General features: G+C 35.4%; 2 protein-coding genes across 2 annotated transcripts; one reads left to right on the top strand and one right to left on the bottom strand.

Annotated features, from left to right (window-relative positions):
• Positions 1-30,278: 30,278 nt before the first annotated feature.
• LOC101901086 (uncharacterized) lies at positions 30,279-139,576 on the top strand (the record flags this gene model as incomplete). Its single annotated transcript, XM_059121702.1, has 5 exons — positions 30,279-30,864; positions 74,248-74,448; positions 79,416-80,225; positions 134,037-134,619; positions 138,492-139,576. Coding segments are annotated over 5 exons (2,628 nt in total), but the record flags the coding sequence as incomplete, so codon positions are not given.
• On the bottom strand, positions 99,924-129,771 carry LOC101900906 (probable cytochrome P450 308a1). The gene is made up of 9 exons (XM_005183376.4): positions 129,507-129,771; positions 129,183-129,423; positions 129,001-129,096; positions 124,590-124,777; positions 123,915-124,173; positions 119,894-120,020; positions 119,573-119,717; positions 100,386-100,504; positions 99,924-100,260 (listed from the first exon to the last, which is right to left on the bottom strand). The coding sequence occupies exons 1-9, from the start codon at positions 129,683-129,685 to the stop codon at positions 100,091-100,093; spliced, it is 1,524 nt and encodes a 507-aa protein (XP_005183433.2). The 5' UTR covers positions 129,686-129,771; the 3' UTR covers positions 99,924-100,090.
• Positions 139,577-144,179: the final 4,603 nt, after the last annotated feature.

Below are 144,179 nucleotides of genomic sequence, written 5' to 3'. Positions count from 1 at the left end.
TGTTTAAAAGCTAACCACTACATACATGTTAATTATGCAAAGTATATATCCACTTTGCAAAACCTCAATTTCAAGTATTTTTATATCCTCCAATATCCAATAGGGGGTATATTAAATATGTCATTCCGCTTGCAACACCTTAAAATATTCGTCGGGGACCCCGGATTATATATATTCTGGATCAACGTACAATTTTAAGCTTATTTAGCCATGCCCATTTTTATAACCTCAGCGATTTGGCTACAGAGGGTACATATCAAAACGTGCCTCATCGAAGAAACGGTTTTAGACACTAGGTCTCTTTGGGCCAAATCCGTTTCAGAACATTTGGAGTCGATCTAGCGATGTCCGTCCGTCCGTCCGTCCGTTCGTCTGTCTGTCTGTCTGGCTGGTGCCCACGATAACTCTCGAAGGGTGTATCGAACTGGTCCAAACTTGGTATATCGTAATATTTCCGTCAAACTTTGATCAAGTTCGGAGATGGACAATATCGGTCCACTCCTTCCGGTACCTCCCCCACAAAATGACGAAATTTTCAAAAAAAAATATTTTCTGCACAGAGAGATAAACCATAATCCGATTTTGCTCCAACTTTCTAAATCCTATATTGCGTCAGGTGCGAAAATTTACAATATCGGTCCACTCCATCAAGTACCTTCCCCACAAAGGGTCAAAATTTTGAATGATTACAACTCTTATAAAATGTGATGTAAGTGTCCGATTATCTTCAAATTTCACACATCCCAATATTTTTATTAGCTCAAGATCTGGTGCTAAGATGGATTATATCGGTCCTCTCTTTTTGGTAACTCCCCAAAAAAATCAATACTTTCAAAAAAAAAAAAAAAATCGGCACAGAAAGAGAAGCAATAATCCGCTTTTGCTCCAACTTTGCAAATCTTAATATTTGCGTTCTAGGTCAGGTGCGAAAATGGTCCACACCAATAAGTGCCTGCCCCCAAAAGGATCAAAATTTTGAATAATTACAACTCATATAAAATATAAGGTACGAGTCCGAATGTCTTCAAATTTCACGCATCCCAATAATTTTATTAACCCAAGGTCTGATGCCAAAACGGAATATATCGGTCCACTTCTTCTGCTACTTGCCCCACAAAAGTTTGAAATTTTCAAAAAAAATATTTTTTCGGCGCAGAAAGAGAAGCAATAATCCAATTTTGCTCAAACTTTGCAAAGTCTAATATTTGCGTCAGTTCTAGGAGAGGTGAAAAAATGGATAATATCGGTCCACTCCATCAAGTGCCTCCCCCACAAATGGTCAATATTTTGAGTAATTAAAACTCTTATAAAATATGATATAAGAGTCCGATTATCTTCAAATTTCATACATTCTAATATTTTGATGAAGCAAAGATATGGTTTTGAGACGGAATATATCGTTCCACTCATTCTGGTAACTCCCTCACAGAAGGTCAAAATCTTGAATATCTATTAAGCCATAAAACGCCAAATTAAAATTCGATTCCATTTAGACTTGACACATCTGAATATTTCTATAAACACAGGATCTTTTATAAAGAGGTTAGAGATCGGACCATTCCTTCTACAAAGGGTCAACGTTTTGAATAACCAAAACGTTTATAAAATCCGAAATATGCATCGGGTTCTCTTTATATTTCACACATCTAATAATTTCCGCGTTGCCGTTATAAATAATGACTCGCACCGGTCGACTTAAAGTGATTTAAAACCCGGATCCTATTTTTTAGTCTGCTAAAATGTCTATACATCGGTGGACCTGGGAGATACTATACCTGGGAGTGGCTATACCAAAATATATATCTACACTTTAATACACATTTTTAGCCAAATCCTCGAAATAGGTTAAATCAGGAAGTTCCTTTTTATAGGCGAATTCCAAAACATTGACCTACATTGCGAAGAGGTTTTCTATCCCCTTACAAGCCAAGATGCCAAATATGGGCCGATCAATTTAAAAATATGACGAGAGAAATATAAAAAAAATTGAAATCGGAATGTCCCTTATATGTGGGCAATATCAAAAATTGTAGATATTGAAATCTGTGGGACAAACATTTAGTTTTGGTAACTTATTTTGCAATCTTAGTATACTTAAAGTTTACTTACTATTTATGTTTTTTTTTATTATACGACTTATTCGTGTGAATATATATTTTTCAGTTTCCTTGCTTTCTTTATGATTTCATATTTCAATAGCATAATTTTCCATTCTGATCATTATAGTGTTTCCATAGATAATATCAAAAACTAACTCTGCAAAATTATGCAAATCCTTGTGGCATTCTATCCATAAATTTTCTTCTATGAAATTCTTGGGTAACAGTTTTTTAAGATTTTTCTTCACTTAAATCAAAAGTCCCCCGTTGGGGAAATATGTGTGGATTACCAACCCTACATGGTCACACACACATAAAAGAAAAATGATGATGGCATATTTATTCTCTCAGCCTTGGTTTTGTATATGAATGTGCTTTCGCTTGCATGACCGTGTGAACAGAAGCAATTGTTTGCCCAGTAAAACTTTATAATTTATTTGTGTTGCTGATAGTTGTTGAGAGAGAAAAAAGTGTGTCTTAACAAAGGTCCCAAACAATAAATTTTACCACAATTTTATGGCCAAATGTTGATGTAAATGCAGGACAATTTCTGGTGAATTTTATCTTTAGTTACCAACTATTTCGCAAAGTAAAGGATATTTTCTTGATGTGGGATATTCTAAGAAATACTTGAATTTACTAGCCACAATTTTATTAGCTTAGTTCACTAAAAGGTCAGACCTTATTGCCAAACATTAATTTTTAAATATTTCATATTGCTTGAAGGAAACCGCACACTAAGGCTAATGACCAATGGGAGTTGTAAAGGTTTCATTCAATTTTATTTATTTTTTATTTTTATTTAATTATTTTTTTGAAAGGAATTCTAATTTATGCTTTGTTCCAGAACCTACAAGAATCTCTTATTTTTATATATCATATAATATCAATCATAAATTCCATATTCATCTCAGGTTTTTGGTTAAGAGAAATTCTTAGATATAGCAAGTTGTAAAGAATCGCTGACTTCCTTCGCAAATTATGACAGATAAAAGTATTGAAAATTGTGACCCTTTATGGGTGGGGCACCTGAAGAGGTTCGCAGATATTTATCATCTCCACAACAAATCATGTGCTGAGAAAAATATTTACATTTGTGAACTTTGAAGAGAGTTAGATGTTTATTTCTATGAGCATTTTGTTTTTTCAAAATCTTAAACCCCATGTGGGGGAGGTACCAGAAGAAATGGTGCAATCTCTAATTTCCTTAAAACAGATCTTGTGTTGATGGAAATATTGAGATGGACCAAGTCTGATTGAAATTGCATGTTAATTTCGGGTTTTATGAGCTTCATGGACATTCAAAATTGTAACCCTTTGTGGGGGAGGTACACGAAGGAGTAGTCCGATGTATTGCATCATTACACCAGACCTTGGGTTAATATAAATATTGTCATGTGAGTATTTTGAAGAGAACCGGATGCTTATTTCGGATTTTATGATCGTTTTTATACCCTCCTCTATAGTATGGATTTTTGGTATTGAAAATGGGCCATGTAGGTCCACGTTGTTGTATAGCCCCCATAACGGTACCTCCCGATATTCGGTATTTTGACTGTCTTAGCGACATTCTTCACCGGAATTGTTTCAAATTGGTATTTGAAGTTCGTAAAGGATACAGCAGCTAAAGACAGAAAATTGTATGTGCCGGTCGAAGACTTCGTATAGCCCCCATATAACGGTATCTCCCGATATTCGGTATTTTGATGATTTTAGCGACAGTATTCACCGATTTTTTCAAGTTTCGCATTTGAATATTGTAAAGGCTTATGACAGAAGTTGCCTATGCAAGTGTTTCAAATTAGGTATCTAAAGTTCGTAATGAATACTACAGGACAAGATATAGGATAAGAAAAAAAAATTGTCTTTGTAGGTCCACGTCTTCGTATAGCCCCCATATAACGGTACCTCCCGATTTTCGGTGTTTTAGTGATTTTAGCGACATTATTAACCGGGACTATTTTACATTTAGTATTTGAAGTTCGCAATGAATACTACAGCCTATGACAGAAAATTGTCCGTGCAGGTACACTTCTTCGGATAGCCTCCATATAAAGGTACATCCCGAAATTCGGTATTTTGATGATTTTAGCGACATTATTCACCGATTTTTTCAAGTTTCGCATTTGAATATTGTAATGGCTTACAGAAGTTGCCTATGCAGGTCCAAGTCATCGTTTAGACTCTAATAACACGGCAGCATTTGGTATTTTTAAGATTTTAACAGAATTTTTAACGGATTTATTATACATATATATATATATATATACATATATATATATATATATATATATATATATATATATATATATATATATATATATATATATATATATATATATATATATATATATATATATTTTTTTTTTTTTTTAAATTGCCAATTCGTTTCAAATGTTGGAGGGTATTCAAAGTTCAGCCCGGCCGAACTTACATCTTTTTACTTGTTGTTATTCAAAACTTTGACCCTTTGAGGGGGTCCGATCTCTACCATATTTATAAGAAAATTTGTGTTGGTAGAAATATTGACATGTGCCAAATCTGAATGGAATTGGATATTAACTTCGCGTTTTATGAGCTTCATGGTTATTCAAAACGTTGACACTTTGTGGGGGAGGTATCAGAAGGAGTGGACGATATATTCCATATGTTATTAACTTTTGGCTAATAAAAATATTGTGATGTGTGTAATTTGAAGAGAATCTGACACTTACAGCACATTTTATAAGAGTTATAATTATTAAAAATGTTGACCCTTTCGTGGGGGAGGAACTTGATGGAATTGACCGTTATCGCACCTTTACCCTAGCACTGATGCAAATATAATGATTTACAAAGTTGGAGCAAAATCGAGCTATTCTTCCTCTTTCTGTGCAGTAAATTATTTTCTGTGAAAATGTTGATATTTTGTGATGGATGTACCAGAGGCAGTTGATCGATATTGCCCATCTCCGAACTCGATCTAAGTTTGACAATCATATAACATTGTACCAAGATTCGATCATTCGGATATTTCCATCGAGAGATTTCGGGTGCACCAGCTAAATAGACAGACGAACGGAAATCGCTAGATCAACTCCAAATGTCCTGAAACGGATTTGGTCCAAAGAGACCTAGGTTCTAAAACCGTAATTTCGATGAGGCATGTATTGGCCGTATCAAATGATATATCTCTAGCCATATGGCTGAGGATATAACTATCCATCACATGTGTTGTCCATATCCAACACACTCTAGTTGATGAGAAGGTAATTGAAATAGCGCACTTTTAGGAACTAAACTAATCCTAGTATTTCACCACGTCAACATTTGAACTAGTTATATAGATTTAATTTTCAAAATTTATATAAGCAGCAAATTAACATTATTAATTTGAAAATATTCGCTATTATTATTGCACAGACAACAACAAAAAAGTTAATCATAATACACGCGCTCATATTTATATATTGCTTTTCTCAGTATTCAATTGCATAAACTATTTGATATACTATTGTTGAATAAATGCATTGCTAATTAGATAACTATTGTTCACAAATAAGTTATATCATTAATTAAGCTCGTATTAAAAATTATGCAATTTATTATAAGATAACAATTATTTATTTACTTATTTATTATTATTTTTTTATTTATTTATTTTTTTTTTTTTTCAAAAAACAAGACATTATTTAGAAAGGATTTTATCCAAGAACATCTTCTTTAATTTTATGTACAAATGCATTTCAAAAAAAAAAAATTTAAAAAAAACTGTAAGTTCGACCGCGCCAAACTTTGAATACCCTCCACCATTTGGTACAAATTTGGCAATATTCCAAAAAATAAAATCGGTTAAAAGTTCTGTTAAAATCTTAAAAATACCGAATGTAGCCGTATATTATAGTCTATACGACGACGTGGACCTGCATAGGCAATTTTTGTCAAAAGCTATTACAATATTCAAATGCGAGACTTGAAAAAACATCTGTTTATAATGTAGCTAAAATCATCAATTTGGAGCTGTACGGACAATTTTCTGTCATTGCCTGTAGTATTCATTACGAACTTCTAATACAAAATTTCAAAAAATTCCGGTAAATAATGTCGCTAAAATACCGAATAACGGGGGCTCCGTTACATGGGGGCTATACGAAGACATGGACCTGCACAGACAATTTTCTGTCATAGGCTGTAGAATCCATTACGAACTTCAAATACCAAATTTGAAAGAATTACGGTGAATAATGTCTAAAAGCAGCAGAATACCGAGGGGGGCACCATTATATGGGGGCTATACCAAAACGTGGACCTACATAGCCCATTTTCTACACCAAAATTCCTGCAGACATAATACACATTTATGTACAATTTTATCAACCTACTTCATTTCGTTGATTTCCACAGACGGACAGACTAATATATAGACGGATATTGCTAAATCGACATAGAATTTTATGCTGATCAGGAATATATATATATAATTTGTGGGGCCTAAAATGTGCATTTCGAGGTGTTACAGCGGAATGACAAACCTAAAATACCCTCCATACTATGGTGGAAGGTATAAAAATGCCATGGTATGGAGAGTAAATTAAGTAGGTCATCTCGTTTGTAACACATTGAAAAAAACATTTTACACCCGACAGTATATATATATTCCAGATCAGGAGAAAATTCTTTGTCGATTCAGCGGTAGGTTGATCAAATTTTATTCAAGTTTCACATTTGAATATCGCAATGGCTTATGACAAAAGTTGCCCACAGAGTGAGATGGAAAAACTGCCAACCACCAACTTAACTTTTAAGCCACTCGTCCGACAGCTGTTAAAATTATTCCAGCGACAACTCATTATATTATTTATAAGCCTACAAAAGGATTTTGGTGAGAATTTTCCAGAAAATAAGTTATTCGTGAGGGAATTCAAGTGTGATAGTGTGATTTCTATATATTTGGCTGGAAAAATTGGTAGCGTAGCCCGACGTCAAGGAAGTGGACGAAAGAAAACAGCAACATCAGCAAAAATGTTTCGAAAAGTAAACAAGCGACTTGATCGGAACCCGCGTCGCAGTGCCGAAAAATAGCTCGTTAGCTGGACATATCGCAATATTCCATTCGGCAAATATTGAAAAATGAGCTCGGTGATAAAGCCATTGAAATTCCAAAAAGTGCAAGAACTTGCAACGCAACGAAAAGAAAATAGATTCAAAAGAGCTTCTTCGCATGGCCGAAGGTGGTGAATTGTCGAATTTGGTTTTCTCCGATGAGAAAACATTCGTTGGGCAGCAATTTAAAAATAAACAAAATAATAGTGTTTACTTGCCAAAGAGGTCAGCTGCACCTTCGGTTGGCCACCAGAACTCAAGCGTTGGCCATGGTGATGGTGTGGGCCGCTATAACAGCCGATGATCGCTCTTCGCTCGTATTAATCGACCGTGGCATCAGAATAAATGGCGAATATTATCGCGAAAATATTTTGGAGGGCCTTGGGGACCGCATACCTTGGACATTCTCACCGGACTCAGCACCCGCCACCCAAGAATGGTTACAAAATGAGGTTGCTCGCTTCATTTTCGGCGCACAATGGCCACCAAGATCCCCGGATACCAATCCGTTGGACCATTGTGTCTGGAGTATTTTGGAAAACAAGGTTGGCACTAAAAAATACCAAAGTGTCGATCACCTCAAGCAAGCGCTTCGCCGAGAATGGCCCAAAATGCCGCAGAGCAACATTCGGACAGCGTGTGACAGTTTCATTGGGCATTTGAAAGCCATAATTCGTGCCAAAGGTGACCAATTCGAACAAATCCCAACTTATTCTAAAATTTGATGCTATTTCCTAAATTTTTAGCTTACATTCAAAAAAAAAAAAAAATAAGTGCGGTTGTAAGATTTAGAAGATTTTCCAAAAGAATTTTAGTTTCATGTAATTCTTTTGTTCCTCTTCTATTGAGCTTACGATCTCGTCACTTGGGTAAAAAATGTTTTTTGTCATAGAAGTTATTTTTTAAAATAACAACAAACGTTGTTTTTATAAAAACAACAATAATGGGATTTTGCCTGACGATTTTCCAACAACAAAAAAAAAAAAATTAAAAAATATGTAAAAATTTTGGTGTTTGAATTTGTTGTAGTTTTTTATCTAACCCGTATACAGTTTCACGTTGTCGTACAGACCCTAATTTAAAAGCTACATTCGGCATTTTTAAGATTTTAACGGAATTTATTTATTTATTTATTTTTTTATACCCTACACCACAAGGTGGTCAGGGTATTATGTCTTTGTGCATTTGTTTGTAACAGGCAAAAGGAAACGAGATAGACCCATAGTTCCTTTTGATGACCTGCATAGAATCACATTTTGAGTCGATTTATGTATGTCCGTGCGTCCGTCTGTCCATGTATTTTTGTAAACAAAGTACAGTTCGCATTTTTTGCCCGATCCAGATAAAATTTTGCACAAATCATTTGTTTGGCCCAAGGACGAATCCTATTGAAATCGGAAATAATCGGTCAAAATTTAGATATAGCTCCCATATATATCTTCGTCTGATTTGTCTTTTATTGTGCACCAAACGTGTAATATCAGTCCGAATAGTATGGAATTTTGCACGTACGATCAGATTGGACCTCAAAATAAGTATGCCAAATTTGATCGAAATCGGTTCAGATATAGCTATAGCTCCCATATATATATTGTTCATCCGATTTGTAATTTGTGTCCTCCGTAATATGCACTCTGTAACAACAATATTTGGGGAAATATATAAAATACAGCTCAGAAATACATTTGCTAAATTTTGTCAGGATCGGTTCAGATTTGGATATAGCTCCCATATATAACCTCGTGCGATTTACCTTTGATTGTGCACCAAACGTCTAATATTTGTCCAAATTGGATGAAAGTTGGAACTCACAAAATTTGAAGAAGTATGTCAAATTTGGTGAAGATCGGTTCGACTATAGCTATAGCTCCCATATATACTGTTCATCCGATTTGTTATAATTGTTACCCACAGCCGTAATATACACATCGTAACAACGATATTCAGGGAAATATATCAAATACAGCTCAAAAATATCTTTGCCAAATTTTATCGAGATCGGTTCCGATTTGGATATAGTTCCCATATATATTTTTATCCAATTCCAAATTAATTGTTCACCAAATGGGCAATACAAGTCCGAATTTAAAAGATACAAATGCTTCGGCATATTTAGTCCATTGAACTTTAAGTTATAATTATAATCATAACGTGTATGATTGAATTCTCCCATAAAAATATTTTATTGTTATGCGCAGCTCTAATAAATTAGTAAAGTGGTGTAGGGTATCATAAAGTCGGCCCCGCCCGACTTTAAGACTTTCTTCACTGTTTTTTTTTTCTTTATAATTGTCAAATTCGTTCCAAATAGTGGAGGGTATGGAAAATTTGGCACGTCCGAACTTACAGTTTTTTTTATTGTTCTTAATTGGAAAAGTAATATTTTCTTTGAATTGCGTCTGTGAATTTCAACAGAAGAAAACGGAATTTTCCGTTGCGTCTGTAGTAGCAAAAATTAAAAAAAAAAATGCTACAAATTCAATCTGTGGTTCTGTGTAGGTATTTTATTGCCTTCATCGTAGACAGCTGCAATTAAAATGCCCTAGGAATTTGGTATTTCTCATTAAATTAAACTCCACGAAATGTTTGTGAGCAAAAGACACTTTTACGTAAATTAAATTAACGCACAACTTAATTGATATTCGCATAAATGAACAGCAAAACATTTTTTCAAATACCTGACGAGCGTGGAATTATTCGACAGACGTTCGAGCACTCATGGAGGTTAATTATGCGTAAAATCAAATATCAACACAACATGACAGTGGCGTTAACGTGTAAATGTGTAAATTCCTATAATATACGGAATATACGTACAAAGATATATCGTTTTTCTAAAAATGTTTAGAATTTTCTTCATTTAATCTCAAACGGCTGTAATGTTGTGTTGAAATATTTTAACTTACCATGGCGCACCAGCGTCAATTTTATTAACGTTCTCACTGTAGTACTCATGACAATAATTAACCAGTAAAGAAAGTCTTAAAGTCGGGTGGGGCCGTCTTTATGATACCCTACACCACATTGCATATTTAGTAGAGCTTCACAAAAAAATAAAAGTTTTTATGGAGAATTTGGGAGAATTATATCATACCAACTATGATTATAGTTATAATTTAAAGCCCAAAATACTAACTTTTCCTAGTCTATTGTGTGTTTTCAATTCGGGCTCGATTTACCCATTTGGTGCACAATTAACTTGAAATCAAATAAAATATATAAAAGAGGTATATCTAAGTCTGAACCGATCTCAATAAAATTTGGCAAAGGAATTTTTGAACTGAATTTAATATATTTCTCTGAATATCGCTGTTACGGAGTGCACATTATGGTTGTGGAGAACAAATATAACAAATCGGATGAGTAATACATATGAGAGCTACAGCTATATCTTAACCGATTTTCACCAAATTGGACATACTACTTTTTTGATTCAATTTGGTCGTAAGTGCCAAATTCCATCACATTTGGGCTAATATTATACGTTTTGTGCACAGTAAAAGCAAATCGGACGAAAATATATTTGGAATCTATATGCAAATGAGAACTGATCTTGATAAAATTTAGCAAAGGTATTTCTCAGCTGAATTTCATATATTTCCCCAAATATCGCTGTCACAGCGTACATATTGCTGATGCGGAGGACAAAAATAACAAATCGGATGAAAAATATATATATAAGAGAACTATACCTATATCTGAACCGATTTCGATCAAATTTGGAATACATATTTTTAGGCCTAATTTGGTAGTATGTGCAAAATTTTGTGCTACTTAGAATGACATTCCACGTTTGTGAAAAATTTCATCTTGATCAGGCAATAAATGCGACCAGTACTTTGTTTACCGTTTCAGGACATTCCATCTGTCTTTCCGTCCGTCCATCTGTCTTTCTGGCTGGTTGTCGCGCACGAAGGGAGTATGTGATTTGATTCAAACATGGTACATCGTAATATTATTGTCAAACTTATATCGAGTTCGGAGACAGGCAATATCCGTCCACTCCTTCGGGTACCTCCCCCAAAAAAGGCCAAAACTTGCAAATGCCACGTTTTTATATATAAGTATAAAAGAGTAGCGAAATAACTGACAGACTTAGAAGCAACGCCCGAACGAAACGGCTAAAGCTAGAATCTTGAAATATGATGGGTCAGTCTTGGTACGTAGGCGGGTTAGAAGGTTAGGTTTTTGGAAATTCAACCTAAAAAGGTACAAAAAGTAAATTTGGTAAGAGAATCAAACATGGAATGTAAGTTTTTCATGTGTACTAACTATGCGAACAAAATGATACCAAATTTCGAACAGTTTGGTTAAGGGAAAACGGATGAAGCTTAAATTTTGTATTGGTTGGTGGCTGTTTTGTGACAAAGAAGTGGTTCTCCAAATGGGTGTTATAAAATAAGTTTAGATTTGTTCGAATTGGTCACCTTAGGCACCAATTATGGCCTTAAAACGGCCAATGAAACCGTCACACGCCGAATGTTGATCTGCGGTATTTTGGCGCGTTCTCGGCGAAGAGCTTGCTTGAGACGATCTTCACTTTGGTATTTTTAGTATCAACCATGCTTTCCAAAATACACCAGAGACAATAGCCCAACGGATTGGTATCCGGAGATTTTGGCAGTCATTGTGCGCTGGAAATGAAGCGAGGAACCTTATTATGCAACCATTCTTGGGTGGCGCGTGCTGAGTCCTGTTGGAATGTCCAAGGTCTGCGGCCAAAATGTTTGCATTCCCAAGGCTTTAATACAACATCCAGAATATCTTCGCGATAATATTCGGCATTTATTCTGATGCCACGGTCGATTAATACGAGCGAAGAGCGACCATCGGCAGTTATGGTGTGGGCCACACCATCACCATGGCCGGCGCTAGAGTTCTGTTGGCCACCGGAAGGTGCACATTTTCAGCTGACCTCTTTGGCAAGTAAACACGATCATTTTGTTTGTTTACAAACTGCTGGACAACGAATGTTTTCTCATCACAGAAAACCAAATTCGGCAGTTCAAGCGAAACAAAACTTTAGCTCTTTTGAGTCTATTTTCTTTCTGTTGCGGTGTAAGTTCTTGCACTTTTTGGAATTTCAATGGCTTTACTTCGAGCTCATTTTGCAATATTTGTCGAATGGAATATTGCGATATGTTCAGCTCACTAGCCATTTTTCGGCCACTGCGACGCGGGTTTCGATCAAGTCGCTTCTTTACTTTTCGAACCATTTCTGCTGATGTTGCTGTTTTCTTTCGTGCTTTCGTTTCGTCCACTTCCTTGACGTCGGGCTATGCTACCAGTTTTACGGCAACGAGCGATGTTACGAGACACAAAAGATTTATAGACATTTAAATGCTGAAGTGCTCTAACGATAGCCACTTTTGGTTTTCCAGCCAAATATACAGAAATCACACTATCACGCTTTAATTCCATCACGAATAACTTTTTTTCTGGAAAATTCTCACCAAAATTCTTTTGTACGCTTGTAAAAAATAAAATGAGCTGTCACTGGAATAATTCTAACAGCTATCGGACGAGTGGCTTAGAAATGACAGCAGTCTGAATTTGGTTGCAGTTTTTTCATCTCACCCTATATGAGATTGTATATATATTGCTATAAATGCGATATCTTGGCAATGTATCGATCTAAAGTGACCCTTTCGTGTATTTGTGATTTCACTTGAGTTAAAACAAGTAAAAAAGTATCGGTCGGTTTGGTCGGTATGGAGTGGGTTTTGAAAGAATCGTTCAATATTGTCCATTTCGTATCCCACCTAAATAAATATGATATAAATATTATTATATATAAAACTAATTATATATAAAAAATAAATTATAGTAGATGGATATAGCAGTTGTGAAAAATCGCTGAGTTGCTTCGCAATTTATGATAGATGAAAATATTGAAAATTGTGTACCTTTGTGGGTGAGGTAGAAGATATTTAGCATGTTCACAACAGATCTGGTGTTAGCAAAAATTATTGTATGTGTGAAATTTGAAGAGAGTTGGATCCTTATTTCGCTTTCCTTGCTTCTCTTTCTGTGCAGAAAAAATATATTTTTAAAACTTCGACCATTTGTGGGGGAAGTACCAGAAGAAGTGGACCGATATACTCCATCTTAACACCAGACTTTGGCTCAAAATAAATATTGGGATTTGTGAAATTTGAAGACAATCGAACTCTTCAATCACATTTTATGAGAGTTGTAATTATTCAAAATTTTGACCATTTGTGGGAGAGGTACTTGAAGGAGTGAACCGATATTGTCCATTTTCGGACCAGACCTAGCACTGATGTAAATATTAAGATTTGCAAAGTTGGACCAAAATCGGACCATCGTTTCTCTTTCTGTGCAAAAAAAAATATGATTTGCAAATTTCGACCTTTTGTGGGGAGGTACCAGAAGGAGTTGACCGATATTGTCCATTTTTACACCTAACGAAGAACTGATGCAAATATTAGGATTTGCAAAGTTGGAGCAAAATCGGATTATCCCTTCTCTTTCTGTGTAAAAAATATATTTTTTGCAAATTTCGACCTTTTGTGGGGGAGGTACCAGAAGGAGTGGACCGATATTGCTCATCTTAACACCAGACCTTGGGTTAATATAAATATTGGGATGTGTAAAATTTGAAGACAATTGGAGTCTTAAATCACATTTTATGAGATTAAATTCAAAATTTTGACCATTTGTGGGGGAGGTACTTGATGGAGTGTACTGATATTGTCCATTTTCACACCTGACCTAGCACTGATGCAAATATTAGAATTTGCAAAATTTGGAGCAAAATCGGATTTTCCCTTCTCTTTCTGTGTAAAAAATATATTTTTTGCAAATTTCGACCTTTTGTGGGGGAGGTACCAGAAGGAGTGGACCGATATTGCCCATCTTCGAACTCGATCTAAATTTGACAAAATTATTACGATGTACCAAGTTTGTACCAAATCGGATACTCCCTTCGAGAGTTATCGTACGCACCAGCCAGCCAGACAGACAGACGGACGGACATCGCTAGATCGACTCCAAATGTTCTGAAACGGATTTGGTCCAATGAGACCTAGGGTCTAAAACCGTTATTTCGACTAGGCACGTTTTGACCGTATCAAACGATTATATCCAAAAACAATTGACTTTCCTAACTACATTTCATGAGATAATTGTTATCTTTAGCGTCATCACAAATTAACATGGACAGACGGACAGACATACATACATAGACATCAACTCAGGTCGATTAGATAGGAAGGTCCATATATAACATCCCATGTGCGGGATCATTATTTCGAGGTGTTGGGTAATTTTTGGCCCAATCAAACTTATAATATCCCCAAAACTTGGTTTTGCATGGTATAAAAATTAATTTCATATCCTTTGGCATATTTTTGCCATTAAAATAAATATATTTTAATTTTAGACATATTTATGAGAGCTCCAAACTTCAAATATTTATTTTCTTTGAACTAATAATTAATTCCAATATATTTAAATACAGTGCTACAAACAAAGGTTATGTAACCATAACAACAACACAAAAACATGTTTGAGTAGGATAACACGAGTATCGAATCAAACAAATATACACATAGATAACATGGAATGGCCTTTTCGTTAGAATCATTTCATATCTTATTATGCCCAAACATGAATATTTGCAAATGTTTTCAAACGAAAGAAAAATACAATGTGCCGAAGTGAGTGCCAAACATTGTTGTCTATTGTAAGGATAATGTCTATCATCGATGACACGTGCAAGAAATATTCACAGAAATAATAAACTATATTTAGGTTAATATTTCTTGTGTGTAAATACATGAGTTTTTGCGAGTGATTATTATCACTTCAAAAGACTACACTTTGTGGCATGAGCATGACCCTGGCAGACAATTTATACCAAACAAATAACATAAACAATATGGATAAGCTATGAATACAAGAGATGTAAGTGATTGACTGGTTAAGTGATATTGATATATCAATACAAACGAAAATTCTAAAAATAAAATAGTTAATTGTCATTCAATCAAAGTTTAATTGTTTGATTATTTTCCTTGAATAAATATAGCTTAGGTTGAAAAAATATTTTTAAATGTATATTAAATAAATTGATAATATTAAACAAATATAATAATAATAGTAATAATGTGTATCAAAAACAAAATGTCAGTTTATTATTTTAATTATGTTGTTTACTCATTCACAACAATAACATTTTTATGCAGATATGCTTCCACAGCCAGATAATTTCTCATTAACATTCATAACAATAATGAAATGACAAACAAGCGATAATATGCTGAGATAAGAAGTTTGAAAAGTTTTTATAAACAGGTAAAAACATTCATCAAAAGCAAGCTGCTCCAAAAAAAAAAAAAAAAATAAATAAATAAATAAATACTAATAAATAAATAAAAACAAGTAAGCAAAGGCTATATTCGTGCGAGGCTGACCATGTGATACCCTACAACACTACAATATGTTCGAAGTTCCCTTATATCCAAATCCATTTTGTTTTTGAAATAATGTCAAAGAGCCCTGCCCAGAGGTTACCCTTAGTTTTTTGACCCAGATAATTTGGCCAATATTTACGCACTGCGTAGTGTTGTTAAGTATTCAAAAAAATTTCATACGAAAGTTGTGGTATATTTTACAGCTAAATATAATCCAATGGTCATCCAAAATGCTAAACTTCTTCCCTGTCCTTAACTTTCTTCTGATGCGAAATTCCGTGTCGATTAGTTTTCAATTGTGGTCTATAGAGCGACTACAAAATTAGAAAAAAAAATTTTTAGTCTATTTGCATCTCTAAATGCACATCTTAACAACAATAGGCTTTAATTCTGACCCTAACCATACCCCCATGCAAAATTTCCTGTGGATCGGATGATAATTGCTATATACATATAATAACCTTAATACGTAATGTAAAAATTTAGAAAATTTACAATTCAAAATTGTAAGTCAAATTGAAACAAGTAAGCAAAGGCTACAGTCGAGCGGGGCCGACCGTTGAATACCCTACAACACCATAATAAACGATACAGTTTATATAGGCGAGATACTCGAAAAAATTCCACAAGATATAATTCTAAAAGAAAACCATCAGGTTTCGTTCTCTAATTTTGGAATAATAGCAACTTAAACTAATTTGCTCATTTCCAATTTATTGGTAGATGCTGCACGTAAATGGTCTTTCTAGATCTGGAACCAATATTTCCCAAAGACCTATAATCTCTCAGAAGTGGCAAAAGATTAACATTTATTATTGGTTTTTGACTGAAACGCATATATTTGAGATACAGACATTTGAAGTCAGAAGTGCGTCTTTCCAGTATTTGCGAATTCTCCAAAAAGTCACTAAAATGGACATTTTCGTATTTTGTCTACAAAAGTTGGCAAACTATTTCATCACACATTGAATATTTTTGGATGTCCCTCCAAAACTGTTTGGCTTTTGCAATGTCCGGTAACTCCTATTCAAATGTGCGTGAGGATCGGGCGATAATTACGGCCTGCTGACGATTTTGCAGTTTTGTTGGTCCATTTCAACCCCTAAATATATGGCGATCATCTCCAAAAAGAGTAGGCTTCTATTCTGACCCTCATCTTATCCCCATGCAAAATTTCGTAAGGATCGGGCCATAAATGCGATCTGTATATGATATCCTGATATTCTAACTACTTAGTTTTGTTAGCTGTAGAAATATTACCAAATGTTTAATTCAAAATGAAAATATGCCAAAATTATGACAAAATTGAAAAATTATGAGAAAATTTTACAAAATCCATATTTTCATCTTTAGAGAGATATTTTTATGCGATTTTTTTAGAGGTTTTTTCTTTCCTGTTAAGAGGCCATTCTGAATTAATGAGAACTGTCGAAATCAGTTCAGCCGTTCTCGACATATAATAGATCTTTCAAGCATATCTTCTTTGATAAACATATATATCGCACATATTTTGCTATATATCCGTTTTGTTGGATGTTAACATCAAAGTAGAGGTCAGAAGTAACCTTGTCATGGCTTTGCGATTTTGTCGGGATTTAAAATATTCGCGGTTTAATGAAAAATTTTGAATTTTTTCATCACAAAAGATATGGTCTATTTTACCCGCTAAATATTATCCGATGACCACCCAAATTGGATGGCTTCTTCCCCGCCCTAAACTCTAACTACATGCGAAATTCCGCGTCGATTGGTCTATAATTGCGACCTGTATAGCTACTGCAAAATCCAACATTTTTCAGTATTTGGTCCATTTCAACCCCTAAACATTTGACGATCATCTCCAAAAGAAATAGGCTTCTATTCTGACACTAACCCCACCTTCGTGCAACATTTCGTAAGGATCGGACCATAATTGCGACCTGTACGTGATTACAAATTAACATGGACAGACGGACAGACGGACGGACGGACATACATAGCTAGATCGACTCAGCTCGGCGAGCTAGGAAGATCCATATATACTTTCCTATATGGGAAATCAATATTTCGAGGTGTTACATAATTTTTGGTCCAATCAAACTTATAATACCCCCAACACATAGTGTTGTAGGGTATAAAAATTCGACAAAAGATATTCGCTTTTTTTATTGGTATATTTTTCCGCGATTTTCTTAGATTTTAGACCATTCCGAATTGATGGGAATTGTGAAAATCGGCCAGCGGTTCTTGATTTATAAGCAGAATAAATAAAATAAATTCTTTTATATTTATTTTACCTATTTTGCTATATATCCGATATCTTGGCTATCAGCATCACTCTAACGATCAGAAGTGATCTTTTAATATATTTGTGATTTGGATGGGATTGGAAATATACGCGGTTTTCGCGTCTATTGGTTCATACTTGTGGCTAATAGAGCAACTGCCAAATCAGGAATTTTTTCTGTTTTTGGTCCATTTCAACCCATAAAAATCGTGCGATCATCTCCAAAAACAATAGGGTTCTATTCTGAACCTAACCCCCCCTCCATTTTCAATTTCGTGAGTGTCAGTTCATAATTGCAACCTGTAGTTTGATTACAAATTAACATGGACAGACGGACGGACGGACATACATAGTAAGATCGACTTAACTCGGCGAGATAGGAAGATCCATATAAACTTTCCCATGTGGGAAAGCAATATTTTGAGGTGTTACATAATTTTTGGCCCAATCAAACTTATAATACCCCAACACATGGTATTGTAGTATATAAAAAATCAAATTTTTAATAAATTTATGAAATTCTTTGAAATTTTTCAAAATTGATGGACTAACATTTTTTTAAAGTTCTTTGAAACTAAACTATAAGTCTGCCTACCCTATGCCTATTAAATGTATTATTTTGTATCTATAGCGTATAAGTAACGTAAATTTGTGTGAACGTATATTGATTGAATTACGTATACGCCATGAGGTACATCCGTATATCTGAAATCTATATCGGGTTTAGGCTTTGTTCGTTTTGGGGTTTTCAATTTTTTCGATTAATCAATTAAGAGTTTTAAATAGTTAGAATAATTCGATTTATCGAAAAAGTCGAGTAACTCGAACAATTAAAAAAACAATAAAATTACATTGAAAATTAAAAAGAAACATAAAATAATAATTAATGTGAGTTCAACAACATTTAATAAAAACAATTAAAAAAAAAATACAGTAAGTTTGGCCGGCCGATATTTGAATACCCTCAACCATTTGGAACGAATATAGCCGATATATTGGACCTACATAGGCTTTGTTTGTCATAAGCCATTACCATATTCAAATTCGAAACTTGAAATAAACGGTGAATAATGTAGCTAAAATCATCAAAATACCGTTCATAGGGAAGTACAGTTATATCAGAGCTATACGAAGACCTACATATACAATTTTCTGTCAGAGATTGTAGTATCCACTAGGAACTTAAAATACGACATTTCAAACAATTTCGGTGAATATTGCACCTAAAATCGTCAAAATTCCGAATATAGGGAGATACTGAAATATGGGGCCTATACGAAGACCTGGACCTGCTTAGACAATTTACTGTCTAAGGCTATAATATCCCTCTCGAACTTCAAACACCAAATTTTAAATAATTCCTATGAATAAATTTATTTATCTAAAATCATCAAGATACTGAATATCGGAAGGTACCGTTATATGGGGGCTATATGAAAACGTAGACCTACATGGCCCTTTTACGAACTTAACCTGCCTACTGGCAAAATAAACATGCGTGCAAAATTTTAGTTTTCTACCTCAATTCGTTCGAAAGATAGCGTGATTGCAACAGACAGACAGACGGACATGGCTAAATCGACTTTTACGCTGATCAAGAATATATGTACTTTGTTGGGTCAGACATGAGTATTTCGAGGAGTTACAAACGGAATGATAAAGATAATATACTCTCCATTGTATGGTGGAGGGTATAATAATTAGATACACCCAAAATGAGGTCAAATAATATTTTTAAAATAATATGCAATTTGTATGCCCTACAACACTATGTATTTGGGGTATTATATGTTTGATTGGGCCAAAAATTATGTAACACCTCGAAATAATGGTTTCCCACATAAGAAAGTATATATGGATCTTTCTATCTCACCGAGCTGAGTCGATCTAGCTGTATGTCCGTCCGTCTCTTCATGTTAATTTATAATCATTCTATAGGTCGCAATTATGATCCGATCTTTACGAAATTCAGAATGGAGGTAAGGCTAGAGCCAGAATAGAAGCCTATTGCTTTTGGAGATGATCAGAGAAGACAACAAATTTGGATGGTCATGGGACAATATTAAGCGGATGAAATTAAGTGTACAAAAATACGAAAATTTCCACTAAATCTCGAGTATTTTTAATCCCGCCTAATTACAAATACATTATTAAGTGACTTGTGACCATTGCAGTAATGCTGATAGCCAAGATATGGGAAGTTAGAGGAGTTAGTAACTATGTATATGTAAAAGCAAGTAAGCAAAGGCTATAGGCGTGCGGGGCTGACAATGTGATACCCTACAACACTACAATATGTTAGAATTTCGCTTTTGAAATTACGTCATAGAGCACTGCCCAGATATTACCCTTAGAATTTTTACCAGGGACATTTGCCCAATATATACGCACTCCGTCGTGCTGTTTCTTGTTGTGGTCCATTTTACAGCTAAATATAATCCAATGGTCATCCAAAATGATAGAATTCTTCCCTCTCCTTAACTCTTTTCTCAGGCGTGCCGATTGGCTTCAATTGTGTGATCAGGAAATTTTCTCTGTTGTTGGTTCATTTGAACCCCTAAATATATTGCGATCATCTCCAAAAGCAAGAGGCCCCTCTGTATCTCCACATTTAGACTCATCTATATGATTAACTTGTCCACGATATTTGGTTTTATTCTTCAACGAAATCATCATAAAAAGAAACTCGCCTTTAGTCCATTTCAACCCCTAAATATCGAGCGATCATCTCCAAAAGAAATAGTGTTCTATTCTGGGTTTAGCCCCACCATTCTAAATTTCGTGAAGATCGGATCATAACTGCGACTGAGTGTTTACAAATAAACATGGATAGACGGACGGACGGACATACATAGCTAGATCGACTCAGCTCGGCGAGATGGGAAGATCCATATATACTTTCCTATGTGGGAAACCAATATTTCGAGGTGTTACATAATTTTTTGCACAATCAAACGTATAATACCCCCAACACATAGTGTTGTAGGGTATAAATAGATTGTAGTTACTCTGCTTACAAGTCAATTCTTATAAATTTGAGATGGTCTCTTACTTGAAAAATATAAAATCTAAAAAACCGCATAAGATTATTACAATACAAAAGTGAATATTTTTAGTTAGTTTTTTTAATGTTTAGTTTAATGTTTTTCTACACCACGCAACACCATGTGTTGAGGGTATAACATACCATAACCGTCCCACCCTGCTGAAATTTTGTATGGGTAGGGCGTTAGGGTCAACATTAAAGCTATTTTTTGAAAATGTATATTTATTGGTTCACATGGACGAAAAAAATAAAATTTTCCTGATTTTACAGTCGCTCTACAGGTCACAATTGATAACCAATCGACAATTTTGCATGAGAAGAAAGTTAAGGAGAGGATGAAGTCTAATATTTTGGATGAACATTGGATTATATTTAGCTACCTGTGGCTGAACCACAACTTTTATGTAAAATAGTTTTGAATACCTATCAGCACAACAGAGAGGGTTAACATCTTGGCAGGACAAGGGTAACACCTTTGTAGGGCTCTATGACATCATTTCAAAAACGAAATCTTTCAAAAATGGATTTGAACATAACATATTGTTGTAGGGTATTGCATGGTCGGCCCCGCACTACTATAGCCTTTGTTACTTGTTTTATATTTCTTTCAAATAAAATTATATTTCTGGTTACTCTATTTCATTAAAACGTGTTATTTTGTACATATGGCGTATAAGTGATGTAAATTCATATTAGTGTAAATATATTCCATTACTTATACACCACGTTGTACTTTGGTCAGAAAACACTAATGTCTTGTTTTTTAATCGAACTATAATGTATTATTTGACAACTGTTGAGCGAAATTTGAAAATTTAGACTCGTCTATAAAATTTCCTGTATCTCCGATATTTGACTATATTTGTCAAAGGTGCGACTTTCATGTGTTTGGAATTTCGTTAATTTTGGTATTTTTTACACAAAATTGTGGTCCATTTCACCACATAAATATTATCGGATAATCATCCCAAATGCTAGGCTCAAGTGTTGTCCTAAATTCTTTGCTCATAAAAAGTTCCATGCATATTGGTTCTTAGTTGAAAACTGCAAATTCCTAGTCGTGACCTGTAAAGCAACTGAAAAATCTGATTTATTTTTCTGTTGTTGGCCAATTTCAACGCCATGTATAATCTGCGGTCATCTCCAAAACCAATAGACTTCTATTCCGATCCTTACGCAACCTTCATAGAAAATTTCGTGATGAGAGGGACATAATTGCGACGTATAGCCTGATTACAATTTATTTAGACAGACGGATGGACGGACGGACACACATATCTAGATCGACTGCTCGGTGAGAAATCTTATGTGTAGGACAAATATTTCGAGATGTTACATAATTTTTGGCCAATTAAATTATACTACGAACACATAGTGTTGTAGGGTATAACAAATATCACAATATAAAACAAAAAATAGCCACTATTTTATCTACATCTTTTTTTGCGATTTTTGAAGACTTTACCCTTTTCTTGTAAGAGGCCATTCTGAGGCGGTCGGGCATACATAGCTAAATCGACTCAGAAAGATCCATATATAAAAGTTAGGAAGATCCATATATTACACCCCATGTTCAGGACCAATATTTCATTGTTGTTGGCCCAATCAAACTTATAATACCCCAACACATATTGTATTAGTGCATAATTATTTATGTAATTCCGGTTATAAACCACTTTACTTGCGTCAAGAGCTGTGTCAATTTGGTTCGATCTAGTTTCGTGGACTCCGGTCATTTGTATGAAAACTCTGCGTATAATTAATGTGAAATATATGAAATTCATAAAATCACTCATACGTTTTGGAACTGGTGTACTTAACTACGAGGTAGCTTGACGCATCCCTACTTGCGCCATTTATCTCTCAATATAAGTATTTATTTATTCGTAATATTACAATTCTATTTCCTGAAAGAGTCGCATGCAATCGGCTAAACAAATATTTTCGCATATATCACACCTTTTCTTACAGCAATCTCTGCCGGTGTGATTATTGACTTTTCATTGTCACGCAAAACAAATACAAAGTAAATCCACTTAAAAATTGCTTGTTTTGAAAAGTTTATTTTTTTTTTTTTTTGTGTTACAGATGTTAAATCCATCTTGCGGAATACTGTCATCTCTGAAAGATGTAAATGTCGTCACTGCGGCAGCTGTGTTGTATTTCGAAAGAAAATCAAATTTTTATTATTGTTTATCCTGTTGAATTCGAGTGAATTCTTGAAAATGGAAATACATGAAGATGGAATGTGAATATTAGTGTGTATTGTAAGTATGTAACCTGGGCAGGATTATTATTATATAAAAATGGGAAATTAAAAATATTTATTTTGTTACTTTTCACATTTTATTATTTGAAATTTTTATATAGTATGGATAGTATCTAAAGTTTATGATTATGTTTGTAACGCCTCTAAATGTAAATTCTAAACCCCACAAAGTATATATATTCTTGGTCAGCGTATCACTTCTAGCTATAGCGACGAAATGATTTCCCCAAACGGACGGACATCGCTAGTCTGTGGAAATTACTCTAGTTTCCGAAAGAAATGAAGTAGGTTGATACAATTTTACTCAGATGTTTGTTGGGTCTGCAGGGCTTTTGTTATTAAAAATGGATTATATCCACGTCCACGTTTTCGTATACCTGACAGTTTTAAGTTTTTTTTTTTTTTTTGTCACAATTTTAACCCGAATTTAATGATTATTACCAGCATGTGTTCCCATTATGTAAGAAACATTCTTGCATAGAACTGTAGGTTTTAGGTATAGGTAGGTAGGTTTTGGTATAGTCCCCATGTAATTGTACCTCAAGATATTCGGTATTTTGATGACTTTTTTCAAACATGTCACTGAGAATGTTTCAAATTTGGAATTTGAAGTTTCCAATGGGTACTACATTCTATGGCAGAAACTTGCTCAAACAGGCGCACGTCTTCGTTTAGCCCCCATATAACGATAGCTACCAATATTCGGTATTTTGATGATGTCAGCGAATTGGAATTATTTCATGTTTCGGAGTGACCTATGGCAAAAATTGCATATATAGGTCCACGTCTTCGTATAGGCTACAATATAATGGAAGCTCCCCTTATTCATTCATCCAGCAGAACTAATTGCTTTTTCACTCATTTTCCTTATAAAAGTTTTCATTTCAATTTTCATTGAATGAAAACTGTTTGTTTTAGATTAAATAAAATGTCATTAATGAACAAAATTTAAAAAAATATTTATCCTTTGAAATTTTTAAATACTGGTTATTACATAAAATCAAGTTTTGTGAAATTTTGCATAGATAGGTGATAATCGGTACATATCGATCAAGATATGGTTATAGCTCCTATATGTATATCTTCGTCCGATTTTTAATTTTATTGTGCCCCAGGGTGTGCCATTACACCGTCCTGTTCGAACCACATACTTTCCAATCCTAACTCAAGTTGCGGCGAAGATAAGTTATTGATTATTGCTTTGTAGCCCTTAACAATTCACAGTAACCGTTTGGCCCGCGACGTCTTCGAAGAAAAAAGGTCGGATTACTCTTCCATGGGGATTTTCAGTGCCCCAGAAGCGTAAAATTTGCTTATTTACGTACCCGCTATGATGGAAATGACCTCATCGCTCATGATTATTTTTGATGAAATATCTTGGAATACCTTGTTATAGACGATTGGCGGTCAGCAGCTGGACTTTGTACGGAAACATCTTCAAATCTTGTATCAAAATTCACTGTAAAGACCGTCAACTGATACCCAATTGCGTAGCACGTCGCCTGATAGATATCTACGGCGCTTCCATGACCTCCTCGGCTACTGCAGCAATATTATCTGCAAAACGGATACCCGGGGTCTGCCACGTCTATCAGCATCTTTTGTTGTGTCAGTCTCTTCGAGGCGAGCGGCTAAAGGTCGCAGTTTTCCAAAAGTAGACGTTGGGCGGCCAGGAAATCTGCGACGAAATTTACATTGTACCATAGTCGCCGACCAATTGGTCAACTAAATTATTGGTCAATATTCTGCATTTGGGGCGACGTCGCGTAACATTGTTTATATTTTATACAGCTCATAAATATCTCTCCCTAGTTTTATCGATTTTTGTCGATTTAGCCATGTCCGTCCGTCTGTCCGTCTGTGAAATCACTCTAGCTTCCGAACGAAATGAAGTAAGTTGATAAAAATTTACCCAAATGTGTATTATGTCTGCAGGACTTTTGATATTGAAAATGTGTCATATAGGTTCATGTTTTCGTATAGCCCCCATATAACAGCATCTCCCGATATTCGATATTTTTATGATTTAAGCTACATTATTCATCGGAATTGTTTTAAAATTGGTATTTGAAGTTCGTAATGGATACTACAGTCTACGTCTGAAAATGAGACATGTAGGTCCACGTCTTCGTATGGCCCCAATATAACGGTACCCCTCCCCCCCTATTGAATATTTTGATGATTTTAATGACATTATTTACAGGAATTGTTTCAAATTTGGTATTTGAAGTTCGTAATGGATATTACAGCATAAGACAGAAAATGGGACATGTAGGTCCACGTCTTCGTATAGCTTCCATATAACGGTACCCCCGATATTTGGTACTTTAATGATTTTAGCGAAATTATTTACCGGAATTTTTCCAAATTTTCTATTTGAAGTTCGTAATGGATGCTGCAGCCTCTGGCAGAAAATTGTCTGTGCAAGTCCACGTTTTATAACCCCCATGGTACCTCCCTATATTCGGTATTTTGATGATTTTAGCTACATTACAAACAGATTTTTTCATGTTTCGCATTTGAATATTGTAATAGCTTAAGGCAAAAGTTGCCTATGCAGGTCCACGTCTTCGTATAGACCATAATATACTGCTACTTTCGGTATTTTTAAGATTTTAACAGAATTTTTAACGGATTTTATTTTTTTGAAAATTGCCAAATTTGTACCGAACTTACAGCTTTTTCATTTGTTTAATATAACCTTTCTAAAGATCGTACGATATACCCTATATCAATGTTGGTTGGTACAAGAGGTACAAATGCCTCAGACAAATCTGGTGGAAATCGATTCAGAGATGGATATACTCCCGATATCTTAGTTCGCTCTTATTCCAAATTATAACTGTTCATAATCCATAATACACATTCAAAAATGATCATGGTTTATATGGCCTACTTCATAAAAGTTCCAAATATAAAGGTTTAAGGGCTAAACTTCTACAAGGTATGCACATCTGTGTTAAGTATCATAAAGTCGGCCAGCTCGACCTTTGACCTTTTTTATTCTGGTTAAATATCAAATAATTTGAATAACATTTGTTCATCTTAAGCGAATTTATTTAAAGGATGTTTCGATTGAATTTATTTCTTTTCAAAATTTCTACATCATTACACTCTAATACCTTCGAATATCCTTCGACTACAAATATGAAAGTGAATCCCAGTGGCAAAAGAAATACATTTTGCTTTGAAGGAATGTTCCAATTTTTATTACAATATTTTTATCGTTGCCTTTTCTTTTCAAACATCTTAGTATGTGGTGATATGTGTATTTGCATACAAAGAAGTTTATGTATTTTTTTACTTCAAATATGAATAGTCACTGAAAAGAGATCAGAGAAAGTGATTTTGTAAAACGTGACTATTCAGGTATTCAGAAAATGTCCTTTTTCTCAGTGAAAATATCCCCAGCACGAAAAAGATTTTTGTGTTACTTTTTTAATATTCGTTTACCCGCTTGGAAGATATTTTTGTCCAAGAAGACTGCTTCTTTGTACTTGCAGATGACAGAAAATTGTTATGACTTTCATCAATCGTTTATTACTCTCTGAAAGCACCAGACACTATGTGCTTTCAATGGTGTGTGTGTGTGTGTGTTTTTAAGAATTTGACAAGGTCGTTCAACTTGCATTCATTGGGGGTTATCTATTTTTTGAAAATCATTATTGACAGATACAAAAATAGATAATACTAGCATCATTTGGCAGTCCTTGTTTGTGATAATCTGTCGTCTTACATGAAATTTACCAATAATTACAAACAATTTACTAATTGAATGACTTGACAAATTTGCTTGAGTTTTTTTTTGTTTTTTGTAGAGATGTTTGTTCAGATTTCAGGGACCATAGAAACGAAGAACAGAATAAAGCTATTAATTAAAATCAAATTGTCATTGCATTTCAACTTCATTGGCAATGGATATACGGAGGTGGCAGGAGATGAACGAACTTTTTCATTAAACAAGATGAAACGTATCAGTCGGTTTTGTAGACAGCTGTATGCCCACGATCTACCAAAAACAGAAAAACTTCCTGATTTTGCAACTGCTTTGCAGGTCGCAATTAGAGACCAATCGAAGCGAAACATAGTTTGAGGGCAGCGTTTAGGGTTGTACAGGAGCCTAGCAATTTTTCTGTAAAAATATATTAAAATTTCCAATTAAATCTCGAATATTTTTAATTGACGTGACCGTTACATTTATGCCGATATCCGAGATATCATGTATATAGCGACACGTAAGCCGAAATATTTAACATCCATGCGAGTTAACAAAGGGATACTTCTGACCCTTTCCAAAATATGGTTAAAATCCCTTTTCAAGCGGTCTAGAAGCAAGTCAAAATGTTCTATAATTTTTGTGTCAAAAACATCTACTATCAATTGTGCCCGCTACTTCGTAAGCAAAAATACTAATTTTAAAATTTTTTATTCGTTCCAACAGTTCATGCTGGACCTCTTTAGTACTCAAATTCCCAATTTTCCAGTTTGACAACATTTGTATACCCTCATCCATATGGCTAGTAAGGGTATATATCATTTGATACGGTCAAAATATGCCTAGTCGAAACAAAGGTTTTAGACCCTAGGTTTCTTTGGACCAAATCCGTTTCAGGACATTTTCAACATTTTCAAAAAATATATATATTTTCTGCACAGAAATGGAAGCAATAATCCGATTTTGCTCTTACTTTGCTAGTCCTGATATTTGCATCAGCGCTGGGTCTGGTGCGAAAATGGAAAATATCGGTCCAACCTATTAAGTACCTCCCCCACAATGAGTCAACGTTTTTAATAATTAGAACTCTTATAAAATGTGATGTAAGAGTCTGATTGTCTTCAAATTTCACACATACCAAGATCTGGTGCCAAGATGGACAAAATCGATCCACTCCTTCTGGTACCTCCCCCAAAAAAAATCGAATTTTTGAAAAAAAAAAAATATTTTCTACACAGAAAGAGAGGCAATAATCCGATTTTCTTCCACCTTTGCAAATCCTAATATCTTGCGTCAGTTCTAGGTCAGGTGAAAAAATGAATAATATTTTGGGTAAAAATTTTGATTTATTATCACCTTAAAAAATGTGATATAAGAATCCGATTTTTTTAAAACCAAGATCTAGTGTTAAGATGGAATATATCGGTACACTCCTTCTGGTACCTCCCCCACAAAAGGCCGAAATTTTGAATATCATTGAACTCATAACACGTGAATATCTGAATATTTCTATCAACAGAAGATCTGTTATAAAAAGAGTAGAGATCGGACCATTTCCTCTGGTACCTTCCCCACAAAGGGTCTAAGTTTTGAATAACCAAAAAGTTTATAAAATCCGAAATAAGCATAAGATCCTCTTTATATTTTACACACCCCATTATTTCCACTTACAGATCCAAAGATCTGTTGTGAAGATGGGATATATCGGTTCACTCCTGGTACCTCCACCACAAAGGTTGAAATTTTTAAATATCCATGAAGCTCATAAAAAGCGAAATCAACATCCGATTCCATTCCAGACTTGGCACACCTTAATATTTCCATCAACACAAGCTCTGTTATAAAGATGGTAGAGATTGGATAACTTTTTCTGGTTCCTCCCCCACATAGGGTTCAAAATGTTGAAAAACAAAACACTCAAAGAAATCGAAATAAGCATCTTCCTCTTTTCAAATTCCACATATACATACATGATATGATATGTATGGGTACCTCACCCATAAAGGGTCCCATTTTTCAATACTTTTATTTGTCATAACTTGCAAAACAGGTCAGCGGTTCTTTACAAATTGTTATATCCAAATATTTTTTTCATCCAGAAATATTGGGACGAATAAAATTTATGACTTCGCAAAAAATTGGATATAAATGTTCGATTTTCTTGTAATTTTGCCTATACCAATATTTTTTGTCTTTATTAGATGAAGTATGAAGTGGAATACTTCGATCTACTACACTTGGTACCTCACGCACGTTTTAAAATTTTCCAAAAAATTATCCAAAATCTCATATAAAGTAATAGAAGTAACTTATATAGATAAAACCTGACATTTCGCAATTTTTATTATCATATATATTTAGTCCGATATGAAATTGAAAATATTGGTTCATTCGTTCGGAACCTACTCCAGAGAGGGTCAACAATTTGAATAATCATGTCAACAAATATTTAAATAATCGAACATTGGCTGAGGGTATACATCTGTCGGCTAAACCGACTGATATATCACACTGATATACGTCACAAAAATTTCAGTTTACATTCCCCTGTAAAGTAACCACACAATGTAATAACCACATGTAATTTAAAGTGAGTGTAATTGTAAAATGTAACCATGATTTTGATTTTATCAATGAAAAAGCATTTGTGGTTCAAGGTTACATTGTTGTTGAGAAAAAATGCGAGAGAATACACTGTTTGGCTCTCAACATGTTGCTGGCAACTTTTCAATTTCATAATAAACATATTCTCTTCGCAATGTGAGATATTATACTCTCTCTCTCTCCCTTTTCGGTGTACAACAACCCACCGTTATCTGCTCACGCACGCATGCATGTGGTGAGTTTCAAGAAGAATAACAACATTTTTCGGAGTCCAGAGCGAAAGGATGTATGTTGCTGCTACTGCTGCCTGCTACCGTATCTGTTCGAGTGTTGTGGATGTGTTTTCAAAATAATATTTGTTAATGTATTTCATGGGACACATGTCAGTTGAAAACGAAGTGTGAAACAAAACACAACGATTTTAATAAAACATGAAACCAATGTCATTTTGGAACGGGGTTAAATCGAAGAAAAATCATTGCAAGTCCATTGGATAAAAGAGTGAAATAAATACAGCCGTGAGGTGGAAGATACAAGTGTCAAAAATTTGATTAATTTGTGACAAAAAATATAAAAAAATCACAACAAAAAATAAATAATAAAATATAAAAATTACATATCAAGTGAGCTTGAAAATTGTTGAAAAAAAGGGTTATAAAATAAAAAAATACACAAAAAATATTTATCAAAAATATTAAAATAATTTAAAAGTCATATTTTAAGTTAAAAAAATATATTTCAAAAAAAGTGTATTTTTAAAAATCATTCACCACGGAGTACCTAACCTTAGACAACGAATTTGCCGCCCTTGCATTGTGGCCCGACACAAATTCGTTACTGGATTTGCCATTAGCAGATCCCATACTGGGCTATGAAAATGTTACCAGCCCCCTGGATTGGGATGAGTCGGATAACTCATTCAATAACAGTTTATATGATTTCTTTACCAATAACAACAACAACAATAACGCCATCAGCAGCAGCAGCAGTAACAACAACACCATAACACAAAATGACACATCTGAGTCAACATTCTACAGCATTACCAGCACTGTTGGCCCTCAACGCACGCAAGCGACACGTTCCGCTGCATTTGAAGTACCCATTTGGCTAATATTGTGTTACAGCATCATTCTACTGTTCGCAATTGTTGGTAACCTGTTGGTCATTATAATATTGGCGCAGAATCGTCGTATGCGTACCATTACCAATGTCTTTCTCTTGAATTTGGCAATATCGGATATACTGTTGGGGGTACTTTGTATGCCAGTAACATTGGTGGGCACGCTGCTGCGTCACTTTATATTCGGCGAATTCTTTTGTAAACTAATACAGTTTTCACAAGGTAAGTAAAATGGATATCAAGAGTTTTTTTTTTTCATTCATGGGATTCACACGTTCATGGGATTCATGGAATTAAATCATAGCAATATAAGAGGTCTGTTCAATAGAGAAATTTAATTTTTTACATTTTAAGCCCACTTATTCCGAACATATGTTTGTTCTTATTTCTTGTTATTCTTACTAAGCTTAGATTTAAAATGTTAAAAACAGATGTTCCTCGTACGCTACTTGCCTCAAAGCATTACTTTAATCATGTCTCAAGCACCATTCTCTCTCCTATGTAGTGACAAAGAATAAAAGATATGAACAGGTGCATTTATGTAATGTAAACTCTATGAATTGGTTAAATCGCCATAGTTGCAAAACGTGTCAAGTATTTATGCATTATGCATTAAGGGTACAGCCATGGCAATAGTCGGGCGAGGCTGGCCATTTGATACCCAAACACGGCAATTTACAGTATTTTTTTTTCTGACTGGAATGAAGATTGCCCTAAGACACATCCCAATATATACTACATAATTGGAGCAATCGTTGTTTTTTCGAATAATCAAAGCTGGAACCAATATTTTCCAAAATATAGATCTCTAAAAAAGCGTAGGTTTTTGACGAAGCAAATGCTGCTACTACGTCAAGCACCTAATTCACTCTTTCAGTAAGAAAAATATTTCACATTCAATTTTTCCCATTAATAATAAACATTATATTTTCATTCCCTTCTGGAAATAAAGTGATATAATGCTGCAAAGGTTTTATCTTGGCTTATGGCCGAAACTACGAGGACATGCAAATCTTCGTAGCATTTGCCCTATATTTACGCCCCACGTCGTACTAACTGGTATTCAAAACAATATTTGAAATTTTAGATACTTATCTATATGATTTCCTTTGACTTCGATACTTGGCTATATTCATCAACGAAATCTAAACATTTATGAGGTGTTTGGTTCATTTTAAAAGGAAAATATCCCGCGAAATACTTTTAAAAAATAGTCTTCTACTCCGATCCTAAACTTACCCCCTTTCAAAATTTCGTGGAGATCGGACGATAATTGCTCCCTGAATATAATACCCCCCAACAAATAGTGTTGTAAGGTGAAAAAAGTTTAAGTTTTAGTTTTTGAAATGACGTAATAGAGCCGTGCCTAGATGTTACCCTTAACTTTTTGACCAGGGGCATTTGTCCAATATTTACGTTCTCCGTCGTGTCGTTAGGTATTCAAAACAATTTCACACGAAAGTTATTGTCCATTTTACAGCTAAATATAATGCAATGATCATCGAAAATGCTAATCTTCTTCTCTGTCCTTAACTCCCATGACATGTAAAAATCCGTATCGAAGAATTGTGAACTGTAGAATGACAGCAAAATCAGGAAATGTAACAAAAAATATTCACTTTTTTATTGTCATATTTTCACTCGATTTTCATAGATTTCATTCTTTTCCGGCAAGACACCGTTCCGAATTGACGAGATTTGTGAAAATCAGTCCAGTGGTTCTTGACTTATAAGCGGAATAACTAAGATCGATTTCTTTTAGGTTTGTAAATTTAGCTTTGTATCCGAAATCATGGCTATCAGTATCATTATAATGGTCAGAAGTGACCTTTTAATGTATTTGTAATTTTGCCGGGATTAAAAATATTGTCCCAAATAAGCGGGCTTCTGCCCAGCCCTTACCTCTAACTCCATGCAAAATTTCGCGTCAATTGGTTCATTATTGTGTCCTGTAGAGCAACTGCAAAATCAGGAAATGATTCTGTTTTTGGTCCATTTCAACACCTAAATACTTTGCGATCATCTCTAAAAATAATAGGCTTCTGGCTGGCCCTAACCCCACCATTCATTTTCAATTTTGTGAGGGTCGGATCATAATTGTGACTTGTAGCTTGAATATAAATAAACATGGACACACGGACGGATAGGCGGTGATACATAGGTAAATCGACTCGGCTCGTCGAAATAGGAAATATTGGTCCTCGACATAGGGACAAATATTTCGAGTTGTTACGACATAATACCACAAAATCTCACGGGATAAGAAATATGATAAACAAATGAAAAAGCAGTGAGTCGGCCGGGCTGAACTTTAAATACCCCCACCATTTGGAAGGAATTTGCAAATTTTCAAAAAAAAAAATCTTTTGAAAGATATTGCCAAAATCATAAAAATACAAAATACAGGGAGTTGCATTTCGGCCTATACAAAACGTTGTCGTTTATGCATAGGACATTACAATATTCAAATATTGAATTTGAAACAATTTCGGTGGATAATGCCGCTAAAATTATCAAAATACCCTTTATATGAGGGCTTTAGCAAAAGCCCATTTTCAATACCAAAAGTCCTATTTAAGTTTTTCCTTTTTCGGAAAGAATAATCGGAAAGTCTTCAATATCTTTCATTTTAACACGCATACCCAAAACAATCTACAACTCCCCATCCAAGACACCAACAGTGATCCAAAATTAATACCATTCAGTAGTTTTCGAACAATTTTAGTACGCATTTGAAAAACCATCCCCAGATCTCAACACTGAGAAATCCATATTAAAATTTAGGATTCCATCTTCATAAATTCACTCAATACCGAATTTAGTAATATTTAGTACTTTTCGAATAATTTTAGTCATAATTTGCAAAACCGTTTCATCATTTCATTCATCATAAAATTTTACTTTTTCAGCCATATCCCTTCACCCAATACCAAATGAAGTCCAATTTAGTACTTAACCAACAACTATAGTTTGCATTTCTAAACCCATTTCCAAATCTTAACCTCAGATACTTAGAGTTACCCAACTATCAAATTCCAGAATTTTATTTCCCTCCGTTCCTTTTATACAATTAAGTATACATATCCAAAACCAGCTCCTTCTCTCAACTGCAGACACCAACAGTGACTTCCATATCAAATTTTAAGATTTCAGCCCTTTGCCAATGACCAAATTTAGTACTATTAAGTACTATTCGTGCAATTATAATACACATTTGCTTAACCACGTACATACCACAATTCCAGAAACCAACAGAGAACCATCCAATATTAAATTTAAATTGACCAAATACCAAGTCTGTTACCATTTTGTACTTTTCGGACAAATATAGACGATTTTTTTCTAACCATATGAAACTTTAGAAACTCTATTCTTTCATCCAATACCAAATTTGGTACCATTAAATACTGTTCGTAACATTAGAGAACACATTTACAAAATCACCTCCATATCACATTTCCAGATACAAAAAAATAACCTCAATATCAAATTTGACGATTCCAGCTATATCCCTTTACATAATACGAAACTTTTCTTACAAATATAGTATGCATTTACAAAGCCAACTCCTTATGTCCAGGCTACTCACATTTCCAAAACCACCTCTTTATCACAAACCATCACCACCACCAACAGTCAACCCAATACAAAATTTCAATATTCCAGCTTCATCCGTCGCCCTAAAAGCCAACTGTTCCAAAGTGAGAGACTTTTAGTAAAGTTCGCACACTAAGTACGTATTTCCAAAATCATATATTAAATTTACTTTTTAATTTTGATTTGAATTTCCAAAATCATGCACTCCATCAGTGACTCTCATTCCAATTTTCAAAATTTTAGTTCATTCTATTTGTTCTTAAAAATTATTCTTTTACTGCGAACTTCCAAAAACCTAGCCTTATTACACTCCTACGCGCCAAAACTGACCCTCGAGCAAAATTTTAAGATTTTAGCTTCAACCGTTGCATCTCTTCGTTGAAGATGTACCTAAAAATATTTGACTATTTTTGGTAAAATTTGAGGTACAAATTCGAAACGACCGGATATTTCAATCCTCAAACATTTTTGACGTCGTTAATATTTATTGCTTCCTTAATTTGGTGGAATGGCAGAATTTATTTATTTGTGAACTTCTCTCGATTTCCTTTAAGGATCTTCCCAATTAGCGCCTAATAAAAATAATTTTATGTTCCATTTTTAAGCAACTGACTATAAAACACATCCAATATCCTCCATCTCATAAAATTAAATCCATGAATTGAGCAAAGCAAATTTCCAATTTAATTCAATTAAACAACGATAACAATAATATCTTTGCCAAAGTTTATCTCATCTATTATTTAATGGTTTTGTTTTGTCATAAAACGGGGCATTAAAAGCCAACAGTTAACGATATAATTTAATCAGAAGAGAAACTTTTCATCTGCTTTATCAAACTAATTTAAACAAATTTGCAGTGAACATAAAATTCGAAATGATAAATGATGGTCATAAACAAGGCTGTGTCAAACATTACGACATTCTTGATTTATACGCATTCGAATGTGTGAGTGTATTTTTTTTTAATTAGAATAAATTTATACATGCAGGGGATAAATCGTGCAAGAGGGTCAAACTTAATTCGGCTATACTTTTGGAAATTCGCACTAAATGGGTCGGAAAAGTACTAAAATGTACACAAAATTTAATACTTCGTATTCGACAAACGGAATGAGCTAGAATTATTAAATTTGGAATAAGAGTCACTGATGGAGTGCAAGATAGATTTGTCAAAGAATATATCGAAACTCGAAATTTAAGGTCACGAAAAGTTCTAATATGTTACTAAACTTCTTAAATGGTATTATTTGGTACTATGTGAACGAGGATCGGGTTAAAAACCAGGGTTTTTGAAATTTGGTATGTGTGCTGTGTGTGCGAATTGTACTAAATGGCACTAAACTCGGAATAGTTTGGTTTAAGGTGAACGGATAAAGTTGCAGTTGGTAGTACGTTTGAGAATTATATTTGTTTTTGGAAATGTGTACGAAAATTGCTAAACGATACTAAATTTGGTACAATTTGTTATTGGGCGAACAGATAGTGCTTACAGTTTGGAATTTACAGTGTTTCCAGTTTGGTGTGTCGAAAATGAAGGAATAGAGATAAAATTCCGAAATTTGATACTTAGATTACTGATGGTATCTGTGTTTGAGATTTGGATATGGTTTGGAAATGCATCCTATATTTGTAGGAAAAGTACTAAATGGTACTAAATGTGGCCTTAGGTGAAGGAATAGGCCTGAAATCCTCAAATTTGACACAGAGGTCTCTGCTGGTATCTGAAATTGAAATATGGTTGTGGTCTTGGAAATGTGTAGTACAACTGTGCGAAAAGTACAAAATGGCACTATTTTGGTATTGGGTGAACAGATAGTGCTTGAATTCGGAAATTTGGAATACGGGTCGCTGTTCATGTTTAGCCTAGACATATGGAGGTGGCTTTGGAAATGAATATAATAACAGTACAAAAAGTACTATATCTGGTATAAGGTAAAGGCTGGAATCTCGCAATTTGATATTGAGTTCTCTGTTAGGATCTGTAATTGAGTTATGGAGGTTGTTTTGGAATTGTGTGCTTCATTTGTACGAAAAGGACAAAATATAAATAAACTTGGTATTGGGTGAAGGAATAGGCCTGAAATAATCAAATTTGATGTAGAGGTCTCTGTTGGTATCTGGAATTGATACATGGAGGTGGTTTTGGAATTTTATTCAACAAGTGCACGAAAAGTACTAAATAGTACTATTTGATATTGGGTGAACGGATAGTGCTTGAAATATGAAATTTGATATTAGGGTCGCTTTTCATGTATAGCCTCGACATATGGAGGTGTTTCTGTAAATGTGTATAATAATTGGACGAAAATTATATTTGGTATTGTGTGAAGAAAAGGAGCTGAAATACTGAAATTTGATATGGATGTCACTGTTGGTGTCTGTAGTTGAGAGAAGAAGCGGGTTTTGGAAATTCGTACTATGAATGCACGAAAAGTGCAAAATGCCACAAAATGTGGCGTTGGTTGTAGGAATAGAAATGGACATCCGATGTTTGGTATCGAAGTCATTGTTGGTATCTAGAAAGATGTGGTTTTGGACATACGTAGTATAAATGCACTGTCAACTGCCGTATAATAATAAATTTAGGATTTGGTTCTAGGATAGAGCTGGAATTCTGAAAATTGATATGAAGGCCACTGTTGGTATTTAGTTGTGAGAGAAGGAGATGAATTTGGGAATGCGTAGTATTTTTTTTTTTTTTTTTCGAAAAATACTAATTGATTCTAAATATGCAGCTGTGTGATTGGGTAGAGGTTGAATCCTGAAATTTTATATTGAGGCCACTATTTGTGTCTGGTATTGAGATATGGTGGTGGCAAATTTATATTTTTATTTATATGAAAAGGCATTGAAATAGATTTGGCCAGAAACACTGGATGTGTAACCATTGTGCAAGGGTTCAACTAATAGGCTCTTCTGTAAAGTTGCAAATGCAAGACTTTGAAATTTTTTTTGCGTAAAAAGTAATAATTTTTAGATGATAATTTTCGATAAAGCAAAAACTTTTGAAAACATTTAAAACCCCAAATATCGTTTTGCTTTTCAAATTGTTATAATCTCCACAATTTTATGGAGGGTATAGTGATCTCCACTTTGTACCATATTGTACTTTTTGAAGAATTATAGCACGCATTTGCAAAACCACTACCCAATCTCAACAGCAGAGTTCTCAATATCAAATTTCATATCATAATCCTTCACTTTATAAATTTCAGGTTTCTATACCTACCGTTTCGCCAAAATCCATATATTTCCAAACAACCTGCATATCCCAATTCTTCACTCCGACAGTAATCTTATTTCAAATTTTTAGGATACCAGGTCTATTGGTTCAGCCAAATCCAAACTGTACCAAATTTAGTATCATTTTGTACATTTTTCAATTTTTATAGCTACCTACATCATACAGTCCAATAGACAGCTCATTATTTTGTTTACAAGCGTACAAAAGCATTTTGATGAGAAATTTCCAGAAAAAAAAAATCCTTGTGATGGAATTCAAGCGTGATAGTGTGATTTATTTATATTTGGCTGGAAAACCACAAGTGACTATCGTTAGAACACTCCGGCACTTAAATGAAAATAAATCTTTTGTGTCTCGTACAATCGCTCGTTACCGTGATACTGGTAGCGTAGCCCGACGTCAAGGAAGTGGACGGAAGGAAATAGCAACATCAGCAGAAATGGTTCGAAAAGTAAAGAAGCGACCTGATCCAAACCCGCGTCGCAGTGGCCGAAAAATGGTTCGTGAGCTGAATATATCGCAATATTCCGTACGGCAAATATTGAAAAATGAGCTCGAGGTAAAGCCATTGAAATTCCAAAAAGTGCAAGAACTTACACCGCAACAGAAAGAAAATTGACTCAAAAGAGCTAAAGAGTTGCTCCGCTTGGCCGAAAGCTGTGAACTGCCAAATTTGGTTTTTTCCGATGAAAAAACATTCGTTGTCCAGCAGTTTGTAAACAAATCAAATGATCGTGTTTACTTGCCAAAGAGGTCAGCTGAAAATGTGCACCTTCGGTTGGCCACCAGATCAGAACTCAAGCGCCGGCCATGGTGATGGTGTGGGCCGCCATGACAGCCGATGGTCGCTCTCCGCTCGTATTTATCGACCGTGGCATCAGAATAAATACCAAAGTGTCGATCACCTCAAGCAGGCGCTTCGCCGGGAATAGGCAACATTGGAGGAGCGTGTGACAGTTTCATTAGCTGTTTGAAGACCATAATTCGTGTCAAAGTTGATCAATTCAAACAAATCTAAACTTTTTCTAAAATTTGATGCTATTTCCAACATCTTTTTTGCATTCATTCAATAAAATTTTAAAAATTATGGCGTTTGACTTTCTTGCACTTTTTTATCTCATCCTGTATAATAACTTTCAATACTTTCCGCACCGTTCTAGTACGAATTTCCAAAAACCCAGCCGTATTTGACCCCTTTGGACCAAGAGTGACCCTCACCGAAAATTTCAAAATTCTAATTTTAGACGTTTCGCCTGGGCGTTGATGAATCGATAAGCCAGTCAGACAGTCAATCTGTCAGTCATTTACTTTATTCTTTTGTTAATATAGATAAACAGAAGAAAAGCTGAAGATGTTACCTGCATAAACTCTGAAAATTACTCTAATTGTAGAAAATTAACTGAATTTTGACCTGAAGTCCCAGCATCGCATCACATTTGTGTTTATTTCAGAAAGAAAAATTAAGGGGTTTTTTCTTCCCCCTCTCACTCTCTTTATGCCATTATTAAATATGGCAGTTACTTTTTCTTTTTTGATTTTTTTGCTTTACCGACTAGAAAGGGAAATCAAATATTAAGTTATGTTGTTCTTTTCTTATTTGCTTTACACTTTTCCTTTTCAGTTGCTTCGTTTCATTTTCCGGCAGGCAAATGCTGCTGGCATTGAATGTACAATCAAAATAATTGTTAAAAGCTTTCCGTTTATCTTTCTAGCCATGGCTGTAAGGCTAGTCATGTAACTTGAAATGTTCGTTACGCACGGTTAAAATGTTTTGAAGGGAAACATTTCTGTTGAAGAATATTTTAAGACATGGTCGCATGATTTGCTTTGTTTTGTGTTTTTTTTTTTCTTTTGTGTTTGGTTTTATTGCTGTGAATTTTAAAATCTTTTCATGCATTATTAGTCCAAATGATTTAAGAAGTTTTTTTTTTATTTTGGAGGGGAGTTTCTATATGGTAAAGTTCCCATGGAGGGGGAGGCGTCTTAAATAAAGTATCATTTTTATTCCCTCCACCATAGTATGGAGGGTATATTAAGTTTGTCATTCCGTTTGTATCACTTCGAACCACTTCTTGATCAGCATAAAGTTCTATGTCGACTTAGCGATGTCCGTCAGTCTGTCCGTCTGTGGAAATCACTGTAGCTTCCGAACGAATTGAAGTAGATTGATAAAATTTTACACAAATGTATGTTATGTCTGTAGGACTTTTGGTATTGAAATTGTCTGTGCAGGTCTTCGTCTTCGTATAGCCCCATATAACGGTACCTCCCGATGTTCGGTATTTTGATGATTTTAATTAATTTATTCACCGGAATTGTTTTAAATTTTATATTTGAAGTTCTTAATGGATACTACAGCCTAAGACAGAAATTGGGCCATGCAGGTCCACGCCTTCGTAGAGCTCCCATATAACGGTATTTTAATGATTTTAGCGACATTTTCACCGGAATTGTTTCAAATTTCGTATTTGGAGTTCTGAATGGATACTACAGAATAAGAAAGAAAATTGTCTGTGCAGATCTACGTCTTCGTATAGCCCCCATATAACGGTACCTCCCGATGTTCGGTATTTTGATGATTTTAGCAACATTATTCACCGGAATTGTTTCAAATTTCATATTTGAAGTTCCTAATAGATACTACAGACTAATACAGAAAATTGTCTGTGCAGGTCCATGTCTTCGTATAGCCCCAATAGAACGGTACTTCCGATATTCGGTATTTTAATGATTTTAGCGACATTTTTCACCGGAATTGTTCCAAATTGTTTCGATTTGATTAAAGTTTCGCATTTGAATATTGCAGGTCCATGTCGTCGTATAGTCCCTAATATAACAGCTACATTCGGTATTTTTAAGATTTTAACAGAATTTTTAACGGATTTTATTGTTTTTGAGAATTGCCAAATTCGTTCCAAATGGTGGAGGGTATTCAAAGTTCGGCCCGGCCGAACTTTAAGTTTTTTTACTTGTTTTTTTTTAATTTTTTGAGTTGTGCAAATTTATGCAAAAGTACTGTTGGATCCAAAATTGAAAAATGATCTCAGAGGAGTCTCTAAGTTGACAGAATATCCTTTTGAAAATTGTGGAACAAATATTACTATTTTTAACAATATATTTTACGTTGAGTTTAGGATTTATTTATTTTACCCTACGTAGGATATATATTTTTGATCAGCGTAAATTATAACAGTATTTCTCCATATTTACGTGTGGTTACAACATATCTACGTCTACTCCTTCAAATAACCAGCAAACTGGAATAATATTTAAAATTTAAAAATTATTTTTCCTAAACACATATCTTTAAACATTCACAAACATTTTCTGTCGCCTTAAAGTCCAGCCAATTTTCAGCCAAGAAAAAATCTTCTTCTTCTTCTCATACACACATATGCTAAGGCATTTCACATGGGATTTTAATATTCATGCCATAATGTGTGAATTTATGATTAGGTCAGGCATTAAATTCAAGTATAAAAAGTGGTTTCATGGCAATATACGAACATACATTATGGATGTGCTGCATTTAAAATCCTAAAGTGCCACTGGGGATTAGAGGAGGGCAGGAGTGATATGTTAATGCCCTCGTGTTTTGGGGGGGTGGTTAAAGATATCTTCATAAAATTAGGATTATGAATATGGACACAGATATTTAAGCACTTGGGATTTGTATTGAAATTTTAAAGGGCTGAAGATAAAGCAAATCATTATTAAATAGCGTAGGAAATAATTTGGTAGCGGTTTTGCTGCTTCTTTGGCATGGATTTTTCATTGCGATTCCATGAGTCCCAATGAGGTCGTGAAAGAGTCAATGTTATGGGTATGCAGACATATAATATATAAAGAAACACAAAATGACCAGGTTCTTAGGAATATAAGTACACGGTGGGATGAAAAACTGCAATCAACTTCAGACTGCTGTAATTTCTAAGCCATTCGTCCGACAGCTGTTAAAATTGTCCCAGTGACAGTCCATTTTATTGATTACTGAATTGTTTACTGACGGAAAACTGAAACGGCGACATCAACAGAAATGTTTCGAAAAGTAAAGAGGCGACTTGACCGATACCCGCGTCGCAGTGGCCGAAAAATGGCTCGTGAGCTGAACATATCACAATATTCCATTCGGCAAATATTGAAAATGACCTCGGGGTAAAGCCATTGAAATTCCAAGAAGTGCAAGAACATACATCGCAACAGAAAGACTCGAAAGTGCTAAAGAGTTGCTTCGCTTGGCCGAAAGTGGTGAACCTTCGAATTTGTTTTTCTCCGATGAGAAAACATTCGTTGTCCAGCAGTTAGTAAACAAACAAAATTATCGTGTTTACTTGCCAAAGAGGTCAACTGAAAATGTACACCTTCGGTTGGCCACCAGAACTCAAGCCTCAAACCGGCCATGGTTATGGTGTGAGCCGCCGTAACAGTCGATGGTCGCTCTCCGCTCGTAATAAATGCCGAATATTATCGCGAAAATATTCTGGAGAGTGTATTAAAGCCAAACATTTTGGGAGCAGATCTTCCTCAGCACGCGCCACACAAGATTGGTTACAAAATGTGGTTCTTCGCTTCATTTCCAGCGTATAATGGCCACCAAAACTCCGGATACCAATCCGTTGGATTATTGTGTCTGGAGTATTTTGGAAAGCAAGGTTGGCATTTAAAAATACCATAAAATTATGGCGTTTGACTTTGTTGCGGTTTTTTTTATCTCGCCTTGTATACATAGAAATAACTGACTGACTGATCTTGCATCAACACCCAGATGAAACTGCCGAATTTTGAAATTTTCCACGAGGGCCAGTTTGGGAGCGCAGGCGTGTGATAAGGCTGGGTTTGTAGAAATTCGGGTCTGAAAAGTACTTATATGTACTAAAAATGCAATACCTTGTTTTGAACAGACGGAATTAGCTAGAAATCAGCAATGTGGAACGAAAGTAGCTGATGGAGTGCAGGATAGATGTACCAAAGCGTTTTTGGAAATTTGTACTTTAAGGTTACGAAAACTTCCGAAATGATATCATTTGGTATTATGAGAACGGATAGAACTAAAAATTGAAATTTAGTTTGATGGAAAAAGCTGGTTTTGCAAATATATACTAATTGCGCAAAGTGTACTAAATGGTACTGTTTGTGCAATAGTTGGATTTAGGGTGAATGGATGAAGCTGGAATTTTAACGAGGTCGATTTGGAAATGTGTACTACACGAAAATTACTATATTTGGTACAATTTGCTATTAGTTTAGCAGATAGTGTTTGAAATCTGAAATTTGATATAAGGGCCGCTGTTCATATGTAGCCTGGACATATGTGTACTTGGGAAATGTGTACTATAATTGCACGAAAAGTACTCAATGGTACTATATTTGGTATTGGGTGCAGGGATAGAGATAAAATTCTGAAATTAGATAATAACATTACTGCTGGTATCTGTGGTCGGGATTTGGTGTTTGTTCTGGTAATGTGTATGTACTATAATTGTACGAAAAATGTTAAATAGTACTATATTTTGAATTGGGTGAAGTGGTAGATCTGGGATCCTCAAATTTGAAATTGAGATCTCAGTTGGAATCTTGAATTGAAATATGGAGGTGGTTTTAGGAATGTTTACAATTATAGTAAACAAACTAAAAGTACTAAAAATTACTAAATTTGATTTTTGTTGAAGGAATAGAGCTGAAAGCCTGAAATCTTATATAAATGTCATTGTTTGTGTCTGTGGTTAAGATATGGAGGTGGTATTGAAAATGTCTATTATAATTGTTCGAAAAGTGGATTTCAATTGCGTATGACGTGAAGAGATAGAGCTGGAATCCCGAATTGTAATATTGATGTCTCTATTTTTGTCTGGGTTTGAGATATGGAAGTGGTTTCGGAAATGTGTACTATAATAGTACGAAAAGTATTAATAAGTACTAAATTTGGTATTGGATGAAGGAAAAGTTCTGAAACCGCGAAATTTATATTACGATAACTGCTGGTGTCTAGGATTGGGATATGAAAAGGATTTTCAAATTAGTACTAAAATTATACCAAAAGTACTAAATGTTAGTTAATTTGGCATTAAGTGAAGTGATAAAGCTAAAATTCTGAAATTTGATACTATTGCCTTCTATGGCAGGCATTATTTAATGTGAGTTCATTGCGCAATGGTTTTATAAATATACTCCTTGGGAAAACTCCAAATTAAAGAATTGGAAGATTTTTTGGTGTAGAAGGAAATAATTTTCCTATAATTCTTTAAAAAAAAAAAAAGGAAAAACTTGAATAATACATTAAACCTTGGAAGTCTGAAAAATTAGTAACATGTATTAAGATTTGACTAAAAATGCTTTCAAACTAAACAAATTGTGGAACTTGTGTACTAAAAAGGAAATTTTAGGGTATACTTGTCGCTGGCGTAGAAGAGGGCACTTGCTAGTATGAATATATTTTTCGAATTATATATATTCATTAAAACCAAGAGAACACTTTTAACATATATCGAAATGAATAGGGCGGAAAATTGAAAATGGGAGACATATCTAAGTAACGATATCTGTATCTTGTTCTGATAAAAACTGACTATGTATAATCTCCACACTATTGTACATAATATTAAAGTACACCAATAGGCTTTTCATTATGAGACACAGGAGTATGAAACCCAATAATTTCTTTTGCCCCCAATGAAAACGATAACCCAACACAATATATGGATTTGCATTCGTTTTGTAATCAATACTAGTTCGTATTTTAAATGCTGAGAACGAACACACATGTCGAGTAAAAACAAAAAACACTACCACTAACACAAAAACTCCCACGAAATGGTAATTCAATTTTGTTTGTGAACTCAACGTAATTAAAAATTGTATGTCCACATGTCTGTACATACAAACATAGTTTTCCATTGCAATATAATATAGATTTCATTCGAATTGAAATTAGCAACACTTTCCGAAATTTATGGCTGATATCAATTTTAAGTTCTGTGAGATAGGGGTATTTTTTTCCATGAATTATTTGCCATTGAATGTCATAAAGCAAATACAATTAAAAAGTTATTATTTCATAAAACAAACCCCAAACGTCATATAAAAGACATTAATATAGGAAAACAGGCTCTTTTTCATAAGGTTTTTTTTGCAAAAATAAAAAAAAAATAATTTACAGCACAAAAAAGGGGAGCTATTCAAGGATAAATCAAGTAAAACTTAAATTAAATTCGACTGGACAGAACTTTTGATAACCTCATCAGTTTGGAATGAAAACTTTTGAAAATATATCTGAATGCATATTTTTAAAAATTTCTGCCTTCTACATATTTGGATTGCAAATCCTTAGAAAGTCTCCAAATTCTGAAGTTCGGAAGATAATGTAACGTAAATGAACTTTGTGCTACTTCTTCAAATACTAATTGAGAATTCTAAATAGAAAACTGTTTGAAGTCGGGAAAAGTGTTCCAAATACTTAAAATCAGCCTGTAACGTTACGTAGATGCTACAACAACCTAACTAACACCTAACAACTAAATACCGAAATATTTTATGTTATTATTTTTATTTTTCTCATAATATGGATAATTTTTGCATAATGATACGCATGATGCCAATTGAGTAGAGAATTGAAAACCAGCTACCGAACGAACCAAATATCGGTCATCCGACAAGTCTTTTGAAAGTATGAAGTTTTGTCCGATGTGTCCGACCAACATATGTTCGAATTGTGCCAATTCAATGTTCAAGGGGTTTTTATACCCCACACCAATAGTGGTAAGAGTATTATGTCTTTGTGCATTTTTTTGTAACAGGGAGAAAAAAGCGAGATAGACCCATAGTTACATTAGAGGATCTTCATAAAATCACTTTCTGAGTCAAATAATGCATGTATGCATGCATTTATTATCCAATTAAGATGAAATTTTCCGAAAATTATTTGCTTGGCCAAAGAACGAACCCTTTTGAAATTGGTTATAATCGGATTTACATATAGCTCCCATATATCTTCAACCGATTTCGGGTTAATTGTGCGACAAATAGCCAATATAAGTTCTAATGACCTGATTTATGCCACATCCGACCGAATTCAGTCTAGAAACAAATTAATAAAATTTTGAGGAAATCGCTTCAGATATAGCTATAGCTCCTATATATATGTTTCATGCGATTTGGGGTTTTAAGTCCCTCAAATCACCTCAAATTTGATGTAAATCGGTTCAGATATTGGCATATCCGACCGAATTCAGTCTAGAAGCAAGTACATTAAATTTGATGAAAATCGGTTCAGAATATAGCTATAGCTTCCATATATACGTTTCATCCGATTTGGGGTTTTAAGTCCCTCACATTCGTAATATACATTCGACAAAAATGATATGTGGTACTAGATATCAGATAAAGCCTAGAAATACTTCTGCCAAATATTATCAAGATCGGTTTAGAGTTGGATATAACTCACATTTAAATTTTTCAACTGATTTCGGGTTAATTGTGCACCAAATGGCCAATATCTGTCCAAAAATTTCTAAATTTTTGTACATCCGACCGAATTTAGACTAATTTGGTGAAAATCGCTGTAGATATAACTATAGCTCCCCAAGTTTCATCCGATTTGTTGTTTATATCCCTCACATTCGTAATATGCATTCGACAACAATGATATTTGGTACCAGATATCTTATGAAGCTTGGACATACCTTCCCCAAATTTTATCGAGATGGGCTAAGATTTGGATATAGCACCCAAATATATCCTTATTCCGATTTCAGTTTTTGTTTTTGTGCAAATAATAGCCAAAAGCAACCCAAATGGAGTGAATTTCGGGATGAACGTTTCCATATAAATTTTTATACCTCCACCATAGTATGGAGGGTATATTAAGTTTGTCGTTCCGTTTGTAACACCTCGAAATATACATTTTAGTCTCCACAATGTTTATATATTCATGATCAGCATAAAAGTCTATGTCGATTTAGTTACGTCCATCCATCTGTTCGTCTATCCGTCTATGGAAATAACTCTAGCTTCCGAACGAAATGAAGTAGTTTGATACAATTTTATTCAAATGTATATTACAACAGCAGGACTTTTGGTATTGAAAATGGGCCATTTAGGTCCACGTTTTAGTATAGCAACCATATAACGGTACCTCCCGATATTCAGTATTTTGATGGTTTTAGTGGCATTATTCACCGGAATTGTGTCAAATTTGGTATTTGAAGTAATTAATGGATACTACACCCTATGACAGAAATATGTCTGTGCAGGTCCACGTCTTCGTAAAGCCCCCATTTAACGGCACCTCCCGATATTCGATATTTTGATAATTTTAGCGACATTATTCACCAGAAATGTTTCAAATTTGGTATTTGAAGTTCGTAATGGATACTACAGCCTATGACAGAAAATTGTCTGTGCAAGCCCGCGTCTTCGTATAGCCCCCATATAACTGTACCTCCCGAAACTCGGTATTTTCATAATAATAGTTACATTTTTTTTATCGGAATTGGTTTAAGTTTAATTTTAAATTTCGTAATGGGTACTACATACTCTGACTTAAAATCATTAGCAGGGCCACGTCTTCGTATAGACCCCATGTATCGATATTCTTCTGCATTTTCTAACTTAAAAAAATACATTGGTTCAAAACCTCCAAATGCTTCACAGTTTTGTTTTTATAAAAAAGCTGATGTCATAAATTTACAAAAACCTATGACAGATCAATGTTGTCCCCCATCCTATTCGAATGTAAATAACATTTATTTTTCTTTCTATTTTAAAATTCAGCATTTAAAATGTTTATAACTCATTCATATGAAAAACCCCAAACACAACTATTTCCACGAAATGATAATTCTGTTTAGTGGTGCCTTAAAAGAAGTATGAAATAATGGCAAATCAATATTGATACTAAGATTTTTCAATTTACGATACCATGGAATAAACATGTCTCACGATTTTATATTTGGCACGAATATCCGAAAATGTGGGTCAATATGGTGTGCCTCAAAAATAAAACTAAGTCTTGTGTGTTTGACATAAGAGCAAAACTCTTATTGACCCAAATTTTCGGATATTCGTGCCAAAATATCGAGAAGGATTTATTTTAAGTTCATGGTAGAATTCCTGGCTCAAAATTTTACAAAAAGAAAAAATATTACTGTTCATTTCATTTGGGAAACTGCATCAATGTGTTGCGTTACATAAATTCACTGATAATACACATCATGAAGGTGGATAACAACAGAAGCACTTCTTTATGACACCATCCACATTCACATAAGCAGAGCCCTAATGTTGATGCTGAAGCTCTTCCATCTGCACACAACCACTTAATTTATGTTCAGGTTTTGCTCTCCACTTTAATCCTCTTAACTTTTTTTTTGTGTTTTTTCTGTTTCTTATTGTTGTTATTAATTCCCGGAATACTCTTTTTTGGGTGAGTTTTTTTCCACATGGCCAAATATTAAAGGATTCAAAAGACATGCGGTAATACGCCCACACGAATATATATGCCCGTATGTACACACAAATCTATGACATCATTAGCTTCTTTGTAAAAGCTAACAAAAGTCAAACGACACATTGCACGAAAACATTTGTTGCAGATTTACGAACTCTCGAACCCATAATTGCGTTCCTTGAGTTTTGACAAATGTTCTTTTCCTTTGACGGTGGAAATCTTCATCAAAACAATTTCAATTTTTGTGGTCTACCTTTTTTCCATTTGTTCGACAGCATTCTGGATGATTACATTTTTTTGTGGAATTGAAACCAGGCATGTCGTTAATTTTGTTTTTTTTTACATATTTTTCTCGAAACGCACTTCTATTTGTTTTATTTATATGCTTTTTGTACCATCAGTGAAATGTGATTTTGGCAGCTACTCTTATGTGAATAATACGCATAATTTCCCTATATTGAAATCCTTAAAAAAACCATGGCATTGATTGGAGTACCTTTTCGAATGAAGAAATTACGAATTTTGATTCATTTTTTTAATTAAATGAGCTTTGACTCGGAGAAGGTCAAATGTAGCATAGGGACTGTTGAAAATGATTATTTGTCCGGAAGGTGTTCGATTATGGAATAATTGAAATGTGACAAAAAAACTCAAGGGACAAGTAAGTCAAAACTTACTGAAATTGATTGTGATTCATATGATATCAGATTTATATTCATAATTTATATTCGTAAATAGATGCCCTCTTATTCCTAAAACGGTCGTTTTAGTTTCGATATTCAATCAGGTTATGTAAGTGCAGCCACATGCATCCTATATTTTAAAAACAAAGTGAATTCTTGGAAATTTAGTACTAAAAGGGTACGAAATATACAGAAGTGAACTAAAACCAGTAACAAAAAGTTAAAGGGTGGGCGGGGCGGTCTATATTATACCCTACACCACTACGCAGTGAGCTTCCGTGAGAAAATAATTTATTTTAAGTGAAAAGAATTTATTTATCAAGATTTGGCTTTAGAGCAGTTATAATTTATTTTCAGAGGGATAGGGGGCATATCTAATTCTAAATCGATTTTCACCAAATTAGACGGAGACATTCGGGAGGTACCGCTATATGGGCCTTTACAAAAACGTGAACCTATGCATACAATGTTTCGCCAACGGAGCTAGAACCCATTAGGACACACAAATACTAATTTTTGGACAAATCCGCGCAGAAATGTGGCAAAAATCATCAAAATACCGAATATCTGGAGGTACCATTATATGGAAGCTATACCAAAACGTGGATCTATACATACAATGTTTCATCACCGGAGCTAGAACCCATTATGACCAACAAATACCAATTTTTTGACAAATCCGTGAAAAAATGTGGCAAAAATCATCAAAATACCGAATATTTGGAGGTACCGTTATATGGGGGCTATACCAAAGCGTGAACACAAACATACAATATTTCGCCACACGAACTAGGATTCATTATACAAATTTTCAGATATATTCGTAAAAAAATGTAGCAAAAAATGTACTTGCTTCTAGACTGAATTCGGTCAGATGTACCAAAATTCAGGTCTTTAGGACTGATATTGGCAATTTGGTGTACAATGAACCCGAAATCGATTGAAGATATGTATGGGAGCTTTTTCCAAATCTGATCCAATCTTGATAAAATTTGGCAGAGGTATTTTCGAGCTCTATAAGATATCTGATACCAAATATCATTGTTGTCGAATGCATATTACGAATACGAGGAACTCATGGGAGCTGTAGCCATATCTGAGCCGATTTTCACCAAATTTTATGTATTTTTTTATACCCTACAACACAATGTTGGGGGTATTGTAAGTTTGGGACAAAAATTATGTAACACCTCGAAATATTGGTTTCCCACATAGGAAAGTATATATGGATCTTCCTAGCTTGCCGAGCTGAGCCGATCTAGCTATGTATGTCCGTCCGTCCGTCTGTCCGTCTGTACATGTTAATTTGTAATCACTCTACAGGTCGCAATTATGGTCCGATCTTCACGAAATTTAGAATGTAGGTGGGGCTTGGACCAGAATAGAACCCTATTGCTTTTGGAGATGATCGCCAAATGTTTAGGGGTTGAAATGGACCAAATATTGAAAAAATGTCGGATTTTGCAGTAGCTATACAGGTCGTAATTATAGACCAATCGACGCGGAATTTCGAATGTAGCTGGAGTTTAGGGAGGGGAAGAAGCCTACCAATTTGGGTGGTCATCGGATAATATTTAGCGGGTAAAATAGACCATATCTTTTTTGTTGAAAAAATTCAAAATTTTTCATTAAACCGCGAATATTTTAAATCCCGGCGAAATCACAAAGCCATGGCAAGGTTACTTCTGATCTTTACATTGATGTTAACATCCAACAAATCGGATATATAGCAAAATATGTGCGATATATATGTTTATCAAAGAAGATATGCTTGAAAGATCTCTTATATGTCGAGAACGGCTGAACTGATTTCGACAGTTCTCATTAATTCAGAATGGCCTCTTGGCAGAAAAGAAAAAAAGATGAAAATATTGATTTTGTAAAATTTTCTTATATTTTTTCAATTTTGTCATATTTTTTGCATATTTTCATTTTGAATTAAACATTTGGTAATATTTCTACAGCTAAAAAAACTAAGTAGTTAGGATATCGGAATATCATATACAGATCGCATTTATGGCCCGATCCTTACGAAATTTTGCATGGAGATAAAATGAGGGTCAGAATAGAAGCCTACTCTTTTTGGAGATGATCGCCATATATTTAGGGGTTGAAATGGACCAAAAACTGCAAAATTGTCAGCAGGTCGTAATTATCGGCCTATCCTCACGCACATTTGAATGGGGGTTACCGGACATTGCAAAAGCCAAGAAGTTTTGGATGGCCATCCAAAAATATTCAATGTGTGAAATAGTTTGCCAACTTTTGTAGTCAAAGTACGAGTCCATTCCAGTGAAATTATCGTCCGATCCTCACGAAAAAGAAGGACTAGTCCTATTGTTTTCAAAGATGTCCGCAATATATTTAAGGGTTGAAATTGACCAAAAACGGAAAAAAATCCTGATCACACAAATGAAACCAATCGACACGCTTGAAAAGAGAGTTAAGGTCAAGGAAGAGTTCTAGCATTTTGTATGACCATTGGATTATATTTAGCTGTAAAATGGACCCCGACGGAGTGCGTAAATATTGGGCAAATGTACCTGATGGAAATTCAAAATGGATTTGGACATAAAGGGGCTTCTAACATATTGTAGTGTTGTAGGGTATCACATGGTCGGCCCCGCGCGACTATAGCCTTTGCTTACTTGTTTTGTTATGTATCTGACATTTGGTACCAAATATTCTTGTTGTGGAGTGCATATTACGCATGGGAGGGACTTTAAACTCCAAATCGGATGAAACATATATATGAGATCTATAGATATATTTGAACCGATTTTCATCAAATTTGATGTACTTGCTTCTAGACAGAATTCGGTTGGATGCACCAAAATTCAGGTCATTAGAACTGATATTGGCAATTTGATGCACAATTAACCCGAAATCGGTTGAAGATATATTTGGCAGCTTAATCTAAATCTGATCCGATTACTACCAATTTCAATAGGGTTCGTCCTTGAGCCAAACAAATGTTGTTTGGAAAATTTCATCTTAATCGGATAATAAATGCGACCTGCTGCAATTCTGATATTTGGAATGAGGGTCACTGATATAGTGCAGGGTAAAGGATTTTTGGAAATTCGAACTTTATGGTTACAAAAATTTCTAAATGGTACTAAATTTCTAAAATAGTATCATTTTGTACTATATGAACGGAAAGAGGTAAAAACTTGACATTTGGTGTGAGAATCAAGTTTTGTATTGAAAATGTGTACTAATTGTGCGAACTGTGGTAAATAGTACTAAATTTGGAACGGCTTGGCTTAGGGTAAGCGGATGAAGTTGCAGTTTTGAAGTTTTTTTTTTTTTTGGGTCCCTGCTGGTGGTACGTTTGTTCATGTGTAGCCTGGACATATGAGGCTAGTTTCGGATATATGTACTCCAATTTTTCGAAAAGTACTGAATGGTACTATATTTGGTATTAGGTGATATTAATAGTGCTTGAATTCTCAAATTTGATAAAGATGTCACTGTTGGTGTCTGTGCTTGATAGAAGAAGTTGGTTTTGGGTATGCGTACTATAATTGGTAATGGTGGGAAATTAAAGAGCTTAGATCTTGTGATTTGATATTACCCTGAAATTTGATATTGAAAATGCGTACCATAATTTTTCGAAAATTATTAAATACCACTTAATTTGCCGATAAATAAATGGATAGAACTTGAATCGTGGAATTTGATATTGTGGCAATTTGCCCAATATTTACACACTCCGTCGTGCTGTTAGTTGTTGTGGTCCATTTTACAGCTAAATAATAATCAATGGTCAACAATATGCTTCTATTCTGGCCCTAGCCCACCTCAATTCTAAATTTCGTGAAGATCGGGCCATAATTACCACCTGTAGAGTGATTACAAATTAACATAGACAGACGAACAGACGGACGGACGGACATAACTAGATCGACTCAGCTCGGCGTGATAGGAAGATATATATACTTTCCTATGTGGAAAACCAATATTTCGAGGTGTTACATAATTTTTGGCCAAATCAAACTTAGGGTACGGTATAAAAAGCAGCTAATTTCGGTTGGGTCGAACTTTTAATACACTCCTTCACTTGAAAAGAACTTTAAAAATTGCCAAAAGAAAAAATCCGTCGAAAAATGCCGCTTAAATGATACCTGGATTTTTTCTTGTTATAGGCTGTAGTACCGATTCCGAACTTAAAATAAATTTAAAACAATTCCGGTGAATAATGTCGTCAAAATCATAAAATTAACGAATATTAAACGATAACATTTTATGGGTGCTCTACGAAAAGAATGAACTATTGGAACGAATCCCAAATTTTAAGATGGACTTTTCGCTGATGAAGTAGCGGGCAGTTTTCCTTTACTTTAAAGTCCAAACCCACTCCACATAGAGATGTTGGGTATAAAACTAAAAATATATGACCTTTCATTCAATTTCAATACTTTCCTTTACTGGTACTGGTTTATTACAGATTTGGCCAGAATTGCATTAGTCATCACTGTTGGACGATAACCTGACACGCCATCATTTCCTGGCTATCTATGATTTTTTTCATTACACCTACCACTTCGTTGTCTGCAAAGTGTGCTAATACTTGGCTATTTTTTATCTACTTTTTATGTGATGAGATTCTTTTTTTGTTCGTGCGACAGCGAGGACATCTATTATTACGTTTATGGGAATTTATGACCCAAAAATGTTGAAGGAAAGTATGGTGGAAGATATCAAAGCAGAGATAATTTATTTATTAAGGTATTTTTTATGACTGCCTGCATTCCTTTTGCTAATTTTGATTAAAAGCTCTTTTCCTTCGGCGAGGTCACAATCGCTTCGCAAAAGGAAAAACGCATCTTAATGATGTCATATTTTGCACATAAAACCTTCGGTTATTTGTCATTCATACCCTGCCTTAAATTTGTGCATCAATTTTTCAATGCAAACCATTTTTTGCTGGTCTTGTTGCGATGGAATATTTTGAATATTTTTTTTTCTTTTTAATATTCCTAATGAAGTTCCAAAGTAGATATTTCTAACTTTTTGGTTACAAAAATATGAATTTATTTACATTTTCAATAAAATTTGCTAGAAATGTTCAACATTTTTAATAAGTAATCTAAATAAAGTCCTTAGTAACGAAGAGGAGACTTGAGTGCTATATTTATGTGTTGTTTGCCCAAAATTATAATTTTATTTCAAATTTTCAACAATTCTTTTATTAAATTAAATAAAATTGGGTAAAAATTGTTGAGTCGAATGAGAGAGAGAAAAAGAGAGAGAAAATAGAGGGAGACCGTTGAAATGTAATGTAACACGTTAAAAAGTATCTCTCGGTTTAGCCGACAGATGTATACCCTCAGCCAATGCTCGATTATTAAAATATATTTTAACTTGTATTATAATTATTCAAATTGTTGACCTTCTATGCAGCAGGTTCTGAAGTAATGGGCCAATATTGTTCATTTTGTATCAGACTTAAACACATATGATATAAATATTTCGTCGTGCCAGGTTTGAACTTAATTGGTAACTTCCTCCACTTTATAAGAGATATGTGAAAAAATGTACGTGAAGTACCAGGTATAGTCGACCGAAGCAAAACTCTCACCCTCAGTGGGGGAGCTACCAGAAGGGGTAGTCCGATCTCTACATTCATTCATCATTAAAACACATTTCGTGTTGATGGAAATATTCACATGTGTCAAGTCTAAATAGAATCGGATGGCAATTTCGCGTTTTATGAGCTTAATGGATATTCAAAATTTCGACCTTTTGGGGGAAGGTACCAAAAAACCGATGTATTCCATCTTGGTACCAGATCTTGGGCTAATAAAAATATTGGGGTGTGTGAAGTTTGAAGACAATCGGACTCTTACATCACATTTTATAAGAGTTGTAATCATTCAAAATGTCGACCCTTTGTGGGCGAAGTGATGGAGTGGACCGATATTGTCCATTTTCGCACCTGACTGACGCAAATATTAGGATTTACAAAAATGGAGCAAAATCGGATTATCTTTTCTATTTCTGTGCAAAAAATTTTTTTTTTTAAATTTCGACCTCTTGTGGGTCTATCTTGGTACCAGACCTTGGGCTAATAAAAATATTGTGATGTGTGAAATTTGAAGACAATCGGACTCTTACATCACATTTTATAAGAGTTGTAATTATTCAAAAAATTTTGACCGTTTGTGGGGGAGGTTCTTGATGGAGTTGACCGATATTGTCCATTTTCGCACCTGACCTAGAGCATTGATGCAAATATTTGGATATTTAAAGTTAAAGCAAAATCGGATAATTTTTCTCTTGTTGTGCAGTAAATTATTTTCTTTGAAAATTTTGACATTTTGTGTGGGAGGTACCAGAAGGAGTGGACCGATAATGTCCATCTCCGAACTCGATCTACGTTTGACAATAACATTACGATGTACGAACTTTGGATCAAATCGGATATTCCCTTCGAGATTAGATTATTCCCTTAGGGATTATTAAAATATATTTTGACTTGTGTTATAATTATTCAAATTTTTGACCATCTATGCAGTAGGGTCTGAAGTATTGGGTCAATATTGTTCATATAATATAAATATTTGGTCGTGCCAGGTTTGAAATTTATTGGTAACTTCCTCCACTTTATAAGAGATATGTGCATGAGGTACCAGGTATAGTCGACCGAAGCAAAACGTTCACCCTTAGTGGGGGAGCTACCAGAAGGGGTACTCCGATCTCTACCATCATTAAAACACATTTTATGTTGATGGAAATATTCAGATGTGTCAAGTCTAAATAGAATCGGATGGTAATTAAAAATATTGTGATGTGTGAAATTTCAAGACAATCGGACTTTTACATCACATTTTACAAGAGTTATAATCAATCAAAATGTTTACCCTTTGTGGGGGAGGTACTTGATGGAGTGGACCGATATTGTCCATATTCGCACCTGACCTAGCATTGATGCATTTTTTTTCATATTTAAAGTTAGAGCAAAATCGGATTACTCTTTCTCTTGGTGTGCAGTAAATTATTATCTCTGAAAATTTTGAAATTTTGACAATAATATCTACGATCTACGTTTGACAATAATATTACGATGTACCAACCTTGAATCAAATCCCTTCGAGAGTTATCGTGCGCACAAGCCAGCCAGACAGACAGACGGACGGACGTACTTACCGTCATCGCTAATCGACTCCAAATATCCTGAAACTGATTTGGTCCAAAGAGACCTTGGGTCGAAAACCGTTATTTCGATGAGGCGCGTCTTGCCCATATCTAATGATATATACCCTCTGTAGTCATATGACTGAGGGTATAAAAAGTCGTCGGTATCATAATTGCATAGTCGAGCTGTTCAGTCTTAGACTTATTCTTCAGCACAACGAATTCCAATTTCCGACTTCAAATGTATAAAACACAAGAGCATTGAATACCCTCCACCCTTTTGGACAAAAATGGCAATTTTCTAAAAAAAAATTGTCAATTTTCTAAAAAAACTAAAAAATTTGTTAAAATCTTAAAAATACCGAATGCAGCCGTTATATTAGGGTTCATACGACGACGTGGACCTGCATAGGCAAATTTTGTCATAAACCATTACAGTATTCAACTGCGAAATAATGTAGCCAAAATCATTAAAATACCGAATATATGGAGGTACCATTATACAGGGTGAGATAAAAAAATGAAACAAGGTCAAACGCCATAATTTTTCCATTTTTTTTTAATTTTTATTGAATGAACGCAAAAAATCTCGGAAATATCATAAAATTTTGGAATAAGTTTAGATTTGTTTGAATTGGTCACCTTTGGCACGAATTGTGGCCTTCAAACGAGCAATGAAACCGTCACACGGTGCCGACTGTTGCTCTGCGGTATTTTGACCCATTCCCGGCGAAGCGCTTGCTTGAGGTGATCGATACTTTGGTGTTTTTTAGTGTCAACCTTGCTTTCCAAAATACTCCAGACGTAATAGTAGGATTGATATCCGGATTTTTTTGGTGCGCTGGTAATGAAGCGAGGAACCTCATTTTGTTACCACTCTTGGGGTGGGCGCTTGGTGAGTGCGATGATGCTGAGTTCTGTTGGAATGTCCAAGGTCTGCGACCAAAATGTTTGGGTGCCCAAGGCTTTAATACACCCTCCAGAATATTTTCGCGATAATATAGCCATGGTCGATTAATACGAGTGGAGAGCGACCGTCGACTGTTATGGCAGACCACACCACATCATGGCCGGCTCCTGAGTTCTGGTGGCCAACCGAAGTTGCACATTTTCAGCTGACCTCTTTCACAAGTAAAAACGATCATTTTGTTTGTTAACAAACTGCTGGACAACAAATGTTTTCTAATGGAGAAAACCAAATCGGGCAGTTCACCCTTTTCGGCCAAGCGAAGAAACTCTTTAGCACCTTCGAGTCTATTTTCTTTCTCTTGTGGCTTTACTCCGAGCTCATTTTTCAATATTTGCCAAATTTAATATTGCGATATGTTCAGGTCACGAGCCATTTTTCGGCCACTGCAACGCGGGTTTCGATCAAGTCGCTTCTTTATTTTTCGAACCATTTCTGCTGATGTTGCTGTTTTCTTCCGTCCACTTCCTTGACGTCGGGTTACGCTTCCAGTATCACGGTAATGAGCAATATTACAAGACACAATAGACTTATTCATATTTAAATGCTGGAGTGATCTAACATAGCCACTTGTTGTTTTCCAACCAAATATAAAGAAATCATACTATCACGCTTAAATTCCATCACGAATAACTTTTTTTCTGGAAAATTCTCACAAAAATGCTTTTGTATTATTGTGAGCAATATGATGTGCTATCACTGGAATAATTTTAACAGCTGCCGGACGAGTGGCTTAGAAATGACAGCAGTCTGAAGTTGTTTGCAGTTTTTTCATCTCACCCTGTATGGGGGCAAAACCATAAAGTGGGCCTACACAGACAATTTTCTGTCATAGGCTGTAGTATCCATTACGAACTTCAAACACCAATTTTGAAACAATTCAAAATGCCGAATATGGGGAGATACCGTTATATGGGGGCTATACGTAGACACTGACCTGCACAAACAATTGTAGGCTGTAATATCCATTACTAACTTCAAATACCGAATTTGAAACAATTCCGTTTAATAATGTCGCTAAAATCATCAAAATAGCGAATATCGGTAGTTACCGTTATGTGGGGGCTATACGAAGACAGGGACCTACACAGACAATTTTAGGCTGTTATATCTATTACTAACTTCAATTACAAAATTTGAAATTATTCCGGTAAATAATGTCGCTAAAATCATCAAAATACCGAATATCCTATATACCAAGATGTGAACTTCCACAGGTAATTTCTGTCATAAGGTGTAGTATTTATAACGAACGTCAAATACCAAATTTGAAACAATTCCGGTGAATAATATCGCTTAAATCATCAAAATACCAAATATCCCGAGGGGCCGTTATATGGAAGCTATACGAAAGCGTTGACCTGCTCGGACAATTTTCTGCCATAGGCTGTAGTATTCACTACGAACTTCAAGTACCAAATTTCAATCATTTTCATTGAATAATGTCGCTTAAATCACCAAAATACCGAAAATAGGGATGTGCGTGGACCTACAAAGCCCATTTTCAATACCAAAAGTCCTACTCCTACTTCATTTCGTTTGGAAGCAAGAGTAATTTCCACAGACGGACGGACATCGCTAAATCGACATAGAATTTTATCCTGATCAAGAAAAAGACTTCATTTTAGGAAGAACTGATAAAAATCGGCTACCCTCTAACGAAACAGCTAACTTTCATACATTCCCTGAATCAATACAGTGCATTCAAAACATAAACCATGGAAATTATGTCGCATTTTTAATCATCATCAGTAAACTATAGAAATAATTATTCTCATATCCATTTTAATCCATCTGCAATGGCGAGCTTTAGTTTACGCTGTCATTATCACTACTGCAATATTACACCAACCATAGCTCTTTAACATAATATCCTTATACCAGGAATTCATTGTTATTATCATTCGTGTGTGGTATTTCCGCACGCGTGTGTGTGTGCGTGTGGTTTATTCAACGGCATTGAATGCCACCAGTAAACGTTTGCGTTTTCTGGCAAATTCTGAGTGGGTAAATAATTAAACCGAAATTCTGTGATTTATTGTTCAATTTGCTTTTCTTGATTTCAGTTCAAATATTTTGTTATCCGAGCGGTTGTTTAGGTTTAATTTACGGTGTTTGCGGCCGACGTACCATTTGGTTCTCTCGAATGTGTTTGAATGCGAATGAATTTGCATTGTGCAACAATTGTAAATAGGCAGTTTTGGAAGTGCGTACCTCACACGATGTGGATGACTTGGTTGGTGAGCAGGGGTAAGCCTAAATTGGGTTTGAAAAAATTTCAAAAATATAGTTTCTGAATTCTGTGAGTAAAGCTAAAATTCTTAAATTTTGGTGAGGGTGTCTCTATATTTTATTCTGTCGTAGGATGTGGCGCCTATCACGAACCAGGAATATAATATTAAAAATATCAAATTAAAATTACCGTTTTATGAGGGAAATTGGATAAGCATTTTGAAGACCGATGAGAGAGAGAGAGAGAGAGAAGCATTTGGAAATATTTTTAATGTCTGTATCAGAGCTGCATAGTCGAGCCATTTAGTCTTGGACTCCTTCTCCAGCATAGAGACTGACAATTAATTGTCATTCTCGAATTCAACTGTAAAAAACAGCCAAATGTTTTTTGTTTTGCCAATGAGTATAAATTATTAATGTGTGTAGGTCTATGTTGCGGTATCTCGATTATAAATCGTTCAAAAGTAACTTTTTGTTCATTTGTGGCTTCGCCAGTATAAAAAATACTCACTGTTTAGTAGACATTTTCGTATTTTGTTTACAAACCAGTTATGGTCTATTTTAACCGCTAATAATTGTCCGATGACCAAACAAAATGGTGGGCTTTTGACCAACCCTAAACTCTAACTCCGTGCTAAATTCAGCGTCGATTGGTCTATAATTGCGACCTGTAGAGCAACTGTAATTTTCTGCCTTTGGTCCATTTCAACCGTTTTATGAGGGCTATAGAAAATTCTTAATCTATATAGGAGATTATCTGGCAGATTTGAAATCAAAATAAGCGATACTTTTTTTTTGACTTCAAATAATAATCTTGAGAAAAATCCTTTGGAAATTGTAGCTGAAATCATGCAAATGCCGAATACCACAAGGCATGGTTATTTGGAGCTTATACCTGAAACTGTCTTTTTAAAATAATTAAAACCCAAAAAGACCTTTTATCGGGTGGCACCATTATATGGGGGCTGTATCAAATTGTGGAGCAAAAATTTGTCGGCCAAAAAATTTTAAATCAAATGTTTTCGAATTCATTAAAAATTATTTTATTTTGATATTTACCGAGGAGGACATTAGTAAAACCATTGCACATCCATTTTTTTTTTAAATCAAATGTTTTCGAATTCATTAAAAATTATTTTATTTTGATATTTACCGAGGAGGACATTAGTAAAACCATTGCACATCCATTTTTTTGTCCAAATCTATTTCGACGTGCACGTAGTAAACCAACAGTGACCTGATTCTTAAATTTCAGAATTTCAGCTCTATTTTTTCAACCGATACCAAATTGACTAGCATTTTGTAAGCACATCCAAATCAATCTACACCTCTCCCTCCTGGACACCAACAGTGATACAAAATTATTAACATTTAGTACTTTTCGAACAATTATAGTACACATTTGCAAAACCACTACCGAATTCCAACGCCAGATATCAACATAGACCTCAATATCATGATTCAGGATATGATCTTTATACACGCACTCAATAAAACTCAGTAACATTTAGTACTTTTCGTATAATTTTCGTATTCATTTGCCAAACCGTTAGATATCTCAATCGCAGATACTGACAGAGACCTCAATTTCAGTCTTCGGAATTGCAGCTTCCTCCACCCAGTGCCAAATTTAGTACCACTAAGTACTTTTCTAACTAGTGTCGTACATATTTCCAAAATCACCTCCGTATCTCAATTCGAGATATCAACAGATACTTCAGTATCAAGTTTGAAGACTTCAGCACTATTTCTTAGCGCAATGCCAAATTTAGTACATTTAGTATTTCTCGTACAAATACAGGACGAATTTCCGAACCGCGAAATTACAGACACAGATGCCATAAAAAATTTAGATATCAAATTTAAGAATTTTATTATATCCCTTTACCTAATATCAAGTGGAGTACTTTTCGTACAATTATAGTAGACATTTCCGAACATATTTACATTTCGGATACCAGCAAAATGAAATTTCGGGATTCTATCTTCCCTTCACCCAATGTCTACATTAGACCACCTACCATTTTTGAATAATTATAGTCCGCATTTTCAAAACCGCCTCCATATCTTTACCACAGACACCAAAAGCAACATATACAGGGTGAGATGATAAAACTGCAACCAACTTCAGACTGCTGTCATTTCCAATCCACTCGTCCGAAAGCTGTTAAAATTATTCCAGAGACAGCTCATTTTATTATTTACAAGCGTACAAAAGCATTTTGGTGGGAATTTTCCAGAAAAAACGTTATTCGTGATGGAGTGATTTCTTTATATTTGGCTGAAAAACCATAAGTGGCTATTGTTAGAGCACTCCAGTATTTAGAAGTGAATAAGTCTTTTGGGGCTCGTAGCATCGCTCGTTACCGTGATACTTGTAGCGTAGCCCGACGTCAAGGAAGTGGACGGAAGAAAACATCAACATCACCAGAAATGGTTCGAAAAGTAAAGAAGCGACTTGATCGAAACCCGAGTCGCAGTGGCCGAAAAATGGCTCGTATACTAGACATATCGCAATATTCAATTCGGCAAAAATTGAAAAATGAGCTCAGGATAAAGCCATTGAAATTCCAAAAAGTGCAAGAACTTACACCGCAACAGAAAGAAAATAGACTCAAAAGAGCTAAAGAGTAGGTTCGCTTGGCCGAAAGTGGTGAGCTGTCGAATTCGTTGTCGTTGTCCAGTAGTTTGTAAACGAACAAAATGATTGTGTTTACTTGCCAAAGAGGTCAGCTGAAAATGTACACCTTCGGTTGGCCACCAGGACTCAAGCGCCGGTCATGGCGTGGTGTGGGTAGCCATATCAGCCGATTGTCGCTCTCCAATCGTATTAATCGACCGTGGCATCAGAATAAATGCGAAAATATTCTGGAAGGTGTATTAAAGCCTTGGGCACGCAAACATTTTGGCCGCAGACCTTGGTCATTCCAACAGGACTCAGCACCATCGCACTCATCACGTGCCACCCAAGAATGGTTACAAAATTAGGTTCGTCGCTTTATTTTCAGCCCACACTATGGCCACCAAAATCTCCGGATACCAATCCGTTGGACTATTGTTTCTGGAGTATTTTGGAAATCAAGGTTGGAACTAAAAAAATACCAAAAAATACCACAATACCTCAAAGCAACATTCTGGCAGAGTGTAGCGGTTTCATTGGCCGTTTTAAAGTCATAATTTGTGCCAATGGTGACCAATGCGAACAAATTAAAAAGTATTCCAAAATTTGATGCTAATTCCGCCGTTTTTTGCTTTCATTCAATCAAATTAAAAAAAAAAATGTAAAAATTGTGGCATTTGAGTATGTTTCAGTTTTTTATCTCACCCTCTATTGAACAATATTTCGATATTTATAATCCTGGCCATTAAGATAAACGAATGGGAGGTATGGTATGTACTGTCATATAATATTTCTGGTAGTAAAATGATGTCTCTCCATATCTACTGATTGATTGTTTGACAAGTTTGTCTCTCATTCTTTGTAATTGTAATGAAATTGTCATATTTAGATATATATTTATCTCCTCCGCACAAAATGGAAATCAGGTCATTAACAGCAAATACCTTTGAAGGCGGTGGTAACGTTTATTCAATTGATAGACAAGTTAACAAGTTGTCATTTAGTAAATACTTATCAGATATTTATAACTATATGACTCACTCATATGAAAAATCAAAGCATCTATAGAACATAAATAGACGTACTACAACGATTCAATACCAACATTTTGAGAAATATTTTGTGTCTAATAGGCGCCTTTATTTATAGATATTTTATTGAGTGCCATTATATATGACTAATGAGCTTTGGTATTTATAACTGTTGCTACTTGATTTAACCTCTGACATACTTAATATATATAAACATACACCAGCGTTATTTGTGACAAAGACAACACTATTTAATCTAATATGATTTTCTAGATATCCTTCAATTTCCCATTTGCCTTATGACCATCGCTGACAAAACCTTTCATCCCACTTATTTAGTTTGTAATTATTTTAGTTATAAACTGAATTTCCGAATCGCTGCACTGCTTCTGAGCGTTATATTGATGCTTAAATCCAAGATAGAGCATACAGAAAATTTTCTGTTATAGACTGTATTATCCATTACGAACTTCATATACCCAATGTGAAACAATTCCGGTGAATAATGTCGCTAAAATCATCAAAATACCGAATATCAGGAGGAGCTGTTATGTGGGGGCTATACGCATATATGCCAAAAAACACACTCATATATCAATGAAGGCGATGTTAGTAAGACGGCAGGACAGATTTTTTACAATTCTCACAAATTCGAAATGGCCTCTTGCCAGAAAAGGACAAAATCTAAAAAAGGTGCCAATAATAGAGTGAAAATATGTTTATATTTATACCCTAAAACACTATGTTTTGGGGGTATTATAAGTTTGATTGGGCCAAAAATTATGTAACACCACGAAATATTGATTTCCCTCATAGGAAAGTATATATGGATCTTATTAGCTCGCCAAGCTGAGTCGATCTAGCTATGTATGTCCGTCCGTCCGTCTGTCCGTCTGTCCATGTTAATTTGTAATCACTCTACAGGTCGCAATTATGGTCCGATCTTCACGAAATTTAAAATGGAGGTGGGGCTAGGGTCAGAATAGAACCCTATTTCTTTTGGTGATGATCGCATAATATTTAGGGGTTGAAATGGACCAAAAACTGAAAAAATTCCTGATTTTGCACTAGCTCTACAGGTCGCAATTATGGACCAATCGACGCGGAATTTCGCATGTAGCTAGAGTTTAGGTCTGGCAAGAAGCTTATCCATTTGGGTGGTCATCGGATAATATTTAGAGGGTAAAATAGACCATATCTTTTTTGTTGAAAAAATTCAAAATTTTTCATTAAACCGCGAATATTTTAAATCCTGGCGAAATCACAAAGCCATGGCAAGGTTACTTCTGATCTTTACATTGATGTTAACATCCAACAAATCGGATATATAGCAAAATATGTGCGATATATATGTTTATCAAAGAAGATATGCTTGAAAAATCTCTTATATGTCGAGAACGGCTGAACCAATTTCGACAGAAAAGAAAAAACGTCTAAAAAAATCGCATAAAAATATCTCTCTAAAGATGAAAATATTGATTTTGTAAAATTTTCTCATATTTTTTCAATTTTGTCATATTTTTGGCATATTTTCATTTTGAATTAAACATTTGGTAATATTTCTACAGCTAACAAAACTAAGTAGTTAGGATATCAGGATATCATATACAGATCGCATTTATGGCCCGATCCTTACGAAATTTTGCATGGAGATAAGATGAGGGTCAGAATAGAAGCCTATTCTTTTTGGAGATGATCGCCATATATTTAGGGGTTGAAATGGACCAAAAAACTGCTAAATTGTCAGCAGGTCGTAATTATGGGGTTACCGGACATTGCAAAAGCCAAGCAGTTTTGGATGGCCATCCAAAAATATTCGATGTGTGAAGGAGTTTTCCAACTTTTATAGACAAAATACGAAAATGTCCATTCCAGTGACTTCGTTAAGGCTGATTTCGTTGAAGAATATAGTCAAATGTCTGTGTCTCATATAGATGCGTTTCAGTCAAAAACCAATAATAAATGTTAATCTTGGTTCCAGATCTAGGAAGACCATTTATTCAACGTCTACCAATAAATTGGAAGTGAGCAAATTAGTTTGAGTTGCTATTATTCGAAAATTAGAGAACGAAACCTGATGGTTTCCTTTATTATTTGTCACAATATCTTGTGGAATTCTTTCGAGTATCTCGCCTATATAAACTGTATCGTTTATACTAGTGTTGTAGGGTATTCAACGGTCGGCCTCGCTCGACTGTAGCCTTTGCTTACTTGTTTTTGTCATATTTTTATCGCATGAGATTTTTTTATATTTAACTTACAATATTTAATTTTACGTTTGGTACTATTTTTTTGGTGGTGATAATGTTTTGGGAGTATTATATTCAAGTCGCAATTATTGTCCGATTCTCAAAAATGTTTGCATGGGGATAGAGTTAGGGTCAGAATTAAAGCCTATTGTTTTTCAAGATGTATATTTAAGTGTTAAAATGGACCAAATATTAAAAATTTCCTGATCTTGCAGAGGCTCCTACAAGTCGCGATAAGAAAAACAACCGACACGGAATTTTGCATGAGGTTAGGGTTTAAAACAGCGCAGAAGTATAGCATTTTGGACGATCTTGAATTATATTTAGCGGGTAAAATGGGCCACAACTTTTGTGTGAGTACTGACGGTATCTGTGTTTGAAAATTAGCGATAGTTTGGGAATTCGTACTATAAATGTAGGAATAGTACGAAATTTGTGCTTGAAATCTTATATTTGGTATTTTCATGTATAGCCTAGAAATATCAAAGTGGTTTCGTAAATGTATACTAAAACTACTGATAGATGATATTGATAGATTGATATGTAGATTACTGATTGTACATGTGTTTGAGATTCGGCGATGTTTTGGAAATGCCACCTATAATAGTATGAAAGGTACTAAATTTGGTATTGGATAAAGCAGTATATGTGGAGTCCTCGAATTTGGTGTTGAGGTATCTGTTTGGTATCTGGAATTGTAGGAAAAGTATTATTGAGTACTAAATTTTGTGTTGAGTGAAGGAATAGAGCTGAATACCTGAAATTTGGTATCCGGTCAGGTCACCGCTGGTGTATGTTGTTGAAATATGGAGGTCGAATTGGAAATGTGTACTATAATTGTTCGAAAAGTACTAAATGGTAATAAATTGGGAATTGGTCAAGGGATAGAGCTGTAATCCCAAAATTTGATATTGAGGTCTCTGTTGGTATCTGGAATTGCGAAATGGCGGTAGGTTTGGAAATGTGTACTACAATTGTACCAAAAGTACTTAATGGTACTCAAATTGATACCATGTGAAGGGGTAAGAGTGGAATTCTCAATTTTAATACTGAGCTCTCTGTTGATATCTGCAATTGGGATATGGAGATGGTTTTGGAAATATGTATTATAATTGTGCAAAAAATACTAAGTGGTACGCGATGAAGGGAGAGCTGGAGACTCGAAATTTGATATTTTTGTCTCTGTAGGTATCTGGTGCTGGTCTTGCAAATGCATAGTAATGCGTTTGAAGAGTACTAAATTTTACTAATTTTGGATCACTGTTGGTGTCGGTGGGATGGAGAGAGGGAGCTTGTTTTGTATATGTGTACTAAATGATACGTAACTCGGTAACGAGGGTCGGAAGAGAACTGAAATTTAAATTGAGGTCACTGTAAGCGACCTTGTAATATATATAACCTTGAATATCTTAAAATGTATTACGATGTATGAAATTTTGATTAAAAAATTTTATCAAACGGAAGAAATTGTTAAATTTTAGTACTAACATTTGAAAAAGCTGTAAGTTCTGCCAGACCGATCTTTGATTACACTCCACCATTGGGAACGAATTTTGCAATTTTCAAAAAAAAAAATAAAATAAAATCCGTTAAAAATTCTGTTAAAACCTCAAAAATACAGAATGTAGCTGTTAAATTAGGGTTTATACGAAGACGTGGACCTGCATAGTCTACTTTTGTCATAAGCCATTACAATATTCAAATGCGAAATTTAAAAAAAATCGGTTAATAATGTAGCTATAATCATCAAAATACAGAATATAGGGAGGTAGCGTTTTATTGGGGCTATACGATGACGAGGACCTGCACAGATAATTTTCTGTCTTAGGCTGTAGTATTCATTATGAACCTCAAATATGAAACATTTCCGGTGAATAACGTCGCTTATATCACCAAATTACCAAAAATAGGGAGGTACAATAAGTCCTGCAGACACTTCATTTCGTTCGGAAGCTAGAGTGATTTCTACAGACGGACGGACGGACATCGCTAAATCGACATAGAATTAAAAATTTAAAATGCTTATTTTGATGTGTTACAAGCGGAATGGCAAACTTAATATATCCTCCATACTATGGTGTAGGGTATAAAAAACGTATATCGATGTTTTGACACTTTTGGACATTTTTATATCAAGATTCTTCGGAATCCGTGTAATTTAGGTATATATTGCCTTCGGCAACATTGCAAAAATACGATTAAAATTTTGGTAGATGTTCAGCATATTCCTATAGAATAACAAATTGAGAAATGCTTTCTTCATTTTTTCATAACATATCTTGCCAAAGAAAATTCCTTTGAATGTCGATTCGAAAGTAAGAGCCCCAATTTAGCCAGCAAAATGTTCTGTCACTATATAAAAAAATAAGTTGTGCTATTATGCGATTTTTCTGCTTCTTGTTACTCCAATTTCCGGTAACTTGTCTGCTTCCAAGGAAGACAGCAAAACTAAACAGTAAATGTCATATAAACGAAAGACATTACTCGAATTGACATTTCCCTGGGGCAGAGAAAACAATAACGTCTTTGCGAAAAAAACGCAACAGGATATTTTTGATGTTTATAGCAAACTAGCAATGACAGGATGTTTTTATGACTGTTTTTAAAGAAAACTGATTTTTTAAATCATAATTCTGGGTATTTAGCATTGAAAAGATAGTTTAGTCCAATCGATAATGCTTGGAGAACTTATGGCGTATAAGTTATGTAGACATGACGGTATTTATTTCTCATACGCCATATGGTCTCAATATTTTAGAGAGACATTAATTTCTTGTTTTATTTATTTTTTCATTTCTTCTTTTTTGTCATTTAAGATTTAACTTCCAAATTGACAACTTTGTTTAATAAATATCCAAAAATAATTTTATATCAACAAAATCACAATTTATTTAGACCTTGGAATCTTTTAACCGTTGATGAAATGTTTGACATTCTAGTAGACAAACATTGTCAGATATAAATAATTCATGGCCAGAGAAGCGACAGAAGTTAGACCTATTTATTAACAATGCTATTGACAAAAGTGTCAAGTAATCAATCAGTTATTGAAGATATGTCAAACAATCCATCATATCCCCAACTACAAAAAAATAATTAAGTCCCAATACAAGTAACTAACAAATTCTCAATATATTATATGTGGATGTCAGAAACTTGTTCGAAGAACTCAAGCAATGGGATAGGGGAAATGTTGAAGATGTTAGTAAACATTTACATTGTTGATAGTCTCAGCTGCTGTGGAACAAGAAAATTAGGGAAAATATCAAAATTGTTGACACTATTTTTCAATTCGGTGTACTACCGATATTCTTGTCTACTTGTATCCTTTACATGTATATGAGGAAGGAAGGTATGTCCAATATATATTTAATATGTGGCAAAAAAAATACCTACATAAGTTAATGTATATGTTTTGAAGATAGAATTGTAACTTACAGTCGGGTACAATATAAATTAACCAAAACAAGTAAAAGAGTATCAGATGGTTTTGCCGGCAGATGTATACCCTCAGCCAATGTAAGATTATTTTAAAATATTTTGACTTCTATTATGAATTTTCAAACTCTTGACCCTCTATGGAGTGGGTTTGGAAAGAATGGGTCAATATTGTTCATGTCGTATCTGTACCATGTCTGGAATGGAATCGGATGTTGATTTCGCTTATGAACTTCCGGGATTTTCAAAATTTTGAGCGTTTGCAGGCGAGGTAGCAGAAGGAGTGGATCGATATATTCCGTCGTACTACCAGATCTTGGGTTCATAAATATAGTATGATGTGTGAAATTTGAAGGCAATCGGGCTCTTACATCACATTTTATGAGAGTTGTAATTATTCAAAATTTTGACCATTTGTAGGGGAGGTACTTGGTGGAGTGGACCGAATATAGCACTGATGCAAATATTAGGATTTACAAAGTTGGAGCAAAACCGGATTATCCTTTCTCCTTCTGTGCATTTTTTTTTTTTTTTTTTTTTTGAAAATTTCGACCTTTTGTGGGGAAATACCAGAAGGAGTGGACCGACATTGCCCATCTCTGAACTCGATCTAAGTTTGACAAAAATATTACTATGCACCCAGTTTGGACCAAATCGGATACTCCCTTCGAGAGTAATCGTGCGCGCCAGCCAGCCAGCCAGGCAGACAGACAAACGGACGGACGGACATCGCTAGATCGACTTCAAATGTTCTGAAACGGATTTGGTCCAAAGAGACCTAGGGTCTAAAACCGTTATTTTGATTATGATCAAATTGTAAATTTATATACCCTCTGTAGCCATATGGCTGAGGGTATAATTAACAAAAGTACTTTCTAAAAGGGTACTCAATATGGTATTATTAGTCGGAGTCGGTATAGGTCTAAAGAATTTTTTGAAGGCTTTGTCTGTGATTAGAAGCTCTAAAATAAACGCTTGGTCGAGGGTTGCTTTGGAAATGGCTGCTAAGTGTGCAAGTTGTACTAAATTGTACTAAATTTAGAACCGTTTGATTTAGGGTCAACAGATGAAGATGGTATCTTGAAATGGTGTATTGGGATCCCTGTTGGTAGTAGCTTTTTTATAAAGAGATGGTTTTGGAGATGTGTACTACAAGCGCACGGAAAGTACAGACTAGTACTATATTTAGTACAAGTTTTTCTTGGGAGAACAGATTGTGCTTGATATCTGATATACATATTGAGACATGTAAGTGCTATTGGAAATGTGTACTATAATTGTGCGAAAAGTACTAAAAAGTATTTTCAAAGTACTATAATTGTAATAAATGGTACAAAATGGGGTAAAGAGGGGGAAAAAAGAGCTGAAATTCAGAAATTTTGTATTAAGGTAATTGTTGAGAGGATAGGGTTAGGGAGATTGTTTTCAAATAGAGTACTATAATTGTATAAAAGTACTATAAAAGTACTGAATGCTACTATATTCTATTATGGGGGAACCAGTGGGCTGAATTCCAGATTCCGGAAGTACTTTAGGTTTTGAAAATTGATATGCGTACTTTAACTCAACGAAAAAAAATATTTGTTACAAAATTGGTATTAGGTGAAGGGATAGAGCTAAAATCCTGAAATTTGATATGGATGTCACTAATGGTGTCTGTAGTTGAGAGAAGGGGGTGGTTTTTAAAATTAGTACGAATATTTCAAAATGCCACACAATGTGCCGTTGGGTTATGTGACGGAGATTTGGTATTGGCGTATGGAGAAAAGGAGGTGGTTTAATATAGCTTATATATATATACAGAGTGAGATGAAAAAACTTCAACCAACTTCAGACTGCTGTCATTTTTTTCGAAGCCACTCATCTGACAGCTGTTAAAAATATAGTTCAAAATGCCACAAAATGTGCCGCTGGGTTTTGTGACAGAGATGGAATTCCGAAAGTTGGTATTGCGGTCACTATCCGCGTATGGAGAGAAGTAGGTGATCTTATATAGATTATACATACAGGGTGAGAGGAAAAAACTGCAACCAAAGTCAGACTGCTGTCATTTCTAAGCCACTTGTCCGACAGCTGTTAAAATTATTCCAGTGACAGCTCATTATATTGTTTACAAGCGTACAAAAGTATTTTGGTGAGAATTTTCCAGGAAAAAAGTTATTCGTGATGGAATTGAAGCGTGATAGTGTGATTTCTTTATATTTGGCTGGAAAAACAAAAGTGGCTATCGTTAGAGCACTCAAGCATTTAAATGAGAATAAGTCTTTTGTGTATTGTACCATCGCTCGTTGCCGTGATACTAGTAGCGTAGCCCGACGTCAAGGAAGTGGACGGAAGTGGAAGAAAACAGCAACATCAGCAGAAATGGTTCGAAAAGTAAAGAAGCGACTTGATCGAAACCCGCGTCGCAGTGGCCGAAAAATGGCTCGTGTGCTGAATATATCGCAATATTCCTTTCGGAAAAATTTAAAAATTAGCTCGGGGTAAAGCCATTGAAGTTCCAAAAAGTGCAAGAACTTACACCGCAACAGAAAGAAAATAGACTCAAAACAGCTAAAGAGTTGCATCGCTTGGCCGAAAGTGGTGAACTGCCGAATTCGATTTTCTCCGATGAGAAAAAATTCGTTGTCCAGCAGTTTGTAAACGAACAAGATGTAAACAAACAAAATGATCGTATTTACTTGCCAAAGAGGTCAGCCGAAAATGTGTACCTTCGGTTGGCCACCAGAACTCAAGCGCCGGCATGGTAATGGTGTGGGCCGCCATACCAGTCGATGGTCGTTCTACGCTCGTATTAATCGACCGTAACATTAGAATAAATGCCGAATATTATCGCGAAAATATTCTGGAGGGTATATTAAAGCTAAAGCCTTGGGTGCGCAAACTTTTTGGCCACAAACCTTGGACAATCCAACAGGACTCAGCACCATCGCACTCAGCATGCACCACTCAAGAATAGTTACAAAATGAGGTTCCTCGCTTCATTTCCAGCGCACAATGGTCACCAAAATCTCCCGATACCAATTCGTTGGACTATTGTGTCTGAAGTATTTTGCAAAGCAAGATTGGCACTAAAAAATACCAAAGTGTCGATCACTTCTGGCAAGCGCTTCGCCGCGAATGGGCTAAAATTCCATAGAGCAACATCCGGGCAACGTGTGACGGTTTCATTGGCCGTTTTGAGGCCATAATTCGTGCCAAAGGTGACCAATTTGAATAAATCTAAACTTATTCTAAAGTTTTATGCTATTTCCGACATTTTTTGCTTTCATTCAATAAAATTTAAAAAAAAAAAACAAGTAAGCAAAGGCTACAGTCGAGCGGGGCCGACCGTTGAATACCCTACAACACTATAATAAACCATACAGTTTGTATAGGCGAGATACTCGAAAGAATTCCACAAGATATTGTGACAAATAATAAAAGAAAACCATCAGGTTTCGTTATCTAATTTTCGAATAATAGCAACTTAAACTAATTTACTCATTTCCAATTTATTGGCAGATGTTGCACGTAAATGGTCTACCTAGATCTGGAACCAATATTTCCCAAAGACCTATAATCTCTCAGAAGTGGCAAAAGATTAACAATTATTATTGCTTTTTGACTGAAACGCATCTATATGAGATACAGACATTTGACTATATTCTTCAACTAAATCAGCGTTAACGAAATAGTCAGAAGTACGTCTTTCCTCTATTTGTGAATTCTCCAAAAAGTCACTGGAATGGACATTTTCGTATTTTGTCTACAAAAGTTGGCAAACTATTTCACACATTGAATATTTTTGGATGGCCATCCAAAACTGCTTGGCTTTTGTAATGTCCGGTAACCCTCATTCAAATGTGCGTGAGAATCGGGCGATAATTACGACCTGCAGACAATTTGCAGTTTTTTGGTCCATTTTAACCCCTAAATATATGGCGATCATCTCCAAAAAGAGTAGGCTTCTATTCTGACCCTCATCTTATCTCCATGCAAAATTTCGTAAGGATCGGGCCATAAATGCGATTTGTACATGATATTCTGATATTCCAAGTACTTAGTTTTGTTAGCTGTAGAAATATTACCTAATGTTTAATTCAAAATGAAAATATGCCAAAAATATGACAAAATTGAAAAAATATGAGGAAATGTAACAAAATCAATATTTTCATCTTTAAAGAGATATTTTTATGCGATTTTTTTTAGACGTTTTTTCTTTCCTGTCAAGAGGCCATTCTGAATTAATGAGAACTGTCGAAATCAGTTCAGCCGTTCTCGAGATATAAGAGATCTTTCAAGCATATCTTCTTTGATAGACATATATATCGCACATATTTTGCTATATATCCAATTTGTTGGATGTTAACATCAATGTAAAGATCAGAAGTAACCTTGTCATGGCTTTGTGATTTCGCCGGTATTTAAAATATTCGCGGTTTAATGAACAATTTTGAATTTTTTCAATACAAAAGATTTGGTCTATTTTACCCGCTAAATATAATCCGATGATCACCCAAATTGGTAAGCTTCTTCCCCGCCCTAAAATCTAGCTACATGCGAAATTCCGCGTCGATTGGTCTATAATTGCAACCTGTATAGCTACTGCAAAATGCGAAATTTTTTCAGTATTTGGTCCATTTCAACCCCTAAACATTTGGCGATCATCTCCAAAAGAAATAGGGTTCTATTCTGACATTAACCCCACCTACATTTTAAATCTCGTGAAGATCGGGCCATAATTGCGATCTGTAGAGTGATTACAAATTAACATGGACAGACGGACAGACGGACGGACGGACATACATAGCTAGATCGACTCAGCTCGGCGAGCTAGGAAGATCCATATATACTTTCCTATGTGGGAAACCAATATTTCGAGGTGTTACATAAATTCTGGCCCAATCAAACTTATAATACCCCCAACACATAGTGTTGTAGGGTATAATAATACCCCCAACACATAGTGTTGTAGGGTATAAAAACATATATATGAGAGTTATAGCTATATCAGAACCGATTTTCTCCAAATTTGATGTACATGCTTCTAGACAGAATTTGGTCATATGTACCAAAATTCAGGACTTTTGGACAGATATTGGCCATTTTAGAGCACAACTAACCCGAATTCGGTTGAAGATATATGGGAGCTACATCTGATGCGACTATCACCAATTTGAACAGGGTTTGAATTGGATAATAAATGCGACCTGCAGTTGGTTCACAAAAATACTTGGACGGAAAGTGATTCTCAGAAAGTGATTCTATGAATATCCTCAGAAGTTACTAAGGGTCAATCTCACTTCCTTATCCCTGTTACAAACAAATTCACAAAGACATAATACCCTTTCCACTATGTGGTGTAGGGTATATAAATGGGTAATGGCACAAAAATAGAAATATTGAATTTTGACATGACCATTGACCCGTTTCTTTCAAGTACTTGGTTATTTTTAGTCTTCAACATTACCTCTTTCGCTGTCTTGACTTTGGGTGTGTATAACTATGTAGCAGAGTTGAATCACTTGGTTGACTCTCGACACCTAATGAAATAAACGGTTCTCTTTAGGCAGGAGATCGTAGTACCCTGATTTTTGAAAGGAGTTCTGCTAAAGAGACAAAAAATATTGATGAGCTACAAAAACAAAAAAAAAAAGTAAATAAATATTGGCAAAGCATCAGCAAAAGTCCCTCTTAAAGCAATGTTCTACAATTTTTCGCCTTTTTCATTATAGTCACCACATGAACTAAACCGCAATATTTATGCCATAACATTTCAAATATTTACTCTTCCCTTTATAATTTTCAAACCATCGTCATCAACCATGATCTCAACCGCAACCATCATGACCATCAACATTACATTTACCATCGTTATCATCATCATCTGCACCAACATCACAGAAAAAGCCCAACCAAATAATTACTGATGCACTTAAATCCTCCACTTATCCACACATGAACTATCTTTACAGCTGCTTCGGTGGCGGTCTCATCCTGGACCCTTGTGGCCATATCCTGTGAACGCTACTATGCCATTTGTCATCCGTTGCGATCGAGACGTTGGCAGACGAGAAGTCATGCGTATAAAATTATTGCCTGCATTTGGTTCGGCAGCATGTTGTGCATGACACCGATTGCAATTTTCAGTCAATTAATGCCGACAAGTCGACAAGGTGAGTAAATTAAGTTTGATGGGACTGTGGCAATACCAGAAGCAGAAGCAGCAGCAGCAGCAGCAGGAATTGCTCTGCAACAATATTATCTGTTCGATCATGAATAATTTAAATTGCTTTTTGGTATGACATACAAGGCCTGATGTTATGCTCGCCAAATGAACTGGGGAAATGCATAAAAGTGGAAATGATTTTCTTTTTTTTTCGATTTATTAATTTATGGGTGAAATTTTATTAACTTGTAGTTTGCATTGCATATCCGTGAGGTATGAGTAAGATTATGTTGGAAAGAAAATATGAAGGTCATAATTACGAAAAATTGAATTAATTTTTAATAACCCCACGGAAATTTAACCACATGTGAAAAAAAATGTATTTAAAACCAATTTTAATTGCGGGTAGTTCGGAAGTGATACAAAATCTGAAGCAACGCTCTAGCGGCTTTCATGAAGAGATAAAGGCAGAGTTGTTGGTATCAAGCCTCAGATAAAGATATATAATACTTCCAACATTTTACCCAAATGAATATGGCAGTTCCTATTCGGAGTATATTAAGTTCTGGCCCAGAACCAGGAGTTTAAGAGGCGTGTAAAGAATTGCGAAAAATTCCCAGACATTATTTAAAATTATAAATCAGCGATTTTTTCTTATGCTAACCCCCTTTTCCATATCCTTTACCTAATGGTATATATAATTGTAGATAAACAGTATTAATAAGCTGTACTGAACTATCTCGACCTACATACCAATCAAGTTATTAAAAATATCAGTGAATAGCGAAAACTAAGGAATAAATAATAATATACCCTCCAACTTGTAGACTTAGACTCCGATTCCGCAACCCATGTTCAAGGTATTATGTTTTTGAGCATTTCTTTATAACTTCCAAATGGAAACGATGTAGACATAAGTTTCCTTCTGGAGATCTGCATAGAAACACGTTCAAGACATTATCCACGGGAATTAATTAAAATTTCGTATTTGAAGATCTTAATGGGTACTACAGCCTCTGACAAACTAGTAAAAAATCTGTAGGTCCAGCCCAGCCGAACGTTAAATACCCTCCACCATTTGGAACGAATTTCGGAATTTTCAAAAAAAAAAAAAAAAAATTAAATAAAATCCGTTAAAAATTCTGTTAAAATCTTAAAAATACCGAATGTAGCCATTATATTATGGTTTATACGAATACTTGGACCTGTATAGGCAACTTTTGTCAAAAACCATTACAATATTCAATTTCGAAACTTGAAAAAAAATGCAGCTAAATTCATCAAAATACCGGTTATACGGGGGCTTAACCATATGCTGTAGTATCCATTATGAACTTCAAATACCAAATTGTAAACAATTCCGGAGAATAATGTCGCTAAAATCATCAAAATACAAATATCAGGAGGTGCCGTTATATGGGGGCTATACGATGGCGTAGGTAGATCTGCACAGAAAATTTTCTGTCATAGCCTGTAGTAACCATTACGAACTTCAAATACCAAATCTGAAACAATTCCGGTGAATAATGTCGCTTAAATAACCAAAATACCGAAAAAAGAGATGAGGACGAGATAATAAAACTGCAACAAAGTCAAACGCCACAAGAAATATCGGGAATAGCATCAAATTTTAGAAAAAGTTTAGATTTGTTCGAATTGGTCACTTTTGGCACGAATTATGGCCTTCAAACGGCCAATTTAACCATCACACGCTGCCCGAATGTTGCTCTGCATAATTTGGCCCATTCCCGTCGAAGCGCTTGCTTGAGGTGATGGACACTTTGGTATTTTTTTAGTGCCAACCTTGCTTTCCAAAATACCCCAGACACAATAGCCCAACGGATTAGAATCCGGAGATTTTGGTGGTCATTGTGCGCTGGAAATGAAGCTAGGAACCTCATTTTGTAAGCATTCTTGGGTGGCGAGTGCTGAGGGCAATAGTGCTGAGTCCTGTTGGAATGTCCAAGGTCCAGAATACTTTCGCGATAATATCTGGCACTTATTCTGATGCCAGGGTCGATTAATACGAGCGGAGAGCGACCATTGGGTGTTATGGCGGCCCACACCATCATCATGGCCGTCGCTTGAGTTTTGGTGGCCAACCGAAGGTGCACTTTTCAGCTGACGTCTTTGGCAAGTAAACACGATCATTTTGTTTGTTTACAAACTGCTGGACAACAAATGTTTTCTCAAATGTTTCTCTGTTTTCTCAAATTCGTCAACTCATTAGCTCTTTTGAATCTATTTTCTTTCTCTTGCGGTGTAAGTTCTTGCACTTTTTGGAATTTCAATGGCTTTACCCCGAGCTCATTTTTCAATATTTGCCGAATGGATTATTGCGATATGTTCAGCTCACGAGCCACTTTTTGGCCACTGCGACGGGTTTTCGATCAAGTCGCTTCTTTTCTTTTCGAACCATTTCTGCTGATGTTGCTGTTTTCTTCCGTCCACTTCCTTAAGGTCGTGCTACACTACCAGTATCACGGTAACGAGCGATGAGATGGGACACAAAAGATTTATTCACATTTAAATGCTGGAGTGCTCTAACGATAGCCACTATTGATTTTCCAGTCAAATATAAATAAATCACACTATCACGCTTGAATTCCATCACGAATAACTTTTTTTTCTGGAAAATTCTCACCAAAATGCTTTTGTACGCTTGTGAGCAATATGATGGACTATCACTTCAATAATTTTAACAGCTGTCGGACGAGTGGCTTTGAAATGAACGCAGTCTGAATTTGGTTGCGTTTTTTCATCTCAACCTGTAGTTTTCAGCCGATTTGGTGTTTAAGTCCTCCACATTCGTAAAGTGCACCACACAAGAATGATGTCCGGTATCAGATACAGCCCAGAAATATATCTGGTAAATTATATCAAGATCGGTTCAGGTTTGAATATCCATACATAACTTCAACCGATTTCGGGTTAATTGTGCACCAAATGGCCAATATCTGTCCAACAGTCCTAAATTTTGGCACATCCGACCGAATTCAGTATAGAAGCAAGTACGTCAAATTTGTAATAAGCACTTCACAACAATGATATTTGGTACCAGATATCAGATACATGTACCAGATATCAGATACCTCTGTCAATATTATCAAGATCCGTTCACTTTTTGGTACATCTCCCATACATATCTTCAACCGATTTCGGGTTAATTGTGCACCAAATGGCCAATATCTGCCGAAAGTCCTGAATTTCGGAAAATCCGCCTGAATTGAGTCTAGAAGCAGGCACCTCAAATTTGGAGAAAATCGGTTCAGAAATTGCTATAGCTCCGATATAAATGCCAATGGTGTTTAAGTTCCTTACATTCTTAATATGCATTCGACAACAATGATATTTGGTACGAGATATCTTATAGAGCTCGGAAAAACCTTTGGTAAATTTTATCGCGATCGGATCAGATTACGACATAGCTTTCATATATATCTTTATCCCATGTCAATTTTTTTTTTTTTTTTTTTTTTTTTTTTTTTTTTTGTACCAAATAGCCAATATCAGCCAAAATGGACTGAATTTTGGCAAATCCGACCGAATTTCATTTAGAAGCAAGTACATAAAATTTAAAAAAATTTAATTGAATTTAAAATCGGTTCAGATATAGCTATAGCTCCCATATAGATGTTTCATTTGATTTTGTGTTTAAGTTCCTCACATTCATAATATAGCTTCAATAACAATGATACTTGGTACCAGATATCCGATACAGCCAAGAAATACTTCTGCCAAATTTTATCAAGATCGGTCCGATTAGGATATAGCTCACATATATATCCTTAAACAATTTCGGGTTAATTGCGCACCAAATGATGTTCGGTATCAGGTATCAGATACAGCCCAGAAATAAATCTGCTAAGTTGTATCAAGATCGGATCAGATTTGGATATAGCTCCCATATATATCCTCAACCGATTTCGGGTTAATTGTGCACCAAATAACCAATATCAGTCCAAAGTCCCTCACATGCGTAATAAGCATTTCCCAACAATATTATTTGGTATCAGATAGAGCCCAGAAATACCTCTGTCAAATTTTATCAAGATCTGTTCTGATCTAAATATAGCTCCCATATATAACTTCAACCGATTTCGGGTTAATTGTGCACCAAGTGGCCAATATCAGTCCAAAAGTCCTGAATTTTAAGAAATCCAACCGAATCCCGTCTAGAAGCAGGTACATCAAATTTGGAGAAAATCGGTTCAGATATAGCTATAGCTCCGATATAAATACTTCATCCGATTTGGTCCCTCACATTCTTAATATATATATTCGACAACAATGATATTTGGTACAAGATATCTTATAGGGCTCGGAAATACCTTTAGTAAATTTTATCGAGATCGGCTAAGATTTGGATATAACTCCCATATATATCCTTAATACGATTTCTGGTTTATTGTGCAAATAATGCCTTATATCAGCCCAAATGGAGTAAATTTCGTGTCGTACGTTTCCATTTTGTGGAACTCGGCTCCGATCTATATTTTTTTTTTTTAACATAAACCTTTTCGAAGTAATATCCTACACTCTATACCAATATAAAAGCATAAAGTGTCTCCGTAAAATTTCGAGAAAATCTATTTAGAATTGGATATGCCTCCCATAAATTAGTTCTCTCTGAAAACAAACCATAACTGCTCTAAAGCCAAATTTTCATTGGTGGTATGATCTACTAATATTAATACATGGTGCAGGGTATCATATAGTCGGTCCCGCCGACTATATGGCGATCCATGCAGTTTGGTTATTTCATATAACAAATTTGTTTAAACAATTTCTCTCATTACCAATGAAATTACATTGCAGACTTGTAAAATTGTATCTTCCAAATAACAAAAACGGAAATAAACAATGAAATTCTACACGAAACAAATGCCAAAATTAATAAAATCATTTAACAAATTTTCGCATTTTCCTCCCTTCATAAGAATGTTCTATTTTAAAATTATCTTACTATTTCAGGTTATCGCAAGTGTCGTGAAAATTGGCCAGGCTATGCCATGCCCTACGAAAGACCCTACAATATTTTTCTCGACTTGGTGCTGCTCGTCTTACCTTTGGTCATACTATCGGTGGCCTATACCTTGATTACACGCACATTGTATGTTGGAATGCGCATTGAAAAGGCCATGATTTTTGGGGGTGGTGGTGGCGTTGGCGGAGGAGGACCCGGCAATTGTAACGGCAAATTAAATTTCGAAGAATTCTCTTCAACGTTCCACGCAAAATGTGGCTCATCTTGCTGTTGTATGACCACCGGTGGCAATATAAATAAAGCCGCTTATCTATCGACTACAACGACGCCAACCTCATCCATGACCACTTTGGCATCGACGTCGTCGGCAGTGTCGCGTTTAAGATTTCAATTTTCATTGCGACGTCATGGCCAAAAGACCGTAACAAATGTCACAATGAAAACGAATGTGGGTGGCGGGGCTGTGGGATCATCTAATAATATAACAGCTGCGGGCAATATTGGCGTTGGTGTTGGCGTTGGCGGCAGCATCATGCGCAGCCACTTCAGTCTGAACAAGGAAACCCATCATTTGGACGAAACAATACAAGAAACAGATATGTTCCAACAAAAACCATCATCAACGAAGCATTATCCACAACAGTATAGCAGCAATCAGCATCAACGATTGTTCCAACAGCAACAACAACAAAACCATTGTCACAATTACCATCAACACCAAATGTTGTTGCATCACGAAAGTGACCAGGACCATCATCATCAGCAACAGCAGCACGTTTCCACTAAATTTTGTTGTGGTAAGTTAGATTTTGTGTTTTATTGTCTTCTTTTGGGGCATCCTTCTTCTTCCTCCTTCTCATGGCTGTTCCATAACTTTTGGAGGGGGCGAGGGCTATTTTGCGGGAAATATTGTCACATTTATTTATTCATTTAATTCCATGCCAAGCTAGTACCCTACTATTTGATTTGAGAATATTGGTACAAAAAGACTCTTCTATCGACGAAGAAGAGGTCTTCTGTAGACAGAAGAGTTCTCCTACAGACAGAAGACCTTGTATAAACCGAAGACCTTAACAAATTCTTCTATAGACAGAAGGTTTAAAGAAGGCTCTTCTGTAGAAAAAGGACCTTTAAAAGGTCTTCTATAGGCAGAAGACCTTTATTAGGTCTTCTATAGACAGAAGACCTTTACAAGGTCTTCTTTAGGCCGAAGAACTTTACAAGGTCTTCTATAGGCCGAAGAACATTACAAGGTCTTCTATAGACCGAAGACCTTTACAAGGTCTTCTAAAGGCCGAAGACCTTTACAAGGTCTTCCATAGACCGAAGACCTTTACAAGGTCTTCCATAGACCGAAGACCTTTAAAGGTCTTCTATAGACCGAAGACTATTACAAGGTCTTCTATAGACCGAAGACCTTTACAAGGTCTTCTGTAGACCGAAGACCTTTACAAGGTCTTCCATAGACCGAAGACCTTTACAAGGTCTTCTACAGACCGAAGACCTTTACAAGGTCTTCTATAGACCGAAGACCTTTACTAGGCCTTCTATAGGCAGAAGACCTGTACAAGTCCTTCTATAGGCAGACGACTTTTATAAGATCTTCTATAAACCGAAGATCTTTGCAAGGTCTTCTGTAGACCGAAGACCTTTAAAAGGTCTTCTATAGACCGAAGACCTTTACAAGGTCTTCTATAGACCGAAGACCTTTACAAGGATTTATATAGACCGAAGATCTTTACAAGGTCTTCTATAGACCGAAGACCTTTACAAGGTCATCTATGGACCGAAGATCTTTACAAGGTCTTCTAGAAGCAGAATACCTTTACATGGTCTTCCATAGACCGAAGACCTTTACAGACCTTCTAGAGACAAAAGAACTTTACAATGTCTTCTATAGACAGAAAACCTTTACAAGGTCTTCTATAGACCGAAGACCTTTACAAAGTCTTCTATAGACCGAAGACCTTTAAAAGGTCTTCTATAGACCGAAGACCTTTACAAGTTCTCCTATAGACCGAAGACCTTTACAAGTTCTCCTATAGACCGAAGACCTTTACAAGGTCTTCTATAGACCGAAGACCTTTACAAGGTCTTCTATAGACCGAAGACCTTTACAAGGTCTTCTATAGACCGAAGACCTTTACAAGGTCTTCTATAGACCGAAGACCTTTACAAGGTCTTCCATAGACCGAAGACCTTTACAAGGTCTTCCATAGACCGAAGACCTTTACAAGGTCTTCCATAGACCGAAGACCTTTACAAGGTCTTCCATAGACCGAAGACCTTTACAAGGTCTTCCATAGACCGAAGACCTTTAAAGGTATTCTATAGACCGAATACTATTACAAGGTCTTCTATAGACCGAAGACCTTTACAAGGTCTTATGTAGACCGAAGACCTTTACAAGGTCTTCTATAGACCGAAGACCTTTACAAGGTCTTCTACAGACCGAAGACCTTTACAAGGTCTTCTATATAGAGCGAAGACCTTTACAAGGTCTTCTATATAGAGCGAAGACCTTTACAAGGTCTTCTATACAGACCGAAGACCTTTACAAGGTCTTCTATACAGACCGAAGACCTTTACTTGGCCTTCTATAGGCAGAAGACCTGTACAAGTCCTTCTATAGGCAGACGACTTTTATAAGATCTTCTATAAACCGAAGACCTTTACAAGGTCTTCTATAGACCGAAGACCTTTACAAGGTCTTCTATAGACCGAAGACCTTTACAAGGTCTTCTATAGACCGAAGACCTTTACAAGGTCTTCTATAGACCGAAGACCTTTACAAGGTCTTCCATAGACCGAAGACCTTTACAAGGTCTTCCATAGACCGAAGACCTTTACAAGGTCTTCCATAGACCGAAGACCTTTACAAGGTCTTCCATAGACCGAAGACCTTTACAAGGTCTTCTATAGACCGAAGACCTTTACAAGGTCTTCTATAGACCGAAGACCTTTACAGGGTCTTCTATAGACCGAAGACCTTTACAAGGTCTTCTATAGACCGAAGACCTTTACAAGGTCTTCTATAGACCGAAGACCTTCACAAGGTCTTCTATAGACCGAAGACCTTCACAAGGTCTTCTATAGACCGAAGACCTTCACAAGGTGTTCTATAGACCGAAGACCTTCACAAGGTCTTCTATAGACCGAAGACCTTCACAAAGTCTTCTAAAAACCGAAGACCTTTACAAGGTCTTCTATAGACCGAAGACCTTTACAAGGTCTTCTATAGACCGAAGACCTTTACAAGGTCTTCTATAGACCGAAGACCTTTACAAGGTCTTCTATAGACCGAAGACCTTTTAAAGGTCTTCTATAGACCGAAGACCTTTACAAGGTCTTCTATACAGACCGAAGACCTTTACAAGGTCTTCTATATAGACCGAAGACCTTTACAAGGTCTTCTATAGACCGAAGACCATTACAAGGACTTCTATAGACCGAAGACCTTTACAAGGTCTTCTATAGACCGAAGACCTTTACAAGGTCTTCTATAGACCGAAGAGCTTTACAAGGTCTTCTATAGACCGAAGAGCTTTACAAGGTCTTCTATAGACCGAAGAGCTTTACAAGGTCTTCTATAGACCGAAGAGCTTTACAAGGTCTTCTATAGGCCGAAAACCTTTTCAAGGTCTTCTATATAGACCAAAGGCCTTTGCAAAGTCCTCTATGTCGTTGGTCTCTCTTTTAAAGACCAAAGTCCTTTAAAGGTCTTCTGTAGAGAAAAGAGGCCTATACAAGGTCTTCCGCCAACAGAAATTCTTTTGTGCAGCTTACTTACCCTACAAAGTTCACAAGGCCTTCAAGAAAAATCTCCTACATAAGCTGTGGCCGCTTATAACCTAGTTTCGTTTTTTTCCTCTCTTTTTTGGCCAATTGAATTACCACAATTTTGTCACGTTTTATGGACATATTTTTGGTATTAGATTTCGTTACATAACATATTTTGTGTTTCCAATAAAATGAAGGATGAGAATGGTAAATAAAATAAAAAAACGTGCCACGATCTGTTTCCCCCGTTCGGTGGGTTCTGTATAATTTTTATTGTTTGTAAATTATTTAGTTTTTTTTTCTGAGAGATTTTTTGGATTCTTTCCTCTTTGGAATTGGACATTCATTTACTTGACATTGATTCCTTCTTTTCCTTAGAATAAACGATAAAGATGGATTTCTTTCAATTATGGCCAAAAAAACGTGTTGGAAATATTGAAATTCGAATCGATATTCAGCAAAAATATGCATTGATGTATTTATAGATGGTTGTGTTTTCCAATAAAAACATGTGTCCGTAACAATAAAACCTAAGTGATGTGACTGGTTAAGGCATTTATTTTTATTGTCAAGGACATTAAGGATTCAGTGGCCAAAAATAAATAAAATATGTCTCACGTAGCGGCAATTTATTTTGGGGGGAAGGTTTTGACAAGAGCTTATTTGTTTGATACACTTCTTTCAAAGTTTGATGTTACAAGAAAAATGTCTTCAACATTTTAATGAGTCTTCTTGTTAGAATAATGTTCTCAGAATAGCATAGACATTTAGCACAACTGAAGAAGGATTTAAATTTTCTTTAATAAAAATTGGCATGAGAATCAAGTTTGGAAATATGTGGTAATAAACTTGGATCTACAAAGGAAGGCAAGTGTATCGAGTGTTGACCAAAATGAAGGAGGCAAGTTCCTCCTTCTTCTGCACTTTTGGAAAATTTCGAATTAAGATTCCTCAGAATCCCTGCAATATAGGTATATAGTGTTTTCAGCAATATTGCAGATAAACATGCGAAGAATATTTTTGTCGAAAACTGTAGCCAACACGCAAGTCAAATAAGTAGACTTTTTGGTCCTTTTTTAAAATATGGCTAGAAACTTCCTTTAAACGGGATCCTAGCAAGTCAAAGTATCTCACGAAGTTATTTTTCATCAAAATTCTACTATTGGTAATAGAACACATCAAGAGTCTAACTTTTGACTAAACTCGAGATATTCATAAATATTAAAATCACATTTTAAGGTTAAAGCGTACTTTGTGTTAGTTTGTGCAAAAAATCATAATTTAGAAAGAAAGATGACATTTAAGTCAAAAAAAATCTTCACAAAATTTTAGTACAATGACCTTTACAAGGTATTCCATAGACAGCAGAACTTTACAAGGTCTTGTATAGACCGAAGACGTTGCAAGGTCTTCCTCATAAACAAAATCTATATTTGAAGTGTATATCACGAAAAAGAAAGCAAAGGCTATAGTCGTGCGGGGCCAACCATGTCATACCCTACAACTCTACAATAAGGTAGAAGCCCCCTTATGTCCAAATCCATTTTGAAAGATTTCATTTTAGAAATAATCTCATAGGGCCCTGCCCAGGTGTTACCCTTAGGCATTTGACCGGGGGCATTTGACAGGAGGCATTTGCCCAATATTTACTCATTCAATTGTAGTCCATTTTACAATTAAATATAATCCAATGATCATCCAAAATGCTCGACATCTTCCCTGTTCTTTACCTCTCCTCATGCAAAATTCCGTGTAAATATAACAAAAATGTTAATTTGATTTTATGTTCTTAGATTTTACCCTTTTCGGGCGAGAGCCCATTGCAAATTAGTGAAAATTTGCAATATCCGTCCAGCGTTTCTTGACTTATAAGCGAAATAACTAACATAAATTTCATTTACATATAGATTGTTGCTATTTCGCTACATATCCAATATGTCGGCTATCAGCATAACTGTAATGGTCAGTTGTGACCTTCTAATAAATTCGTGATTTGGCCGGGATTAAAATTATTCGCGGTTTTGTGGAAATGTTCGTTTTTTTGACATAAAAGTTATGAGTTATTTTACCCGTTAAATATTGTCCGACGACCGTTCAAATTGGTAGGCTTTTGCTCATCCCTAAACTCTAACTCCATCCAAAATTCCGCGTTGATTGCTTTATAATTGCGTTTCCTGTAGAGCAACTGCAAAATGAGGAACATTTTTCAGTTTTTGGTCCATTTCAACCCCTAAATATTATACGATCATCTCCTTAAACAATAGGCCCTATCCCCACCTCCATTTTCAATTTCGTGAAGATCGGGCCATTATTGCGACCTGTACCTTGATTACAAATTAACATTGACAGACGGACGAACGGACATACATAGCTAGATCGACTCAGCTCGGCGAGATAGGAAGATCGATATTTACTTTGGGAAACCAATATTTCGAGGTGTTACATAATTTTTGGCCCAATCAAACTTATAATACCCCCAACACAATGTGTTGTAGAGTATAAAAAAATTTGAATCAATATTCGCAAGAAAATATTCCCTAATATTTTTGATGAATTTTGTGCAAAAATCTCCAACAAGGCATCATTTTAGAAGGATGACGTTGAGGAAAAAAAATCCTTACCAAATTTTACTTTAAGTCACAAAAGAAGAAAAATTAGAATTTCCACTCCGTATCAAGAAAATATTTACATCAATAAAAAACCGAAAAATTTCCCTAAGGGCTGAGGGACATGTGGCTAGAGAGGGTATATATCTTTTGATATGGAAAAAAACGTGCCTCGTCGAAATAACGGTCTAAGACCCTAGGTCTCTTTGAACCAAATCCGTTTCAGAACATTTGAAGTCGATCTAGCGCTGTCTGTCCGTCTGTCTGGCTGGCTGGAGCGCACGATAACTCTCGAATGTGGTATCCGATTTGGACCAAACTTGGTACATCGTAATATTATTATGAAGCTTAAATCGAGTTCGGAGATGGACAATATCTCCTCCTGACAACCCCCCCACAAAAGGTCGAAATTTAAATACAAATATTTTACTGCACAGAAAGTGAAAGGATAATCCGATTATAAATGTCATAATGTGTGATATAAGAGTCCAATTGTCTTCAAACTACACATACCACAATAATTTTTTATTAACGCAAGGTCTGGTGTGAATATGGAATATATCGGTCTACTCTTTCTGGTACCTCCCGAACAAAAAATTAATATTTTGAATATCCATGAAGCTCATAAAAAGCGAAATTAACATCCGATTCCATTCAGACTTAGTACATCTCAAGATATCCATCAAAGCAAAATCAGTTATAAAGATGGTAGAGATCGGACCATTCCTTCTGGTATCTCCCCCACAAAGAGTCAAAATTCTGAATAAACAAAACGATAACAAAATCCGAAATAAGCTTCCGGCTCCCTTCATATTTCACACATCCCATTAATAGTACTAACACAAGATCAGCTGTAAATATGGGATATATCGATCCATTCCTTTTGGTACCTCCAATTTTCAAAAAATTACCATATATCTAATATACAGGGTGAGATAAAAAAACTGCACGACAAACAAAGTCAAACACCATAATTTTTACATTTATTTTTAAATTGTATTGAATGAAAGCAAAAAATGTCGGAAAGAGCATCACAATTTAGAATAAGTTGAGATTTTTTCGAATTGATCACCTTTGGCATGAATTATGGCATTCAAACCTCCCTTGAAACCGTTATACGCTGTCCGAATGTTCCTCTGCGGTATTTTGGCCCATTCCCAGTGAAGCGATTGCTTGAGGTGATGGACGATTTGGTATTTTTTAGTGCCAACGTTGCTTTCCAAAATACTCCAGCACAATAGTCCAACGGATTATCCGGAGATTATGGTGGCCATTGTGTGCTGGTAATAAAGCGAGGAACCTCATTTTGTAACCATTCTTGGGTGGTGAGTGCTGAGTACGATGGTGCTGAGTCCTATTGGAATGTCCAAGGTCTGCGGCCAAAATGTTTGCGTGCCCAAGGTTTTAATACACCTTCCAGAATATTTTCGCGATCAGAATAAATGCCGAATATAACTTTTTTTCTGGAAAACTCATACCAAAAATCCGTTTGTACGCTTGTAAACAATATAATGAGCTGTCACTGGAATAATTTTAACAGGTGTCGGACGAGTGGCTTAGAAATGACAGCAGTCTGAAGTTGGTTGTAGTTTTTTCATCTCACCCTGTACAGTGAATGAAGTAGCGAATATAGTCCAAAACTGGCACGTAGCAATATTTATATCATATTTGTTTAGGTGCGGTACGAAATTGGCAATATTGGTCCATACCTTCAGAGCCTAGTCCATAGAGGATCAACAATTTGAATAATCATAACAGAAGTCTAAATATATTTAAATAATCGAAAATTGGCTGAGGGTATACATCTGTCGGCAAAACCGACCGATACTTTTTAACTTGTTTTATACTACTTTGAACTTTGTAATGGAGGTGCCAGAAGATGTGGTCCGATTTATCCATTTTAGTTAGGCTACAAAATTTGGATTTGGACTGGGTTTGATGGAAGTCCGATGCTGATTCCTCATTTTAGAAGAGTTGTTATTTCTCATAACTTTTGACCCTTAGAGGGGAGGTACAAGAGGTAGTGTGTCAATATTGGTCATTTTCGCTCCTGACATAATTATTATCTAGATGTACCAAGTTCGAACAATATCCAATACTACCTTCACTCAGTATGGGACTGTTATTTTTGGAGAAAAATTGAACTTGTGTGGAGAATGTACCAGAAGGAGTGGTCCAATATTTTCTATATCTGAATTTAATCTATGTGTGATACAAGTAGTATGATCGGATCTCCCTCTAATAGCAGATGGACATGGCAAGGTAAACCCCAAAGGTCCTGAAACAGATGTCGTCCATAAAAACCATCATTTCGATGAGGCACATCTTGGCTGTATCATATGGTATATACGTTTGACCGAGGATATGGACCACATTATCTTCACACCATACCTCCCGATTTCAGGATTTTAGTTTTCACTTCAAAATTTGTCATATGGCCATATCATGGGCCAAACCCTGTCTGACTTTTTTACTCGTATTCCGGTATTAAACCACAGCGGATCGAGAAGAAGCATAATTAATCATGTTTAAATTGAAAGTTTATGTTTCGACTAAAAACAATTATTAATTAATGCAGCAGCAGCATCCGAAGCACATCCATTAATTTTATCCCAGGGAGATTGTGTCATCATTTAAATAAAAGAAATAACTTTCTCCATACTTTTCAAGGGCGACAAATGAAAAAAAAAAAAACAAAATGAACAACTGAATGGCTGGCTGTCAATCAAAAGTCTTAAATCAAAACTTTTTCAGTTAAGATTAATGCTCGCATAAATATGGCTTTTTGGGAAATTCACCAAGCCACAATTTCCTGGCGGAATACATGAGAGTAATTTTCCATTTCCTTGAAATGTAACTTAAAACAATGCAAAAGGGAAAACGAATATCATTTCATGGAAAAGGCCACTTTTCCACATTTTGTGACCCATGAAGCGTTTTTATTTCTCAGATCTGAAGATATTTTCCATTGTTCCATTTTCCATATTTTCTTTCATTCATAATAAAGGATTCACCATAGTAATTTAAGATAAATTTACATTTTAATGACCTTTCATCATTTATCAGCCAAGGGGGGGTGGGGGGGGAGGGACAAGGGCCTTTTGCCGATATCCTTTGGACATTTCACAAAAACGAGTGTGTCTTTTATTTTAATTATGCTGCTTTGTTACGGGGCCACGTTTTTTCTCGCATACCTTCAAGCGGCAGTTTTCTTGGCGTGACAGTGATGAATGTCCATCATCCCACCATTACTTGTGGCTTGAATCCAGGCCAGACACTTGATATTATTTATATCCATCCTCCCATTGGGATACATTCATTTGCCTGCCATTTTAGTTTTTTTTTTCGCGAAAAGAGTCGCCGCACAAAAAAGAAACATAATTAACTGTTGGCTATTTTCTCCGCAGATTTATTCTATTAGCCCAGAATGAGGTTGGAATGAAGTGAACCCACCAATAAAAAACTTGAAGCTCTTTTTTTGGTCTTCACATCTACCTCCGAAAGGTTTACAGAAATGAGCAAGGAAACTAAGATTAATGAGTAATTTAATTTACACGGTTTCCCTTTTCCAGAGCAACAGCAAATGGCTAAATGTAATGAATATCAATCGAGGAAAATGAATATTAATGAAAAGTCTATTTAAAGTAATGACTCTACTGGGAAAATTCAGACTCAGACTAAAACATGGCTGTCCCTTGACAAAACTCTCGAAACTAAATTGAGATGACAGATTTTTGCCAAAAATAATTTTCTACGTGCAGACGACGTTGATTACGTCAAGGGAAGAAAATTCTAATTTTACATGGAATGAAGGTGTTGTTGTTTATACCCTAAAACACTATGTTTTAAAGGGTATTATCAATTTGATTAGGCCAAAAATTATGTAAGACTTGGAAATATTTGTCCCCAACATAGGAAACAATACATGGATCTTCCTATCTATCTTCCTTTCCTATCTTCCTATTGTACTAGAGTTTAGGACTGGACAGAAACCTGCAAATTTCGATGGTCATCATATATGCAATAGACCAGGACTAGGCAGAGAAATTCAAAATTATTTTGTAATTGTATGTGTTTTGAGATAAAAATATTGAAAGTGTCTCTTTACTTCTCTATACACTATGTGTTGGGGTTATTATAAGTTTGATTGGGCCAGAATTTATGTAACACCTCGAAATATTGGTTTCCCATATAGGAAAGTATATATGGATTTTCCTAGCTCGCCGAGCTGAGTCGATCTAGCTATGTATGTCCGTCGGTCCGTCTGTCCATGTTAATTTGTAATCACTCTACAGGTCGCAATTATGGCCCGATCTTCACGAAATTTAAAATGTAGGTGGGGTTAAGGTCAAAATAGAACCCTATTTCTTTTGGAGATGATCGAATAATAATAAGGGATTGAAATGGACCAAAAATGAAAAATGTCCTGATTTTGCAGTTGCTCTACAGGTCACAATTATAGACCAATCGAAGCGAAAGTTAGCATGGGGCTAGAGCTTAGGGCTGGGCAGAAGCCTTCCAATTTTGATGGTCATCGGGTTATATTTAGTGGTTGAAATAGACTTGTTTTATTTATATATCTATTATCATATTTTATTAAAGAGCCTTCAATACGTGGAATTTTTAAAAAATATTTTCTGGAGAGCCTTCGAGACGTAGATTTTTAAAAAAGAATATTTTTTGAAGAGCCTACAAGACTTGGGTTTTCAAAGAATATTTTTGAAGAGCCTACAAGACGTAGACTTTTAAGGACTATTTTTAAAGAGCCTACCAGACGCGAGTTTTCAAAGAATATTTTTGAATAGCCTACAAGACGTGGGTTTTCAAAGAATATTTTCGAAGAGCCTATAAGACGCGGGTTTTCAAAGAAAAATTTTGAACAGCCTACAAGACGTGGGTTTTCAAAGAATATTTTTTGAAGAGCCTACAAGACGTGGGTTTTCAAAGAATATTTTTAGAAGAGCCTACAAGACGTGGGGTTTCAAAGAATATTTTTGAAGAGCCTACAAGACGTGGGTTTTCAAATAATATTTTTGAAGAGCCTAACGAGGGGATTCAAAGAATATTTTTGAACAGCCCACAAGACGTGGGTTTTCAAAGAATATTTTTGAACAGCCTACAAGACGTGGGTTTTCAAAGAATATTTTTGAACAGCCTACTAGATGTGGGTTTTAAAGAATATTTTTGAAGAGCCTACAAGACGTGTGTTTTCAAAGAATATTTTTGAAGAGCCTACAAGACGTGGGTTTTAAAGAATATTTTTGAAGGGCCTACAAGACGTGGGTTTTCAAAGAATATTTTTGAACAGCCTACAAGGCGTGGCTTCTTAAGAAACTATTATGATAAAAAAATCGCTGTATAAATGAGTTTGGGAGAGAACAGATAACATGAAAATATTTAAGGTATTGAGATATTGGTTTAATGAAAAATTATAAATAAGCGGCCCGCCGAATATCAGTATTTTTTATAGATTTGTTAAAGATATGTGTGAAACAAAATGATATTTAGAACCTTCCTAATTCACTATCGAAATTAAACTAATTTTTATTTTTTTTTTAGATCAAAAAAAATATATATATTAAGATAAATTTATGTACTTCAATATTTTTAACGGTGTATATATAAACATATGCGGCAGCACCTTCCTCATCGACTGCTCGAATAAAACTAAATATTCAAACAATTTCTTTATTACATTTATGTTGGTGAACTCACAGATATCCCATGGGATACACTTTGCCTACCCCTGCAATAGGCGCTAGCTTTTACATAGAAAAACAAGTAAACAAAGGCTATAGTCGTGCGGGGCCGACCATGTGATACCATACAACACTTTACAAACAATTATGGTATGCAGTTGCAAAACAAACAAACCCTCGTCATTTTATTTCCAAACAATCACAAATTTCCAGCACAAATACCGTCAATAATATAAATATCAAATTTCAGAATTGTATATCTATCCCTTCATCTGAGACCAAATATAGTGCTATTGAAAACTTTTCGTAAACTTAAAACCACCTCCATATGGTATGAATGTCGCTGCTTATGTCTAGCCTATAAACGGCGACCCTTATACCACATTTCCAATTTAAAGCACTCTATATTCTCTCTATATTCACCTAATACCAAATTGAACCAAATATAGTACAATTTAGTACTTTTCGTTCACTCACAGTACCCGATCCCAAAATCACCCTTTAATCACGAACCAACTACCATCGGGGAGTCCAATACTAAAAATTTGCAAATGCAAGCTTCATCCGTTCACCCCAAAACCAAACTGTTCCAAATTGAGTTAGTGCAGTTCGCACACTTGGTACACATTTCCAAAACCACCTTCATATATCAAAATTACTTTCCATCGTAATTCTCATACCAAATTTCAAGTCTATAACTCTATTCGTTCACATGTAGCACCAATGTATCATTTCGGAAGTTTAGTAACATTTTAGAACTTTTCGTAACCTTAAAACCCGAATTTCTTAAAAGAAAACCTTTGGTACATCTATCCTGCTCTCCATCAGTGACTATCATTCCAAATTTCATAATTTTAGTCATTCCGTTTTTCCTTTATAACATTTTTCGCACCCTTTTAGTATGAGTTTTCAGAACCCCAACCTTATCACTCGCCTAGCCAGCAAGCCTGAGCTCGTGCAAAGTTTCAATTCGATTTTAGCTTCATCCGTTTTGTTTGGGTTTTGATTCTATATCAGTCAGTCAGTCAGTCACTACTTTTATACCCTCCACCATAGTATGGAGGGTATATTAAGTTTGCCATTCCGTTAGTAATACGTCGAAATACACATTTTAGACCCCACAAAGTATATATATTCTTGATCAGCATAAAATTCTATGTCGATTTAGCGATGTTCCGTCCGTCTATCCGTCTGTCCGACTGTGGAAATCACTCTAGCTTCCGAACGAATTGAAGTAGATTGATAAAATTTTACTCAAATGTATGCTAGGACAGGACTTTTGGTATCGAAAATGGGCCGTTTTGGTAGAGCCCCCATATAACGGTACCTCCCGATATTCGGTATTTTGATGATTTTAGCGAATTTATTCACCGGAATTGTTTCAAATTTGATATTTGAAGTTCATAATGGATACTACAGCCTAAGACAGAAAATTGTCTGTGCAGGTCCACGTCTTCATAGAGCCCCCATATAACGGTACCTCCCGATATTCGGTATTTTGATGATTTTAGCGAATTTATTCACCGGAATTGTTTCAAATTTGATATTTGAAGTTCATAATGGATACTACAGCCTAAGACAGGATATTGTCTGTGCAGGTCCACGTCTTCGTATAGCATCCATATAACGGCACCTCCCAATATTCGGTATTTTGATTTTATCGACATTATAACCGATTTTTTGAAGTTTCGCATTTGAATATTGTAGTGGCCTATGACCTACGCAGGTTCATGTCGTCGTATAGACCCTAATATAATAGCTACACTCGGTATTTTTAAGATTTTAACAGAATTTTTAACGGATTTTATTGTTTTTGGGAGTTGCCAAATTCGTTCCAAATGGTGGAGGGTATTCAAAGTTCGGCCCGGCCGAACTTACAGCTTTTACTTGTTATATATATACAAGATTTTATAGAGTATTCGAAATATTTACAAAAGTAGTCCCAACAAAAAAAAAAAAAAAAACGAAAAATAAAAAAAACATACAATGTTACGTCTCGAACCAGAACGAAATATTTAATACAGAAAACGTTCGAGTTTTTTTTTTCTTCCTCCTGAAAAGTTTCAGAGTGTGGATTTACGACCTTTGCTTGCAAGCAGACGATTTATTTACCTAAATTAAAGTTTTGGCGAAAATCATTTTAGGAAAAGCTTTTAATTTCAGTTTCGAATTTTCTTTAATTTCCATAAAATCCAAACTTTATTCTAGCACAATACGTTTATGTGCATGCTAGCTATTTTTGGGATTAGCAAAGTTTCCCGCTGAACACTGACAACCTTACCCAGGTTTTTTATTAGCCCGAAGTCGTGTCTGTGCATTTCACGCAGCGAACGTGTTTAATTTAAATATTCCCCCCAACTACTTATGCTCCTTTCCCTGTTATCGTATCTCACCACCGGTCTGTACTACATTGTACCTGCCAAACACCTATTCGCAATAGCGGGAAAAAATTAAAATGTTCTAAATTGCAAAACCGCACTATCTACTCATCCGAAATGAATGGTTTAATGCCGTGGAGGAGGAGAATGATGTGGGGATGGGGGGTAGAAAAAACTTTCGAAATTAATTTTGGCTACCACATACAAAGTGAAGCGTAACTTTTTCGTAATATTATCATGCACAAATAGTGGTTATTCGAGCAATACCGGACGCAGAGAATTAGAAAGTCAAAACAAGGTGAGGCTGCGCTGGGTTTTTGGTCGTATTTAATGCAATAATTAAAATAATTTAATTATTGGAAGATTTTTGCTAGAATATATGTATGTTATGTAGGAGTTGCTCGAAGTCCACGAAGCGTAGGTTGGTGTGGCAATGAGATTTGTCATAGAGTTGAAGTTTCTACTACAGACAAGAGTAGGTGATTGTTTCGAGGAGCATGGCAACTAAAATTCAGGAATTTTATATTTAGATTACTTATGGTATTTGTGTTTGAGATATGGCGGGGGCTTAGAAGTGCGTTCCATGTTTGTAACAAACGTACTAAATGGTACTAAATTTAATATTGGGTGAAGAAATGGGGCTGGAATACTCAAATTTGGCATTGAGGTCTCTGTTGGTATGTGCTATAGAGACATGGCGGTGTTTTTGAAAATGCGTTTTATATATGTACCAAAGTACTAAGTGGTAATAAATTTGGTATTGGGTGATGGAATGGGGCCTGAAAACTACAATTTTGGTATTGAGATCTATGTTATTTTAATTTTGGGAAAATTTGATATTGAGTTTTTTTTTTGTGGTATCTGGAATTGAGATATGGAGGTGGATTTAAAAATGTGTCCTATATTTGTACGAAAAATCCTAAATTGTCCTAAATTTGGTATTGGATGAAGGGATAGAGCTGAAATCCTCAAATTTGATACAGATGTCATTGTTAATATTCGGAATTGCAATATTTGGTTAATTTATTTTTATTGGGTGTTGGTTGAAGGCATAGAGCTAGAATACTGAAATTTTGATATTCGAAAAATACTAAGTGGTACTAAATATAGTACTGAGTGAATGTATACAGATGGAATCCCGAAAATTGATACTGAGGTCTCGGTGGGTATCTGGTGTTGAGATCTAGTGGTACTATGATTGTTCGAAAAATACTTAATGGTATTAAATTTGATATTGGCGATGGGATAGAGCTAGAATCCCGGAATTGAGATATGGAGGTGGTCCTGGTAATGTGTACTTTCATTGTAGGAAAAGTACTAAATTGTCAAACTGAACAAACTGTGCATTTTGGGTAAAAACAAGTAAAAATCCTCAAAATACCGAATGTAGCCGTTATATTTAGATCTATACGACTACGTGGACCTGCATAGGCAACTTTTGTCATAAGCCATTGCAATATTCAAATGCGAAACTTGAAAATAAGTCGGTTAATAATGTAGCTAAATCACCAAACCGAATATAGGGAGGTACCTATGGAGGCTATACCAAAACGTGGACCTGCACAGACCCTTTTCTGTCATAGACTGTAGTATCCATTACGAACTTTAAATATCAAATTTGAAACCAATCCGCTGAATGATGTCGCTAAAATCATCAAAGTACCGAATATTGGGAGGACGTGGACCACATACAATTTTCTGTCATAGGCTGTAGTATCCATTACGAACTTCAAATGCCAAATTTAAAACCATTCCGGTGAATAATGTCAATTAATACCAAAATAGCGAAAATAGGGAGGGAAGCTATACCAAAACGTGGGGCCTATACCAAAACATGGACCTACATTTTCAATACCAAAAGTCCTGCAGATATAATATACATTTGAGTAAAATTCTATCAGCCTACTTCATTTCATTCGGAAGCTAGAGTGATTTCCACAGACGGACAAAAGAACGAACATAACTAAAAAATGTTATGCTGATCAAGGATAAATATATTTTGTGGGGTCTAAAATGTATATTTCGAGGTGTTACAAACGGAATGACAAACTTAATATACCCTCCATACTATGGAGGAGGGTAGAAGAAGGCATAGAACGAATTGTTGAAATGAAGATTTTCCCTGACAATGTAGCGCTTGGCACTTGCTAGTGTAAATGTAAACTACCATAAAAACCTGCCAAGTTTTAAGCACCCCTCATGGTTAGTGGGCACTTATGGTTATTTGACAATATCAGTTAACTTCTCTTTGATTTTCTTCTTTTTTGCGAGAACTTAGTTTATTACCCTAGTTTCCAATATCAAGTCCTTTCCATTGATGTCTACGTCTCATATTTTCTCATGTTCCCTGGCGACATGCTCAAAAAGAATACAAATTGTAGCATTCAGAGCAAAGAATATACTTATCCAACAATTTTAGAATAAACATAATCTAATATTCACCCTCACTATTTAGGTTTGAAATTTCAACAAAAACTTGTCAACATTTAGCCCAACCACACCATAGCATACAAACAAACCACTCAGCCTTCACTCCTAGTCTCTGGCACTTAACTCATTTGAGATTTTAATTATTTATGCAATTTTCTTGGCAGGGTTTGGATTTCAAATTATGTTGGCAAATAGAAAAATCTGCAATGCTGGCTGCTCTTAATTTATATGCCACAGCCAAAGCTGGGAGTTGTCTGCCTTTAATAAATCAAGTCAAATGAATCTTGTAAACATTTTCACTCGAACTAATGTCAACAACAAGATTAGAAAATTCGAGCAATAAAAAAACACAAAAATATAATTAAAAATAATTTTTAATCTACTTAGAGTCTTTGGCACTTGGGTTCGTCCATTCGACAGTTATAAATGAAATTTGTAATTTTTTTTTCTGGTATCCTCTTTTTTTTAAATAAATAAAAATGAACGTATTTTTAAAGGACTCATTTGATGTGAATTATACATTCAAGGCCATAAAAAATTTAATAATTTCTCTGTTTTTTTTATAAACCAAGCAGCAGTTCTTCAAAAAAACATATGTATTTGTCCTTTTCCACCACCCCTTCCTTCCTATGTATACCAAAGGAGTAAAAGTTTTTCTTTCATGTCTAATTTTTTGTCTCTTCGAAAAAAAAAACAAAAACAAGAAATGTCAACAACAGTTATTCTTTTTTATTTTTCTTGTTTAAACAACTGTTGGTCATTCTTTGTCAAAAAAGTCCATTGGCAGCTTATTTGGCCAGCACAACTACCAAACAATTTAATAAAAGACAAGAGCCAAAGAAAACTTTTGAATGCCAAACACATTTACTTACCTCCTTTGTCTTGCATTAAAATGCTTTGTGTAGCCCTGGGGGGTAGCCAAATGGCTAAAAGAAATTTGTGTTGACATTTTTTGGGAAAGAATTTTGCTGTGTATACATACATACATATTTTAACGATTTTTTTTTTTTTGCTTTGCCAAAACTTTTGGCCTTGTTCTTTTTGATGTTGGCCGAAAAAATAATTGCAAAATATTTTCACAAAACTGCAGCATATTGCAGTTAACTGAAGGAGACGAAAACAATTTGTATAGTCCGGAAAAAAGAACGTTCACTTATTTTTATTTATTTGCTAATATTTTTATACCCTCCACCATACTATTCATTTTGTCATTCCGTTTGTAACTCATCGAAGTAATAATCTTAGACCCAACAAAGTATATATATTCTTAATCAGCGTAAAATTCTAAGACGATTTAGCTGTCTGTATCTTTCGAACGAATTGAGATAGAAGGCTAAACTTTTGCCAGTAAGCAGGTTAAGTTAGTAAATGGGCCATGTAGGTCCACGTTTTCATATAGCCCCCATATAACGGTACCTTCCGATATTCGGTATTTTGATGATTTTAACGACATTATTCACCGGAATTGTTTCAAATTCGGAATTTGAAGTTCGAAATGGATACTACAGCCTGAGACAGAAAATTGTCTGTGCAAGTCCACGTCTTCGTATAGCCCCCATATAACGGTACCTCCCAATATTCGGTATTTTGATGATTTTAGCGTCATTATTCACCGTAGTAGTTTCAAATTACGTATTTTAAGTTCGTAATGGGAACTACAGTCTGTGACAAAAAATTGCATATGCAGGTCCAGGTCTTTGTATATGCCCCATATATCAGTACTTCCTTATATTCGGTATTTTGACGATTTTAAGTACAATACTCACCAAAATTGTTCGAAATGTCGTATTTGAAGTTCGCAATGGAAGCTTCAGTCTGTGACAGAAAATTGTTTATGCAGGTCCATAATGGTACCTACCTATGTGCGGTATTTTGATAATTTTGGTACATATTCCACCGTTTATTTCAAGTTTCGAGTTTGAATATGGTAATGGCTTGTGACAAACGATGCCTATGTAGGTGCACGTCGTACAGGCACTAATATAACGGCTATATTCAGTATTTTTAAAAAGTTAACAGAATTTTTGGCGAGTCTTATCTTTTTCGAAAAATTTCAAATTCCTTCTAAATGGTGGAGGGTATTCAAAGTTCGGCCCGGGCGAAATTACTGCTTTTTTACTTGTTTATTTAAGTACTTGTATTGAATTCCTAATCCTTAATTTTATTGATTGAAAGCAAAAAATGTCGGAAATAGCATCAAATTTTAGAATAAGTTTAGATATGTTCGAATTGGACACCTTTGTGCAAGAATTATGGCCTTCAAACGGCCAATGAATCCGCCACACGTTGCCCCAATATTACACTGCGGTATTTTGGCCCATTCCCGGCGATGCGCTTGCTTGAGGTGATCGACATTTTGGTATTTTTTAGTGCCAACCTTGCCTTTCAAAAAAACTCCAGACACAATAGTCCAACGGATTGGTCTCAGGAGATTTTGGTGGCCATTGCGCTCTGGAAATGAAGCGAGGAACTTCATTATGTAACCAAAATGATGGTGCTGAGTCCTGTTGGAATGTCCAAGGTCTGCGGCCAAAATGTTTGCGTGTCCAAGGCTTTAATACATCTTTCGCGATAATATTCGGCATTTATTCTGATGCCACGGTCGATTAATACGAGCAGAGAGCGACCATCGCCTGTTATGACGGCCCATACTATCACCATGGCCGGCGCTTGAGTTCTGGTTGCCAACCGAAGGTGCACATTTTCAGCTGGCCTCCTTGGCAAGTAAACACGATAATTTTGTATGTTTACAAACTGCTGGACAACGAATGTTTTCTCATCGGAGAAAACCAAATTCGACAGACCACAATTTGCGACCAAGCGAAGCAACTCTTTAGCTCTTTTGAGTCTAATTTCTTTCTATTTCGGTGTAAGTTCTTGCACTCTTTGGAATTTCAATGGCTTTACCCCGAGCTGATTTTTCAATATTTTTCGAATGAAATATTGCGATATATTCAGCTCACGATCCATTTTTCGGCCACTATGACAGATATGACAGCATTCTAAAGTTGGTTGCAGTTTTTTCATCTCACCCTGTACATATGGAAGACTGGATGTATCTATTTTGCAATGATTTTAGTAATATCCTCCAGGGTAGTTTTCAAATCAAAGAAGGTGTTTAACAAATCAACGTTTGCAGCTTTCTTAGTTACTTAGAAAATATTCATTAAAAATTCAACGTTAACGCTTTGATAATCGTTCAGAGAATCTTCGTTAAAAGTCATGGATTATGACTTTGATAGTCGCTCAGAAAATATTTTTTTAAAATCTGTGATTATAGCCTAATTTTCTGAAAAAAATCTAAATTTACTGATTTTTAAAAATTAACGATTATTACTCAGAAAATATTTACGATTAAATATTTGATAGCCGTTAAGAAAATATTCTTCAAAATCCCTGAGTATTGTTTTAATAGTTTCCTAGAAAATAACTTTCTTTAAAATGTGAGATTATTAACTTGATGATCGCTTCGAAAATAGAACATAAAATCAACGACTGTAGTCTTGATAGTTTCCAGATATTATTTATTTTTCAATCTCTCTATAATCGCCTAAAAATATTACAGCTTTCATTTATTTTTCTTAATGAAACAACATGGCAAATTTGTTGTACTTTTTGTAGTGAATATATTTTTATGCTTCAGCACTTAAAATACATTGTTTATTTTCTTCACACATAATTTCTTAATTAAAGCATAATCACCATCTTTCCACTCTTCCAATTCATATTCACTCCACTTTGTATACTTTATTTTTCTTCTCTCCCGCTTTTATGCACGTTCTTTGAACTTTATCCATATACCGTTCTCTGCTGCAGTTAGAAAGGTTGTCGGTGCAATTTTCAATGGCTTCCCTTGGGCCTTGTCAGCAACATGTACAGAATATTTCGAAAGTACAGAAACAATGCCAGCTTTACTTTGTGCCAGACCAAAACGACCACCTAAATATTTTATGTTTTGGTAAAACATTGTAAATAGTTTTCTCGAAGTTACGCAAACAAAGTGAAAAAAATGCACAAAGCATACTGACGACAAAGAACAAACACACATTTGCATACCAACTTACCTGGACACATACGTGGCCCCTCACCGAAACCCAGAAAAGAGCATGGTGGACGCTTATCTTTATCATCCATAAAACGTTCAGGTTGAAATGATAATGGATTTGCGTAGATATCAGGGTCACTAAAATGTGAAGAGAAAGAAAAATAAAAACGATGAAACAAAATTAAATAAAATTTTAAGTGATAGTTGGTGTTGAAATATTTTGTAATAGTTACATAAACTGTTGACAAACACTTTGAAACAATGTCAGGTTCATGGTGTTTGTAGGAAGAAATTCAAAGTCAGTCTGATGCCAATGGAGTGCTTGGATAATGCAACCCCAAAGAGAGTGGTTTTTAGATCACTTTTGCACCAGGGCCAGTCTTGGTGCGTAGGGGTGTGATAAGGCTGGGTTTCTGGAAATTCATACTAATAGGGTACGAAAAGTACTCAAGTGTACTTAAAATTGAATACTTTATATTGAACAAATGGAATGAACTAGAATTCTGAAATTTGTAGTGAGAATCACTGTTGGAGTTCAGGATACAGAAACAATGTCCGTCAAGATAAATTTAAATTTAATTAGCAAAGACACAAACCAAGGTGATTTTTTCTCCGGTTCACAAAGGGTTAATAAAGAGAGAGAGAAAGAGAGAGAGGGAGTAGTAAACCAGAGAAAATTAAAGGTAAACTAAATTATATTAGTTTTCATCAAATTTCATAATTTTCCCTACAAATTTCAAATTTAAAATGAAATCGCTAAATAAAAACCTAATTAAAATTTACGTTGAAAAACTTTGAAACACTTAACTCTACATTTAAACCGAGAATAAAATATTTAAAAATGAAGCAGTGTCGTAGCTGGGCACAAATGAAAGGTCTCGAGGAGTACTTTCCGAATCTGTGGACCTTATAGTCAAAAAGAATTTCAGACTTAGGAATTTTTTGCATTTTCTGAAGAATTATCACACAATTTTATGGAAATTGCAGACAAAAGCATCCACAGAACAGAAACTAAAAATGAAGCGGTGTCGAGGCTGGGCGCAAATGAAAGGTCTCGAGGAGTACTTTCCGAATCTGTGGGCCTTATAGTCAAAAAGAATTTCAGACTTAGGAATTTTTTGCATTTTCTGAAGAATTATCGCTCAATTTTAGGGAAATTGCAGATAAAAGCGTCCGCAGAACAGAAACTAAACATGAAGCGGTGTCGAGGCTGAGCACAAATGAAAGGTCTCGAGGAGTACTTTCCGAATCTGTGGGCCTTATAGTCAAAAAGAATTTCAGACTTAGGAATTTTTTGCATTTTCTGAAGAATTATCGCTCAATTTTATGGAAATTGAAGATAAAAGCGTCCACAGAACAGAAACTAAAAATGAAGCGGTGTCGAGGCTGGGCACAAATGAAAGGTCTCGAGGAGTACTTTCCGAATCTGTGGACCTTATAGTCGAAAAGAATTTCAGACTTAGGAATTTTTTGCATTTTCTGAAGAATTATCGCTCAATTTTAGGGGAATTGCAGATAAAAGCGTCCACAGAACAGAAACTAAAAATGAAGCGGTGTCGAGGCTGGGCACAAATGAAAGGTCTCGAGGAGTACTTTCCGAATCTGTGGACCTTATAGTAAAAAAGAATTTCAGACTTAGGAATTTTTTGCATTTTCTGAAGAATTATCGCTCAATTTTAGCGAAATTGCAGATAAAAGCGTCCACAGAACAGAAACTAAAAATGAAGCGGTATCGAGACTGGGCACAAATGAAAGGTCTCGAGGAGTACTTTCCGAATCTGTGGGCCTTATAGTCAAAAAGAATTTCAGACTTAGGAATTTTTTGCATTTTCTGAAGAATTATCGCTCAATTTTATGGAAATTGAAGATATAAGCGTCCACAGAACAGAAACTAAAAATGAAGCGGTGTCGAGGCTGGGCACAAATGAAAGGTCTCGAGGAGTACTTTCCGAATCTGTGGGCCTTATAGTCAAAAAGAATTTCAGACTTAGGAATTTTTTGCATTTTCTGAAGAATTATCGCTCAATTTTATGGAAATTGCAGATAAAAGCGTCCACAGAACAGAAACTAAAAATGAAGCGGTGTCGAGGCTGGGCACAAATGAAAGGTCTCGAGGAGTACTTTCCGAATCTGTGGGCCTTATAGTAAAAAGGATTTCAGACTTAGGAATTTTTTGCATTTTCTGAAGAATTATCGCTCAATTTTAGGGAAATTGCAGATAAAAGAGTCCGCAGAACAGAAACTAAACATGAAGCGGTGTCGAGGCTGGGCACAAATGAAAGGTCTCGAGGAGTACTTTCCGAATCTGTGGACCTTATAGTCAAAAAGAATTTCAGACTTAGGAATTTTTTGCATTTTCTGAAGAATTATCGCTCAATTTTATAGAAATTGCAGATAAAAGCGTCCACAGAACAGAAACTAAAAATGAAGCGGTGTCGAGGCTGGGCGCAAATGAAAGGTCTCGAGGAGTACTTTCCGAATCTGTGGACCTTATAGTCGAAAAGAATTTCAGACTTAGGAATTTTTTGCATTTTCTGAAGAATTATCGCTCAATTTTAGGGGAATTGCAGATAAAAGCGTCCACAGAACAGAAACTAAAAATGAAGCGGTGTCGAGGCTGGGCACAAATGAAAGGTCTCGAGGAGTACTTTCCGAATCTGTGGGCCTTATAGTCAAAAAGAATTTCAGACTTAGGAATTTTTTGCATTTTCTGAAGAATTATCGCTCAATTTTATGGAAATTGAAGATAAAAGCGTCCACAGAACAGAAACTTAAAATGAAGCGGTGTCGAGGCTGGGCACAAATGAAAGATCTCGAGGAGTACTTTCCGAATCTGTGGGGCTTATAGTCAAAAAGAATTTCAGACTTAGGAATTTTTTGCGTTTTCTGAAGAATTATCGCTCAATTTTATGGAAATTGAAGATATAAGCGTCCACAGAACAGAAACTAAAAATGAAGCGGTGTCGAGGCTGGGCACAAATGAAAGGTCTCGAGGAGTACTTTCCGAATCTGTGGGCCTTATAGTCAAAAAGAATTTCAGACTTAGGAATTTTTTGCATTTTCTGAAGAATTATCGCTCAATTTTATGGAAATTGCAGATAAAAGCGTCCACAGAACAGAAACTAAAAATGAAGCGGTGTCGAGGCTGGGCACAAATGAAAGGTCTCGAGGAGTACTTTCCGAATCTGTGGGCCTTATAGTCAAAAAGAATTTCAGACTTAGGAATTTTTTGCATTTTCTGAAGAATTATCGCTCAATTTTATGGAAATTGAAGATATAAGCGTCCACAGAACAGAAACTAAAAATGAAGCGGTGTCGAGACTGGGCACAAATGAAAGGTCTCGAGGAGTACTTTCCGAATCTGTGGGCCTTATAGTCAAAAAGAATTTCAGACTTAGGAATTTTTTGCATTTTCTGAAGAATTATCGCTCAATTTTATGGAAATTGCAGATAAAAGCGTCCACAGAACAGAAACTAAAAATGAAGCGGTGTCGAGGCTGGGCACAAATGAAAGGTCTCGAGGAGTACTTTCCGAATCTGTGGGCCTTATAGTCAAAAAGAATTTCAGACTTAGGAATTTTTTGCATTTTCTGAAGAATTATCGCTCAATTTAATGGAAATTGCAGATAAAAGCGTCCACAGAACAGAAACTAAAAATGAAGCGGTGTCGAGGCTGGGCACAAATGAAAGGTCTCGAGGAGTACTTTCCGAATCTGTGGGCCTTATAGTCAAAAAGAATTTCAGACTAAGGAATTTTTTGCATTTTCTGAAGAATTATCGCTCAATTTTATGGAAATTGAAGATAAAAGCGTCCACAGAACAGAAACTAAAAATGAAGCGGTGTCGAGGCTGGGCACAAATGAAAGGTCTCGAGGAGTACTTTCCGAATCTGTGGACCTTATAGTAAAAAAGAATTTCAGACTTAGGAATTTTTTGCATTTTCTGAAGAATTATCGCTCAATTTTATGGAAATTGAAGATATAAGCGTCCACAGAACAGAAACTAAAAATGAAGCGGTGTCGAGGCTGGGCACAAATGAAAGGTCTCGAGGAGTACTTTCCGAATCTGTGGGCCTTATAGTCAAAAAGAATTTCAGACTTAGGAATTTTTTGCATTTTCTGAAGAATTATCGCTCAATTTTATGGAAATTGCAGATAAAAGCGTCCACAGAACAGAAACTAAAAATGAAGCGGTGTCGAGGCTGGGCACAAATGAAAGGTCTCGAGGAGTACTTTCCGAATCTGTGGGCCTTATAGTCAAAAAGAATTTCAGACTTAGGAATTTTTTGCATTTTCTGAAGAATTATCGCTCAATTTTATGGAAATTGCAGATAAAAGCGTCCACAGAACAGAAACTAAAAATGAAGCGGTGTCGAGGCTGGGCACAAATGAAAGGTCTCGAGGAGTACTTTCCGAATCTGTGGGCCTTATAGTCAAAAAGAATTTCAGACTTAGGAATTTTTTGCATTTTCTGAAGAATTATCGCTCAATTTTATGGAAATTGAAGATATAAGCGTCCACAGAACAGAAACTAAAAATGAAGCGGTGTCGAGGCTGAGCACAAATGAAAGGTCTCGAGGAGTACTTTCCGAATCTGTGGGCCTTATAGTCAAAAAGAATTTCAGACTTAGGAATTTTTTGCATTTTCTGAAGAATTATCGCTCAATTTTAGGGGAATTGCAGATAAAAGCGTCCACAGAACAGAAACTAAAAATGAAGCGGTGTCGAGGCTGGGCACAAATGAAAGGTCTCGAGGAGTACTTTCCGAATCTGTGGGCCTTATAGTCAAAAAGAATTTCAGACTTAGGAATTTTTTGCATTTTCTGAAGAATTATCGCTCAATTTTATGGAAATTGCAGATAAAAGCATCCACAGAACAGAAACTAAAAATGAAGCGGTGTCGAGGCTGAGCACAAATTTAGAAATTAATTAAAAATGTGTTGCAATTATTTTTGTATTTTCTGTATTTATAATTTGAATTCAACAATTTTTTGTCAGTGCATGTATATTACCTTCGGTTCAATTTTAACTCCTAACAAAAAAAAATAATAGTAAGTAAATCAATCCAATTGATATATATCAATATCAATATATATGTATATATATATATATATATATATATATATATATATATATATATATATATATATATATATATATATATATATATATATATATATATATATATATATGTAAATATTTATATATATGTCAATTGGATTGGATTTATCTAATTTATTTATTTTTTTAATACGTTAATTTTCACAAATAAAAACGTAATTTCTGTCCTGTATCAAAGTATGAATTTGAAAATAAAAAATAGTGTTTTCACGTTTTTCCTACAACCTACTACTTGTTGGTGTAAAATTAACTTAGTGCAGAATAAGCATAAACGAAATAATGGCTCATGTGTTCAAAAATATATGTTTTCCAACACCGGATTGCACTCTTCTGGCGCAGCATTTTCTTAAAACAAGAAAAAAAATCCTAAAAAAAAAAAAAAATAGTAACGTTCGCATTTTGGGAGCGAGCACTTAGTTCTTTGTCTTCTCACAAAAACTTTACGCAGGATCGTGCTTCTCCTTCTCACTCTCTCTCTCCCTCTTCACGATTCTGCTATACATGAAGAACATTTGTTAAATTTTTCGGTTTTTTGTAAAAGCTTTTAGAGCTTTCCTGAGAGCAAATGTAAAGCTAAAATCAAATCTTACAAATTCAATTCGAACTTCGAAAAATAGTGAGAGCATTGATTGGAGTTAAAATTGAACCGAAGGTAATATACATGCACTGACAAAAAATTGTTGAATTCAAATTATAAATACAGAAAATACAAAAATAATTGCAACACATTTTTAATTAATTTCTAAATTTGTGCTCAGCCTCGACACCGCTTCATTTTTAGTTTCTGTTCTGTGGATGCTTTTATCTGCAATTTCCATAAAATTGAGCGATAATTCTTCAGAAAATGCAAAAAATTCCTAAGTCTGAAATTCTTTTTGACTATAAGGCCCACAGATTCGGAAAGTACTCCTCGAGACCTTTCATTTGTGCCCAGCCTCGACACCGCTTCATTTTTAGTTTCTGTTCTGTGGACGCTTTTATCTGCAATTTCGCTAAAATTGAGCGATAATTCTTCAGAAAATGCAAAAAATTCCTAAGTCTGAAATACTTTTTGACTATAAGGCCCACAGATTCGGAAAGTACTCCTCGAGACCTTTCATTTGTGCCCAGCCTCGACACCGCTTCATTTTTAGTTTCTGTTCTGTGGACGCTTATATCTTCAATTTCCATAAAATTGAGCGATAATTCTTCAGAAAATGCAAAAAATTCCTAAGTCTGAAATTCTTTTTGACTATAAGGCCCACAGATTCGGAAAGTACTCCTCGAGACCTTTCATTTGTGCCCAGCCTCGACACCGCTTCATTTTTAGTTTCTGTTCTGTGGACGCTTTTATCTGCAATTTCGCTAAAATTGAGCGATAATTCTTCAGAAAATGCAAAAAATTCCTAAGTCTGAAATTCTTTTTGACTATAAGGCCCACAGATTCGGAAAGTACTCCTCGAGACCTTTCATTTGTGCCCAGCCTCGACACCGCTTCATTTTTAGTTTCTGTTCTGTGGACGCTTTTATCTGCAATTTCCATAAAATTGAGCGATAATTCTTCAGAAAATGCAAAAAATTCCTAAGTCTGAAATTCTTTTTGACTATAAGGCCCACAGATTCGGAAAGTACTCCTCGAGACCTTTCATTTGTGCCCAGTCTCGACACCGCTTCATTTTTAGTTTCTGTTCTGTGGACGCTTATATCTTCAATTTCCATAAAATTGAGCGATAATTCTTCAGAAAATGCAAAAAATTCCTAAGTCTGAAATTCTTTTTGACTATAAGGCCCACAGATTCGGAAAGTACTCCTCGAGACCTTTCATTTGTGCCCAGCCTCGACACCGCTTCATTTTTAGTTTCTGTTCTGTGGACGCTTTTATCTGCAATTTCCATAAAATTGAGCGATAATTCTTCAGAAAATGCAAAAAATTCCTAAGTCTGAAATTCTTTTTGACTATAAGGTCCACAGATTCGGAAAGTACTCCTCGAGACCTTTCATTTGTGCCCAGCCTCGACACCGCTTCATTTTTAGTTTCTGTTCTGTGGACGCTTATATCTTCAATTTCCATAAAATTGAGCGATAATTCTTCAGAAAATGCAAAAAATTCCTAAGTCTGAAATTCTTTTCGACTATAAGGTCCACAGATTCGGAAAGTACTCCTCGAGACCTTTCATTTGAGCCCAGTCTCGATACCGCTTCATTTTTAGTTTCTGTTCTGTGGACGCTTTTATCTGCAATTTCGCTAAAATTGAGCGATAATTCTTCAGAAAATGCAAAAAATTCCTAAGTCTGAAATTCTTTTTTACTATAAGGTCCACAGATTCGGAAAGTACTCCTCGAGACCTTTCATTTGTGCCCAGCCTCGACACCGCTTCATTTTTAGTTTCTGTTCTGTGGACGCTTTTATCTGCAATTCCCCTAAAATTGAGCGATAATTCTTCAGAAAATGCAAAAAATTCCTAAGTCTGAAATTCTTTTCGACTATAAGGTCCACAGATTCGGAAAGTACTCCTCGAGACCTTTCATTTGTGCCCAGCCTCGACACCGCTTCATTTTTAGTTTCTGTTCTGTGGACGCTTTTATCTTCAATTTCCATAAAATTGAGCGATAATTCTTCAGAAAATGCAAAAAATTCCTAAGTCTGAAATTCTTTTTGACTATAAGGCCCACAGATTCGGAAAGTACTCCTCGAGACCTTTCATTTGTGCTCAGCCTCGACACCGCTTCATGTTTAGTTTCTGTTCTGCGGACGCTTTTATCTGCAATTTCCCTAAAATTGAGCGATAATTCTTCAGAAAATGCAAAAAATTCCTAAGTCTGAAATTCTTTTTGACTATAAGGCCCACAGATTCGGAAAGTACTCCTCGAGACTGGGCACAAATGAAAGGTCTCGAGGAGTACTTTCCGAATCTGTGGGCCTTATAGTCAAAAAGAATTTCAGACTTAGGAATTTTTTGCATTTTCTGAAGAATTATCGCTCAATTTAATGGAAATTGCACAAATGAAAGGTCTCGAGGAGTACTTTCCGAATCTGTGGACCTTATAGTAAAAAAGAATTTCAGACTTAGGAATTTTTTGCATTTTCTGAAGAATTATCGCTCAATTTTATGGAAATTGAAGATATAAGCGTCCACAGAACAGAAACTAAAAATGAAGCGGTGTCGAGGCTGGGCACAAATGAAAGGTCTCGAGGAGTACTTTCCGAATCTGTGGGCCTTATAGTCAAAAAGAATTTCAGACTTAGGAATTTTTTGCATTTTCTGAAGAATTATCGCTCAATTTTATGGAAATTGCAGATAAAAGCGTCCACAGAACAGAAACTAAAAATGAAGCGGTGTCGAGGCTGGGCACAAATGAAAGGTCTCGAGGAGTACTTTCCGAATCTGTGGGCCTTATAGTCAAAAAGAATTTCAGACTTAGGAATTTTTTGCATTTTCTGAAGAATTATCGCTCAATTTTATGGAAATTGCAGATAAAAGCGTCCACAGAACAGAAACTAAAAATGAAGCGGTGTCGAGGCTGGGCACAAATGAAAGGTCTCGAGGAGTACTTTCCGAATCTGTGGGCCTTATAGTCAAAAAGAATTTCAGACTTAGGAATTTTTTGCATTTTCTGAAGAATTATCGCTCAATTTTATGGAAATTGAAGATATAAGCGTCCACAGAACAGAAACTAAAAATGAAGCGGTGTCGAGGCTGGGCACAAATGAAAGGTCTCGAGGAGTACTTTCCGAATCTGTGGGCCTTATAGTCAAAAAGAATTTCAGACTTAGGAATTTTTTGCATTTTCTGAAGAATTATCGCTCAATTTTAGGGGAATTGCAGATAAAAGCGTCCACAGAACAGAAACTAAAAATGAAGCGGTGTCGAGGCTGGGCACAAATGAAAGGTCTCGAGGAGTACTTTCCGAATCTGTGGGCCTTATAGTCAAAAAGAATTTCAGACTTAGGAATTTTTTGCATTTTCTGAAGAATTATCGCTCAATTTTATGGAAATTGCAGATAAAAGCATCCACAGAACAGAAACTAAAAATGAAGCGGTGTCGAGGCTGAGCACAAATTTAGAAATTAATTAAAAATGTGTTGCAATTATTTTTGTATTTTCTGTATTTATAATTTGAATTCAACAATTTTTTGTCAGTGCATGTATATTACCTTCGGTTCAATTTTAACTCCTAACAAAAAAAAATAATAGTAAGTAAATCAATCCAATTGATATATATCAATATCAATATATATATGTATATATATATATATATATATATATATATATATATATATATATATATATATATATATATATATATATATATATATATATATATATATATATATATATATATATATATATATATATATATATATATATATATATATATATATATATATATATATATATATATATATATATATGTAAATATTTATATATATGTCAATTGGATTGGATTTATCTAATTTATTTATTTTTTTAATACGTTAATTTTCACAAATAAAAACGTAATTTCTGTCCTGTATCAAAGTATGAATTTGAAAATAAAAAATAGTGTTTTCACGTTTTTCCTACAACCTACTACTTGTTGGTGTAAAATTAACTTAGTGCAGAATAAGCATAAACGAAATAATGGCTCATGTGTTCAAAAATATATGTTTTCCAACACCGGATTGCACTCTTCTGGCGCAGCATTTTCTTAAAACAAGAAAAAAAATCCTAAAAAAAAAAAAAAAAATAGTAACGTTCGCATTTTGGGAGCGAGCACTTAGTTCTTTGTCTTCTCACAAAAACTTTACGCAGGATCGTGCTTCTCCTTCTCACTCTCTCTCTCCCTCTTCACGATTCTGCTATACATGAAGAACATTTGTTAAATTTTTCGGTTTTTTGTAAAAGCTTTTAGAGCTTTCCTGAGAGCAAATGTAAAGCTAAAATCAAATCTAACAAATTCAATTCGAACTTCGAAAAATAGTGAGAGCATTGATTGGAGTTAAAATTGAACCGAAGGTAATATACATGCACTGACAAAAAATTGTTGAATTCAAATTATAAATACAGAAAATACAAAAATAATTGCAACACATTTTTAATTAATTTCTAAATTTGTGCTCAGCCTCGACACCGCTTCATTTTTAGTTTCTGTTCTGTGGATGCTTTTATCTGCAATTTCCATAAAATTGAGCGATAATTCTTCAGAAAATGCAAAAAATTCCTAAGTCTGAAATTCTTTTTGACTATAAGGCCCACAGATTCGGAAAGTACTCCTCGAGACCTTTCATTTGTGCCCAGCCTCGACACCGCTTCATTTTTAGTTTCTGTTCTGTGGACGCTTTTATCTGCAATTCCCCTAAAATTGAGCGATAATTCTTCAGAAAATGCAAAAAATTCCTAAGTCTGAAATACTTTTTGACTATAAGGCCCACAGATTCGGAAAGTACTCCTCGAGACCTTTCATTTGTGCCCAGCCTCGACACCGCTTCATTTTTAGTTTCTGTTCTGTGGACGCTTATATCTTCAATTTCCATAAAATTGAGCGATAATTCTTCAGAAAATGCAAAAAATTCCTAAGTCTGAAATTCTTTTTGACTATAAGGCCCACAGATTCGGAAAGTACTCCTCGAGACCTTTCATTTGTGCCCAGCCTCGACACCGCTTCATTTTTAGTTTCTGTTCTGTGGACGCTTTTATCTGCAATTTCGCTAAAATTGAGCGATAATTCTTCAGAAAATGCAAAAAATTCCTAAGTCTGAAATTCTTTTTGACTATAAGGCCCACAGATTCGGAAAGTACTCCTCGAGACCTTTCATTTGTGCCCAGCCTCGACACCGCTTCATTTTTAGTTTCTGTTCTGTGGACGCTTTTATCTGCAATTTCCATAAAATTGAGCGATAATTCTTCAGAAAATGCAAAAAATTCCTAAGTCTGAAATTCTTTTTGACTATAAGGCCCACAGATTCGGAAAGTACTCCTCGAGACCTTTCATTTGTGCCCAGTCTCGACACCGCTTCATTTTTAGTTTCTGTTCTGTGGACGCTTATATCTTCAATTTCCATAAAATTGAGCGATAATTCTTCAGAAAATGCAAAAAATTCCTAAGTCTGAAATTCTTTTTGACTATAAGGCCCACAGATTCGGAAAGTACTCCTCGAGACCTTTCATTTGTGCCCAGCCTCGACACCGCTTCATTTTTAGTTTCTGTTCTGTGGACGCTTTTATCTGCAATTTCCATAAAATTGAGCGATAATTCTTCAGAAAATGCAAAAAATTCCTAAGTCTGAAATTCTTTTTGACTATAAGGCCCACAGATTCGGAAAGTACTCCTCGAGACCTTTCATTTGTGCCCAGCCTCGACACCGCTTCATTTTTAGTTTCTGTTCTGTGGACGCTTATATCTTCAATTTCCATAAAATTGAGCGATAATTCTTCAGAAAATGCAAAAAATTCCTAAGTCTGAAATTCTTTTCGACTATAAGGTCCACAGATTCGGAAAGTACTCCTCGAGACCTTTCATTTGAGCCCAGTCTCGATACCGCTTCATTTTTAGTTTCTGTTCTGTGGACGCTTTTATCTGCAATTTCCCTAAAATTGAGCGATAATTCTTCAGAAAATGCAAAAAATTTCTAAGTCTGAAATTCTTTTTTACTATAAGGTCCACAGATTCGGAAAGTACTCCTCGAGACCTTTCATTTGTGCCCAGCCTCGACACCGCTTCATTTTTAGTTTCTGTTCTGTGGACGCTTTTATCAGCAATTCCCCTAAAATTGAGCGATAATTCTTCAGAAAATGCAAAAAATTCCTAAGTCTGAAATTCTTTTCGACTATAAGGTCCACAGATTCGGAAAGTACTCCTCGAGACCTTTCATTTGTGCCCAGCCTCGACACCGCTTCATTTTTAGTTTCTGTTCTGTGGATGCTTTTATCTGCAATTTCCATAAAATTGAGCGATAATTCTTCAGAAAATGCAAAAAATTCCTAAGTCTGAAATTCTTTTTTACTATAAGGTCCACAGATTCGGAAAGTACTCCTCGAGACCTTTCATTTGTGCCCAGCCTCGACACCGCTTCATTTTTAGTTTCTGTTCTGTGGACGCTTTTATCTGCAATTCCCCTAAAATTGAGCGATAATTCTTCAGAAAATGCAAAAAATTCCTAAGTCTGAAATTCTTTTCGACTATAAGGCCCACAGATTCGGAAAGTACTCCTCGAGACCTTTCATTTGTGCCCAGCCTCGACACCGCTTCATTTTTAGTTTCTGTTCTGTGGATGCTTTTATCTGCAATTTCCATAAAATTGAGCGATAATTCTTCAGAAAATGCAAAAAATTCCTAAGTCTGAAATTCTTTTTGACTATAAGGCCCACAGATTCGGAAAGTACTCCTCGAGACCTTTCATTTGTGCCCAGCCTCGACACCGCTTCATTTTTAGTTTCTGTTCTGTGGACGCTTTTATCTGCAATTTCGCTAAAATTGAGCGATAATTCTTCAGAAAATGCAAAAAATTCCTAAGTCTGAAATTCTTTTTGACTATAAGGCCCACAGATTCGGAAAGTACTCCTCGAGACCTTTCATTTGTGCCCAGCCTCGACACCGCTTCATTTTTAGTTTCTGTTCTGTGGACGCTTATATCTTCAATTTCCATAAAATTGAGCGATAATTCTTCAGAAAATGCAAAAAATTCCTAAGTCTGAAATTCTTTTTGACTATAAGGCCCACAGATTCGGAAAGTACTCCTCGAGACCTTTCATTTGTGCCCAGCCTCGACACCGCTTCATTTTTAGTTTCTGTTCTGTGGACGCTTTTATCTGCAATTTCCATAAAATTGAGCGATAATTCATCAGAAAATGCAAAAAATTCCTAAGTCTGAAATTCTTTTTGACTATAAGGCCCACAGATTCGGAAAGTACTCCTCGAGACCTTTCATTTGTGCCCAGCCTCGACACCGCTTCATTTTTAGTTTCTGTTCTGTGGACGCTTATATCTTCAATTTCCATAAAATTGAGCGATAATTCTTCAGAAAATGCAAAAAATTCCTAAGTCTGAAATTCTTTTTGACTATAAGGCCCACAGATTCGGAAAGTACTCCTCGAGACCTTTCATTTGTGCCCAGTCTCGATACCGCTTCATTTTTAGTTTCTGTTCTGTTGACGCTTTTATCTGCAATTTCGCTAAAATTGAGCGATAATTCTTCAGAAAATGCAAAAAATTCCTAAGTCTGAAATTCTTTTTTACTATAAGGTCCACAGATTCGGAAAGTACTCCTCGAGACCTTTCATTTGTGCCCAGCCTCGACACCGCTTCATTTTTAGTTTCTGTTCTGTGGACGCTTTTATCTGCAATTCCCCTAAAATTGAGCGATAATTCTTCAGAAAATGCAAAAAATTCCTAAGTCTGAAATTCTTTTCGACTATAAGGTCCACAGATTCGGAAAGTACTCCTCGAGACCTTTCATTTGTGCCCAGCCTCGACACCGCTTCATTTTTAGTTTCTGTTCTGTGGACGCTTTTATCTTCAATTTCCATAAAATTGAGCGATAATTCTTCAGAAAATGCAAAAAATTCCTAAGTCTGAAATTCTTTTTGACTATAAGGCCCACAGATTCGGAAAGTACTCCTCGAGACCTTTCATTTGCGCCCAGCCTCGACACCGCTTCATTTTTAGTTTCTGTTCTGTGGATGCTTTTGTCTGCAATTTCCATAAAATTGTGTGATAATTCTTCAGAAAATGCAAAAAATTCCTAAGTCTGAAATTCTTTTTGACTATAAGGTCCACAGATTCGGAAAGTACTCCTCGAGACCTTTCATTTGTGCCCAGCTACGACACTGCTTCATTTTTAAATATTTTATTCTCGGTTTAAATGTAGAGTTAAGTGTTTCAAAGTTTTTCAACGTAAATTTTAATTAGGTTTTTATTTAGCGATTTCATTTTAAATTTGAAATTTGTAGGGAAAATTATGAAATTTGATGAAAACTAATATAATTTAGTTTACCTTTAATTTTCTCTGGTTTACTACTCCCTCTCTCTCTTTCTCTCTCTCTTTATTAACCCTTTGTGAACCGGAGAAAAAATCACCTTGGTTTGTGTCTTTGCTAATTAAATTTAAATTTATCTTGACGGACATCACGAAACAAGGGTTTTTTTTTTAATTAGAACTTTAAGGTTGAGAAAAGTTCTAAAATTGTACTAAACTTCTAAAACGGTTACGTGAACGGATAAAGCTATAAACTTGAAATTTGATATAAGAATCAAGGTTGAAAGGTAAAATTGATATATGAAGGTAGATTTGGAAAAGTGTACTAAGTGTGCAAAATGTATAAAATTGTACTAAATATAGAACAGTTTAGTTTTGGGGTGAATTTTCTTAATGTGATATTGTGTGAACAGATTGGGCTTGAAATTTGATATTTAGATTACTGATGCTATCTGTATTTGAGATTTGGTGGTGGTTTGGATATGTTACTTCAACTGTTCGAAAAGTACCAAATAGTACTAAGTTTAGTACTGGGTGAAGGGGTAGATATACAATTCTGAAATTTGATATTTAGATTACTGATGGAATCTGTGTTTGAGATTTAGCGGTGCTTTAGAAATGCGTTCTATATTTGTACGAAAAATACATAATAGTATCAAATCTTAAATCAAAAGAGGAATTTTCGCTGACGAAGTCCCTGGTCCATGCTTGTTACACATATAAATCCATTGTATACCAATCAGAGGTGGTAAACTTTGTATACAAATATCATTTGCTACGGCCAAAACTTGCCCGATCGAAATCACGGTTTTAAAACTTAGTTCTCTTTGCCACAAATTCGTTTCAGATAATTTGGAGTCGATCTAGGGTTGTCCGTCCGTATGTCCGACTGGTTGGTGTTCATGTTAACTCTCGAATATCATAGTATTATTGACAAACTTTAATGTAGTTCGGAGATGGGTAACATCGACCCGATATTTTCAAAGAAAATTATATTCCTCATGGAAAGAAATGGTACCTTAAGATTTTGAGCTAACGTTGTAAATGCTAATATTTTTGTCAATGAGAGGTGTTAAAATGGACAATATCGGCCCACTCCATAAAGTCTCTCCCCCACAAAGGATCAACATTTTGAATAATTATACCTCTTATAAAGTGTAAAATACGAGTCCAATGGTCTTCAAATTTCATACATGCCAATATTTTTATTAACACAAGATCCTGCGTGAAGGTGGAATATATCGGTTTTCTCCTGCTGGTACCTCTCCACAACGGGTCAGAATTTTGTATATCATGATTCCTTTCAAAAGCGGTACATCCCAATATTCCTATCACTGGAAGATCGTTACCTCCCCCACAAAGGATCAAAATTTTGAATAATTATAACTCTCATAAAAATTAACAACAACGGTCCACTCCATCAGGTACCTCCCCCACAAAGGATAAACATTTCGAATAGTTATAACTCATATAAAATGTAATGTAAAAGTCCGATTGTCTTAAAATTGCACACACCACAATATTTTTTTTAATCCAAGATCTGGTCCGAAGATGGAATATATCGGCACCAGCTCAAAATTTTAGATAACCAAAACGATTATAAGATCCTAAATAATCATCCGGTACTCTTCTTATTTCACACATCCCATTATTTCTACTAACACAAGATCTAGTTTGCAGATGTGATATATCTGTCCACTTCTTCTGGTCAAAATTTTTAATATCCATGAAGCTCATAAAACGCGATATTAACCTCTGACAAACTTGGTACATCTCTCTCTCTCTCTCTCTCTCTCTCTCTCTTATAAAAATTGTAGAGATAGGCCCTTTCCTTCTGGTATCCCTCCCACAAAGTGTTAAAGTTTTGAATAAACGAAACGATCACAAAAACCGAAATAAGCATCCGATTCTCTTTAAATTACACACATCACAATATTTTTATTGACCCAAGATCTGGTGTGAAGATGGGATATATCGGTCCAATCTTTCTGGTACTTCCCCCACAAAAGGTCAACACATTAAACATCCATTATGCCTATAAAACGCGAAATTAACATCCGATTCCATTCAAACTGGGTGCATCTCAATATTTCCGTAAACACAACCATTTCTTCTGGTACCTCCCCCACATAGGATTCAAGATTGTGTCATTATATATCTAAATTATTTAAATATTTTATCTAAATATTTTATCTCTACCAGAAATCTGATATGAATTTGAAATTTATGATTTCGCATACAATTGGATATAAATGTCCGATTTTCTTGTACTTTGCCTATACCAATACTTTTATTTTTATTAGATGAAGTATGCAAATGGAATTCTTCGGTCGACTATATCCAGTGCCTCACGCAGATATAAACATATTTTAAAAATTACCACATATCTCACATAAAGTGAAGGAAGCAGTCGATATAGTCCAAACCTGACACGTCGCAATATTTATATCATATTTAATTAGGTCCAATACCAAATGGACTATTTTGGTACATTCCTTCGGAACCTACTCCATAGAAGGTCAAGAATATGAAAAACCATAACAGAAGTCAACATATATGTAATCAATCGAACATTGGCTGAGGGTATAAATCTGTCAGCAAAACAGACTGATACTTTTTAATTAGTTTATATAAAAGTTATGGTCTATTTCATCCGCTTAATATTATTCGATGAGCATCAAACTTGTTAGGCTTCTGCCCAGACCTAAACTCCAGCCCCATTCAAGATCCCGAGTAGATTGGTCTACAGTTGTGACCTCTAGAACAATTTCAAACAGACTGACCGGCATACATACCTAGATCGACTCAGTTTGACGAGATGGGAAGATCCATATGTAATTGCCTATGTCTTGGACCAATATTTCGCGGTCTTACATAATTTTTGCCACAATCAAACTTATAATACCCCAAACACATAGTATTGTAGGGTATGAAAAGATACATATTTTTTATTATAATTTGTAATCACTCTACAGGTCGCAATTATGGCCCGATCTTCACGAAATTTAGAATGGAGGTGGGGCTAGAGCCAGGGTAATATTTAGTGGGTAAAATAGACAATAACATTTGTGTTAAATAAAAGTCAAATTTCCCATTAAATCGCTAATATTTTTAATCCCGGCGAAGTCACAAAGAGACGAACAGGTCAATTCTGACCGTAACATTGATGCCGATAGTAAATATATCAGATATATATAGCCAAATTTATACTATGTATATATACAAAGGAATGGGGTGTTAGCTACAATATCTCACGAATGGCTGGACCGATTTTGACAAATTTTGTCAATTCAGAATGCCCCCTTGACATTAAAGAATAAAATTTAAATAAATCGCATAAAAATATGCATATAATGATGTAAAAATAGATTTTGTAGTATTTTGTGACATTTTTTTTTTTTTTTCATATTTTTTATCGCATGCGATTTTTTCAATTTCACTTATAATACTGAAGTGTATATTTTGTAATATTTTTCACCTTACAGCACAGGTTAGGGTTTTTATATACAGGTTGCAATTATCGTCCGATACAATCAAGATTAGGCTCAAAAGGGCTAGGCCTATTATTTTTAAAGATGTCCACAATATATTTAGGGGTTGAAATGGACCAACATTTAAAAATGTTCCTAATTTTGCAGCCGTTACAAAGGTCACAAATAGAAACCAAAGGACACGAAATTTCGCATGAAGTTAGAGTTAGAGTAGCGGGTTGAATAGATCACTACTTTTGTGTGAAAGTATAACAAAATGTCCATTCTACCGAAACGCTGAAAACAACTTGCATTCGAAATCCAAAAAAAAAAAAAAATCCAAAATCCAAAAATAAACAAAAGGCGAACTTCTGTCTTTTTTATGCTGATTTCGTTGAAGAATATAGCCAAATATCGTAGACAAGCAAATAATATAGATGAGTGTAAACTTGGAGATACAGAGGTGCCTCTTGCTTTTGAAGATAATCGCAAAATATTTAGCGGTTCAAATAAACCAAAAAGAGAAAAATTTTCCTGATCGCACAATTGAAACCAATCGACGCGGAATTTTGCCTGAGAAGAAAGTTTAGGACAGGGAAGAAATTCTAGAATTTTGGATGACCATTGGATTTTACTGCACGACGAAGTGCGTAAATATTGGCCAATTTAGATTATATTTAGCTCAAAAATGGATCATAACTTTCGTGTGAAATTGTCTTGCATACCTAACAACACGACGGAGTACATAAATATTGGCAAAAGTCCCAACGACAACAAGCTAAGGGTAACATCTGGGAAGGGCTATATGACTCTATAATTTCAATCACGAAATCTTTCTTAACCGATTTGGACATAAGGGGACTTATAATATATTGTAGTGTTGTAGGATATCACATGGTCGGCCCCGCACTACTATAGCCTTTGCTTACTTGTTTTTCCTTAAATCTATCGTCTAAACCGCCGCATTAAATAGCATAAAGTTATATTTGGATTTCGGAAGGCCACACTTAGTGTTTCCCAAATGACTTACCCACACTTTCCTAAAATAATTACACTTTGAAACAATTTTTTTGCCACCATTAGAATCTGTGCCGGTTTGTATTTAACCACAAATTTGACTTATAAATACCGAAATGAAAGCGAAAAAAGTTCGAATTGTTTATTTTATCATAAACACCCTGCGGAAAGGCGGTGGTGTAAAGGACAATATGGAGAAAAAACAAACAATTTTTTTTGTTTCATATTTGATATAAGCTCTCACACTCCCTCTCTTTCCCTCACTCCATGCTTAAAGACATTAGCATAGCTGGTGTACTTTCCATAAAGTGGCTAAATGTAAAAATTATGGAATTTTTTGTGCTCACTAGGAAGCCAGGCTCTGTCCGTTACCCATTTCCTCTCTCCCTTCTCCTCCCCTCACCAATACCAATAACACTCTATCTTTCCTAAATTAGTTGCTAAGTACGGTGAAAATGTTCATGTACACATGTATGCGAGCAATTGTGCGAACTTTGTCATGCTTTTCGGATTTTCATATTTTTCCCATCCATTTTTTTTTCTCAACAAAAATTTTCCATTTCTATTAACGCACAGACACACACAAACAAAGTTTACCACACACACATATATAGAATACAATCCACTAAAACATAACATAAGTTAAAAAATATATAGGACTTACTAGTGGACAGCTTTTACCGGAACTATGCAGACCATACCCTCTGGTACCCAAAAAGATTGACCTCCTCGATGTTGGGCCGGTAATTCAAAGGATTTCGTACAATGTTTTAGTAAAGCCATCATTGGGGCGTGTAGGCGAAGTGTTTCTGAAAAGACCAAAAAAAACCGAAAGGAATGTCACATAAAAAAGTGCCATTAACAGGGTAAGTTTCCATAACTTTCCGAAACTTAAATCAAATTAAATTGGTTATATGTGTATGTGTGTGTATGAGTGAGAGGTTTTATGTGAGCTCGAAGAAAAAAAAAAATAAATGTCACCCACCGTACATCGTAGCTTCCAAGTAGGACATTTCCTGCAAGGCCTCATAACATAGTTTGCCATCGTAGCGTTTTAAAACTTCATCGATTTCGTTTAAAACTTTTTGCTGTTCCAAAGGATTTATGGCATACTAAAAATTGTTGTGCAGCGTAATGGAGGAGGCAAAAGCGAACCCAAAAAAAAAAAAGAAAAGAGAAAAATAAAAACGAAAAAAAAACACAAAATCGAAACATTAATGGAAAGTTATGACCATAAATAAGAGAAAGGGTGATGGCGTGACAATATGATGGGATTTGTAAATAATCCATACAATTTCGTATGAGAATGGTTCTTTTTGAAAACTTGTTTGCACTGATTTTTGGGATTTTATATTCTTAGGGCCATAATTCGTTGCCAAATAATGAGGTATTAAAAGTGTTTTATGTTATTTTCCGAATATTTTTATGGACAATTTGTCAGTTTGTTAGACAAAGTTTAAATTGCAGGATTTCCGTTGAGCTGTTAATAGCATGTGACTTAAGTTTTGATTCATTTATTTTAAAAATGTCATAAATATTTGTGTTAACAATGGAAGGTCGTAGTCAACGGAGGATATCATGCACTGCCACCTATACTGCTACCAAAATTATAAAAATCCGTGCCAAGAGATTTTTTATAGAAAGAACAATATGTCATGAACAATAGTTGTATCCTTAGGTTTATGGCTACAGGGGTTATATATCAATTGATAAGGCCAAAATATGCCTTATCGCAATAAAGTTGTTAGATCCAAATCATCTTTGAAGGAAAATCGTTTTTAGGACATTAGAAGTCAATCTGGCTATGTCTAGCGGTCCGTCTTTTTTTTATAGCCAACTGGTAGGCGCGAAGCAATATCGATGGAAGTATGAGATTCGGTCCAAACTTGATACATGACACTGTGCGACAAAATTATTTTTTATACCCTGCACCACACAGTGGTAAGGGCAATATGTCTTTGGGCATTTGTTTGTGACATGGAGAAGGAAGCGAGATAGACCAACAGTTACTTTTGAAGATCTTCATAGAATCACTTTCTGAGTCGGATGGAGATATCGAGGAGGCGAGATCTGTATAGAATCACTTTCTGAGTTGATTTATAAATGACAGTCCGTCTGCCCGTCCGTCAGTCCATGTATTTTTGTGAACAAAAAGCAGGTCACATTTATTATACGATTGAGATGAAATTTTCCAAACAATATTTGTTTGGCCCAAGGACCAAAAATTGGTAAAAATCGGTTCAAATTTAGATATAGCTTACATATATATCTTCAACCAATTCCAGGTTAATTGTGCACCAAATGGCCAATATCAGTCCAGATGACCTAAATTTTGGCACATCCGAGAGAATTCAGTCTAGAAGCAAAAACATCAAATTTTGTGAAAATCGGTTCTGATATAACTATAGCTCCCATATATTTGTTTCATCCGATTTTTGGTTTTAAGTCCCTCACATGCGTAACATGCACTCCACAAGAATGATATTTGGTACCGAACATCAGATACTGCTCGAAAATACCTCTGTCAAATTTTATCGAGATCGGTTCAGACTAGGATATAGCTTTCATATCCATCTTTATCCGATATCAGGTTTATTGTGCATCAAATGGCAAATATCAGCCCAAACGGACCGGAATTTTCTCCAATATATAACCTTTTCCGATTTCAGGTTTTTTTGCGCCAAATGGCTAATATCAGTCCAAATGGACTGAAATGCATTCAGTCTAAAAGCAGACGCTTAAAATTTTGGTGAAAAATCTCTGCCAAATGTTATCGAGTTTGGTTCATTTTTTTTTAATAAACCGAGTTCAGGCAGCAATGGGGCGCAATAATAGCCGATCGTCGCTCTCCGCTAGTATTAATCGTGCCATCAGAATGAATACCGAATATTATCGCGAAAATATTCTGGAGGGTGTATTAAAGCCTTGGGCACGCAAACATTTTGGCCGCAAACCTTTGACATTCCAAAAAGAATGGTTACAAAATGAGGTTCCTCGCTTCATTTCCAGCGAACAATGGCCACAAAAATCTCCGGATACCAATTCGTTGGACTATTGTGTCTGGAGTATTTTGGAATGCAAGGTTGGCACTAAAAAATACCAAAGTGTCGATCACCTCAAACAAGCTCTTCGTCGGGAATGGATCAAAAAGCCGCAGACCAACATTCGGGCAGCTTGTGACGGTTTCATTGCCCGTTTGAAGGCCATAATTCGTAACAAAGGTGACCAATTTAAATAAATCTAACAATATATAATAAAGGTCGAATTAAATATCTAAAAATCAAATAACTATTCTAAAATTTAATGCTATTTCCGACCTTTTTTGCTTTCATTCAATAATATTAAAAAGAAATATGTAAAAATTATGGCGTTTGACTTTGTTGCAGTTCTTTTTATCTCACCCTGTAGATGTCACCCTTAGTGTCTGCTGTAAAGATATGGAGGTGGTTTTGGAAATGTGTACTATAATTTTACGAAAAATACTAAATGGTACTAAATTTGTTATTGGGTGAAGGGATAGGGCGAGGATTTGCAAAATTTGATATTGAGGTCTCTATTAGTATCAGGAATTGAGATATGGAGGTGTTTTTTCAAATGTGTACTAAAAATATTAAATGTTGCTAATTGTGGATTAATGTTGGTGTCTAGGATGGAGAGATATAGATTGTTTTGGATATGCGTATTAAGTATTAATAGCGGGTACTTGCTAGTGAAAAATAAATTTTGTATAATATTATTGCCTATGATCCCGTTTAAAGGACCTCTAAACCTAATTTTTTAAAAGCTACCAAAAGGCCACTTGTGCTTTATTTGAGGGATAAAATTTTTGACCAAAATAATCCTCGTAATCTTATCAATAATATTGTCAAAGTACTATATATCAACAAGTTAAAAAGCAGTAAGGTCGGCCGGGCCGAGCTTTGAATACCCTCCACCATTTGGAACGAATTTAAAAATTTTCGAAAAAATAAAATCCGTTAAAAGTTCTGTTGAAATATATTGGAGTCTCTACGACGTGAACATGAATAGGCTTTGTTTGTCATAAGACATTACCATATTCAAATTCGAAACTTGAAATAAACGGTGAATAATGTAGCTAAAATCATCAAAATACCATACTTAGGGAGGTACCGATATATCAGAGCTATACCACAACCTGGATTTGCATAGAAACTTTTCTGTTACAGACTGTAGCATCCATTACGAACTTCAAATACGACATACGCATGTATAGACAACTTTCTGTCATGGGCTGTAGTATCCAATACGAACTTCAAATACCAAATTTGAAGCAATTCCGGTAAATAATGTCGCACTATCATCAAAATAGCGAATATCGGGAGGTACTATTATGTGGAGACTATACGAAGACGTGGACCTGCACAGACAATTTTCTGTCTTAGACTGGAATATGAACTTCAAATACCGAATTTGAAATAATTCCGGTGAATAATGTTGTTAAAATCATCAAAATACTGAATATCCGGAGGTACCGTTATATGGGAGCTGTATGAAAACGTGGACTTGCATGGCCCATTTACGAACTTAACCTGCCTACTGGCAAAATATATATGTCTGCAAAATTTAATCCTTCTATCTCAATTCGTCCGAATGATAGCGTGATTACAACAGACAGACACACAGACAAACAGACGACATCGCGGATTTCAATGAATCCTATTCCGAAAATATCAACAAATTTAGAAAAGTGGAGAACTGGTCCCCTATATTCTGGTTAATTTGTGATGTAAACTTTCAAAACGCCGATATACGTGTCTTCCGTTTTTAAGTTCAACTTTCATGAATTTATTTCTGCAATTATTTGTTGTGTTATCCAGTATCATTTTAACTCTCTATAGTCTTACAATTTACCCAATATACCTTTTATCACACCAAAATATCGCAAGAAACTGGAAATCTTACTTCCATGGCAAACCCATCACATCTGCAAAAACATTTTTACTATTCGCCTCCCCTTTCTTTTTTTTACCCTCTCCTTTACTTACCTGATACAAAGCGAATGCCATTAAGGACGATGAAGTTTCGAAACCTTCAAGTAAAAATGTACTACAATGACCCACTATCGTTGCCTTATCGACCGGTTCATTTTGTTTTCGTTTGTTTTCAATTAACCATTGAATAAAATCGCTGTGTTCGATTTTCTCGAGGCATTTGGTTTCTTCTTTTTCTTCTTTGTCAAGGCGTAAACTTAAAATATTCATAATTATACTGTGTAACCAGTTGGCAACATTTTTCGGGAAATAACTGCAATGAAGGGAAATAATAAGAAAACAATAAATATGTTAAGCATAATGGTAGGTGAAGGATGAAGAGTGGGGAAGATAATAAATACCACCCAGATTTAAAGAAGTAAGACAATAAATGTGCACTTTTTCCCAGGAAATGTGGAAATAATTACAAGGACATTTGTCAGAGGCGAAATGTTGACAATTATCATTGTCCTCTTCTCCTCTGTGGGTATTTCACTGTACTGCTGGCGATGAGGATTACTGATATTCAGAAGATAAGGATTATCAATGTTCACACCAGGAATGTTTCACTTGGAAGACATTATTAACACAATCTTACGCAGGGGTGTTGGGTGTTTTTAAAATGAAATGGGTCCCCCTTAATTATCTTTCACGGTATTTCCAATACCATTTTCTCTTCCAATTACTTACGTGTACTTTATAAGATTACCCAATGTGGGGGAAAACAGCAAAACGACAGAATCCAATAGACTGTAGGGATTCGGCATGAAAATATGTTCCACCAAGGTTGTAAAATCCGAATTTGTATTCGTAAATGTTTGACCATCCAATCCATAGGCTGAGGAAGCAATAACGTCCAGTGTATATTTTGAAAATAACTATAAATTTAATTGAAATATAAAATGTTAGTGCGAGATCAATATAAGTATTCAAAAAATCTATATTGAGATTACTTTATTTTTTGGAAATTTTTGAAATAAATGGCTACAAGAGATACTAAAAAGTAAAAAGTCCGGCCGAGCCGAAATTTTAATATCCTTCAAAATTTCAAATACAAAATTTCAGACAATTCCGGTGAAGAAAATTGGGGAAACCATCAGAATACCGAATACAGGGTGGTTCCGTAATGTATGGGAGATATACCACAATGTGGACCTATATTAACTGTTTTTTTTTTTCAAAGGGGGTTAGGACCCTGTAACAACCCTCAAATTCGTTGAAAAATGTAGCCTCTTTGTCCATCTTCAAACTCGACCTAAGTTCAGACCCGAAACACGGAAGATAGCGTGAATTTTATGCTGATTACGAATATATATACTTTGCTGATCATGAATATATATCTGAAATGCTAACTTTGATGATATACAAACGGAATGGCAAAGTTAACATGCCCTCCAAATTATGCTGGAGGTTATAAAAATCCCCAATACTTGCATAACACTCAGTCACTGATAAGCAAAATTAATGTGAAAATGGACCGGTCGAAAATGAATCTCAAAAAACTTTTCGAAAACCTTTATTGTTCCAAATCGTTTTTTTTTTACCAAGCAAGGAAATATAGGCTCATTTCCTCTGCCTTACCTTTTCTATAAATAGCCAACATTTTGACTAGTCATAATATAATGGGTACAATCCGTACAGGTCAAAATTTTCTCTTTCATTAAACGTCCCCAAACTCATTACTATGCAGAACAATGCACTATACTGACCACCTCCCTCTTGAAAACTCCCTCATATGGCGGAGAATTTAAGGAAATCTTAAATGTACATAGATGTCATATTTCAGTATGACGGTCAAAGTCACAGGCTGCCCGAATGTTGTTCTGTGGTATTTTGGCCCATTCCCGGCGAAGCGCTTGCTTGAGGTGATCGATACTTTGGTATTTTGAGTGTCAACCGTGCTTTCCAAAGTACTCCAGACACAATAGTCCAATGGGTTGGTATTTGGAGATTTTGGTGGTCATTGTGCGCTGGAAATGAAGCGAGGAACCTCATTTTATCACCACTCTTGGGTGGCGCGTGCTGAGTTTGATGGTGGTGACTCCTGTTGGAATGTCCAAGGTCTACGGCCAAAATGTTTGCATGCCCAAGGCTTTAATACACCCTCCAGAATATTTTCGCGATAATATAAGGCATTTATTCTGATGCCACGGTCAACTAATATGAGATGAGAGCAACCATCGACTGTTATGGCGGCCCAAACCATCACAATGGCCGGCGCTTGAGTTCTGGTGGCCAACCGAAGATTCACATTTTCAGCTAGGCAAGTAAACACGAGCAGATCATTTTGTTTGTTTACAAACTGCTGAACAACGAATGTTTTCTCATCGGAGAAAAACAAATTCGGCAGTTCACCACTTTCGGCCAAGCGAAGCAACTCTTTAGCTCTTTTGAGTCAATTTTTTCCGTTGCGGTGTAAGTTCTTGCACTTTTTGGAATTTCAATGGCTTTACCCCGAGCTTATTTTTCAATATTTGCCGAATGGAATATTGCGATATGTTCAGCTCACGAGCCATTTTTCGGCCACTTCGACGCTGGTTTCGATCAAGTCGCTTCTTAACTTTTCGAACCATTTCTGCTTGTGTTGCTGTTTTCTTCCCTCCACTTTCTTTGATGTTGGACTACGCTACAAGTATCACAGTAACGAGCGATGGTACGAGACACAAAAGATTTATTCACATTTAAATGCTGGAGTGCTCTAACGATAGCCACATGTGGTTCTCCAGCCAAATATAAAGAAATCACACTATCACGCTTGAATTCCATCACGAATAATTTTTTTCTGGAAAATTCTCACCAAAATGCTTTTGTTCGCTTTTAAACAATATAATGAGCTGTCACTGGAATAATTTAAACAGCTGTCGGGCGAGTGGCTTAGAAATGACAGCAGTCTGAAGTTGGTTGCAATTTTTTCATCTCACCCTGTACACCCTCAGACACTATCCATATATTTTAATATATTGGGAGAGGTACGAGGAGGGGTGAATCGATATATATTATTTTCATACCAGATCTTTCGTTAGTAAAAATATTGGGACGTCTGAAGTTTTGAATGAATCGGATGTTTATTTCGAATTTTATGCAAGTTTAGCTTATTCAAAAATGTGACTCTTTGTGGTGGAGGTATCAGAAGGTATAGGCCGATGTATCTAATATTCACTTTTCAGCTTTTATTTTAGTAGAAATATTGAGATGTTAAAATTTGAAGACAATAAAAAAATTGAATCACTGACAAAAAAATATTGGGATTTGCAAAGTTTTCCGTAAAATCGAATGATCCTTTACCTTTATATGAGGTCAATTATTTACCGTGAAAATTTTGAGCTTTTGTGGGAGAGGTACCAGAAGAAGTGGGCCGATGTTGTTCATCTCCAAATTTGACAACATAATATCACGATTTACCAATTTTGGTTCGAATTGGATATTCCCTTTGAGAGTTATCGTGTGAACCAGCAAGATAGATGGACGGACGGACACCCCTTGATCGACTCCAAATGCCCGAAATGTACTTGGTCCAAGATACCTAGTTTCTAAAACCTTTATTTCGATGAGACACCTTTTTGGCCGTATCAAATTATGGCTATGGGTATAAAAATACCGACCATATTAACACTTACCGACATTGTGCCATTTTGTACTTTTTCGTACTTTAAATGCCCCTTAAGCAACAATTTTGTTATACCCTCCACCATCCTATGGAGGGTATATTTACTTTGTCATTCCGTTTTTAACCCCTCGAAATACTCATGTCAGACCCAACAAAGTATATATATTCTTGATCAGCTTAAAATTCTAAGTCGATTTAGCGATGTCCGTCTGTCTGTCTGTGTGTCTGTCCGTCCGTCTGTATGTCTGTTGTAATCACGCTATCTTTCGAACAAATTGAGAGAAATGTTGCACACATGTATATTTTGCCATTAGGCAGGTTAAGTTCGTAAATGGGCCATGTAGGTCTAAGTTATCATATAGCCCCCATATAACGGTACCTCCCGATATTCGGTATTTTGATGATTTTAGCGACATCATTCACCGGAATTGTTTCAAATTTGGTATTTGAAGTTCGTAATGAATACTACAGTCTAAGATAGAAAATTGTCTGTGCAAGTCCACGTCTTCGTATAGCCCCCATATAACGATATCTCCCTTTATTCGGTATTTTGATGATTTTAGCGACATTATTCACCGAAATTGTTTCAAATTTGGTATTTAAAGTTCGAAATGGATACTACATCCTAAGACAGAAAATTGTATGTGCAGGTCCACGTCTTCGTATAGCCCCCATATAACGATATCTCCCTTTATTCGGTATTTTGATAATTTTAGCGACAACATTCAACGAAATTGTTTAAAATTTGATATTTGAAGTTAGAAATGGATACTACACCCTAAGACCTCCCTCCCTACATTCGGTATTTTGATGATTTTAGGTACAAAACCCACCGAAATTATGTGAGTTGTCGTATTTGAAGTTCGTATTGGATGCTACAGCCTGTGACAGAAAATTGTCTATGCTGGTCCAGGTCTTCGCACAGCTCCAATATAACGGTACCTCCTTATATACCATATTTTGATGATTTTAGCTTCATCGTTTATTTCAAGTTTCGAATTTAAATATGGTAATGGCTTGTGACAAAAAATGCCTATGTAGGTCCACGTCGTATAGACCCCAATATAACGGCTATGTTCGGTATTTTTAAAATTTTAACAGAATTTTTTAAGGATTTTATTTTTTGAAAATTTCAAAATTTGTTTCCAAATGGTGGAGGGTATTCAAAGTTCAGTCCCGCCGAGCTTACTGCTTTTTAACTTGTTTATCTTATCGTATTATCTCTATACAATGGTTGATTCTCATGTAATACAATTGGAAAATTCTAGCCCAAATACAATATTGAAATTTTCATTGTATTTCGTACCCCGTGAAGTCTAAAATTCCCAGGATGACCCTAATAATAAGTTGCATAATTATAATAACTACTGGTCGCCCCATTGCAATAAACTGCCATTTTCGTCTTTTTCTTTTTTTTTTTCTTTTTCTACCCCTTTGCATGCCAAAAATTCCCAAAATAATACCATATTCATATATTGTAATTGCAATACTCACATCCTTTGCCTCGAAGCAATTAGTTTTCATATTTTCATTAACATGCGCCATCAATTTCCGGCAAACATTTTCAATATGTGGAAATGACGATTTCACCTGTCACGAACATCGAACGAAACGATCCAATTAATTGTGCATGTCATTTTAATGAACAAATTCCAACCCTCCCTTTGGCTACCTACCTTGTTCGGTGTAAAGATGGGTACCAGCTCATTACGCATTGTACGCCATTTTTCCCCCTTGGCTATGAACGGGTTGCAGGTCACAACTGGATCACGTTCGGGATTAACCCACAAGACATTATCTTGGAAATGTTGAAAATTACGTATCATCACCTCTTTTATCATCTCCGAACTGCGTAATAAAATTGCCGGTTCACCGAACAGGCGATAGATGCCAATGTAAGGTAATTCCGGATAAGCGCTGAAGACGAGAAAAATAAAATGGAATTAATTACTTCGTAAGTGTCCAACTCTTTAGGGGTGGGTTATCGGTGCCGGTCTCACTTGTAAATTTGCTGATAGACATCGCCATAATGTTGTCGTCCCGTAATAAAGGACCACATATTGCCAACCAAAGGCCAGCCACGAGGTCCTCGGACACCATGTCGCTGCCAATATGAGCCTTTCCAGGCAAAGTAGACAAAAATCGAAAGGAAAACACTTGCAATTAATAGCATCAACATTTTTATAGGAATTTTTCGAACAACTTATTGTTTGTATTTTTTGTTTTTATTTTAAATTCCGACAAGATCTTTACATTCGCACTGCCCGGTAACAACTGATAAAATGCCCACTTTGTAAGTCTATAATTTAATAAAGAAATAATAACAGATTACTGCGTTTCTCACGACAGCGTTCATGTTATCTCCCGTCATCAGACGGCGAAGTGCATACAAAACAAAACTGCACGCTGATAACTAGGCAGATAGTCTGGCCTGGCCTGGCCTGGCAAGCCCGTCTGTCTAACTGTCTATCAATAATTTTCCTCTGGCCGCAGCAAATTATTGTTGTAATGCAAGGCATATTAAAAAAATCATCAAAGAGTGACATCTGTTTTGAATTGGCCAATATAATCTAAATTGTAATTGTAATTGCCGTCGCGGTGTGTATTCATAAAGTAATTTACTGTCACACTTTAGCCGCTGGCATGCAATCGGGAAGTGTGAGATGTATAGTGAGTGTATTTGGAATTTGCAGCATTCATTGAAATAAATCAACTACAAATTATGAAGTTATTGTTCGGCGACAAACAAAGATAACTGTTTTAAAACGTTGTGTAGTTTCATTGGAAAATTATTCTTCTCATTTCGTGTTCATTGCAAGCCGAAGGGCGCCATTCGACAAAATATATAATATTTTTCTTTGCACGACATCACTGACGTCACGTTGATCAAATAAGTTTTAAAAGGTGAGCCCCTTATCAGAGTTTGGTGGTGGAGAGGGGAGGATTCTGTATGACCTATACGTTGAAAATAATAATACAAAGAAAAATGAATTACTTTTTATATTTGTGCTTTTGTTTGTAAAATGGAAAAGGAAGCAAGATAGACCATAGTTAATTTTGAGGATCTTCGTAGAATCATTTTCTGAGTCGATTTTTGTATGTCAGTTCGTCCGTCCATGTATTCTTGTGAAAAAAAAATGCACGTCGCATTTATTGTCCGATTGAAATGAAATTTTCCAAACAATATCTGTTTGGCTCAAAGACGAACCCTATTGAAATTGAAGATAACCGGTCTAAATTTAAATAAAGTTCCCATACATATAGAATTTGCCTTATAAAACCAAATTAGGCCTAGAAACAAGTGTGTCAAATTTGGTGGAAATCGGTTCAGATATAGCTACATTTTCCAATTATATTCTTTATCCGATTTGTTAAAATTTTCCTCCACATCCGTAGTATGCACTCCTTAAGAATGATATTGTGAGAAATATATCAAATACAGCTCAGAAATATCTTTGCGAAAATTTATCGAGATCGGTTCAGTTTTTGATATAGTTTCCATATATATATTTAATTAGCGTTGAAGCAAGGACCACAAAACTGTTAAAAACGGTTCGGATATAAATATGGCTCCCATATATATTTCATCCGATTTGGACTTTAAGTCCCTCACATTTGTAGTACGCACTCCACAACAATGATATTTGATACCAGATATCTTATTGAGCTCGAAAATACCTTTGCCAAATTTTATTGAAGTCGGTTAAGATTTTTACATATATCCTTAATCCGATTTCAAGTTTACTATGCAAATACAGGGTGATATAAAAAACTGCAATATAATCAAACGCCATAATTTGTTTCTATTTTTTAATTTTATTTAATGAAAGCCAAAAATTTCGGAAATAGCATCAAATTTTAGAATAAGTTTAGATTTGTTCGCATTGGTCACCTTCGGCACGAATAATGGCCTTCAAAGTGTCAATGGAACCGCCACACGCTGTCCGAATGTTGCTCTGCTGTATTTTGGCCTATTCCCGGCGAAGCGCTTGCTTGAGGCGATCGACACTTTGGTATTTTATAGTGCCAAACTTGCTTACCAAAATACTCCAGACACAATAGTCCACCGGATTGGTATCCGAAGATTTTGGTGGCCATTGTGCGCTGGAAATGAATGGTCGATTAATACGAGCGGCGAGCGACCATCAGCCTACACAATCACCATGGCTGGCGCTTGAGTTCTGGTGGCCAACCGAAGGTGCACATTTTCAGCTGACCTCTGTGGCAAGTAAACACGATCATTTTGTTTGTTTACAAACTTCTTGACAACGAATGTTTTCTCATCGGAGAGGAGAAAACCAAATTCGGCAGTTCACCAGTTTCGGCCAAGCGAGTCTACTTCATTTCTGTTGCGGTGTAAGTTCTTCCTCCATTTGGAATTTCAATGGCTTTACCCCGAGCTCATTTTTCAATATTTGCCGAATGGAATATTGCGATATGTTTAGCTCACGAGCCATTTTTCGGCCACTGCGACGCGGGTTTCAATCAAGTGGCTTCTTTACCCTTCAAACCGTTTCTGCTAATGTTGCTGTTTTCTTTCGTCTATTTCCTTGACATCGGGCTAGGCTACCAGTAACGAGCGATAGAGCGATGATACGAGCCACAAAATATTTATTCACATTTAAGTACTGGAGTGCTCTAACGATAGCCACTTGTGGTTATCCAGCAAAATATAAAGAAATCACACTATCACGCTTGAATTCCATTACAAATCACTTTTTTTCAGGAAAATTCTCATCGAAATGCTTTTGTACGCTTGTAAACAATATAATGAGCTATCAATGGAATAATTATAACAGCTGTCGGACGAGTGGCTTAGAAATGACAGTAGTCTGTAGTTGGTTGCAATTTTTCATCTCACCCTGTTTGTTATTGATCAGCATAAATTTCTATGTCGATTTAGCTATGTGCGTCCGTCTGCCGGTCTGTGGAAATTAGCTTCTGAACGAAATGAAGTAGGTTAATAAAAAAAGTCCTCAATTTCCTGTGTATTATGTCTGCAGGACTTTTGGTATTCAAACTGGGCCATGTAGGTCTATGCTTTGGTATAGCCACCCTAATAATGGTATCTCCCTTTTTCGGCATTTTGGTGATTTAAGCTACATTCGAAATTTGCCTATGATATTCAGTATTTAGATGATTTTAGCAACACTATTCACCAGAATTGTTTAAAATTTTGTATTTGTTGTTCGTAATGGATATTACAGCCTTAGACAGAAAACTGTCTGTACAGGTCCGAGTCATCGTATAGCCCCATATAACGGTACCTCCCGATATTCGGTATTTTGATGATTTTAGCGACATTATTCACCGATTTTTTTCCAGATTCTCATTTTATTATTGTAATGGCTTATGACAAAGGTTGTCTATGCAGATCAACGTCGTCGTATAGAATCTAATATAAAGGCTATATTCAGTATTTTTAAGATTTTAAAAGGATTTTGAATGCATTTTATTTTTTTGAAATTTGCCAAATTCGTTCCAAATGGTGGAGGGTATTCAAAGTTCGGCCCAACCGAGCATACAACTGTTTACCTGTTTTTTTTTTACAAACAGGTCGCATTTATTGTCTGATTGAAATTACTTTTCCTACATCTCATTTGGGCTAAGGATGGACCCTATCGAAATTGGCGAAAAAGGGTCCAAATTTAGATATAGCCCCTTATATATATTTTCGACCGATTTCTATTTTATTGTGCTCTATATGTGTAACACTCGTCCAAACAGCATGTTATTCAAATTTGATGGAAATCGATTCAGACATAGCTATAACTCTCAATTATATGTTTCATCCGATTTGTTTGTTATATGCACTCCAGAACATCTCTGAAATATCTCTGCCGAATTTTATCGTGATCGCTTCAGATTTAGATATTCTCGAAGTCATATTATGAACTCTATGGCAAAGTTATTTGGTACGAATCACAGTTGAATATACATCCCATATACGATTTCCCTATGATTCCAAAATATAACTGCTCTAAAGCTAATATTGGTACGATCCAAATCACAGAAATTCTCAATATAAACGTTTATTACATGTAGCCCCGCCCGACTTTTGACTTTTGATTAAAACTTAATTTCTCTTGTTTTTTTTTTTTTTTTTTTTTTGATAATCTAGGCCTTCAAAATATTTTCCTATTATCCTTCCATTGCCAATAATGTGGATATTCCCTCAAATCAATTTTCTTTGCAAAGGGTAGGTCATCAATATTCAATATTTCATGAAATCAAAAATCCAAAAAAAATCATAACAACGCATTTATCGCAGAATTTCAATATTAACTGTCCAACTGTCTTCGATTTCATCCTTCATCATTTGCATTCATTAGAAACCCATTTCGGGTTATAAATTTGCCTCTAAATAGCCCATGAATCTTTGATAAACCACATTTTAGCTTAAGCACTGCCAATTCGAATGAAAACAAATTCAACAAAATTTCCATTTAAATTACCATTGCAGCGCAGAGGAGCAATGTTAATTTTATTCGATCTTCTTCTTACTCTTTTCCTTCTTCTTTTTATTGCAGATAACTTTTCACGCTTTTGTTGTGGCAAACGGCCCACAAACTCGTCAGCGAGCAGCACCAACAATGGTCGACGCCATCTCTATTGCATGCGCTTTGCCACGCTGCGGGCAGTGCCTCCGGACAATGATTCAATAAATGCAACCTCAAGTCATTGTACATCGGAATGTTGCAGCAGCAGTAGTTGTAGTGGTGGCGGTGGTGTCGGCAGTGGTGTTGGTGTCGGCTCTGGCCTTGGAGCGGCCGCTAACAATACCATTGGACCCTTGGGTTGCTGTGGCACCAGCTCAGCCCCCAGCAACGTGGCCAATTTGCCCTCAACCTCCGCATCTTCGTTAGTGGCTTCATCATCGGCCACGTACTCCTCGTATCGCTATCAAATGCATCAGCAACACTACCATCATTATCAGCATCATCCCTACAATGGCATGCGAAATAATTACGTTCAACAAGTAAGCCATTCGGATCTGTATGGCAGCAGCAGCAAAGGGGGTGAGATTTTGGTGGGGGCAGCTGGTGGCGGTGTTAAAAAGTTTTTCAGCAGCAGTAAACGTAATTTACGATCTTCCGATTCAGTATTAAGAAGGTAGGTAGCTGAGCATGAAATTGCTCATATAAATACGAATAGTGAGCAGAATTGTTTTTAAAGCATACTTTAAGGAGTTGTGGAAATGACTTGAATAGTCTCAAACGTTTAATGATGGCAACTTGGATAAAGAGGGCTTGGATGCTACATTGTTTTACAATGTTGGGAATTTGTCGTGAAGAGATGTTGTGTGTATGTAGTTAGTGGAGTATATAAAAGGGAATAATACGAATAATTTAGTTTACGCTATTAAATTGTAAGCCATCATAGCGGGGAATGTGCTGTGACGAAAACACTTCTACATAGTAAATCGAAATTAGGTTTAGCCAAGGTAATAAGTAGATACTATGGTACAAGAATTGAATCTTTTGCCTAAGCCAATCTGTGAAGGGGGGTAATATAAGTATGACTGAGCCAAAAATTTGCCGAGCTTGAATAGATTTGGATGCTTATTTCGTGTTTTACGAGAGTCGTGAATATTAAAAAATTTTAACCTTAGTGGTAGAGGTACCAGAAGGAGTGCACCTATATATACCATCATCCCAAGAGATCTTTTGTTAATGGAAATATTGAGAAATTACGAGTTTGAAATGAATCGGAATCTCATTTCCCGTTATACGAGCTTCATGGCTGTTCAAAATTTTGACCCATTCTGGGGGGAAGTATCAGAAGGAGTCGACCGATATCTGCTATTTTTACAAGATATCGTGGGTTGATAGAAATATTGGGATGTGTAAACTTTGAAGACAACCGGAATCTTATTTCACATATTATAAGAGTGACATTTATTAAAAAAAATTGTACCCGTTGTGAAGGGAGGTACCAGAAGGAGTGGATCGATATATCCCATCTTTACAGTAGATCTTGTGTAGATAGAAATACTCAGATGTGCGTAGTTTAAAAGGAATTCAATACTTATTTCGCGTTTTATGAGCTTCATGGCTATTCAAAATTTTGACCCGTTGTGGGGGGGGGGTCTGTGCCAAAAGGAGTGGACCGATATATCCCATCTTCAGCACAGATCTTGGATTAATAGAAGTATTGAGATGTGCGGAGTTTGAATGAAATCTGATGCTCATTTCGCGTTTTACGTGCTCCATGGCTATTCAAAATTTTGACCCTTTGTGGGAGAGGTACCAGAAGGAGAGGGCCGATATATTCCATCTTCCCAGCAGATCTTGTGTTAATAGAAATATTATGGTGTGCCAAGTTTGGGAGGAATCGGATGATTATTTCGGGTTTTCCAAGTTTCGTGGTTATTCAAATTTTTGACCCGTCGTGTGGTAGGTACCGGAGGTAGTGCTTTTTGTGGGGGGAGCTACCAGAATGAGTGGACTGATATAACCCATCTCCGAACTCGAACTAATTTTGATAATATGTTTGGACCGAATCAGATAAACCCTTCGAGAGTTATCGTGTGCACCAGCCAGACAGACAGACGGACGGATACCCTAGATCGATACCAAACATCGTAAAGCGGTTTGGTTCCAAAGAGACCTAGGGTCTAAAACCGTTATGTCCATCTCGTATGTTATGAACGTATTAAATGATAGCCATATAGCTGAGGTACAAAAATAACCCAAAATGTGAAACCCATATTATCATTTAATTTGATTGGAAATTGTGACAAAATTTCGAAAATCGGGAGTTCGTTATATGGGGCTATAGCAAATAGGGGACCTGTAATGAATATTTATTAATTTTTTTTTTTTTTTTTTTTTTTTTGTGAGAGAACAGTCCTTTCGAGAACTACGAATATCAAGCTTTAGCTAATTTGCTTGAAAACTGTGGCAGAAATTTTTAAAATACCGAAAATCGGGAGATACTATATACGGGGCCTATACTAATTATTCGACCTGAGTCGAACATTTTTCGCAAGGAGACAACAAACCTTTCAAGAACTCCAAATGTCAAGTTTCAGTTAAGTTGGTTGGAAATTGTGGCAAAAACCTTCAAAATACAAAAAATCGGGAGGTACTGTTATATGGGGCTATACCAATTAGTGGACCTGTAGCGTATATTTTTCGCAAGGAGTTAACATACCTACCGAGAACCCCAATTGTCAAGTTTGTTTGAAAATTGTGGCAGAAACTTTCAAAAAACCGAAAATCGGGAGGTGTAATTATATGGGGGGGGGTACTATACCAACTAATGGGCTTGAATCGAACATTTTTCGAAAGGAGATAATAAAGCTACCAAGAGTCCCAAATGTCAAGTTTCATCTAATTTGGTTAGAAATTGTGGGAGAAACTTTAAAAATATCGAAAATCGGGAGGTAGCGTTACATGGTCAACTTGTGGACCTGTAGTGAATATTTTTTGCAAGGTGAGAATATACCTACTAAGAGCCCAAATTGCCAAGTTTTATCTAATTTGGTTAAAAATTGTGACATAAATCGTCAAAATACCTAAAATTGGGAGGCACTGTTATATGGGGGCTATAACAATTAGTTGACCGTTAGCGAAAATTTTTAGCAAGGAAAGAACAGACTTGCCGAGAACCCCAATTTCGAAGTTTCATCTAATTTGGTTGGAAATTGTGGCAGAAACGCTTAAAATACCGAAAATCGGGAGGCACAGTTATATGGGAGCCATACCAAAAATTGTGAACCTGAATTCAATATTTCTCGCAGGGAGAGAACGTACCTACCAAGAACCTCAATTATTAAATTTCATCTAATTTGGTAAGAAATTGTTGCAGAAACCTTCAAAATACCGAAAATCGGAAGGTTCTTGATTATATGTGGGCTATAGGCATTAGTGGACCTGAATCGATTTTTTTTTTTGCAAGAAAAGAACAGATATATCAAGAACCCTAAATGCCAAGTTTTATCTAATTTGGCTGGAAATTGTGGCAGAAACGCTTAAAATACCGAAAATCAAGAGGTACAGTTATATGGGAGCCATACCAAACCTGAATTGAATATCTCTCGCAGGGAGAGAACGTACCTACCAAGAACCTCAATTGCAAAGTTTTACCTATTTTTTGTTAAAAATTGTGGCAGAAACCTTCAAAATACCAAAAATCGGAAGGTACCGTTATATGGGGCCTATACAAAGACATAGGAAATTTTCCGTCAAAACAAATCATTAGCGAACTTTAAATAAAAAATTTGAAAATAAATTCGGTGAAAAGTGTAGCTAAAATCAACAAAATACCGACTAATAGGAGGTACCGTTATAAAGGGGTAATACAAAAACATGGACCTATATATACACAATTTTCTGTCAGTGAAGGTAGTATCCATTACAAACTTCAAATACCAAATTTGATGCCGTTCCGGTGAAAAATGTGACACAAATCAACAAAATACTGAATACTCCCGATATAGAGTCCATGCCTAAACATGAATGTGGGATTCATACCTAACCTTGGATCTATATGGACAGTTCTTGGCAAAGATGTTTCCTACACATAGGGAATACATACTCCCAATTTATAGCAAATTCAGTTTTAAATTGTGGCAAAAACAAGCAAAACACCTACAATTCGCCGGTATAGTTATATAGGGGCTATATAAAAATATGGGCATATATGTCACATTTTCAATACCAACAGAACTACGGACCTAAAATTCATCTCGACGAAAATTTATCAACCTACATCATTTCGTTCCGAAGCTAGAGTGATTTCCACAGACGAACAGATGGACGGACATTATGCTGATCGACAATACATATACTTTGGGGGTCTAAAATTCTTACTTTGAAGAGTTACAAACGGAATGACAAACTTAATATACCCTCCAAAATATGTATGGTAAAGGGTTTAAAAATCCCTTTAAATACCATTTAACTTAAAGCTCAAATCCCTTCTCTCCTTGAACAATAGTACTCACCAACCTTCTGTTCTCCTTTTTTCTTTTTTTGCAGAAACAACATGGCCAAAAATCTCGAAAGTAAAAAACGTGTCGTCAAAATGTTATCTGTATTGGTGTTGGAATTCTTCATCTGCTGGACGCCGCTGTATGTCATCAACACGGTGGCCATGTACATCGGTTCGGCCATATACGAATACATCGATTACAAATCGATAAGTGCATTACAGTTGCTCGCCTACTCATCGAGTTGCTGTAATCCGATCACCTACTGTTTCATGAATGCCAATTTTCGACGAGCTTTTCTCGACACATTCAAGGGTATGCAATGGTGTGGCATTATTGGCCGAGGTCGGGGCGGAGGTGGCGGCAGTGGTGGTGGCAAAAGATTTCGACGCAAGCGTTCACCGCCACAAAATGGAAATTTATGCTTGGCTGGTAATTCAAGTATCCGGGTAAACAGTTGTACCGTTCAAACAGTGATAGATAGTCCACGATTGTAGAGCAATCGCCGGCCCCGAAATGATGATGAGGGAAATTAATGGTGTGGTCTGGCTAAACAGGAAACTTTGCAATAAGGTTTGCAAGTTGGAACAAAAAACGCCGTAATATTCGAATTAATTGGATACTCAATACCTTGTTCTACTCCAGTTTCCATTCATGGCAAGGCAAAAGTGAACTCGAAACTCTTACACCAGAATTGATATTTGCATTTGAAACTATAGATATATTTATACAGAAATACATGCATACATACATACACACACACATTCATACCTTCATGTGTAGTAGTTGTGTTAGCCCCTAAGTGAAAGCAAAAGTATTTTCCAACGAATTGGAAGTCTTACTTCCGCATAAATGGTAACGGACTTTGTACAAAGCAAATGTAATTCTATATTAGATATTTGGTTTTTTAAGCTACTACCGAAATAAAGAAACAAACAAAGTTTTATGAAATTTAAATAGTTTTCAGAACAACCTGTAAGTGGAACAAACGATAAAGTCGAAACAACACCCGAACACACCCAAATGAACACATACAATTTAGTTTTGTAAGAAAATTCCATTTTTTTAATAAAAAAAATTGCAAGTAATGTTATGTGGTTCATTGGCGAACAAAATTCTCTAAGAGCCGACAACTGCATAAGTGTAAAATAATTAATTGTATTTTTCTCGAATTTTAATCTATTTTAATGTTAAAAAAAAGAAAATAAATGGATTGAAATTTTATTGGACATTTTGTTTATTGAATTTAAAATGGCAGGGCCTTAAATAACATTTTACTTATTTTTAAGGAAGGGGACAATAGGAACTTGATTATTTTTAGATCGAATACATTTTTTCTACTTTTTTTAGGAAATCTATCAAAATATATAAATTGGGAAAGTGTACCAGTAGTCGGCACTTTTAGAATTTTCAATGTTTCAATCTTTCAACATTCTGAGTGAAATCTTTTAATTGCAGAAAAATAAAGTGGTTCAGATTCCAAATTTTGTTTACTTTTCGAAATAATAAACAAAAATTAAATTAGTTTTTATTAAATTGGCAAAATTTGAAATTTTACTAAAATAGTAGTTTTTTTGCCAGTAGTCGGCACCATTTTCCAATCCTCGGTATGTCTATTTGCCAGTAGTCGGCATATAGTATTTCAGTAAAAAAAAATATTATTTTGTATTTTTTTTATTTCTAATAGTATAAAACAATGCTATATTACTAATTCACAGTTCAATTAATTAATTTCGTTTTTAAATAGTGTTTTATTTAATTATCATTCTAAACAAAATATAGGTAGAAAATCAAGAATAGTATGGTTACCTTCAGTAACGTATGGATTTTCAATTAAAATAAAAATGATATTAAATAAAAAAGAAAAAAGTACCTTTCTTATATTTAGAATTTGTGAATTGATGTCTATCCTTTCTTCAAATATGCCACCGCTATCTAAAACGTCAAATAGCTGATTTAAGAAACTTACTCAATTTAGAAAAGTTGATCAAAAAGCACAAAGAAACAACTGCCGACACAAAAATATTTTTTTATTTGTGTAGTTTTTGGATAATTTTTTAATAATTTTCTCAAGTTTTGGTGAAATGGGTCAAAAATTATATTTTTCTAGTAATCGGCACCCCCTGCCGACTACTGGCAAATCTCTTTTATACCCTCCACCATACTATGGAGGGTATATTAACTTTGTCATTCCGTTTGTAACTCCTCGAAATACTCATATCAGACCCAACAAAGTATATATATTCTTGATCAGCGTAAAATTCTAAGTCGATTTAGCGATGTCCGTCTGTCTGTCTGTCCGTCCGTCTGTCTGTCTGTCTGTCTGTCCGTCTGTCTGTCTGTCTGTTGTAATCACGCTATCTTTCGAATGAATTGAGATAGGTGGCTAAAATTTTGCACACATGTTTATTTTTCCAGTAGGCAGGTTAAGTTCGTAAATGGGCCATGTAGGTCCACGTTTTCATATAGCCCCCATATAACGGTACCTCCCTATATTCGGTATTTTGATGATTTTAGCGACATTATTCACGAGAATTGTTTCAAATTTGGTATTTGAAGTTCAAAATGGATACTACACCCTAAGACGGAAAATTATCCGTGCAGGTCCACGTCTTCGTATAGCCCCCATATAAAGGTACCTCCCGATATTCGGTATTTTGATGATTTTAGCGACATTATTCACGGGAATTGTTTCAAATTTGGTATTTGAAGTTCAAAATGGATACTACACCCTAAGACAGAAAATTGTCTGTGCAGGTCAACGTCTTCATATAGCCCCCATATAACGGTACCTCCCTATATTCGGTATTTTGATGATTTTAGCGACATTATTCACCGGAATTGTTTTAAAATTGGTATTTGAAGTTCGTTATGGGAACTACAGTCTGTGACAGAAAATTGTCTGTGCGGGTCCAGGTCTTCGGATAGCCCCCATATAACGGTACCTCCCTATATTCGGTATTTAGATGATTTTAGCTACATTATTCACCGTTTATTTCAAGTTTCGAATTTGAATATGGTAATGGCTTATGACAAACAATGCCTATGTATGTCCACGTCGTATAGACCCCAAAATAACGGCTATATTCGGTATTTTTAAAATTTTAACAGAATTTTTTAAGGATTTTATTTTTTGAAAATTTCCAAATTCGTTGCAAATGGTGGAGGGTATTAAAAGTTCGGCCCGGCCGAACTTACTGCTTTTTAACTTGTTTTCTGTTCCTATTGTCGGCATTAAATAATATAACAGATAAATGCTTGATTTGTAAATTGTTTAAGTTATAAAATAATCTTTAGACTGTTATTTACTTTAATAAAATATTTCTGATTCCAAAAGTATTAAATTTAATTTACTTAAATCGATTATTAAGTTGACACCACTACTATTTTTTTCTTTACAAACAAGCACTATCGCATGCGTTGGAAGACACTCACTGACGAAAACCGTTATTCTCTCGTAATAAATGATCGGAGCTTATTGTTCTTTTACAGAAAGAGAGCAAAAATCACTGTTGACGTTTTTTTGCAATTATTTCATTATTTGGTCAATTCTATTCTTAGTTATTAAAGTTTAAATTTTAAAAATTGCCGACTACTGGGACATGCCGAACTTATGCGCACTTACCCTATGTGGAAACCCACACAAAAGTTTTAAATGGAAAAATTCAAGGTTTGTATTATCTTAAAAAGATTAAAAAAACTGGACAAAAAAGTGAACTCGCCTCCAAACGGGACTACTTTTTCATATCTAGACTTTTTTAAAATGTTATAAAATTTTAGAATTTTCAATAAAATTTAAGTATCGTAGAAATACAACGATGTGTGAAGTTTAAACCTAACAATTGCAACAAAGTCAAACGCCATAATTTTTACATTTTTTTTTAATTTTATTTAATGAAAGTAAAAATGTCGGAAATAGCATCAAATTTTTAAATAAGTTTAGATTTGTTCGAATTGGTCATCTTTGGCACGAATTATGGCCTTCAAACGGCCATTGCAACCGTCACACGCTGCCCGAATGTTGCTCTGTAGTATTTCGACCCATTCCCGGCGAAGCGCTTGCTTGACGTGACCGACACTTTGGTATTTTTTAGTGCCAACCTTGCTTCTAGACTGAATTCGATCGAATATGCCAAAAATCCGGTTCATCTGGATGGATATTGGCTATTTGGTGCACAAGTAACCCGAAATCGGTTGAGGATATATATGGGAGCTATATCCAAATCAGAACCGATCTTGATAAAATTTGGCAGATGTATTTCCGAGCTCTATAAGATATCTGGTAAAAAAATATCATTGTTGCCGAATGCATATTACGCTTGTGAGGCACTTTAACCCTAAATCGGATAAAACATATATATGAGAGCTATAGCTGTACCTGACCGATTTACACAAAATTTGAAGTGCTGGTTTATGGGATTCAGTCGTAAATGCCAAAATTCAGTCCATTTGGGCTGACATTAGCCATTTGGTTCACAATAAATCTGATATTAGATAATGTTATGTTTGTATTTTCGAGCAGTATCTGATGCCCGATACCAAATATCATTCTTCTGGAATGCATATTACGCATTGGAGGGACTTAAAACCCCAAATCGGATGAAAAGATTCTGATGTACCAAAATACAATTCATTTGGACTTATATTGGTGGACAATTAACCCGAAATCGGTTGGAGATATGTGGGAGCTATATCTAGATCTTATCCGATTATCACCAATCTTAATACGGTTCGTCCTTGGACCAAACAAATATTGTTTGCAAGATTTCATCACAATCGGATAATAAATGTGAACTGCATTTTGTTAAACATTTATTATTTTTTAACTTTTATTAATTGTACCTTGGATCTGGCGATTTCCTATATCAATTTGCGCCTAAAAGTGTTCTGTGAATTTTAGTAGATAATGTGAGCTCATAGCGAAGATCCCCCTCTCACCATAATTCAAAGTTGTCCCTAACAGATCAATATGCGAGTTAAACTGTTATGAGTCCACCAGATATTAGCATGACACAAGATAAATTGTGGGAGAGGTAATTCACAACACAGCATATTTTTGAAGTACAAAGTCTTGCGGGTTCGGAAATACATTTTTCCCAGGTGTATATTCTACATTTTCATTTCTTTTCTGGGAAAGGCCTCCTCGATTTATTTCATTTTCAACTGAGTATAACAAAGTGTAAATAACAAAAGTCGAATTTATGAGTCTCAGTTTCGTCTATTTAATTAAATGTTTTTACTACCCCTCCACGAAATTTTCACCTTTTCACCAAACAAAAATGATCCAAACCAAATTGTATTATAAAATGTATCTCAGCTTTTCAATGCCGATACATTGAAAAACCTCCATTTGCCCAGACTTTATGTCTTATTTATGATCTTTTGTTGTCTTCAAAGTGTCACAGATTTCCCTTCATTTACACCGGTCTATCGCTCTTCAACACACCATCAAAAGTTTAGCTTTAGCTAACATCAACAAAGCCGATGCTACACAAAGTTTCGTTTTATTATAGCCACCCGTTCAGGATGAGGTTCAATATGGAGATGTGGCAGGTACCTTCAATGGGTATGAACTTTTAATACCCAATAAATTCCATTCATTGCCAAAAATTTCCATTTACCTGGCTTCCGTTGCTTTAACTTTTCGTGTAAATGTCAGGATGTTAGACAAATGAATGGCTTGATTCTAGCTAAAAAGCACACACACACACGCATTTCTTTTTGTAACGGATGAAAG

Source organism: Musca domestica, unplaced genomic scaffold, assembly GCF_030504385.1.
Source record: "Musca domestica strain aabys unplaced genomic scaffold, Musca_domestica.polishedcontigs.V.1.1 2, whole genome shotgun sequence".
Taxonomy (NCBI): domain Eukaryota; kingdom Metazoa; phylum Arthropoda; class Insecta; order Diptera; family Muscidae; genus Musca; species Musca domestica.
This window is presented reverse-complemented; position numbering and strand designations above follow the sequence as displayed.

What these genes read in the sequence shown, in the direction of transcription:
- LOC101900906 (XM_005183376.4), bottom strand. Translation starts at nt 129,685, where the DNA reads ATGTTGATGCTATTAATTGCAAGTGTTTTCCTTTCGATTTTTGTCTAC. An exon ending in CCATCTTTACACCGAACAAG is followed by an intron (nt 129,097 to 129,182) that starts GTAGGTAGCCAA and finishes TGTTCGTGACAG; the next exon opens with GTGAAATCGTCATTTCCACA. An exon ending in TGGCATTCGCTTTGTATCAG is followed by an intron (nt 120,021 to 123,914) that starts GTAAGTAAAGGA and finishes AACAATTTTTAG; the next exon opens with TATGCCATAAATCCTTTGGA.